Source organism: Sceloporus occidentalis, unplaced genomic scaffold (assembly GCF_023333645.1).
Source record: "Sceloporus occidentalis isolate IW3139 unplaced genomic scaffold, rSceOcc1.0.p SCAF_162, whole genome shotgun sequence".
NCBI classification, from domain to species: domain Eukaryota; kingdom Metazoa; phylum Chordata; class Lepidosauria; order Squamata; family Phrynosomatidae; genus Sceloporus; species Sceloporus occidentalis.
In genome coordinates this window covers 1,169,833-1,314,011 of record NW_028317142.1, presented here as the reverse complement: position 1 = coordinate 1,314,011, position 144,179 = coordinate 1,169,833, and the positions used below count along the sequence as shown (strand labels likewise).

Sequence of the window (144,179 nt, the reverse complement as noted above, 5' to 3'; positions counted from 1 at the left end):
GGTTGGTTAAAAGAGAGAGAGTTGCGGAGTGTGGCAAAGATGTCCTCCTATAACAAATCACGTTCGGTATGCCTCATTTTATTGCCAATTCTTGTCCATGGAGAATAAAAAAAAAAAAAAAAAAAAAAAAAGAGAATCAAAATTATAATAGATTTGTTATTAAAAAAAGTCCAAAAATCTATAGCCCAGACATTAGAAATACACTAAAATCGGAGATTCTTAACTATATTTGCATTTCTCTCTTGCTAAGGCACTTGTAGATGCTTCACCTTTTGATTGAATTTGCAAACAGTCATTAAGAAAGCTATAGGTTGCCAATGTGGGAATCACAGTGGCCTCCTTGTCCTTTCTAGGGTGCTTGACACTATATGACACTATATTTCAACCTTCTCAAGTCTCCCCTCTTGTCTTCTTATTAAGAGTTCCTGGCTTCACGCCAAACAATCGCTCTCCTTTTATTCCCAAACACAGAGTTTTTGTTCCTCTGTGTGAGTTGCTATATAAATCCACAGCCGCAGATCTAGTCAGTAATTCAGGTACGTCTACATCTCACATTCTACAATTCAGTTACACTATGTTCATTTTATTCCTTTCCTGTTTCTGTCATCTTCATTTAATCAGTTGATTAATTTGGTATGTAGCATGATTGCCAATTTCACTACAAATCTGTATATGTTTCTCAAGATTTGTCTTCAAAGCCAAGCTAAATCTTAATGTAAACCAGCAGATATTGCACAACTATTCTATATCAAAAATAACTGCAAATGTGTCCATTTCATAATTCAAGAGGAGTGTAAGTATTACAAACCGCAGTTATAGTAGGTGCTTAGAACTTCACGCCAACATGTAGGTATTGGAACAGAAAGGAATAACAGATAACAACATTTTAGAAGTGCCTTTCTAAATGTTCCAAATGTTGAAGCAGTCTCTTTTCCTCCCCATAACAGTTTATTTAACAAGGAATATAACATATAGTTTACTGTCTCTGCTGGAAAGTAGTAGTAGTAGTTCAGAACCTTTTTTTACAACAGATTTCTCAGGAAGGTCCTTAAAGACATGGTTGGATGAGTTTGGTGTGGAAGAACTTGATTGGCCAGCACCGAGCCTTGACCTCAACTCCATCAAACACCTTTGGTATGAACTGGAATGGAGATTGCGAGCCAGGCCTTCTCGTCCAACCAACATCAGTGCGTGACCTCACAAATGCTCTAGTAGATGAATGGGCAAAAATTCCAGCAGAAACGCTAGAAAATATTGTGGAAAGTCTTCCCAGAAGAGTGGAAGCTGTCATAGTTAGAATGCTAGAATTGTATGAAGTCATACAAGTCCCTGTTGGTATAATGGTCAGGTTTCCCAATACTTGAATCCACAGTAAGCCTCAGGTAAATGGGTCATTGGAGTAATTGGAGAGCAGGGAGAGCCAATGCTCCACACCCCCTCCAGTGGCAAATCCATGCTGGCTTTTACAAGAGAATAGAGGTCTACAGGATCCAGTCCATGACTCATGTGGGGCCTGTATCAGGTACAAGTGATGGTCATTAAAACCCCTGGAGCCTGACGATCAGGGAGACTGTTGAGGGGAGAGGAAGTTCTAGTAAGAGGGTGTTTAGGCTGGTCAGTCTGGGGCAGCAAAGTATAACTAGAGAGGGCTCCAATTGGGAGCTAGTTTTTTCTTTTATGATTTTGTTTTGGGTATTTCATTTTTGCACTGGAAAATAAATCAGTCAGTTAGCTGTAAGTCGGTGTTTTTGAGCTTTATTACCCTAGAGGACTATGCTTAAGATTCCTAAACATGACATTTATGGCTCTCCGGCTTTGTTCTAATATATATACAATTTCCAATAAAAAGGCTCATTATAGTAAAGTACATAAAGATATGGAACACACATAAATCTACTGTATACTGAATTAATTATATGATATATGAACACTAAGCACAAAATCTGTTTTTATTTTTTTTCATGAAGAAAGGAAAATCAACATTAAATAATACTAGATATTTTATTTGCTTTGTTTCTTAATAAACAATGAGCTAATTCAATTCTAGTGTACTTTGCAGGAAAAATATGTGCTTTAAACAATTGTTTATTTTTTTAAATTATGTTGTGCAGCGTAATATATGCTTTGCAGCATAACATCAGTACAGCTAATTATGAGCCATTAAATTAATATATTCATGTCATTGACTCCAACTAAACCAATTATTCTTTGTATATAAAGTAAAATGATAGCATGTACTACAGTATAATCATTAAAATGCAACCAAATCATGTAAGAAATGTGACTTTTCACTATAACTTTATAATATTTTTTTATGATCTCAGTACATCATTAAACATTTTTGTTGTGTTTTTCTTCTATTTTTGACCAGAGGGGCAATAGTCAGCTGTGCTTGGATATCCTTCTAATAATGAAATGGGCTTCTCAGTGGGCTTTGGAACACAATACAGCTTAATAAACAGAACTGAAAAACTGGACACGCCAGTATCGTCTGTTCAAAGGGACAGCCCAGGAGTCCATAAAAAACAGTTTGAAGTCAGATCAAATAAATAAAGAACATTTCATATCACCCCAATGTATCATGCTATCAGTAACTACTACATACTGGCTTATATGTCTTTTGTACTTACTTTGTTTCAATACTGAATGTCATGAAATAAAACTGTGATGGAAATATATCACGAAAAATAGACTTTTATTTTTTTTTAAATACCGTAAATTAATCTATAACCCAAAACGTATTAAACATCTGTATTTTGGTAATAGTTGGTATTACCAAAATAATTAAAGGAGAACTCAAATTGCATTCAAATAATTTTAGATCCTATACATTTTCAGCTTAATAAAATTATAATACTGCTATTAATACTCAGAACTAGTACTTAAGCGATAAATATTTTATCAGGGAACAACAGTAGCATTATCATGATAAGTTTGGTGTGCTGGCATTAAGGAATAGTCAAAAGCATTTTTCCATGAAAAGATTTAAGGTATAATATTTATTGCTTCGCTATCCCGAGAATCCACTTAAGTACTTATTAGATCCAAGGAAAAATACAAAAGAACATTGGAGTGCACTGATTGTCACAGGAAATACTGATTACAGCTAATTGGGATGAGAAACTTTTCCATATCCACAACTTTTCCCGGTAACTCATATACATTCTTGCGTTACTACATTTTTCTTTTGCTTATTGCACATTTTAAACCATTACTTGAACAGAGTTTAGAAAGAAGATGCTCTGAAATGCACGGGCAAAAATATACCCATTTACGTTGCCTAGACGAACTGCCCACCTCATTACATTGCTTTGAATTCCAATGTGGTATTCTGTGCGTTCGTATGTATGTATGTATGTATGTATGTATGTATGTATGTATCAAATGTATGATTGTCCTATGAACTTTAACCAGGCTATTGAATTTCTTACTGTGTTTTTATTAACACAATTGAGGTTAATTAAGGCTAAGTAAGCTCATTGAATGAGCTAGGCTACTTCTTGGGCTGGTAACAGCCATATTTTGTATGAAGAAGGTGAGCAGGGGGTAGGTCCCATTTGTTGGGCATGTTTGGGGTCATGCAGACCTTCAAGGATACATGCTATAAAGTCAAAGTTATTCTAAACTAAATTAAACAGAAATGAGCAAGATACATCCACGTGGGATAAAAGGACTGCAGAGTACAGAACATGGCAAACAGTGAGTGCCAGAATTTTACAACATGTATATGTCTCAGCTTTCAAACAATTAGCACTGTTTACGGGATAATCCACACATAATCTTCATGAAACTACTTTTGGCATGGCACTTTGGAGAGAAGCTTTAGCAATAGTGAGTACAGATAGAACACAAGACAGGAGGAATCAGAGCACCAAACACACTCAGCAATCACACTCCTATCATGCCAAGTCAGCCAGTACATGCTGGTACAGGGTGGCTGTAAGTGATGTGCAGACCCCATACTGCTGGCAGCATCAATATACAAGGGGGGCAGCTAACTAGGTTTCAGCATGTACTGGCTGACTTGGCATGATAGGAGTGTGATTGCTAACAGCAATCACAGTCACCATCATGCTTACGTTTCAGCACTTACACATCCATGCTATCACACACACAGTCATTAATTCATATACTCATTCATTCACAGATTCATTCCCTCAATCACGCATACTGATTCAAACAGCCACCCCACCCCCTTACCTGCACTGCAGCTCCTCGATGCCGCTCACAGACTTCAGCAGGGGGCGCGGCCTCCCTCTGCGTTCTCTGGTACTGCACAAAGGAAGCAGGATGTGATGTCACGTGAACTCTGCTGGGTTCCGCTTCCTCTGTGCAGTACAGAAGACCCTCCCACAGGTAAGTAGCGGGGGGGGATTCCTACGGCCCTGGGGGGGATTTCTTAATTATCGGTCCCCCCCGCATGAGTTACTGGGGGGGATCTGTCCCCCCCGTCCCCCCCGGTTCCTACGCCCATGTCCCAGACTGACTTAGCATCATTGCAGATGCTGCCTGGTGGAGCTAATGAAACCAGTGGCGGAACTACCGGGGTCGCAGGGGCCGCCCGAAATCTTTTTTCCGTTTTTGGGGGGGTTTTTTTAAATAAGGCAGGGGCGTCCAACATGCGGACCTCGAGGTGCGGCCCGCGTAAGATCGGCAGCCAGGGCAACCGATCTTACGCGAGCCACACCTCAAGCCCTGCTACTTACTTGTGGGAGGGTCTTCTGGACTGCACAGAGGAAGCGGAGTTCACAACACATCCTACTTCCTCTGTGCTTTAGCAGAGAAGGCAGAGGGAGGCCGCACCCCCTGCTGAAGTCTGTGAGCGGCATCGAGGAGCTGCAGTGCAGGTAAGGGGGTGGGGAGGGTGTTTGTGATTGAGGGAATGAATCTGTGAATGAATGATTATATGAATAAATGAGTGTGTGTGTGATAGCATGGATGTGTAAGTGCTGGAACCTAGGAATGATGGGACTGTGATTGCTGTTAGCAATCACACTCCTGTCATGCCAAGTCAGCCAGTACATGCTGAAACCTGGCCAGCTGCCCCCCTTGTGTAGTGATGCTGCCAGCAGTATGGGGTCTGCACTTACAGCCACCCTGTACCAGCATGTACTGGCTGACTTGGCATGATAGGAGTGTGATTGCTAACAGCAATCACAGTCCCATAATGCCTAGGTTCCAGCATTTACTGGATGGATGTGTAAGTGCTGGAACCTAGGCATGATGGGACTGTGACTACTGTTAGCAATCACACTCCTATCATGCCAAGTCAGCCAGTACATGCTGAAACCTAGCTAGCTGCCCCCCTTGTGTAGTGATGCTGCCAGCAGTATGGGGTCTGCACATCACTTACAGCCACCCTGTACCAGCATGTACCGGCTGACTTGGCATGATAGGAGTGTGATTGCTAACAGCAATCACAGCGAGCACAGTCCCATCATGCCTAGGTACCAGCATTTACTGGTTGCCTGGGTATGATAGGAGTGTGATTGCTGTTAGCAATCACACTCCTATCATGCCAAGTCATATTGCTAATTTTGTCCAATTGTGTGTTACCTACTTTTATTAAACATGTGAGTTTTTATTATTATTTTTAAAGGTGGGGGTCATTTTCGGTTTTGGCTAAGTGAACCCTGAATGTTTTGGTCCAGAATTTTCATTTTAGTTCATCCCTAGAATAAATCTAGGGAATCCTGAATTTGTAGTCACAAAACTTTCAAGGCCCAGAAATCAGTGAGAGGAAGAGTAAAGGTTTTGTGTCATTTTACTTTATTTTAATCTGCATATTTTATTAAAGGCCATATTTTTTGTCACAGTGAAAAATGAGTGCGGCCCGCGCACGTATACAATTCTGATGAAGTGGCCCACTGCAGAAAAAACTTGGACACCCCTGGATTATGCCCTTTGTACATGCGCCCCTTTTTCTTTGATTTTTTTACAGATACGATTCAATATGTAAATTGAATTTGTTGAATTAGTTGAAAAAAAATTGTTGGGTAAAAATCATGGTTTTTTGGGGGGGGTGAGGGGGTGGGGGGGTGAGGGGGTGGGGGGGCCCTTAACAGATTCTCGCACCCAGGCCCTGAGGCGTCTAGTTACGCCCCTGAATGAAACGGCTATTGTGGTGATGTTAATCAAATAGTCTCTGGTACTCGCTTGCAGGCTACGTCTACATCAGTCATAAGGAACATTATACATAAAGACATGTTACCTGTAAAGCGAGGGGTTGTCCAAAAGCAGCTAATATGATAGCTAATTACCTGTAGGATAATTGTTCTCTAGACAGAAGTGATGAGAGACCTCTTACCTCAACCTGAGTTGGCTGGTTTGCCCAGCAGTAGTGCTTACCATGAAAATCCTGCCGACCAGTGAGCTTCCTTTTTCACTATAATTTTATAAATCAGAGTGAGAAAAATACGTTTTGTGCAGTTTTCTTTAAAAATTTCAGAAATATTGCAGGCCTAGGATGGAGATGTATAATGAGAGGCTTAACCTGGTTTAGGCCAACTAGGTCTACAGCGAAAGGTTGAGGGAGCACCAGCATCATTATCACTATAGATAATGAAAATATGAGCATTTTGTCTCACTAACTCTGACAGGGAGAAAATGTACATAACACTACCAATAAAGTCTCCCCACCATTATCATATTTTGTGCGACCAATGGCGCAACAAGAAAACTACCAACCATTACAAAATTAAGAAGTGTTTCCAAAATTTGTTTTATGTTTCTCATTGTTTATCATGTATGAAGAAACCTACTATAGGTGTATTTAACATTGACAAAACTGATGTTGTGAGAAAGAACCAAAGTACAGTTGAAAGTAACATTTAGCTTGTGGCCAGGCTGATTTTTGATCCCTACTTCATTATGATGTTAGCTGCCACTACTCCCTGTTGTAATTGAACCATGTTTATACATCAACTTCTCCACTACTTAGATTCATTAACTTGCAAGAGCCACACTAGACATACCAATTAACCATCATAAAGCCACTGATATAATTGATTACCTTTGTCCTTTAAATTTTGTTTTTTTACCTTCCTCTGGATTAGTAGGTTAGCTTGGTATGCAAACTAAGTAATTCATTACTTTTTATTATGGACAAGGAATGATTGTTTTTCTTCTAGCGCTGTATATTTGCACTAAAACACGTTTTTGTTAATTCCCTTTTAATGATGTACTTAATTTTCTCTTGGAGGACTTTATTGTGGTACGTAATTGAACTCAGTCTTTTCCTAGTTACTAAAACTCTTAGGAGTGGGGGGGGGGACAAATACCTTTGAGTAGCAAAAGTTTTGAGAATGTCCAAATTGCCATTTACAAATGTGGCCTTAAATATCTCATATTGAGATGGCAAAATATTAAACCTGTACCTAACACTGGCGAAATCACATTCACTAAAACATTTGCTCTGTGAGACTAAAAACATAAGGTAGAAAACAGTTGTGAGTTTGTATAGCCAAGTGAAATGATTTATGACATGTACAGCAATTGCCATTTATTGCTTCGAGCCTTTTTTATTATAATTTCTCTACTACTAAAAATGAATCACAAGAAAACAAGTCATTTTTAAAATAAAACAAACATAAAAGGTTATTCTTTGCTTGCATATTATATACACCACACTTAGGACGTGTCTGGAATGTGGCAACTTGGCTCAGAATGTAAAAGTTAAACTCAAACGCAAACTGAACATAGAGTCAACTAAACTAATCCAAGGACATCAATGAAAACTATATAAGGTGTTACATACTGACTTTTGTAATGTAAGCTGTCATTAAAGGGGAATACAGTGCTTTATACATGTTGGTTAGCATTGGCAAAAATTCATTTTGCTCCAATAAACTTCTTGCGTGACTTTCCTGCTCCAACATGACAAGTAGCTGATTCTTTATGGCAATGCTAATGAATTTCTGTTTGTACAATAATATCCTTTCTTCCATAGACAGTGAGAGTCAGTTTGGGTGATTAATACTGAGGCAGTCTGATAATGAGTCAGTGAGTTTGTCTAGTAGATTGGGCCAAGAAAGCACAGCTAGAACACTGATCAGCCATAACAGTATGACCATTGACAGGTGAAGTGAATAATACCGATAATCCTGTTATCATGGTCCCTGACCAGTGGGTGGGATATATTAGACAATTGGAAAAATGGGCAAATTGGAAAAAGGAACTGAGCCACTTCGTCAAGGGACAAATTGTAATGGCTAGACGGCTGGGTCAGAGCATCTCCAAAACTGCAGCTCTCGTAGGGTGTTCCCAGTCTGCAGTCATCAGTACCTATCAAAACTATCAAAAGTTTTCCAAGAAAAGAAAAGCAGTGAACTGGCAACAGGGTCAAGGGTGACCAAGGCTCGTTGATGCACGTGGGGGGTGAGGGCTGGCCCATGTGGTCAAATCCAGCAGACGAGCTACTGTATCTCAAGTTGCTGTAAAAGTTAATACTGGTTCTAATAGAAAGGTGTCAGAACACACAGTGCTTTGAAGTTTGTTGTGTATGGGACAGCGTAGCCGCAGACCAGTCAGGGTGCTTATGCTGACCCCTGTCCACTGCCGAAAGCTCCTACAATGGGCACGTGAGCATAAGAACTGGACCATGGAGAAATGGAAAAAGGTGACCTGGTCTGATGAATCACATTTTCTTTTACATCACATGGATGGCTGAGTGCGTCGCTTATCTGGAGTACACATGGCACCAGGATGCATCCATAGAGGCCCCACCTTGCAACTTATATATTTTAAAGGATCTGCTGCTAACGCCTTTGTGCCAGATACCATAGCAGACCTTCAGAGGTTTAGTAGAGTCCAATCCTTCCACGGGTCAGGGCTGTTTTGGCAGCGAAAGGGTGACCTACACAATATTAGGCAGGCGGTCATAATGTTATTGCTGATCGGTGTATACCAATGGCTGATATGTAGTTATCTGAAAACATTATGCAAAAAATTAAAACAGAAAGGAGCACACATTTTTCAAAATGACTTTTAATCTAATACTAGTAAAAGAATGGTGAGAGTTTCCCTTAAAGATATTTAATGTAAATAATATTTCAAGAAGCTTTCTATGGGAGTGAAGTTATTTCTAAGGATGGGCATCTGAATGGTGGTTTTTGTGTGCTAATGTTATCCTGCTTCACCTCAAAACAATGACCCGACAGTGAGAGAACTAAATAGAAGAATTATTACTATAGTTTGCTGTTATTTACAAATGAATGTATCCACATATACCGTATTTCACATCATTTTAATATACAGTACATTCAACCAGGATTATAAACAGATAAAGCACTTGGTCCTCCATAAGTAAATCTTTATGGGTCAGAGCCAAGAACATTAGCAAAAATAGTCATGGGGACCTTAATGCTTTATATCTTGAAAGATATTCTTGTCTGGTATAGAAGAATATCAACCACTTTCTGCCTCTGGTATTAGAGAGTACTGAACTTTTTATTCTAGAACAGTAACAAAACTACAGTTTTAGCCTGTGATGAGTACTATGTATTAGAGGACTGCATTGGGAGGCAGGTCCCACGGGACCCCCAAAAAAATTTGCGGGCGGGCTTGCTGGGGTTGCGGGTCCCGGTAATCCCTCAAGTCCTGCAAGGCTGCCTTCTCGCTGCTCCCTTACAGTGTCTCCTGTCTTGCTCCACCCAGGAACAAAACGGAGTCACGTGATGTGACGTCACTTCCCGTGACGCCGCCTTATTCCTGGGCGGAGCAAGAGAAGAGACGCTGTGAGGGAGCAACTCGAGGGCAGCCTTGCGAGACTGTGCGGGAAATCTGCAGTTCAGGTAAGGAGGTGGGCTTGATTGGCCACAAATGTGGCGGAAGTGGGTGGGAGTGGAACACCCACATTCCGGGAGCGGGAGGGATTAGGCAAAAAATCAGCAGAAGCGGGATTGAAAAAGCAGTCCCGCGCAGGGCTCTACTATGTAGTATTCAATTTTTTACCCTATTTTAGGGTAATTGGGAGTTACATAATATAAGCAGGAACAGAATTACTCAAGATTCCAAGTAAAGGTTTCTTGCAAGTTTAGTTCTGTGGGTATAGTTTCTTGATAGGCATTATGGAATGTTTAGGTATATCATCTTGTTACACTTGAATCATTGTATCTTATTTTTTTAATATGTTGTGTATATGAAAAATATATTCCGTCTAAAAGTTAAATTGCCTGGGGGCGAGTATTATGTGCTCAGTTTCATATTTGGCTTTAGTTATCTCTCCATAGCATCCTTGGGTCACGTGATGGGCGTTACTGACTGGAAGCAGAATGAAACCACTTTTGAGTTGTTATAAAGTTTGCATGTAGCAAAAAGATCTGATGAATATTTACTTTGCTGCAGATTTATTGAAAATAAAGATAATACAAGGAATAGAACAATATAATTAGTGTTCTTTAAAAAGGCCCCAGAACAAAGAGCCTTGCTTTTTTTGCTTTTACTCCAAAAGAGGTAAACATGCTGACATATCTTAAGTAAGCTTATATTTTCTTTTTCAAACTTTTCTCAGTTCTCACATATGTAATCAGTTAAACAAAAGCATATTGGCTGAACAATCTATAGGGAGGTTTTGTTTTTCTTTGATCTAAATTCATAAACAATGCCTAACATATGTTTCCTTTAAAAAAAGGATGAGGGAAAGAAAAAAGAAATACATGAGGAACAAAAGGAACACTTTTTTTGCTTAAAGTAGCCCTGCCACCCAGAAAATATTTCCCCTTTCACTCTAATGCTATAATGTTAACTTATTAAGTAAAACCAATAAATATATCAAAAGTGTCCAATAGTGTTACTGTCTGTCACTTTTAAATCCAATGTAATAGAAACAATGAATCTAAGGCTGGACCTAGCCATTAACTTTTATTTAAGTGCAACAGCACATAAAATATGAGAGCATTATATATATATATATATATATATATATATATATATATACTGTATATATGTCATTATAGCATAAAACACAAAAACTAAACAAGTTTGCAGGTGTCAATCTAGAACTGGCCTTTAAAACAATGCTGTTCTGATTTTTGTTTTGGAAAGCACATAGATGAGCAGAAAGCCTTTAATGATGAATGATGAAAAGTGCAGTTCCATATTAATTAGGTCTATAGTATGTTAAGCAAACAAACCATAGCAGATCTATCATATTTTTCCTTTTAATCTGTAGGCTTTAACTTAAAATAACACGGAAACATTCATTAAAAGCCTTTTTGGTTTCTTTAGCAACAGCCTATCAGTGAGACAAAACGTTACATGATTTAAGATTTATTTCTGGGAACTATTTGGGCATTCCATAGTACTAGGATTGATGTGTCGAACGCTGCATTTACCGCACTTACAAAAGTGTCAAATTCAGAAGAGGAAGTGGAACAACAAGCAGAACGTATTATGTGTTGGGTGGGAGTGAAGCTATGGCAGGGTACTATCTATCAGTGTTATGATATATGCATGGCAGGATTACATTTGCTAAAAATTGTACATTATGCATCTAAAAGCCTTGCTCACCCATCTGAAAGTCAAAGAGAAAAAAAATGTAGTAACTAGAATATGTATTTTTTTTACTTATTTTAATCCCATGGTATTCAAAGCCCCTGAACTAATTAATTTTAGGGTTTACGTATCAATATCCTGTCCTTTATTATACAACATGAGCTATATGTTTATTCCTGTCTTTATTTTAGGTTTGTTAAAAAAACCTTTTTTGGTTCTCTCGGTATTACAGGAAGCAGCAGTGTGACAATAAAGAGTCATTCTTCACCTTTCATAGAGCTCTGCAACTCGATCTACCCAGCAGGAAGTCTACTGAATATCATCACAGAGGACAATGTCAATCAATGGCGGTCTTAGCACAACACGAATCCTCTTTATTTACCCCACACTGTGCTTGAAAGAAGATATTGTAAAGCAAGACCCTTTGTATAATATACATTTAATTTATATTTTAGAAAGAACGATATTAAAGATTGAAGAGCTATCAGCATCAGCTATATGTAGATAACAAGTGTAAAAAGAAATATTTCATGAGAATTCTTGTTGAACATGAATACCATTCTTTTTGTACATGGTCAAGAATAAAAACCAGCAAGTTCTCGGTTTTACAGGGGTTTGTAACACAGGGATCAGAGACTATTCAATCCTAAATCTAATCTTGGGGAAGCACATTTGCATGAATAGGTCACCCATTGCCTGCTAATCCTGTGTCACACAGACTCATTGTCAGACTTACACTCACTTCAAATGAAGAATAAATCTTCTCTCAGGAACAACTAAGATTGCCCAAAGTCTGAATGAAATGCCATGGCAACTTCAGAGCGGCTTTTCAATTCCGTGGAAGGATTTGCCATGTGCATGACCCACAAAGGGCATCCTTCTTTTATTTTATACGAGGATTACTTCCACGGCAAAGAAAAGAGCAGCTCAAATATGCAATGGAGATTTGTTGTTGAATATATTACTGATTTCCTTACACAGACCATAATCAATTTGGTGTTTTTCAATCTTTAAAAAAAAAAAGGTGTTCGGAGACCAAATTCAATTTGTGAGCCCCCTTCAAAGGGTTGGATTGTAATTAATAAGTTATAATGGCTTTTGAATTGCAGTCAACACAACCCATGGGGGATATTGCGTTAAAGGTGTTGGTGTATTATGGGAAGTTGGGAAAGAATGTAGTCCTGGCACTCTACTGAGTACCGCAAAGCTTGCCCGGTGCTGGCACATTACTAATTCGCAGGTGTACAGGGTGTCCAGGATACTGGGTAATAAATACATGGGGTCACATTTGAGAAAGCTAAAGCTAAATTAAAAAATGTGTTCACCATCCCAGCTCTGATTCTTAGCTTTATTTAAATCATCCTAAAATGTAAAATTAACAGCTCCATCTAGAATATTAACTGAGAAAATATATTTATGCAGACTGTGACGGAAGCCTCCATCACTGGGGCCACTGGAGAAGCCTGACTGCCAGCCTCCTCCCTATTGACTATGGGCCCTGGGTTTGTAGAGACTTCTGTGGCTACCCCCAGCAGTATCATCTCATCACTGGCTGAGGGGATTATCTCCGGCAGACAGCCAGGATCTGCACCAGGGAGTGACCACCATTCTTTGATGTTTAATGTTGTATAAATCAGTCTTCGTTTGGTTTTACCCTACACTGAGTCTCGGCTAGTGACTGGGGAACCGGGGAAAGTGTGTTGTCCCAGGCTAAGGGAGCACAAGACAGCGGAGGTAGTCGGTCGGACTAGCCAGCTCCGTGACATTGGTGGCAGCGGTGGGATTGCTTCTTAGTCCGAGGGACACTTACTTTCTACCGGGATTAACCGACAGGACGGCAGACTTCGGTCGCCTTGACAAGGACATGGATGTGGTATCAGAATTCCAGGGGCTGCTGCGGGTCATCCTCTCCTGCTACACCACTGCTTTGCCTACAGAACAATACCAGAACCTGAGGCAAGTGGTTCGACGGTCAGTATGGCAGAGGGCTGTTATACGCCGGGGTCGGTGTCTTCCAAGCTCCGAACAAAAGATTAGAGACCAGCGGGAACTACGGATGTCTTTCCTGGGACAGCAACCCCAGGAGCAATGGGTATCCGAATTGGACAAGCTGGTCCAACAGGAGGTAGAGCTGGAAGATCACTATAGGGCTCTGCAGTGGTATACAGAGCAAGCATATTGGGGAACCGGGGAAAGTGTGTTGTCCCAGGCTAAGGGAGCACAAGACAGCGGAGGTAGTCGGTCGGACTAGCCAGCTCCGTGACACAGACAAATACATTTTATTGAAGATTCAATTTATTAAATGAATCTGTGTAAAAAACTAGAAATAATATACATTGTAGGTGTTACAATTTTATTGTTGTATTAATTCATTCAAAAGGCCACTGTTATACATTTTATCGACTATTTAATAGTAGCAGTCTGCTGAGATAGTTTTCCCAAATCCTTTTAAGCTAACTGGAAGTCAAACTTCATCGACAGATAAAATGAATGATACAATCTGTGTGTGTGACGGCGGGATGATTGAATATATCAGATATTCCTTTGCACCTGATATCTCTTGGAGCAGACTGGAATTTAGTAGCATCTGATGATATATGTTCATACAGTGCAATAAGTTAGAAGGACAGATAGGTCTTTGTCTGAGTTTTTTTTATATCTTATTAAAGTTACATTTTCATGGTTCACCAAAATAAATAGGGTCTGTTTGCTGCTGCTTCTGTTGACCCGTTTCCTTCTAATATAGATAACATAAATTGCAGAACAATCAGGGAATTGTAGGTTAGGGCAAGTTCAAAGCATATATCGGTGTCACCGAGGAAAAAAAATTTCTTCTTTGAAGGGGGAAATTATTGGAGCTGTTTCTAAGGTTTTCTTCCATTTCTCTTCCATTTCAACAAGATGTACTTAGTTTAAATGGTCTGATAATAAAAGTCTAGAAATCTATGCAAAAGGACAGAAAAATCTATGCAAGAGTCTTGCTTCAAATGTCAATTTCGAGGAGAGATTTCTTGGCGTGGCTTTTGATAATCATACCAACAGCAGGGAAGGTATAGGTCTAGAGGCTTTATTTTTACAAATCTACTGTAAAATATGCACACTCCCGGAATATAGATTATTTCCCCACTCCCCTACATGCTGGAGGCTGGATAACATTAAGGGGCTTGAGTTTTTGACTTCCAGGGTGTGTTGGTGTTGTTACCCTCAGGGCTGCATTACAACATAAACTAACAACACACACCAAATAACAATAACATTGTTGGAAGGGAAAAATGGCTCCAATGAACCTAAAAATGGTTTCTTTATATTATCAAAAGAGTGGCTTAAACAAGTGTATTATTTAGACATGTACAAATGGTCCAAAAATTATTTGGATTACCCTTTCGTCTTGTTTTTGGCCCATTCGTTTAGGGGCAAACAATTACTTTCCCTGCCCATTTGTTATGGACAAAAACTGGGGGGCATTTTTAATTCGGGAATGAAATTCATTGCCCGGTGCCCACACTCACTCTCTCATTCTCGTTGGATGATCGAGGAAGAGGACATTACCCGGAAGCGCATGTTTTAGAAGAAAGAAGATAGATAAGTCTAGTATTATTCACTTTCATTGGATTTCACGGTCCATACCACATACAGTGTTCAAATGTATAATGTCATATTTTTGTTTGAACATGTAACCTTACAGAACCGTGGGGGTTCTTGTAGGCCATGTCGCTTAGGTCAACTCTAGAAGTCCATGTGAAATCTTTGATGTAGTGATAAATAGGCTGTGTGTTATCTCTTGGTATTCACCCAAATGCAAAACTCTGAAGCAACAGATGATCTTTGTAACACAAAGACCTAAAGGCATAGTGATTATGGAATTCTTTTCATTTGGGATGGAAATATAAAACGTAGTATTTGGGAAAAGTGGCAGATCGGTTTTAACTAACCTCTCTTCCACTGCGTGAGAAGGCTAATAAACAGCATTTCACAAATTTGTGTTTATTTTGTATGTTTGGATAATTCTATGAAATCTATATGCTCTTTTGGTTTGGTTATCAGTTTCCTTTCATGTGTTACAGCGAACATGTGTCCTAAGGGAACATGTGTTACATGTGTCCTAAGGGAACGTTCATTCAAATTAACCGCGCTCAGTTTTATTGATGCACTGATAAAAACTAGTATACTAAGGCCGGAGAGCAAAGGCTGGTGTGCCTCTCCCTATTTTTGGGACCGTCTTATTTTGACAGAATATCACGGAAAAATGGATGAAGTGCTGAATGTTAAAATGCCCAGTGACGTATCCTAGCCTAGGGCGATGATCATGCCCCCTTCTGTCAGATCAATGAGCCATCAATCTCCCCAACAGGCCCACTTACACTATCAAAGCTGTGCCAACTCAACATAACCTCCACAGGCCACATTAGAAACCTTTAAAACGCAGAGCACCGGGTATAAAGTCATATATTGGTTCTCCGTGTCTTTAAGCCACATTGTGCCTTTTAATGTGGTTCAGATGCTGACTGACGAGGAGGGCAGCTAGATGGAGCCTAGGGCAGCGAATGGTAAATACGTTGCTGAAAATACCCTCTTGTCACGGGGTCAGGTAGCTGGGGAGGATCCAACTATGCAGATATATGGACGTAGCGTAGTCCAGTCAAAAGAGCAACGGCAAACAGCGAGGTCAAAACGTATCCGAGGTCGAGGCAGGCAGATAAGAGGCAAAACGGTATAACAGGTCCGAGGTCGAGGCAGGCAGATCAGAATCGTAGTCAAAAGAGCAGGCAAGGATCGGTACACAAGGCAAGATTATGTCACAAGGAACAGCACACCCCAAAAAGCAATATACTTTGAACGGGTACAGAAGATAAAACAAATGGTCTTTAAATAGGGAAATGCCTACTCACAATGAGGCCGCGGCGTGCCGTGCGCGGCGTGCGCCGCGTGACGTCATCGCGGCAGTCATCCGATCCGCGATCCCGGTGGAGGGAGGTGGTGATGCGCCTGCACGTCCCTGGTGAGCAGGCGCAAGCCCGAGTGACGACGTGGAGGCAGGACCTCCCTGCCGGCGTCCGGTTGCGGCGGTGAAGCCGCGACCTCGCCGCGACCGTACGGCGTCGGCGGCATCGACGGGCGCGCCGCCAGGATCCCCTGGCGTGCGCGCCGCGGCGGCGCGCGTGACGCCCAGCCGACATCGGGTCGCGGCGGGGGTGAAGCCGCGACCCCGACGTGCCCGTGGAAAAACACATGTATTTGGTGAATCAAAATCTTTCCAAATATAATAATATTTGGTCTTTGTGGTTTAAATATAATACGGATACGCACTCAAACAATTTTGACTCCACTCCTTAGATAACTATTCGCTGGTATTATTCTTTATTTTTTTGAGTCTTCTTATACCATCCTGTATTTGTTATCCATCCAATGCAGTTTAACTACTTAGCTAAATATCTTTGACTCCATCATTTAGATATCCTTTCATTCTGATATAAATTTAACTTCCTTGAGCTTTTTTATACTAAGCTGTACCTCTTACCCACGTAATGTAAGACCCCAATGGGCATAGTGTTTTTGGATTATATCTTAGTCATAGGTAATTAACTTCTTATTCCTACCTTCAGCCGTCACCTTTGAATGTATGCGTCCTGTATGAATGTAGTATTTAAGGAAATTAGTCTGCATCCATTTGAAAGTGGGCCTGCTTATTAAATTTAAGGTTTAATTATTTGCTTATTCCATAAGTAGGTATTGTAATTTTTGATATATGATACTGAAGTTATAAGCATAAAACTGATCTTTGGATTCATAATGGACCAGAATGTTGGATATGTTTTTTCTACTTTGTATGTTATTGGTATGTGTTTTATATATTTAAAAACTTAATAAATTATTCTAAGAAGAAAAAAATATCTTCTATTAATTAATTGCATAGTTATCTGAAGATGACAGCTAATATATATATATTAGAGATGAACAAGGTCTCATTCTATGCTGTCCTCAAAACAGTGGTCGTTTGTGACGAGGATGGCAGAGAACATCCTCTGATCTTACCCTCTGTCAGCTGGAACCAGCATCACCATCATTAAGCTGACAGAGACGTAGCGGTGGTGTTCGATGTGAGTGCTGTTACACTGACAATATCTATTTGCTAATTGTCCCAACAGACGTTTGGACATTTGTTTGCTGCAGTGTCGTGGCCAACACCATGGGAATCATTAGACATATTAAAAGAGACACCACAGGGTCTAGGCAAGTCATCTCTGATGACCTCCCCCTGCTGCTAATTGGCCTAGTACAGCTCTGTACTAGGCCAGTTAGGCAGATGCCTACATTATTCCGCTCCTCTATATTGACACCGCCATGTTTTCCCTATCCATTTGCATATCAGGGCTGAAGACGTGGTTCATCTAAGGAGCTGACCTTATGGAGCATGCAACATTTAAAAAACAAAAAGGCTATAATACGGTAATACCATACCCATTAAACATTCTGAACTCCTAGATCTGGGGAGAAAGAAGGAAATTATCCATTTGAGTCCCAAAAAGTAAGAAGGACATATTCTACTCATAAATCTTATGTGAGCATAGTCTAACAACAAAAGTATAGATATAATGAAAGAATAGTCACTTTTTCCTTTCTGCGTTTCTCATCATATATAAAGAAGACATTAGTGTTTGTAGCGAAAGATTTCAAAGTAATACAAAAAATGTTCTTATTATAAAAAACATACTTTGCTTCTATATACAAACACTCATATTTGGCCAACTACATTAAACAAATCTTTGACTGGTAGCTATAAATCATAATGTTTTACAGCAAATCTTGGCAATGTAAGCATTATCTCATTACATAATACTTAAGAGCAGATTTCACTTCTGTTTGAAGTCTCTACATTTCTGCAAGAAAAACACAACAGGAGGAGTAAATGTATCGTGGTGTATATATATATATATGTATATTTATTTATTTACATGTATATATATATATATATATTTATATATATATATATATGTATTTTTGTATAATGCAGCACACTTATCATTATCTCTTATAGTAAGTATGTGCTTTTTTCTATAAAGTGTCATAATTTGGGAGTAATGGATATCCAACAAGGAACTTTTTAGCTGTTAAATCCCATTATCCTTAGGCAGCCTACGTAAAGTCCAGTGGTGAGCACAGTTCATTTGAGTTGTCGTTAATTACTTTGCATGTACACTTCTTCGAGAATCAGTCCACAATCTGTGAACAGCTGCTAGTCATGTATTATCTTAATTCATAAAAATGCAGCGGAGTATAGGATAATCCACGGCATCATGTACTTTCAGATTGGATTTTCAGGATTTGGTTATCGGTTTCCTTTCATGGGTTACAGATTAGTGTCATATTCACTCATTGGAGAGATGTCCTAAGGGAATGTTGATTCAAATTAACTGCACACTGATAAAAACTAGTATACTAGGGTGCGAGAGTAAAGGCTGGTGTGCCTCTCACCATTTTTGGGACCGTCTTAGCTGTGTGTTTAGATACTAGTGATTAGAATATGTTTTAACTGGACAACTGAAACGGACGCATAATCCACGTTAAACTATGTACAGCAACGGGGCATTTAAGGAGGGGGAATAACAGATTCCAGAAGTACAGGCTCTGTGGGTGGCTTATTATATAAGTCCTTTTGCCTCTAAGGGAATATATATCACACTTAATTCATTAGAAAAATGCATGAAATGATGCCTACATCTGTTTTACCTAACTCTATAAATAGCAAGCACATCTGTGCAGCAAAGACATATTAAACGTATGATTAAAAAAATGTTTAAACAAAAAAGTTTTAGAGGAATACTTGTCCTTTGTGGATACACAGTCAGATAATTCGCAAGGCAACCAGGGCTCCTGTCTACGGTCTGGGATGCTCATAGGTATATAGTGACCTGACCACCCTCTCTTCATCTGAGGGTCACTAAAGTCACTAACTATGTCTTAAAACATGGTCAGCTTGGGTAGTAAGGCTCAAGAACAGTGATTAGTGTTTATAAGTGAAGGAGACAAATACCCCAAAAACAAACAAATAAGTCCTAGATCCGCACAGGGCCTATCTTTGCACTGAGAGTACAGGGGAACTTCCTCTCACCTTATCTGTCTCCTTGGCTTCAGGTATTCTAAATGTCCATATATATATATATATATATATATATATATATATATATATATATGTATACAGTGGCAAAAAAGTAAATGAACCCTTTGGAATTACCTGGTTTTCTGAATAAAATGTGAATCTGATCTACATCTAACTTACAGGTATATATTATCACAATGTGGTTAAGATAATAACACATAATCAATGATACTCTTTCATGTCTTTATAAACACACAATTAAACATTCAGTGCTGGTGGCAAAAGTAAGTGAATCCTTGGATTTCATAACTGGTCAAACCTATATTGAAAGCAATAACCTCAAACAAGTGCTACGGGTAGCTGCAGGTCAAACCTATACAATATTCATGAGGAATTTTAGCCCATTCTTCCTTATAGAACTTCTTAAACCAAGCCATATTCCTAGGATGTCTGGTGTGAACGGCTCTCTTGTGGTCATTCTACAGCATCTCTAATGAGTTATGTTCTGGGCTCTGACTGGGCCCCTCCAAAAGGCCCAGATTTTCTTTTTCTTAACCATTCTGTATTAGATTTACTGTATCACCTAACTTCTACTGAGCTTCAGCTGGTAGGCAGCCATCCTGACATTATCCTCTATGATACCTTTATAAACTTGGGAATTCATTGTCTCCTTAACAATGACAAATTGTCCAGGCATCGGGGCAGCAAAGCAGCCAAATCATGTTGCTCCTTCCTTCACACTTTACAGTTGGGATGATGTTTTCATGTTGGTACGCAGTGCTATTTCTACACCATATGTAGTGCTGCATGTTCTTCCCAAACAATTCAACCTTAGTTTCATCAGTCCACCCTTTTGACTTTTACTTTGACTTTGTAACCCTTTCATAACTCCACACTGTGAATGTTTGAATGATGTATTCAATCTGGATAAGAACACAATAATTTGTGTGTTATTTGTTAAAAAAAAAGATTATGTTTGTTCATTATTGTAAATTAGATTGTAACTTATTAGTTAAGACAGCTGTATACCTAAATGCTGGTAATTTTAAGGGTTCACTTACTTTTGCTTGTCATGCAGTATATATAGTTGTTTGGAAGTCTGCACGGCTATTGTATATGAAAGGGAATTGATCATGTAGGTGCTGTGTGTGAGTGAGTGATCCACCATCAGTGCAGGATCTTTACAATACCTGCCAAAGACTCTAGCCCAGCTTTAGAGCAGAAGTTCAAAGGCATGGGTCTTGTGCAGCAGGGCTAAATTGCACCATAGGGTCCCAAATCGGTACTTTGCCTAGGGTACCATGGAGTGTTAATCCAGCTCTGCAAGGTACAGAAGTTGTTCTGTACTTCTCTTTCTCCGTGAATCCATCTGCATTATTTTGGCCTCCTCAAGTATTTCTGCAACAGGGAAGAACCCACCTTGGGAACAACCTCTCCTCCATTCCTCTAATCGGGGGAGCCCCTGTTGTGGAACTACTTCAAAAATGCCAGGTTAATGCAGTGGAGAGCTGGGAGAAGAGCAAGAAGCAAAGAAGACGAAGAAACTGAAAAATTGTCTGAATCGTTTTTGGTCCATGTGTTTTGATACTTAGATGGTATATATAAGGTAATCCACAACAACAATCTAATAAAAACTAATATTTGTGTTTAACGTCAACATGGAATAACACAATCTATGATCACTTTGGCCAAAACATAGCTCACAAAATTTAGAAGCAGATGTACTAGTTTAATTCCAACTCACTGTTTAACAGGTTAGCTCACTCCAACCACAACTATTATTTGACATTTTGGAAGGAAGCACAATTTTGTACAGTTTATAATCTGCAGAGGCAACTGTGGCTAACACAAGCATATCAGCTTACAAAATGAAAAAATAGTAGTTTTAACCAATTTATTGCTCCATTGGTTTTTTTAGACCATTTAAATTAAAGATTTCCCCAGTGTTAGCAACAATAGCCCTTTGTTTCATACAACTCAGGCAACTGCTAAAGAAAACATCTTTGGTAGATGACACAGTCACTGTGTTTAATGTAAACTTGCTATAGTGTAACATTTGTTAGAGTGCTTTAAATTGCTTAACTGTTAAAACTAACTCTGCCAAATAAACTATGCAAGCCGGCATGTCCAGTATCGAATGTCTTCTTTAATAAGCATAATAGTTTCCTGTAGTTTTTCACTACTTAAAAAATGTTTTCTTGAAACATCAAAGAAACTCATAAAACACTGTCAAGTTCTTCCAAGCTCTCACAGAGAGCTAAGCATTTTCTTTGCAAGTTATTTACTATGGTTAATATCTTTATTTATATAGTTGAAAATGTGCTGAGTAAAGGCACAAGTGCATAGAACATTCATGCATCTCTGGGAAACCTTGAGTTTTCACTCAGAGTCTCCAGGTATATTGTTGCTTCCCTGAGTCTCCGGGTCACTCTGCTCTTTCTTCAGGCTGCAGGAGCTGTGTTTAAACATGCCCACTCCACACCCTATCCTCTTTACACTCCCATACAATTCTGAGCTACTTTGGACTAGTCCCACCATTATCAGCAGCTAATCCCACCCATGTGCATGGCTAGCCCTGCCCCCTTACCAAGCCACTCCCCCAAGGAGGAAGGGCTCTGGGTAGTCTGACCTGTGAAGTTACCAGGTATGTGAATAGGTGGTACAACAATTAAACCTCTCCCTTAATGGCTAATCAGGTTAGGCACATGTCTGATCTGCCTTGTTTGCAGTCTATTTCTATTAGGTGAGTCCTGAAGAGTATCTGTGCTGCTCTGGGTCAGGCCTAGGGTGGCCTGAAGCCTAAATACACCACTGAATGTGATACAGTTCTAGTCGTGGAGATCATTGTGGCAGTTTTTCATATTCCTTGACTGTTTTATTACCCCTTTGCATTTTGCAAACACTCTCTCTTAGGCTATTCTTCTGTTTCCTTTGGTTTACATTTCCTTTTGCCCTGTACCCAAAAAGCGAAACTAAGCACTGAAGAAAAAACTTTGCTAATTCTTTCTTCATTTATTTCTCCCCTGACCAAAAGTATAATTATATAGTGTCTATATATATATATATATATATATATATATATATATATATATGTTAAGATGTCTTGTGGCAGTTTTGTGCATAATAGATTTAATAGCATTTTTATGTGTCAGCTAATAGAACTTGTGAGAAGACTCCAGATGTGGTAAGTAGGGGAAACAGTATGATACAGTATCTACTATGTCTACAGGAAGGCCCCCTTCCAATGCGAAGAATGTGTTCAGCAGGATGCATCCTAAATTCAACTGAGGCCGGAAAACCCGTTTAAAATTGGGCTACAAAGTTATCTCTTATGTGAACATAAAACCTCTTTCACATAATTTTAAAAAACAACTGCTTTTTGTTTAAAAATGGATTTGAAAATGAAAAATAATTAAGCATGAAGGTTAAATACATATTCTTGCAAACCAGACCTGTCACCCCAGACCTTTTCATGTCTACAGTTCTATACACCAAGTGACTACATAGTGTTGATGTGTGTGATACTGTGTAGTGTGCATGTGCTAGTGTGTGGTGTTAGTGTGTATGAGCACATAGTGTTAGCATGCGTGTCAGAAATATCTTCAAAAACTGTGCCTACTGCAACAGTGCTAGCATTAAAATGTGATCACACCAAGTGAAATCTGTTTAAAATATAGAAAAACACACAGCTTCACTGTGTGAAATTATTTTACTGAGTTTCCATTAAATAAAAATGTGGATAATAATCTTAACACACCACTTACACACCCCTGCCCCCTTTCCCACAGCTCCACTTCTTCTCTTGCCTCTTCTTGTTCGTCTGTCTTCTTTCTTCTGTCTTGTCCACTTCTCCACGTGTCTTCTTTCTTCGTCCACTTCTCTGTGCACCAGGCATCCCGGAGCACTTCTGCAAATGGGTGAATATTCAGAGCACACCCTTTCTCCCAATTAGGGGAACGGAGAAGAGGCTCTCCCCGTGGCTCTGCCTTTTGTGTAAGTACTCAGAGAGGCCAGAATAATGAAACAAGATTCACAGATAAAGAGAAGCATTTCTGCACCTTTTTTTCCTCCACGAATATCTGCGTATTTACACTAAATGTTATATATTACTATAGTCTAGTGTTTCTCGATCTGTGATAATCATTGAGGGTATCAGGCCCTCTCTACCTAATATATCAGTTTGTCTTAGTCTCTCAATTCTAATTCTGTCCCTTGTATTCTTGTTCAATAGGCCTTTTATTGTAAGAAGTGCTGCGTAAATGACTGGCACTGTATAAAGAAACGATAATAAGAAAGTGTGATAATAATAATTTGAAAAAAAATCTACATTTTTGGAAATTTGATGGAAAAATCAGGTGTCCTGTAGGAAAATGCTAATCACTCCTATACCCAACCTTTATCTGTGCAAAATATATCCAACCCCCCACAACGAAAAATAATCAGTCCGTAAGAAAAGAACATATTCATTTGATTCCTTTGTATTTGATAAGCGCTCTCTATGTAGTGTAGTTAGAATCATTACTCAGACCCCTAACTAAATATAATTGCAAAGGAAATATAACCTCACCAGTTGGCTTAAGTGGAACCTGGGCTTTCAACAGGGTTATTTCAATGCAAATATATTTACATACTGATATTTTGGGAAATTCTTCATGTTTTCCAGGTAAAAGAAAACACAGAAATTTCTGCAAGAGAACCATAGTGTTAGTTCATATAATATGTTGTAACACACTTGGTTTTCTGAAATGTCTGGAAACACAGCATTTGAAGCCCAAAGAAATGGGTTAAATAAATTTGCACAGTGGATCTCATTTCCATTGATATACTATATACCAGTCTCTTTTTAAACATAAGAGGAAGATTAATAGCCCAGATGGTATGCAATGTTTGCCCTTAACTAATAATGTGCAATGGAGTGCCTGCTACTTAAACTGCTAATCAGTTTAGACAAAAGCACTTGCAGCGTATAAATAACCATAAAGAACTTTCTATACATAAAAAGACAATGATTGATTTTCACAGAAAAAAGCTCTACAGCCCGAACCAAACCAGCCTGCTATGAGAGGAATGTGAATTCCTTAAAAAGTGAACGTCTCTTTGTAACAGAACCCAAATGCGAAATGACAGGTCAAATAAAATCATCCAGCATGTTCAACATATCCAGTGATATCATAATCGGCATGCATGTAACATTCTTTAGAAATCAAGTCTTTTAATTAGTGGCAAAAGGTTAACATGGAAAATACAGAATACATTTAGTTCATGTAAACAGATTGGAAATCAGAGAAGAGATTGAAATCGGGCAGATTTAAATTTTAAAACATTCATTGAATAATACCGTATTTGCAAATGCTCTGAAAAATACCCATCGTCGTATATTCAAGGTCGTCTTATAATCCGAACTCTAATAGAGGTCTGACCATAAGACTTAGATCCAGATCCCTGCATCCTCCTCTGTGGCAGCCAGTGATATGACCTTCCGGTGCTCCATCATAGAAGCCCCAGCGGAAGTGCCGGGCAGCGGCAGAGGTTGTCTATGCACATCGCTCAGACGTCCACTGGCTTCCCCCACAATAATATTAGAGTGCTAGTTTAGAGGGAGACAAAGTGCTTACTACAAATCCTCAAAACGCTCATGTACAGTTTTTTAGATACAGATAGGCTAATTATAGGGACAGGTGGAAAGTAAGGAATATTCCTTGTGTTCTCAGGGCAAACAGAGACCCTGAAAAAGTCACTGAGAAAAACAAGATATAGAAACGTAGAATCTGACATCAAATAAGCCACCTAGTCTGATTTTAAACCTTAGTCAGTCCTTGGGCTTGTATAAATCCCCTCACTGGAGTAGCCTCTACCATATCTGTTAGAAGGTTTTTCGGCTTATCTACCGACCTCTCAGTAAAGTGTAATGTTCTTACATTCCATCTAAGCCTCTGAACCTCCAGTTTTAGATGATGACCTGTTGTTCTAACATTTCTTCTCTGAAATAAACTTTGCTCCTGTAGTCTGTTAGATCCCTTTATGTGTTTTCATTTTTGTATGAAAACGTATTTATCTCCTCCTTCCACCTATATATATATTTAGATAATTTAGCTGTTATTCTTTATCCTGCAAACAATTCACCATATTAGCTACCCTCATCAGAACTCTCTCCAGAATGTCAATATCCTTCTGGAGATGGGGTCTCCAGAACTCTACACAATATTGTAGGTGAGGTCTAGCCAGAGATCTGTGTAAAGTGGCAGAACTTTCTGCCACTAATACCTCTAGCTTCTTCCAGCACTTTATTGCATTGCCTGCTTCCTTGGATTTTCTAGATCTCGGCTTGATAGGGTATGGTTAGCAGGCTGATGTTCGAACTGCGTTGAGACTGCTCAGCAAGGACCACCAAACTAAGTATGAGGTGACTTCAGTGGGGTCTAGGGTTGTGTGTTTATGATTTAGCTTTGGAGTTTTCTTGCCTTGTCAATAATCACATGGTTTCACTAATCACTAAGAGGGTTAAGGGGGTTTGACTAATACATTGCAGAACAATTCAAACACCTTTAGACAATGAATAGTTACGTATTCCTCTGAGCCAAGAAAATAATTTAATTTGGAGGCTTCAGTGAGTATGACAGAGATGAAACAATTTGGTGATGATGTCAAAATGTGCTGGAGGGCTTTCCGATAAAATGTGAGCTCAAGACAGAAAAAGCTAAATAAAAATGTATATAGTGCAAAAAACTTTGTTGAAGTTTACTACGGAGCTTTTGCATTTAAAAAGATTTGTCAAGGATTTTCTTCAAAGTTGTTTTGGCCTGGTTCATATGATTTTAGGACTGATGATTTGTACTTTCTGTGGTCCAGATGTTTGCTGAATTAAAATCAGAAGAAAAACACTAAGAACAACGTAGGATTCGTGATGGACTTCTTTTGTTGCTGTATCAAAACTAACTGGATAGTTTACCACCATGTGTTTACCCTAATAAGATGTAGTCCATTAGGTTTTTAGTTTATACTAAATTATGTACACATATTCTGCATAAAAGGGCATGTTTCGTTTAAATTTAAAGATAGAAAAATAACTTCAGTAGGGATATTACAAGAATAATATGTGAATTTTGAATAATAAGCACGGAAGTAACGGGAAGCTTTTTAAATCTATCCGAATTATTTATTACCTGTCTACATGTTTAATGTCTAATGGGGTCATATGCAGATGTGTAATATTGGATACTGTTACAAAGTATACAGTGATGTGGAACTTACTTATTACATGCATCACCTAGTTTCTCTGATGCATATAACCCCATGCTCACTATTGGCTGTAGGGCTCTTCCCATTCATTGACTGTCACCGTTTAATTTTTGATTTATTGATCTACACACTGTATATTCTCACTCAACAACTCCACCATATGGATTTGATGAATACAGTTGTTAATCATTTTTACAAAGCAAGATGTTTCTTTAAGATGTAATTTTGCTTATGAGCATGACTGAAAGCATTTTTGTCATTGGTGGATCCCAAGGGGGCAATAGGGCAACCCCCCCCCCCGCGATAGACGGAGGCATGCGCCAGTAGAATAGATGTAGAGGTAAGTCCCTACGCCTGGAGTAAGCAGGGTTGAGCGGGGTCATGTAAGGTCACAGGAGTTTCTGGCTTCTCGCCAGGAAAGCTGCATCAAAGACAGTCTGTGACTTCACACGGCAAGTGCGTTGCTTGTGTGTGTGTGTGTGTGTGTGTGTCTGTTTTTTTATAGAAAACAAGGACATTTCTGGCTGTTACATAATTGCAAGTTTTGTAATGATCAATAAGCCTTTTCAACTTAACAATGGGCGGTCCTTAAACCCATTGAAAACAATGCATTTTGAGCCCGTACATGTACGGGGTTTGTCATTAAGGGGTTAAACTTGGATTACCGAACAAAAGTGACCTGGAACACAGGGGTGATGGTTGCTGGTAAAGGGCTTCTGTACCCTATGAAGATATTTGATTAAAAAACAGCCGTTTACTGTTACAATAGTCATTTACAGCATTAACAAAGTCTACACTGTATATCTGATCACTTGTGACATATCCCTATAAAATCTTAGGCCTCACTTGGCAACAAACTTGATTGGAAATGTGCGTGGCCTCACCCCAAGTGGACTCTTTATAAGTGGACAGATAAGAGTTACATTGGAGTTAAACTGGAGGAAAACTGCAGGGAGTGCAAAACCATCTCCCCATGCAATCAGCAGCCATCATCCTAATCGAGCCGTCTGAATGACCAACAACCTCCACAGATCATCTGGACCCTATCAACCCATCCTAGCAGTCCTCTGCTTCTGTTTCACTTCGCCCTCAACCACCGACTAGATTGTAAGCTTGCAAGAGCAGGGCCCTTTTTTCCTTTTGTACCATGTGTTAAAACTATTGTCAGTTGTGTACATTGCCACTTTAACATTATTGTTAATTTTCACAGTCTCTTTATTGTACTAGTGCGACTAAATTTGGTGAAGCTCTATAAAAAAATGTAAATATAAAGCAATGTGGTCTAACTATCTAAGGTGGTGGTAGGTGGAGAAAGGTATGAGGATGGTAAGAGTCAAGGATTGGAGGCAATCTTGAAAGGAAGCAAAATCATAAAGAAAACGTATTTCATCTAATGTTCCTAAACCCCAGATTTGTTAGTTCTTCATCTGCTAACTCTACAGAAACTCACTGTAGCATTCACGGGAGATGATGTTCTTTCTATGTTGGTTGGGATCTCATAGAGTTATAACATTTTAAGGGGTCGCTGCTACTTGATATAGTTATGCTATTCGCTAAGTGACTTTCCCCCACACCTGACCTTATAAATGACATTGCCTTACAATTGCATTAAAGTAATGATATTCCTCTATGGGATCGTATATCTGTTTACTATTAGAGACCAGCATCGGTTTCTCTTTGTAAATGATTGTCTCATTCAAATCTTATTTTCCTTTCTAAATCCATAAAGCAAAAGTTGTGGTTTCTTTTTTGTCAATTCAAATCCCAGCAGCCTTTTTAGTCTGCAAGGAAAGCCAGACCACTTCAATGGGTAGTTAGAAATGTCTAACTTAATTCTTAGTGCCAGCAAAGCATGTACAAAGCATTAAGTATCAGTTTTGCGGTATTCAGTGTGGTAATGCCATGTGCTGAGTTATTCATTATACACTCCGGTAACGTGATAGTGTCTGTAGCAAATTTGTTTAATGTACCGACATGTTTGATGTATCCAATGTCAGTGTTTCTTGTAGTTTAAAGAATGTACAAAATTGAAGAAGATTGGAACAAAGGAAGCAAATATTACCTGTGACTGTCATGTGTTTTCTCTCAATGCAACCTCTTCCGCATGTTTAAGAAAGCTTCTACAAATGTTCACAAAAGCATTACCGTCCATACAAGCCTGACCAATCTAAAGGAGAACAGTCTAAATGGCAAATTAACATAACGTAGGTCTGTGGACCCCTAAGGTGTAGTTAGCTTTAGTCCAGCTTTAAGCTGACTTTTGTCCAAGGGATCACTGGGATGCTGGTTTTGGCAGTAATACTTTATAATATCTGTTATTATTTGCTATGAGGACATACAAGGTCCTAGTGGCAGACACTCCTAATGATAGATACATAGTCTTTACACAAGTGTTCGTCAGTTTTGTTTCTCCGCCTGGCATTATGCATAAATATCTTGAGTAACTCATACTTGGCATTAAGCTGAGTAGGTTGGCACTGAATGTACACATTCTGTAATTTCTTATATAAATAGTTGTGATTGCATTTTTTTCCTTCTGATGAAGCCAGAGAGTGGCAAAACACGTTGAGGACTATAAAGGACTTTGATTCTGCAATTTGCACCTTTTTATTTGTATTTATTGGTTTAGTTATTTATTTGTATATTTATTCATTTACTGAAATACTATGTGCAATTTATCCTGTAAGTGTTCTGGGTTTTTTTTATGTCATTGCTGCAAAGATTGTTGTACCTCTGCTTGTTTTTCGATATCGTGGAAGTAAGGTCTTGTTTATCCAAGTTTGTTTGTGAGTGCATGTACTATAATTCATATAAATAATATGAAATATGACCGTCTGTACTATTATTGGTATTCTCTCTTTTTTCTCTTATGTATGAGCTCCCCATCATGTATATTTCATATCTCATAGAAAACATGTGCTAAATAACATTACCCCCTTTGATGGTATCAAACTCCTAGCCACTTCAGCCTCATGAATGCTGATGGGTTCACGGTGCTCAGACATGCAGCGTCACAACGGACAGTTTAAAGACACTGAACCTGCCTTTTGCCCAATCAATGAGGATACAGAATGACAGCACAACACACAGCAATTTGATCAAGCAAAACTTTAATATACTACAGCAGATAGAAAATAGTTAGGTGTGTAAACTTATATGCAGGGCCGGCCGAAGACTTAACGCCGCCTGGGGCGAAATTTAAAATGCCGCCCCCCGCCGACGCCGGGGGGGGGGGGGGCGGCATTATCTACCCCCCCCACCGGTACTTACCCTTAAACAGTCCTGCGGCGAGTCTCCCTGTGCTGCCACGGTGCCGGCTTGTAATGCTGAGCGCCGGAAATTCACGTCACTTCCAGCGCTCTGCATTACAAGCCGGCACCGAGACCGAACAGGGAAACTCGCCGCAGAGGAGAGAGAGAGGGGCGCCGAGCGGGTAAGCGAAAACCACTCGATGCCCCTCTCTCTCTCCTCCGCTTCAAAAAAAACAAAAAAAAACCGCTTGTCGGCTCCATTGTAGGGCCGGCCCTGCTTATATGGATGTACAATATGTGTGTGTGTAAAACGAGTTAAGCAATCAATCGATGTCACAGCCAGTGGCGGAACTACCGGGGTCGCAGGGGTCGCGACTGCGACCGGGCCCCGGAGTTCCGCCAGTCAGGGAGGGCCCAAGCCAGGGGCCGCCCAAGATCTTTTTTCCGTTTTTTTTTTTAATAAGGCAAGCCGGGCCACGGAGCTGGCGATGGCTGCCTAGTGATTAGAGCAGCGTGAGGGGTGAAAGCTCCGCCCCCTCACGCTCAGACTGCAGGAGCACCGTATCGTGTAATGAGAGCAGCATGAGGGGTGAAAGCTCCGCCCCCTCACGCTCAGACTGCAGGAGCACCGTATCGTGTAATGAGAGCAGCATGAGGGGTGAAAGCTCCGCCCCCTCACACAGACTGCTGGAGCTGGAGCACCAGATGTTGTCACTCACTGACATCCTGTTTAAAAATAATACAGCAGTCTGCATCTATCAGGGCCCCAAAGTGGAAGAAGTAGGTAGGTCAGTAAAATAATGTATTTAAAAAAAAAATTTAATTTGTATGTGTGTATATGTCATTAAATTATTACTATGCTATGCTTCCATACATTATTTATGTATTCAAAAAAAAAGAGGCGCATGTACAAAAGGGGCCCTATGTACATAAGCCCCTTTTTCTTTGATTACACCCTATGTACATGCAACCCTTTTTCTTTGATTACGCCCTATGTACATGCGCCCCTTTTTCTTTGATTACGTCTGGTCTTGAACATCCTGAGGAGTGTTTTGTCAGGTTGCTGCAGTGTATTGCTAGGGGAGTCTTGTTTATTATTATTTTTACTTGTAATTTTCACTTTTTAATTTCAACACATATCACGTGATAGGGTGATCTATATTTGTTTTTAAGCCTTATTTATGTATACCTGTAAATACAGGGTTTTTATGTCTTATTCAGTTGATCTATACATGAATGTACTGTTTACATGTGTTGTTTATTTGATCTATACATGAACTACAGGGAGTAAGTAAGAGAGGTATGGTTTAGTGAATGAGGGACAAGGGGACTCTGGGGATGATTACGGGGGAGAGTACCATGGTCAGGGTCAGAAAGAGGGAAGACTGCACCCTAATGTTAGGCAATTTTTTTTTACTTTCTGTGGGAATAAATAGAACTGTGTAATTTTTATTTATCCAGAGATAAAACGCCATTTCTGAATTTGTAGTCACTTCAGTGGACAAAATATTCTAGGCCCTGAAATCAGTGAAAAGAAAGGTAAAGGTTTTATGTTATTTACTCTATTTCAATCTGCATATTTTTATTAAAAATGATTAGTGGCACTAAATTGTGGCTTCAGATGTAACATGACTTTTTTAGTGTATCGATGTACTCCCAATCCCATCACAAAAGATTCTATCTCATACATCTGCCGAGTTAATATTCTGTCCATTCCCTGCTACTTATTTTGGCCTTTTAACACTTTTGGTTCCTGGGATTGTAATGTGGTATTCTGTTATTGTAAAAAGTTGAAAAATTTGACAAATATGATTCAATATGTAATTTGTTGGAAAAAAATTGTTGTGTAAAAATCATGTTTTTCGGGGGGTGGGGGGGGGGGCCATAACAGATTCTCGCACCCGGGCCCTGAGGCTTCTAGTTACGCCCCTGGTAACAGCAACCAATGCTATAGTGTCAAATGTCAATACAGTAATTCATCGCCAAGCCAAGAAGTTATCACTCCTCTAGCTGATTAACTCACAACTCAGCAGGGACTGGGAAACCCCTCAGAACAGTCTTTTCGGAGAGCCACTTGCCTCGTACATGAGGATCTCAGGATCTCGCAAACACCGCAGGTGAGGCTTCAAAGTTTTTATAGCCGTTGTGAGGACTTTCCAGAATCTTCCACTGGCGAGTGTCTTTACGTTGTGGTGTTATCTCTAGGTGGCTTCTGTTCTGTGACGCAAGCTGGCCCTCTATCCTATGATATCCTATGAGGCACCCTAAACAGAGGTCCTTCGCCATGTTGTTCTTATGTGCTTGGGCATTTCCTTATATAATTGGCACAGTGGTCTTCACATGTTGACGCCTGCTGCCTAAGTTACAAGTTATATGCCGGGCCCAGGAGTCATATAATTAAAATGCATTACACACTGTGGTGGCCAAGCTATGCGAGGATACAATGAAGAAAGCATTTTTGTCTGTGGGAAAGAAATAAAACAAATAAATGACTGGTCATCTATGTTCATCTGTTGTACAAATGTTTTATCGAACAGCCAAGCAAACATCTACATTTTTCGTCACGGTGACATCATACTCTGAGTGTCCTACTGTAGGAATGAGCGCAAAGTCATCACAAACATTTCCAAAACCAGAAATATAAGTTTTGCTTCATTAACCACAATGGGGATGTTTCCTTTCTCATCGCATTAAGAACAACAAATCTTGAATTTTGATGTGACAACCATGTTTGAAGTTCCAGATTCATGATAAATAAACATCCACAGAAGTTATTAATCAGAAAAACATTATTTCACTATTTATTTATGAAACAGAGATATGGAGACACAGATCAAAAATAATTACTTTAACACATAAAAATGAATTCTTATTACTAAACCTTTTGCAGTTTGGTGGAGTTTAAAGAGGAAATATTTACATATGATTACTCTTTAAGTGCCATTTGGTACAATTATGAATTGTGATCTGTCTGTCTATCTAGTTTTCCGCTGACATGTATGTGCGTCAAAGGCACATGGGTGTTGCCTTTTTTTGGGAATAGGAGCAAAATAATTTCCTATTTTTTGTCTACTGCCCAATGTTAGTGATTTATAAGAGATGAATGAATCCTAGCCCCCAGATCCACATATTCTCTATTTAAGAAGGTGGAATACCTAAAGGTTAGGAAGTCTTTAATATGAGTTATTAGATGAGTTTCACCAGGTTTTAAATGTATTTCCAATAAAAGTTAATTGTCTATCTATCGGAATGATGGCTCAGAACCAATCACTTGATCTGATTCACCATAGAGGAATTGTTTAGGCGCGCAAGTCTGCAGATGGCACATTATAGCTCCAATCCAGATATTGGCTACATGGAACCGTAGTATATTGCTTAAATGACAGGAGAACTTGAGCTAACTACTTCAAAGCAGTGGAACTATTGCAATCAGGAGACACAGGTTAGTAAACACTAAGATTCTGGCCTTCCAGTCCAACTTTTTCTACCATTTCCTACCTTTTATAGGACCTTACCTGGCCCATGACTTGTCCTTGTGTTCATCATAGACCTATGCCTATCCGATGCTTAAACTAACTCACTGCTAAGAGTAATTTCCAGTTGACCTGCCACTCAAAAAGTATTCATGGAGTGCATAGTCCAGTGATTTTTCTCCTGGTAGATCTTACTAAAAGTCCAGGTTCCCCCATTCAGTGGTCCCTGTGTATGATTTCCATGTATGTCAAGGGGAAGCCATATAAATTTAAAGGGACCACTCAGCTGTCATTAAAGTGCATATGATGGTTGGAATGCCCCTTTAATGGTCATTCTCCATTTAATGAAGATGCACAGTACACTGGAGTAAAGGGGGTTAATACTTTCTGTAGAACGCGTTCAAACAATGAACGACGCTGGTGGTATGACTCATTTGTTGAGATTATGCTAATAAATATTTCCTTGGGCTCTTTATGCATGCGAGTGGGAGAATGATGAAGGACAGAGGTTAATATTCCTTTGAGGGTCTGTGTAATACACATCCTTGATCTTTTTTAATTTCCACAATGAAGTCTGCCATAACCATTTACATTTGCAGGCAATACAGCTACAGTGATGATGGATCACTTGTGCGCAGCTGCTTTTCTAATTCTTACGCTATTTTTCCAATCACTTTTTTGTCTTCCTGGTTCCTGGTAAATTGTACACAACACAGACACTCATTATAAAAAAAAAAAAAACTATTTCCATGCCATAAAGGAAATATTTATATACACAGCACAGTACTTTTATATATACAAAATGTTGTAATTCTCATCGCAATACCATTGTTGTTTATATGTTTGTGCAAACTGAGATAGAAATGTGATTTAACTAAGGATACGGTGAAACCGGCTGTGCAACAGAAATTTGACAAACTGCCCAAAATATGCATCAATGACTTATTCAACCTTTATCATAAACACCCGTGCCGTCATACAGTTATATTACATACTCATAGCTTTAAACTAGTCAACACTACTGAATTCTCCTGACTTAAAGGAACAGTGTAAAGCGGTTTGGCTGCACCCCTTTTTAGGGTGCAAGCTAGGGTGCCATTTTGCCAGATGGGAACCAGCAGGGGTTTATTCCTTCACCTGCTGCCATGGAAGAAAGCAGTAGGAGAATGCCAGTCTCTCAGTGGTGCTGTCTACCAGTAGATGGATACCTACCACCAGTAGAGTTAACAAGCTAGCTTTGTATCTAGACAAGGGCATCAGCGATACAACCTCTGACTGTCTCGCTAATTACTGGAAAAGCATGGGCAATGCAGACCTTTTAAACTTCAGTTTCCATGTTACTCTGAAATCCGACACCATATCAGTTGCCTACTTCTTTTTTAGAATTTTCTCATGAAAAAATATTTCTTTGGTTTGGACCTCAATTGCATTTCTGTTTTAATGATACCTAGACCTGCATCTTTCCACCTGGCCTTTTACCTTAAACTGCTGTTGCTATCTCAGATCTTCTGTGCAACTAAACTACTACTGTCCTTCATCTCACCTGCTTGTCAAGATGGTCAGTCAAAGCCAATATCACCCCTCCAGCTTAAAGATCACATTTGACCTCTCCCTGTCCATTATTACTTACATACAATAGAAGACAAATAAGACCAGGTCTACCCCATAACATAATGATTTGCTTACAGTCAGTTTGATATTATTCTCTAATGAAAAATCACCAGTCTACTGGCATTTCATATTAAGAACCATAAGGACGCATTATAGTTCCAGGAATAAATTGTACACCATTTTCTGACAGTCACAGGATTAACCATGGAACAATCCTCTTATCAGACTACAGAAAAGGAAAGCTAATTTTGCATGCATTTTTGTAGAATCCAGTTACAGAAGAAATTGATTACCATTTATTGTGAAGTAGCATTGAGCTCGGAACAGTTAGCAAGGAACATGTGGGATAAAATACAAGGGTGGTCCTGAAGGTCACTGGGTAGGCTTAATGCTGAACAGATTGTATTACTGGCGAACCACCCATAGCAACCACATAAGGTCTACACATGGAACATTGTTGGAGACACAAATATACATACAACTGATGTAAAAGTAGTATTTTATTGAATAAGAAATATTTCAGAATTGGTTGAATATATTTGAATATTTTTTTTTCTAGTTTTGGAGTTCTAGTTCATACTGAGTAAATAGGACCATGATATTTACAGCCAGCCAGGCTACAACACAATTTATAATACATAATACAAGGGATTAAGATGAAATCATAAGTCACAGCAAATGAAAATGCAAGAATGTTATTTAAAATATACTAAAAACAGGTGGAATTAGCGGTTTCTTAGTGGGGAAAGGCTTTTGCCAGGTTCTTAATTGCCATTGTCCCCTTAGCATAGCTCCCTGTACTTCAATGCAGTGCCTGTCACCAAAAGCTTGGCAATGAAAACAATTCAGTGGATCAATTCCGCATTCATATAATTTTATTTGCCCTTCTGCGGCACTGTGGAGGCACAATACATTTGATTCTTACACACTAGATCACCTGGCCTCAAAACCTGTGATAGAGTGATATGCAAAGGTGAAGGCAATTTATGATCACAGAGCAAGAGTCCCTGGATCTATAACAGAACTGTACCTATCACTGCACTATTACTGCATGGTCAGTGTACTTAAGTGCATATTTGTAGTCTTTGGAATACTCAACAGCCTATTTTCATAATGGCTACCTATTTCTGAATACCTTGTCTTACAAAATGTCAGGAATAAACAAATTGAAGTGATGTAGCCTATGGTTAGTGGTACCTGGGTGCAATATTTCTCACTATAAAACCATATACTAAAACATGCACTGTAATACCATACACCTAAGCATCCATACACACACATTATCTCTCTGCCATTACCCACTAACCCACTAACACCATGCACCTACACATCAGACACACACACTAATGCACTTATTCTCACTTTTTCCTCCCCTTCCTCTTCCTGTCCTCATCTTTCACCTCTCCTCTTTTTTGGCAGGGCTTCACTTAAGACGGTCATGCAGTGCCACTGCTTACTGTTGTCCCCTGGGTATAACTGAACCTCTGCAGAGACCACAGCCATTAATGGGACAAGAGGGGCTGCCACCCTATTTGCTACAAAGGGGGGGGGGGCATTCCTGAACAATGCCCCTGGGTATCTTTCTGCTTATAGAAGCAGATGTGACATCAGTGTGGGGTAGGACATCTAAGCCTGCCCCATGTACCAAGAGCCTTAATTAGGGCTTTGAGGGCACCTTGGCCATTTGAGGAAACTTTGATAACTCTAAGTGACAACTTGTGTATGTCACAAGTCATTGCACTAAAGCACAGCTTAGCTTTGACGAAACATCTAGAGTCGGGAGCAGAAGAAGGTCAATTGTGATGAGTAGGTGAGTTCATGAGAGGTTAGTGCAGCATCTACAGTCACAGGTCCATCTGTATGGACTCACTACATAAACATGTAATGTTCTAATCTCAACACTAAGAATCTTAACGCTAAATAAATGTTCCATCAACCAGCGACCACTGCATTAATCCACCGCGCCTCACTTGGCTGCAGCTGCTATTCTTCACCATGCAAAATAGTATGTTAAACTTGATCCGAGCCAAAGGGCTGCGAAGCAAAGTAAAGGAGCATTAACCCAGCTCAACACGGAAGTTAGGAGTTAAAACTGAGCCGATCGCCTTGCTGAGGATGAGCTGCTATTTGGGCTGAGACATCATCCCCTCCCCTTGCACGCCCCCTGTGCCTAGAACACAGAGGGGTAGGAAAGGGGCTCACTCTCTGCCAGAGGAACAGAAGACAAGGACGGTGTGTGGAGATACAATGTTACAAAGATCATTCACGATCGCACTTCTCTGGTGAGGCGTAGTGGATCTCCTCAGGGCAATTGAGTGGCACAGAAGTGGGGGAACAAGTCCCACCTGCGTTATGTGGCACACAACGTTTCGGCCACTGATTTAACCGCTTGCTACTTTTTATCGGCTCCACGTTTCCGCGCACTGCAAGGACAGAGACGAGGATCGGTTGGATTAATACTGAAATACGACTGATCGGGAGTGGATCGTTACATTTCAAAGGAGATCTCTAAGAAGTAGGAGGATGGAGACCCATTCATACATAAGGCTCTTTCTCACCTGCTTCTTCTCCGCGGTTTTCGTTCTGGGTAAGCGTCCCTATCCGAGCAAGCTGGAAGTGTCTGTGTATTTTTGACGAGTAAACATGTCCCCATGTGTAGTGATGGGAGCAATCTACATTGCACCTTTTACATAGACCGATAATGCTCTGCAGTTACTGTGGACTACAACTCCCATCACTTGTTGATGTCACAGCCGTGGAGGTTCATTTCGCAAAACTTAATGCTGCTCAGATCATTTCTAGTGACAGGGATACTATGGTTTTCATAAGGGGTGTAATACACAAACCCTAAAATACTAGATGCAACTTAAAAAACTTTTCTAGGAACTGTCCTTGTTCTAGATATCCCTCTTTAATCCAGCATTGGATTGTCATTCAAACATACAGTTAACATACACAGTTACCAGAGTAATCGCATGTAACATGTTTAGGATTATTTTGTAAGTTTGTATCCTTTTTTTGTTTCTAAGTAACTGAAATCCTTTAATAACTTTAGTCTTAACCTAAAAATAAGATCTGAATATCAAAAGTATCTCAGTATGCATTTTTTGCCTTAAAATAAGGCATCATTCCCTCAGTGGAACAGTGAAAAGTGGTTTATGAGTGTTTTTTTCTATTTTACACAAAAATCTACTTTTTAAGTAATATTAAAAAGGAACAGCTTGAACACATCCTGCACCAATCTGCTTTGTTAGGATAATACCACCCTATATGAAAGTTTGGATATTTGTTATTTTATAATGCTCTCCATAATTTATTTCTAGAATATTAAAAAGGGAGCTCTGACAATCACATAATTTTCAAGATGGACTAGAAGCAAATATCTCACCAATTTAATTTATAGATTTAGCAGAAATCCATTAGGTCAACATAGAAAATGTTCCCAAATATATTAATAGCTAATTTCAACAAATGTAAATAACCTTGATCGGTTGTCATTTGGTGGTCTGTTGTTTGTGGCTTCAAAGATCATGTGTTTGGGGGGGGGGGGCATTTTGTATTCAGTGATAATTGTAAGTTCTTAGTGGTCAGTGTTTTTCGTTAGGACTAAAGATCAGACACTACTTTGGTAATAAATAATAATAATAATAACAACAATAATAATAATAATAATACTATGGGGTACAGGGATTGCACATAGAGCCATGACATTCCTTTTTACTGGATTTATATTATGTTATAGTACATCTTGGAAAGCTTATGAAGTTTATTTTTTAAGTGTGTTTACAATAGGCCATCATGATCAAACACTTCCAAGACCTAGGGTCAGATGTATGACAGCACTTACAATAATAGTTTCCATGTGCATCATTAGTGGTGTGAGGCTCTCCTTAAAATGCTCTGTAAATCTGCTCCTTCAAGAAAATGCCATAAACCCTTTACAGTGAAAACTAACACACTATGGATATTGTTCTTTCAAGGCCCTATGAATTATACACATCTATGTACACATGTTTTAAACATGAAATGTCTCCAGTCCACTGGTGTTCCTGTATAGTGGCTCCTACTTTGCCACACTGAGAATTTACAGATCCAATACAAGGTGAAACGTAGAAACATTTCATTTGGCTGCAGATAACAATAATTGGGCCCATCCAGTGTGCCCATTTTTTTCTGAAGCAGAGATCTTAATCAGTCCTTGGTCTTCTCTTAGATTCAGGATAGCTTTATGCTCATCCCATACATGTTTAAATTCCTACACCTTAGCAGCCTCTGCCACCTCTGATGGGAGGCTGTTCCACTTATCTATCACTCATTCAGCAGTTTGGGACACAAGGTGTTAAAAGCCGTCCTCTTTGTATAGGGGGGATTTAGCCTCATTGAGGTGTTTCAGTCATTTTGGCTTCCACTAGTACTTAGTTGAAAGAAATATTGCTTCAAAAATGTACAAAACAAGTCAGGCATTTATCACCTTATTCTAAGTTAAAAGTCTCCCTGTCATTATGTTTGCAACCTCAGTTTTGTACACATTCGGTTCAGTCAACATGTCTTTCATGGTGTTTAATAGCAGAATAGGAATTAATTGTGAGCCATGAGAATGGTTTGTTGCCAGAAGCACGGTGTTTGACTTCACTTGTGTATTAATCCCTGCTGTTTATTCTCTTCTTTGTGATGTCCAATCAATCTTGAGTTGCTGGAGCCTGTTTGCCAGAGAACTGTTCCAAATCTCTTACAGAACTTTCTGAAGTCTTTTGCTGATCATTTTCCTCATTCTGTTCCCACATGCAGTTTTTTTGTTTTCAGTTTTTTTTTCTTTAAGAAACTTTCCAGAAAGTTGGCAGAAACAAATTCAGATATATATTTCTGCAATTTGTCAATGTATTTATTGTACAAACATGCAATCATGTTGGCCTTTTGTATACGATGTTGAAAAGAATTAGCTTAATGTTAGTAGTCAAATGGTTAAGCTGTCATTTTTAGAAATAACTAATGGGGAAAAAATACCATATGTGGGCAAGATGTAGAATATTATATTTTTTTTTATATTAGTACTGTTACTCAAGACTGATGCACTTTAATTTTAGACATTATCTGGCCCATAAAATAATTGTCTATAATAATTTGAACCATGAATTTTATTTACAAAACAATACATCTTAAAGAAAAAAAATCCTATTGAAAGTACTTTGATCCCCTATAGAGCAATTCTAATCAAAAACCCTTTATTACAACAGGAACCCTTTCCCCAACTTTCTGGCATGTATCATGTTTTCCCTATGTTCCTAGGCACTACATATATTGCTAATGGCCACTAATGCTTCTGTGGTACTATTTTGAGAAGCAGCAGATCATTCTCTTATAGCCTATAGGTCATAACCAGGTCATTTGGTTGTTCCGGTTAAACTATAACAAACTGAGAAAGGTATAAGCAACTGGAAAAAGTTCCCTGTGGTTTCAAAGTCCTTTCCAGGAATATCTGCAGCTCAGAGTCTGAGGCAGGCGTGGGTATGGTTACTGCAGAACATTGCAGGAATTACCAGTGTATTTGAAAGTTTACATAGACCTCTAGATTGTAAACTTGTGAGCAGAGCCCTCTTTACTTGGTTTGTTGGTTTGTCTTAGACTGTCAAGTCTAATTTTGTCATACTCTTTGAATATATGTATTGTATGAAGCACTGAGTAAGCTGTTTGTGCTATATAAATAAATAAATATAAATAAAAGATGAATGAGAAGAAGGGAGAAGAAAAAGAAGAAGATGAAGAAGAATGAGAAGGAGAAGGAGAAAGAAGAAGAACCAATGGAATTGAAGTTCCTAAAGCAGCTCCACACGCTTTACTGGCCAAGTGAACAATGAGTCTCTATGTCTCTATATAAACAAACATTAGCATTCTAGGACATAAACTTGCACTTAAACAAGTAAGCCTTAGCCCTATCTATATTAATATAATTGACTATTGACTGTTTAAGGGAAATAAAGGAGATGCACCTTGTACCAGAATTTACTCCTGTCATCATACAGCTTGGGCTTCCCAGCATATAGTTAACCTCTAGTCATGTCACAACTAGGGACAAATCTCCTTGTCATTAAAAACTGTATTAAAAACCATGATGAAGAAAGCCCATTCCTATCCAGCAGTATATGCAATTGAATTAGTTAATTAGTTGAATTAGTTATAATGTACTGCTTGCTGTACTCATCAAACTGTTTATAGTATATAGTGGATTTTGTACAGAGAACAATTCAGGTGGTAAAGGTAGAAGAATCACCATAACTGCTCATTGGTCTTGGTTTCCCACTTTGCTGGGGTTGGGGTGATGAATTATTCTTTATGTGTAGCCCCTATTAACTTCATAGCTGACCAGCTTTAAGTGCCTTATCTAATACACTATACATACAATGTCATCTAAGGGACCACTAAGCCATTATTTTACATACAGTCCAATATTATTATTGTTTTATATAGCACCATCATATTCCATAGCTCTGCACAATGGGTAAACAGGTAAGGAGGGCCCTGTTTAAATGAGCTTACCATCTAGAAAAATGACTTTTGGAAATAAGAATAACAGAGTCCTCAATTTCATATTGTTAAATCTTTTGAAAATACTTTGGACTGTGGTGGTGGTAGAAGTGGGATGGGGTGGAGTGGGGTCACGTTTTGAGCTGTAAGCCATCTCTCTTAAAAGTGCCCTATTGTAATGGCTTATCAATGCATTTTTTCACATTGTCCACCAGCGGACTAGACTTATGGCTTCTCACATTGCCTCAGATTCAAGATGTAAGAAATTTCAGCCTTGACGGGTTTTTTCTAATGACCCTGGAAAATATTTTGGAGTTGGAAGCCTGTCTGACATTGCAATCAGAAGCCCCAACAAGAAGGCATGACAACTCCTATCTGCAACAAGGCTATCACGTCTCACAGGATGGGCAGAGCAAGGATAACTTTCCTGACAGACAGGAAGGAGTTTTCTTTTTGAGGTTTGTTTCTTCTCACACTTCCACGTCTGTCGCCGTGCTGTGTTTTTGAACATTCAACAATTTGCCGTCAGCCTTGATCCACTATCATGAAACAAATGATGCTGCCATCCTAGACATATAATTCACGACGGACAATCACTTTCAGAGGGTGCGTCATTAATCATTCAAAAAGAATTAAAGTAACATTCTCTTTAGACCAAAAATAAAAGTGTTTGGGTTAAAAGTCTTACACATCAAAGCCTATGTTCTCAGGTGTAAATGCCTGTGAATTATTTTAAACTTATGTTACATGAAGGATGCCTTATGGTTACATTTAGAAATGTAGATTATAGATTTAAGTTACTATTAGATTTCCTGAAATGTTATTGTCTATGAGCTTGTCCCATTATTACTGTCATTGGTGTCTGTGTAGCGTATGTAATAGTTAATAAAATACATTGTACATCGCTACGGAATATGATGGCGCTATATAAAAACAATCAATTATATGAAATGTTATTCCAAGTATAAATGTTTTTATGTTTATTATATTTATACTACAGCAAGGATTCCTAATGTATTATTCTGCTAGGGGATCCTCATGGAGGGTCTACCATATGCAACTATTTCTCAACACCATGTTTCTCTTTAAAATGAGTAATGTTATCATTTTCTTATTAGTAATAATGCGTGCAAATAAGACCCACCAACAGTATGCCATGCTTCGGTGGGAAGGAAAGATGGAGGAAAGCTGCAGAAACCACAATTCCCCCTCTTTCTCATTCCGGCAGGCGTTCGGTTTATGCATCTGATGCTGGGATGCTCAAGAGTTGTGAAGGTTTAATCTAAGCAGAATTACAAAAAAGAATATACAGTTATATTTGAACTATGAGAAATTTTGGTTAATCCCCCCCCGATTTCTCCATCGTGCAAGTTTTAACTGCGATTGACAGAATTTTAATGGGTTGTGTTTACATTTACATTTCATTTATTTATATAGCGCCAGCAGATTCCGTAGCGCTGTTACAATCAGTGGAATCATTTAAAATCACATACAATAATAAATAAGGAGAAGAGGGCTTGTGGTTAAACATAAGTGAAAACTGTACGTTTACCACTCAAATAGAAGCATTTAACTAAGGAAAAAGAATTGCTTTTTTTTGCAATGTCAGTAATACAGTGAGTGTATGTTTAATATAATACATAGCACAGGGAAAACAACCACAAATGCAAGCTTAAAGACGATACGGTTTCATATCTATGTAACTAAATCAAATCCCTTTTCTTAATCTGTCATATACCTCATTCAAATGAAATCTGCAACAAGCATCATTGGGTTTTGTTGAACTAAGACCTGATGGAATGCCGAGGTGCTTTTATTGTTTTATGATCCACAGGCCTAAAAGCTAAAAAACGAAGAGCCTGTGGTTAGAGGGTATACATAGTAATTACAGGGTTGCTCTCTTAGACCCATCTGCTTAGAATTACAGAGTACGTTTAATCCTCGGCATAACCTTGAGACAATTTGGAGCCAATAGAGAGATCAAAACAACAGCTGCCAAAAGATGAAGTGGAGAAACAATTGAGTGCTGGGTTAAAATACGTGATAGGCAGGGTTCCATTTATCAAAGGCCAGGCCTAGCTTGTTGGCATTTTCTTACACGTCGGAATAAGCAGACAAGAATGACAGAATGAAATACTTGCAGGTCTTACTTTCTATTCCATGTAACATCTGGATCATTATTGCTTCCAGTGAGGTTCAGTGATATTTTCATCGGTGGTGCTACCCTGAGCCTGAGACCAAGGGCAGCACCACGTTCTCATACAAATAGGACCAGAAGATAGCGTGAGGGGGGCCGTAATGTGAACGTTCTTGGGTAATAAACCTGGTATTATTCACTCTGACCCAGCTTACCGTGTAATAAGCCTAGCTGTACCAATAATATTTAGTCTGACCCAACTCAGGTGAACTTAGAACCCCTGTTCTGCCCACGTTCATGATTAACAACTCAGAAAGGGTAGTTAAGCAACGCTTTCTCTTAATGTGTGTTTAACCCCAACCCTAACTTCTAATAGCTGAACTGCAGCCTGGCCAAAAGGTTACACGAGACTCTAGCTTTTCATAAATATATTAACGTAATTTGCATTTGCAAGCTCAAAATTTGCATTGAGTTTCTTTTCTACATTAATGCTAACTGATGCGCAATTAAAACCTACTGAAAAGAAGTCTATAAAACAAACAAAATGATTTAGATGAGGTTGAGTAAGACACATGTTTCTAAGTGCACTGTCTGTCAAATCTGGCATTGAAGGGTTAACCATCCTGTTTTTATGGGTCTGCATTGCTGTTCACCTAAATCTTCGAACTCTCCACAAAAATAGTGTTTACACGAGATTGAAATCTTTTTTAGTAGCTACAGCTGTTTAGTATAAGATGGGTAAGTCTCAGCACCAACGGGGAATAACTGAACATGATTCTATTACAACGTGGAGGTACGTTGTGTTTGGAATCGGTAGCGGGTTATTTAGATAATAATTACAATACAATTTCAATTTAACCTCTGCGCTAATGATCTGAAAAGTCATGCTACTCCAAGACCTGCAAGATTCAGAGGGCATGGGTAGCAGGGGATTATGCTGTGAGTGGCTGCCACCACCTGTGGTATACAGCCTTATTAAGGGAGATATTTAATAGAGGAGATTATCTGTTGGTATTTTGTTTATAATTACATTATAACAGTACATACCTAAGCAAAACTCCTGAAAATCAAGTTGACTTTTGGGTTCAGGGGACAGTTCAGGGGGAAATAAAATCCTCAATCCAGAGATTGTCTCATTAAATCAAGGACTTCTGGTCTCCTCTGTATACAGGTTTCCCAGACTTATTTAAGGAAACAGGGTTGTCCTACTGAGCATTCCAGCATCATCCAGGGGGCTTTATGCACAGCAGCAGAACATAAGTGTCCTTCTATACCCTGCTTTGTATCCACCATTACATTTTTAATATCATTTAATGCTTTTGACTCAGGAACTACAGGAAGATGCAGAAGGACAATTAGTTGGCATGTTTTGGTGGTTTGAACCTACTCTTTGTAGAACTTTTCTTTAAATGGCATTTGTTTGGTAGTTCATTGCAAGAAAGGTGGTGCTAATAGCTACAGAACCAACCGGTCAAGAATATTTTGGAGTCTTTAGCACAAACAAAACAGCTAAATGTATTACAAGCAGGACTTCCATTCTTGTCAGCACAGGAAGATCAATTAACCCTTTAAGGACAATGGGCGGTCCCTAAACCCATTGAAAACAATGCATTTTGAGCCCGTACATGTACGGGCTTTGTCATTAAGGGGTTAATTACCAGAGGCCTGATCATTTATGGGCTGAGATCCACTAACTAGGATCTGACTAAGCAGCCCTGCCATTTTAAGGCCAGTGGGCAACAAATGATGCATATCTTCACCAGTGAATACACGCAGCCACAATACCTTTTTACATCCATGCAGTGTGCAGCTGCACAGATCCAGCTCGGGTAGTACCAGATCTGCTGCTGAAGCCGAATTATCAGTATGTGGGAGTATCAGTGCCAGATGGTCAGTCTGGGCCTAAACGCAACACTCTATAACCTAAAAGATACAAAATATAATGTCGAGAAGGTTCAAGAACTGACACCCCTGGGCACTTGCTCAGGGTCAGTAAATAGAAAGACAATAAATTAAGTACTGCAACATTGTCCTACATTGCTGGGGCGGGGGGGGGGGGCAGAATGAGTCATAGAGTCATAGAGTCAATGAGTCATTGTGGTGATCTGGTTATGTTAGGGAGTTTTTTAATACCTACATATTGGCTTATTGGGAAAGGGAAAAAAATGCCTCACATGGGTACAAAACTGCCTGGCCGAGCTCAGGGAGCTCTTACTGATGAAAGGAATGAAATATTGCATATTAAGCTACAATAAGTTACAATAGGGGACAGCGAAAATAATTAAGGAAGACAATTAAAAAATTGACAGTAAACAACACACGTTAAAATACAGATTAGTACAGAATGAGAAGAGGGCCCTGCTCTTCAGAGTTTACAATCTCAGAATACAGGTTTTACGAATCATTTATAATGTTATCCAGTAGGATGATTTTTATGCTCCTTTACTTTGGTATCTAAGCATGTTTGCAGAACAAAGCCTTATCTGCCTATCACAGGTAGCATCTCTATCAACCCCCATGAGTCAGTGGCTTTGTGGTAGAAATTGCAGGTGTCTGGGAACAGACCCTCATACCAAATACTAAATTACAAGTGGTTTCTGCTTGAAAGCATTTTTGCTTGACAGATGCCCTTGAAGTTTTTCGTTTTGTCACATGTGGGTCATTGAAAGACAAAACAATGATAAAGCTCACCCTTGAATATATCTATAGAATCTGGAAATATGTCATGAAAATGTTGCACTTTTTAACCCTAGACTACTAACACCCAACATACCGTATATTTCTACAAAATGTTAATGCCAGTATTTTCCTAATTCATCATAAAATCTCCTAATAGTGTCACATTTTATCAGTCTTTAGGCAAGGTAAGAATTGTCTAGGATTATTTTTAAATGTAATTAATGAAATACATTAGTGAAAGATTTGGCTAGATTAATTTATCGTATTTATTTTTTATTTGCAATTTTTTGTACCGGAAAAAATTAATACATTTAAAAAAATTGCCTTGCAGCACACAGTTAAGACTAACTAATTGGTAAGAATGGGTTAATTTCAGTAGTGACGTGTACCTTGATAGAAATTCAAGTAGCCAAACTAATAAAATCTACTTTCTAGATCATTAGACAAATAAGCTGAGTTAGTAAAAAAAAACAAAACATAGAAATGTAGTTTTGTACATTTAAAATTTTATGATTTAAGTAGATATTTGTATAGAAATGTATTTGATGTTTCACAACTTTCACAAATACATGAGTTACCAAATAGGTACCAAACGTACTTTCGTACATAGCAAAGGTACTTAAGAAACAAAATTAAAAGAAGTAAATATGCCACTAAAAATGAAAATTTGTAAGCTATGTCTTACAAAATTAATAAGGTATTGATATTTATTTAATATATGATATTTTCAGAGTTCAACTTTATAACAACATGTATTATTTAAAAACTGCTCAAAAAACAGTTGTAAATCTGTAGGAAAATGTGATCGTTAATCAGTCTCTATTTAAAGGCTTTATAGACACACAAATATTATTTTATCCAATATTTCTTTTCACCAGTAATGGAACTGCAATAGTTATTAAAGAAAAAAAGACCTTTTTATTCCTCATGTATGCTTTGAAGGGACTGATGACCTGACCTTACTGAAAAGTGCCTATTGACCATGGGCATTCTTTTGCCAGAGGCCTCCGGGTGGAACTCTCATGAACAAACAGAGTATGCTCCTATGTAGGTTCTTTGTTAGAAATTGCCAAACACATACCAATTAGCGCATAAAAGCTTTGAATGAGATTGCTTCTTCATCAGAAGTGCTGAACGGCACGTCTGCCGTTTCCAGACAAAATATTGCTTTGTACTCAGTATCAGTGGAGATCTACTTTGGAGAGAACTTCAGATGGAGTTGTGGATATGCCTTTCATCTTTCACCTCTTGTGATCTTCAAGTAGAGCAAGTTTTTTAATAAACAAGTGAGCAGCTTTATGGCTGGAAACAGTCCACTTTTTATGTACCCATGTAAAGCAGGTGTTCTAGAATTACCAGGCCCTTACTAATGAGTGGACCTGGGCCCCGCGTGAACCAGAATAGAATCCCGGCATAATACCATAGATCCTACTTTATTATTTCACCAATGTACTTGCATACTCTAGCTACAGATTCTGAGCCCCTGATGGTACAGTGAGCAATCAAGGAATCTAAGTCTATTAGGTGCTGAGTCGGTGCCAAAAATGTGTGACCTGGTCTGTTTTATTTGAGAAAGTCAGCCCTTTTTGTATGAGTCTAAATTGAGTAACAAGCTCTTTTTCACATTGTAACCACTGTTTAGGTGACAAAGACCCTTTAAAGCCATCTTTTGAAATGTGCTTTGAAATTGAGATTGAAATATCACATCTCCCTTTATAATGAAATGTATCCGATTTCACATTTTTCTTGTAAGGACAGTATTGAAACAATTTAGCGAAAACTATCAGTATACCTTTACCCAGTGGTAAGCAACTTATGCTATGTATGCAATTTCACTAATTAATCCCCTTTGGTCCTGAAGAGACACATCCATTAATACTTACTATATACCAGTATCCACTGTCTGATTTATTTTTTTTATTTATTTGTCTGATTTATGCTAATCTATCTATAAATATATATATATAATTAGGGGGAGTATTTGGGTACAACAAAGAATATGAAAAAAAAAACTAATATTGTGAGATCAGCGATCTGTTTTAACCTGTATTGTAGGTAAATAGTTGGAATAATATACCACCAAGTAAACATATTGTCTATTACAGACGCCTTCCAGTGCCTTGGAACAACATTAGAAATGCGTTGGGTCACAATGACCCAATAAAATTGCAGCTACAAAATCTTTTTTTCTCTAATTTCCATCCTGTGCACAGTACAAATTTATTTTCCATTGCCAATTCAACAGAGAGCAGAGAAATGGATCAGAGCGCAGTGGTTTGTGGCTTTCTGGCAGGGTGAAAAAAAGATTACATGATTTAATATTTGTTTTATGTAAAAATGCATTACTCTAGATATATGCAATAAATATTTGTAAAAGTTACAACTGTTTTTTGTCATTTCATCAAAGTTTCATTTAATGTGTAAATTGCAAGTACCATAAAATATAATATTCAGACAAGTTACAAAAAAACATAGCACAGTGAGAATACCCAGGGTCCTGTTTATTTATTATAATGGTAATTTTTTCCAATTATAATTTATTTATTCCAGTTTATTATAGTCCCCAGTGCTGCAGACACGGCTAGGGAAATTACAGAATGACATGTCTGTATGTGTGCTTATCTATCTATATTATATAGTATATATATATATATATATATATATATATATATATATATATATAGATATATAGATATATAGATATATAGATATATATAGATATATATAGATATAGATATATACCGTATATATTATGTAGAGCCAGCATCAGCCCTAAATCAACAGAGGATATGTTCATGTTGCTTTATTTTCTGAAAGAATTCCGGAAAGAATTATTTATTATAAATCCATGTACTGAGTCCCATGATGCCAATTTCCTCGCTGTAACTTTTATGTTTGTTATTTTTGTGACGATTCTCAACAATGAGCTCTTTCATAATGCTTTCTTCAGATTGCTGCATATGTACACAAACAGGGATGATGGGACATCAAAGTCTGATGGGAGAAAATCTCATCGAACCCCAGCTATGTTGGCCAAAACTCTGAGACAATTTTCAAAAGAATAGAACAATTTGGCTATCTAGGCCAGTGCTGTCTATGGGTTTAAACAAAAAACAAAAGTTGGGTTGAATATCATTTGAAGTTTCAGACTGGGGCTATAAAACCAAACGAGCCTGAAATATCATACAAAAGGGCTTATTGATCATTTTGACAAGGACAGGATCTTTTATTAAAAGCAAATGCTGACCCATATGCAAGTCTGTAATTGTATTTTTGTTTATTTACATTCAACTGTAGCAGAATGTTTCCTAAAAAAAACTTATTTTTTTTAGCAGAGCCTGTGTTTCCGGTTTGACATGTTCTCTCCATACACATATTTAGGTGGTCACGTCTGATTTGAACCAACATGTAGTACATCATCACATATCAATAAGAAGTTACAGAAACAAATGTTGAGGAGGGTCCAGGTCAATCTAGATGCAATATAAATGTATATAGAATGTGTAAAAACAGAATGTGAGGTTTAATTCAAGAGCACTAGTTGATGAGTTCAGCATTTCAACTGACTGACTTGCCAACCCTAGTAAACGTCTCCTACATGGAGGGCCGAGTTGGCCCTACAAAAGGTATCTTTAAATCAGCAAGGTTTCTTGGTCTCACTCATCTAAAATTATTCATTTTGCAGAGTCAGCTTAGCCCTTTGGGGCCCATTGGAGTCAGACCTTCATATTGAAGTTGGTAGGCTGAAATTCGAGTGTACATATCTATGTGCTGAGATTTGAAATCCATTTCAAGTTTCACATGTTAAAAATGAATCATATTTAATCAGATAATGTGGTGCCATTGCTATATTGCAGGGGTGTCCGACCTTCGGTCCTCCAGCTGCTGCAGGACTACATCTCCCATAATGCTCTTTCAGTTAAGGGGCTGGCAGAGGAGTATGGGATATGTAGTCTTGCAGCAGCTGGAGGGCCGCAGGTTGGACATCCCTGCTAGACTGGCACAGGGGCATTGGTGTCTCCCCATAATACATTGTATCTCTACCCAAAATAATTTAGGTGGATCAAAATAAATTTTACTTTTCTACTAATGCAAATCAACAAGACAGAACAAACAAATTTGCTCATTAAACATGTAGGGTGAGCTGGTCTGAGTTTAAGCCCAAAGCCTAGCTAGGCCAATCTCGTTGGCAGTAGCCAAACTGACTACAACGACCCTTTTCAATGAGGACCATCCATGTATTGCAGGCAAGTCAGATTGCATTTCTGCTTGCAGAAAGAGAAAGCCCCTAAGAACAAGATGCTTTTCTTAACTCATGACCCTTGACATATTGTCTGACCAAGTTTAAAAGATTAGAATTTATGCTTAGCCCTAACTTGAAAGGGGAGAATTTACTGATTTTTCTTTTGTTTCAATAGGCTTTGGAGAAGGCTCCACTCTTACTTTAGCAGACACAAGGACACACCAGAGATCTCTGGAGAAGAATGCACTGAGAGCCTATAAAGAGTCCCAGTGTCACCACATGCTCAAACATCTTCACAACGGAGCTCGAGTCACTGTGCAGATGCCTCCAAATATTGAGGGTCATTGGATCTCTACAGGGTAAAAAGGCTTTTCATTATCTAATAACACTTGAGGTCCTAGCAAGCTTCAACAGAACTAATGGTTCTTTATTACACTAGATCACACAAATACTAATACTCAACATGTAGTATTACTGTTATGCAAACTATAAGCACACATTGCAAGCCGGTGCGGGCCATCAACTAATGATGTATCAGATTATCTCTATCACGTGAATTGATATAAAAATCCCTGTAGAAATTATTGTCTCCTCGCATTATACAGGGCAGTTATTTATATTAGCAGTAAAAATGTCTGCATACATATGCATAATTTCACTTTGTCACACTGATAATTGCGTTATTATATCAGGAAATCATATTGAATAGAACACCTATAGTGATGTACACCCTGACCATCACAGGATAGGTAGGGTGGAAGCAAAGATTATAAATGTTTATTTAAAAAATAATCCTCGCAATACTGACAAAGTAAAAAAAGTGTTAAAAAAATTAGCAAATTAATAAAATAGTAGTTTAGTCATTACCCTACTAATGCTGGTATCTATTTTCCTCTTAACAGTGTGTTAAATGAGTTATGTGTGTTATACAAATTTCTAGATTTGGTTTTTGGTTGTATGAGTACCAGATTAACATGCGCTGTTTGGACTGTGTGCACTCCATGGAAATGCTTCACTTCAGATTTTTCCATTACTTTTGATTGCAGCATTTTTTAGTGGTCACTGTCCACTTTTGAGCGAAATACCGGTACCTCCAAGGTATTTAAACTAATAGACAAAAAGCACAAGCTATAGGTAGTTTTAATTATAAATTTAGTGATGCTAAATGCTGGGCTGCAGTGGCTCCTCTTTAAAGGAGTATTTGAGATGCCCATATCTGCATTGATTTATAAGTATCGTATCATTAATTCTATTGATCGTTTCTCTTTACACACAGCATTGGTTTGACATGGACAAAGCATGTTTTGTCTCCTCTCTGAAGCCATGCATTAAGATTGTTGCATGATAAATTCCCTGTAAGCCTAGTAATGTGACACCCAAAGTAAAACATTTCTCATGTTTATACTTTGTTATAAAAAGTGTGAGCTTTTTAGATGATGCACCAAGCTCACCACCGCTGTCAGAATATTAACCCAAAACGTCTGCAGCCTGACCACCAAGCAAACACGACACGAGCTCAACTATTGCTCTGGTTTGAAGATCAGGATCCACTCCTGAGTTGGTGGGGCTCCCCAACCACAACAAGCTGTCTCCTGTTTTCCTTGTGGTCTGGCCTGAGACTCGATAGGGAAACCAGTCTACGGAGAGTTTCCTAGCTGTCTGGATTTCAAAGTACTTGGCAAGCCTTTTTTTCTGTTCATTTTGCTTTTAAATTTAGACTCCAGCACATTCATTCCTATGAGGCTATAATTCACATATTTTAATTTTGTTGTCAGAGTTAGCTCTATTAATATTTGGAAATGTAGAAGCCACCTTATTATGCTTTGTGGTCATTAATGTATCTGAGCTTTCATTAAAAACCACACTGCCCACAAGTGCCATACCACTTGCTGACTATGTAAACACAGGGAAGCATTTAGGAGTGAGCAGCGTGTTTGAGAAAACCACTGAGGGGGGTCGGCATATCAAGTCAGAAAATTGAGAAATGACGGATATTCGTCTAAGAAAAATGTGATGTATTCCACTTCTGTGTACGGCGATATCCGTGATGCTTAGGCCACACATCTTCTAGTGCATTCCCTGGTTGGTTTTGATAAAACAGCACAAGTCCAAAGTCTGCGAAATTTGTGTGAATCACCGCTTAAATGGTAAACGCAACCTTGGAATATCCATTTTATATAAGCGTTAACAGATAAAGGGGACAGCAAATCACTACATTAAGTATGGGTATTCTAAGCCACTAAGGGGTCCACTGCACATACTGTATTATATCATATCAATTCAATAAATATCGTATATGATTGTGTTATGTGTTTATTATATGGTTATATCTATTGGAGTGGAAAGTACAGTTTTCTATAGAATATTATTGATTGATTAACTGGGATCCTGATGTTAATTTGCACATTTTCTTTACAGTTCCAAAGATATTGCAAAGGGGTGCTCTGTTTTCAGCACCTTATATAGTGCCTGGTTTTATAAAATATTTGCTGTCAGAAAGGGATGCAAGCAACCAAGCTTTTTCTTTTTCATCACAAAGAATCAAAATATGTCTTAGTTGGTGAGAGACAAGTGGAAAGAAGGAAAATACATCAATACAAAAATATAATTAATTTAAGTCATTTACTATAAAAATGTAAAAGTATTTACTGTTGTTAAAGTATTTTTTACTGGAATAACCACAGTAATGTAACATACAGGGATCTCGGAGGGTGTATAGTGGTTTAATTCTTAAGTATTTATTTAGGCATTAAGATTTAATCCCTTAAACCTTTAGGCTTATTTTCTTCTGCTTGTTATTATAGATGTGAGGTGCGATCTGGGCCAGAATTCATCACAAGATCCTACAAGTTCTACAATAACAATACGTTCAAAGCCTACCAGTTCTATTATGGAAGTAACCACTGTACCAACCCAACTTACACACTGGTTATCCGTGGCAAAATTCGCCTTCGCCAGGCATCATGGATTGTAAGAGGTGGTACAGAGGCTGATTACCAACTCCACAACGTGCAGATTATACCTCATACTGAAAGTGTGGCAGAAAGACTCACTTTGCTAGTAAACCAGTCCTGTCCTGGTTTTGTTCCGGCTGATAGACCCTGGGATGTGAATGTTGGTTATGATCTGTGGAGGGAAGAGACTGGCTTTAGGTGTTTGAAAGCACTCAACTTTGCAATGCATGAACTGCAGTTAATTCGTGTGGAGAAACAATACATGCATCACAACCTGGACCACCTAGTAGAGGAACTATTTCTCGGGGATATTCACACAGATGTCTCCCAGAGGATGTATTATCGACCATCCAGTTACCAGCCTCCGTTGCAGAATGCCAAGGTAAGGATGGTGACATATTTGCTTATTATATATTTTATTTTTATTATTTTTTTTTAAAAAAGAGATCTAACAGATTTTTACACCCTATGTGTTAAACCACAAATATCAATTTATTATTTTTATGGAAACATCCAGTATAAGCATTTACCAAGATTCTAAAAAACCTTTATTAAGCAGCAGAGGTCAAAATTCATGCATGAATGCGTTCTACTATCTGTGATAGTGGAACAATATTCGTAGAGTAAGTCTTAGGGTCACATAAGCTTTCACGGCCTCAGAGGTCCATGTTTCAGATGGGGAAGGGACTTCTGAGGTCTAGTGTCCACATACTTTTGGCCATATAGCGTATGTCCTCAGTCTCTCTAAGCACAGTGTTTTCTGCTCTGCGTCAAGCTGCTTGGCTCGACCTCTTTCAGCCTTAAAGCATGTTTGTCAATATACCATGCTTCCATATCAGCGATATAGTCTTCACGGTTGGAGCGTTTGCATTGGAAGTGTTTAGGTTTACTTCACTTACACCAAGCAAAAAAGTGTCATGAATGCCCTTTTTTACTGTATTGGGGAGAAAGAATTATGATGCAAACTATGTCAAGCTTAATTTAACTTTGTGTTCTCAGTATTTCCTCCACAAAAAGAGGTCAAGATAATAAGAGTACATTTTTGCAGAGGCTGCCTTGGAGATCAGGCTGTCTAGAGACAGCTTAGACCAGGGGTAGGCAACCTCCAGATGTTGTGAATTACATTTCCCATGATGCTTTGCCAGCAGTATGACTATAAGAGTATTATGGGAGATGTAGTCCACAACATCAAGAGAGCCGAAGGTTGTCTACCCCTGGCCTAGACTATCCTATGTCAGCAGGAGTCAACATCACTGGCAATGCCGGCGTAACAGGTTATCCGGTATCCACTTCTGATCACTTAATCAGGGGATGTTTTTGAACTTAAATTGGGTTATTATCAGGGCCGGCCCTACAATGGAGCCGACTGGGGCAATTGCCCCAGGCGGCACTTCAGAAGGGGCGGCACTTTGCCGCCCCAAGCGGGTTTTTTTTGGTTTTTTTGAAGCGGAGGAGAGAGAGAGGGGCACCGAGTAGTTTTCGCTTACCCGCTCGGCGCCCCTCTCTCTCTCCTCTGCGGCGAGTTTCCCTGTTCGGTCTCGGTGCCGGCTTGTAATGCAGAGCGCCGGAAGTGACGTGAATTTCCGGCGCTCAGCATTACAAGCCGGCACCGTGGCAGCACAGGGAGACTCGCCGCAGGACTGTTTAAGGGTAAGTACCGGTGGGGGGGGTAGATAATGCCGCCCCCCCCCGGCGTCGGCGGGGGGCGGCATTTTAAACTTCGCCCCAGGCGGCGTTAAGTCTTCGGCCGGCCCTGGTTATTATTCAGCAGTGACACATACTCTATACGCTATAAAGAAATAGCAAAAAAGTTTATTTTCTACTTTGGGATAGTTTTTTTTTATACATATGAACACTAATACTGTAATATGTTATATATATTTATGTATTTATGTGGTTTTAAAAGAAGGCCTTACATCAATGTGTGATCAGTGTGAGTAGACCAAACAACAAAAATGGAAATCATGGTTAAAAGAGGGGATTAAGGAACCATTAACAGTTTTATAACTTTTTGCAATATCAACTTTCCTAAGACCATATAGTCTCTCACTATGACCATACCAAACAAAACAAAAGGCACTAGGTGGGGGCAGTTCTAATCAATGAATTTAGTTTTCCTGAAAGATCTGAAGTTGACAGTTCTCCTTTTAACATTTTCACAGAAACAGCTAGGAAAAATTGGGCCCATCTGGTCTGCCTGTTTCTCATCTTTCTGCATCATTGTATGTTTTGTGTTTTTGTGTTTTCTTCACATCTGTTCACGAGATATTGTGAAAGTGAATACTTACTAGTATTAAGTTATTATAACCCAATATGTTTGAATGTAGTTTGGAAATCTCTATTGAAAACTATTGTGGCTGGTCCACCCAGGACCCCTTGGTGGACAATTTAATGATGTTCTAGGGACCTTCACAAACCTTGTCACGGACACCTTGCCTATGCCTGGGCCCTCCTCAACCGTTTGGTCTTTCACCTCTTGTGTAATAAAGAAGTATGTGCAGTAAGATGACTGCTGAAGCCTATAATTCAGCACTTGTTTGTGGCTTCACCTGTAGCTACAAAAAAGTGATAATGAAAGGTCTGCTCTTATGTGCCCAAATAATGGCACATTGCCGTAACCACAAAATCAGCCTCAGAGCTAGCTGGCTTTATTCCAAATTCCTGCTGAGATCTGGCTTCAAGGTGGTAAATCAAACATCCATACCTTACTAAAAAGAAGGGCAGCTTTCAGCCAGGACCTAAGACTACATGCCTTTATAGATTACCGTACTAGAGAGGAAAAAAAAGACATACTTTGGTCGGTTTTTCTGTCCATATCTCCATGTGTCTACGAAAAGATAAACTAGAACATGAAAGGAATCTTAGAACACCAACAGAAAACATCAGAAACCTTTTGAAACATCCCCAAAGCAGGGAAGGTGTTATGCCAGGTGATCTGCCAGAAATCCATGTGTAAACCAGATGGAGGTAGATCATTTGCTGTGATGATTCAAGAGGAAACAAACATGGTGTTTATTGATGATAGATATAGATAGATATTTAGATAGATAGATAGATAGATAGATAGATATGTGTGTGTGTGTGTGTATATTTTCATTAGTTAAAGAAGGTCTGTTTATCACTCTTTATCACTCTTTAGAACTTTAGCCTTATTCCATTTAGATAAGCTTTATGTTTTCCATATGTCTTTTTATCTTTGTATATAATTATTTGTATACACACAACTATTTCAGACATGTTCAAAAAATAAATCATATTCTGTCTTTAAAAATGGAACAATTTGGAGCCGTTACCCAAGCTGCTTGCTACAAAGGATGAAAATAATTCAATATAAGATAAATGGGTGGATTGATATTTGCCTTCTTGTAATCATGCGGGAGACTTTCTGAGGACAGATAATCTTTTCATATCTGTTTATAATATAATTTTCACATAGCTATATATATATCTATGCTAGGAACTGCTTGCTGTATAAAATGGGTTTCCAGTAATAATGAAAGCTTCCTTTCAGATGTTAGACATACGTTATTGCGTTTGATCTCTGTGCTAATTCTTTGCAGTTCTGGCTTATAGATCTGCTTTAAAAAATGTTCAGCTGGAACAAAACACAAGCCCTTTAGTATACAGTATGTGCCATCAAAAGCTTTAGTTGTCATGAACTTTACTTATTTTAGCCAAAATAAATAGTTCCACAGAATGAGAAGGAAATGTCACTAGTAATGTGTCAATTACATAGAGTTTAACAGCAAATAAGAATCATTCGCCCATCTAGTCTGCCCATTTGTCCTGTTGCAAACACTCAGCCCTTAATGAGTCCTTGGTCTTGTCTTAGATGCAATATATCCACATGCCTACCCCATGCATGTTTAAATCCCGTTACTGTATACATCTCTACCACTTCTGTTGGGACGCTGTTCCACTTATTTACCACCCTCTCAATAAAACTTCCATACATTAAGTAATTTATAAGGTGGGGCAAAAAGTCATGCAGTGATGTAAATTAATGCATTCAATGTTTTGTTCGTTTAGTTTTTATAGAAAAATATTAAAAATAGAAGGGCAAATGCAATTGCTTTGTACCAGCCAATGTAATGCTACAATTACAAAATGATATTAGTTATGATTCCATAGAAAAGCCACTTATAGAGTAAGAGGTCATAGAGATGATCAAACATCTCAAGAGGTCCCTTAATGTCTATAAAAATTGTCAACAGAAGCAATGGTCATTGAATAAGACTCGTGTCAAAAACTTTGTAAAGTCCAAGTAAGTCCAAATATTGTAACGGTTGGGGAAACCGTATAATATAGTTTTAGGTTTGACTACAAAGCAATGTTGACGGTTTCCCTAACAAACGGTCTTTGATTGTTCAAGCAGAACCTTCAAAAAAAAACCCTCATTCTTTCTAAACTCATTTTTCTGTATTCCCTTCAATTAAAATCAGACCAACATATAAACTGTTTTGGGCTCCTAGATCACTTCATTCTGGGACCCGTGGCTAACATGCATAAACATTCCATGTAAAAAGCACCGTGCTGCTTTGATATATATCCTAATGTTCCCGCATAACAGCCTTTTCCCTTATTTGAGGTTTATTATTAAAAAAGATTAATAAAAGGATTAAACAGGATTTCGGCACTTCTTTATTAACAATGTATACACCGACTATAATAGCCTAAGGGGTTTAATCACCAATTTAGCTCCTACATTTTGAATGGCTGCAATAAAGCACTTATTTAATTAATCCAAGGAATTCAGAAGTGGCCTGTTGAGCTGGTTTAGCATGCTCCAAAGAGATCACATGGCACGCAGACTAAGTATATCGATAGAAATAACCGCCTCAGGGAGTACCATACATTCTGTATGATGGGATGCAATAATAGATATCAAACATAAAAGCTATCACTTTTTGTAAGTGTTTTGTATTAGGGTCATTTCTACTTTAAAAGGAGAGAGTAAATGTTGATGTAGGATGCGGACCACCGTTCAAAAGTTTAGGGTCACTTAGAAATTCCCTTGTAGTATTTTATTTTATTTTTAAAGAAAAGATAATTTTGCTTAGATTTTATAATTTATTATAATGCATTAGCTAAAGTTTAAAGTTTACTTTTAAAGGCTAATTGATCATTAGAAATCCCTTTTGCAATTATGTTACACAGCAAATGTCCTTGTTTTCCTTGAAAACAGCTAAGTGACCCCAAACTTTTGAACGGAAGTCTGTGTGTATGTGTGTATGTATGTATATATAAGCATAGATAACCATGTAATGATACGATGTATGGAAAGATATTTTCTCTTATTTTGTCAGTTGGTCATGTATCACTTTTACAAGCATGTATCTGTCTGAGAATTCCTTGTCTTCATTTATAATAAGTGTTTTTATGAATGCACATGTGCGTTTCCACAATCTACCGTAAGGAATTGACACTTCATGTATTTTAACCTTGTAACAACAAAAAGCACTGTGCAGACACTTCCTCTATGGGAAGGCAGTGCATTGCTCTGATCAAGATCAAAGACTTCTTTGATTTAACATCAAACGCACTTGGTCCCTTAATCTTAACCCCTCTATTACCAGAATGGCCTGTGAAGAGCACAGCCAAAAATGACTTGGTGATTGCTGCCTGGAAAAACTTCAGTTGCCTTAGATGAAAACAGGCATATAAAAATCTACTTGACTGATGTATTTTTTAATAGCCTGTGTTTAGGATTTATCTGTTTTGGAATGAGGAATACATGAATGAATGTATGAATAAATGAATGATCCATTTGGAAAAATATATATCATTTGATCTTCCATTTAATGTAAAACCCGATTTTTGTATTTATGTTTCAGAATCACGATCAATCATGCATTAACTGCAGAATCATCATTCACTCGGATGAGCACCACCCTCCGATATTACCTCCTAAAGCTGACCTGACTATTGGGTTGAATGGAGAATGGGTCAGCCAGAGGTGTGAAGTTCGCCCAGAAGTCCTGTTTCTAACCAGGCACTTTATCTTCCATGATAACAATCATACCTGGGAAGGATATTATTATCACTACTCAGACCCCATCTGCAAACACCCTACATTTACCATCTATGCCAAAGGCCGTTACAGTCGTGGCATGCACTCCTCTAAAGTCATGGGCGGGACAGAGTTTGTGTTTAAAGGTAAATTGGCCACGTTTACAGCAGATATTTACACAAGTCAAATTTGCATACTTGTGAAATGATCAGGACATTGTGAATTTTGCACTTGATGTGTATAGCCTATCATTCTAATTATGTATATGATGAAGTTGGCATTCCAATGACCCATTGCTATTGGCATCAACAAAAGAAAAAATGTGATTTATGACCCTAAAGTCATAAATTCTCTTCACCAGCACATCATATCATATATGATATTGCTGTTAACATAGGTTGACAGCTGTATCCTGTTCTCTTAAGACATATTTATTGACATTTTACACCTACCAAGCAGTCCCTAATGTTAAGTTTTTTGCTTTCTGGGGGGAAAAAATTCACTGAAACTGGCTTTTTCTTTTTTTCTTTCAATTGTGAATTTGGGGGACATTGAAGCTTTACATTGAAGTGCCAAAATTGAGTTGCCTAAAATTATTAACAGAGTTCCTACCTCAATCAAAGCTCTCATTAACATTGTTTTGTTTGTTACAGTGAATCATATGAAGGTGACGCCTATGGACTTCGCCACAGCGTCATTACTAAATGTCTTCAATGGAGACGAATGTGGGGCAGAAGGTTCTTGGAAAGTTGGCATTGAGCAAGATGTCACACACACCAACGGTTGTGTGGCTTTGGGGATAAGATTGCCTCACACAGAATACGAGCTCTTCAGGATGGAGCAAGATGCCCGAGGGAGGTACCTGCTCTTTAATGGCCAAAGACCAAGTGATGGATCTAGTCCAGATAGACCTGAGAGGAGAGCAACATCTTACCAAGTGCCTCTTTTCCAATGTTCATCCTCCTCTCTAAGGCTTGATGGGGCATTGGAAGTACAGCAGAAAGCTCAGGGCAGGAATTCCGCATCTGCCAGCACTCACCTTTTCTGGTTTTCCAACATTTTACTTGTGTTTATTTGTACTGTTCTACATTTAGACCTCGTTGACTAGAAATAGGAAGAAACATCCTTTAACAACTATTACATTTGGATACAATGGGACCAAGGATTTCTGCGTGTTGGAAGAAATGACATTTATTTACTTGATGCACTTGGCTGTTACCCTTATTTTCATTCCATTGCCTTACTTCTCCTTCCTCCTCTTCCTCTGATAGCCTTTCAAACTGTCGGACAAATTTTGTTTGAAGTTTGGTCTTTGAACTTCACCAGCTGGACCTAGCCTTATGTGACTGCATAACAGTAATTGCACTTTAGGTCAGCAGGCAACTTTCTATTAATATATTACTGGAGCTAACGTACTTTACAGATAATTAAAGCGGTGTTTTGTCTGTGCCATATTCCTGTTGTGACTAAAATGGCCATGTCTAAAAAGTGTTGGGCAAAAAAAAAAATCAGGATTTATTTTGACCGTATTGTGACACATCCTAAAAGTTGTCTCTCTATAGCTGAACTCTTCTGAGGGACTACATTTCTACCCTTTGTATGGCAAACAAGTTTAAATATTTGCTGTAAATAGCTGTGTAATTTGTGTGTATATATGTAAATGAAAGATGCATTGATTTATATTAACATATGACCCCTTTTACACCAAAGAATAAAGATGTGACCAGTTTTCAATGCTTTACAGAGAATATAGTGAGAATTTTACATATTTGAAAAAAACTTTATTACTTTTTTTACTGTCTTCATGAAGAATGCAGAGGTCTGTTTGTAAATGCAAATGCAACTATTTAACCTACAGAGTCGCACATAAATGATCAATTTTATAGTAATACAGTGCCGTTTCTTTTTGTAATTGTGATTTTTTTTTTTAAAAATGGGTCACCTCGATTATTAGACATTATGTTCTCTTCAACTGGTGCCATGATAGAGAAAATATAATCATGCAACTATCTAAAAACACTTAAGCATTCGTTCAAATTCGGTTTGAGATTATACATAAAATGATGACTCTAATTGTCATCTGCATGTATTCTCTAAAAATGGTAATAAACATATAAAAATCCAACTGTTAGGAGGTCTGGTCACGTGTTCTCTAGGAGTTATCCATGGCAATCCAGGACTCACATTAGTTTGATTCATTGGTCAAGTCCTAATTGAAGTTCAACTCATCTACACAAAATGCAACACAGCTTCCAGATATATAGACATCTATGGACATCAAGATTGGAGTCTACAGAAGCTGGATTAACAACCTTTTTATGTTATACTATTAGCATTACTATAATTTATCATAGGAAAAACCACCATATACATGGTTGACCCAATGACTCTTTTGTTAAATTGATTCTATCAGTTTACAATATGGCGCACCTAGAATATAGGACCCAAGGGAGATGCTTAAATTGGCATAATGGATAGTACAGAACTCATAAATTGGCATCCGCCAGATCTTGGAAAGATGAATACTTAAATAGCTTCTTCTTGGCCAAGGAGTAAGGGAATCATGACCCAGTGGCGGGATTTGTGTAATAAATGTGTTGTTCAAGTCCACATATAACACTTAAATGTCCAGGGTTCTTTACACTATAGGACCAGAGCAATTTTGTGCTATTTTTTTCAACTGTAATTTCACAGCTTCTCTTTTAGCGTACACCATACAAATTATAGAATTTTTTTTAAAAAAATGGGATAAGTGGGGGTTTATAGCAAAAAATTAAATGTATTTTTTCTAAAAAAATAATAATAATAATTTAGTCACAGGTATATAAATTATCCACAGCTAGCATGAATGTGAAAATATGAATATATTCATTAACGTGCCCTGATTTAGAAACCACCATGTATTCCTATATGATTTTAATTAAGGCTTTGTATTTTTTTTATTGTTGTTTTTTTTACATTTATTTATAGCCTCTACCTAACCCACAACATACTAAATACCCAATATACATTACAAAAATTGCATATAAAATATTAACCCCTTCAAGGGGCATCAGAAAAAAAAATTACCTGGATCCTGGGACACGGAAATCACTATTCTAGATGACGTGCCAGGTATGTCATGGTCCTCTAGGAACATCTTTTCATAACGTACCTGGTACGTCATTGGCTATGAAGGGGTTAAATAATGCCAAAGCAGAGCCACGAATATTTTCAATTAAAATGATCTGGCCTTATGTAGCTTGGTCGTTTGTATAATGCCTCTAATATAATCTCATGCCTCGGGGTTTATCGCATTCCACTGGAAGAAACACTCAACTCTACACCTGCACTGTAATTCATAAGTAAGACAGGATGGAAGCCAGAGCATGACACAACCTGGAACAAATGGTAGAGCAGGCTGTCATTAATAAGGATGGGAGCGATGTCCTGTAAACAGGAAATTCAGAAGAAGGGAAAACTATATTAATAGCTTCAATAGGTATATAGATCATCCGAGGAACACCGTTCAACAGCGTTCTTCAGGTTTTGGCTAAAAATGCCAAAAGTCTAAATGAAGGTCACAGGGCAGTAAAAAGAAAAATGTTAGTATGAATATTTATGAAAAATATATAACTAAACAGTTTCATTTATTAAGACGATCTTAATAAACTGGAAAATAGTATGAAATACATAGTTTACAGAAATAATTTAAAATACATTTTATATTCTGAAGAGCATCATATGGAAATGTTCCATGGATAGCTTACTTGTTCTTTTTTACCTTTAAATCACAGTTATGTGAAAGAATATGTACAATGAAATAAAAAATAAAAAAGGCTAATACAAGTAAGCCAACATCTAACAAACAGCTTAAAACATCCCGTTAAAGAAAAGGGGAGAGTCATCTAGAAACGTGAAAGCCTACACGCCCAAAGGAAAGTCCCTTTTCAAAGGTTTATATCTGTGTGTATTAGAGACGCATTACGGCATTCCAATAATTGATGTAAGAGTTTGTAACAGTGGCACGGCACAAAACGCTGGGGCCTCCCTGCATAGCAACCTCCTTCCCACGTGGATATCCTCTTTTTGATCTATATGGTTCTGTCTCGGAACTTGTTATTGAGCATGTGAAAGTAGTGCTGACTTGCGTTCACTAATTGAGCAAATGTAAACAATTCTGCTCAGAATATAAGCTGGTGGTTACATACATCGGTAACATACATTATTAACAGCTGATAAGGCCATTAGGGGCCTTCTTTCACCTCAAAACGCACGTGTACCTCAAGGACCTGTATTACCACTATACACAATCCATAGTGAGCAGTCAGTTGTATACTGAACTAAATTAAGTATTGTAACATGTAAAAGGAACCCCTTTTTAAAATAAGTATGATTTTGACTTCCAGGTAGGTGTTTTCAAGCTATTCCTCTAGTACACTTCTGGAGTTTGAATAGACTGATGCCCGGCACACCTAGGAACTCTTTGGGTTTGCCTCCGGTCTCCGAGTCGCTCTCCTCGTTCCCCAGGGTAGGGGAGCAGATTTAGCCGTGCCCACTCCCAACCCATTTAACGGTATCTGGAACTAGCCCTGACATTGCTCACAGCTATGGCTAACCACACCGATCAAGGGGCTAGGCCTGCCCTAATGCATGGCTAGCCCCACTCCTTCAAACCGCCACTCCGTTAAAAGAGGGAGAGTGCCCAGTAGCCTACCCTCTGAGGTTTCCCGCTATGGTGCCCAGCAGAGGAAGATAATTTCTTCCAATGTATTCTGTTAAGCAGCTTTATAGCTATTAAACATCAATCGAGCAGGGGAAAAATATGATACAGTTGCTTTGCTAGTACAGCTAATGCTCAGGCAACAGAGAATATAGTTCTAACTTATGGAAGACCATGTGAATAATTGCATACATTATGGTGGAAAACACACAGATATGAAATGATGGTTTACCACAATAAAACACCTTTCCACAGCATTTTTCTCTTAAATACTTTTTTTTTTACAGCGATTCTTCATTAGATAAAACGCTGGAGGGGAACCGCATTGTTCAAGAGATATGATTAGTCACTCAGCATGAGAGTTCTCAAATTGCCGACACGTCTGCCTTTCAAGGTCAATGGCATTCTCACCGAGGGATGACGTGATGAGGAGAGTATTGGCCTCGGGGTCCATCGCATTCCATTGAAAGGAACACTTAACTCTGCACCTGCACTGTAATTCTAGAGTAAGACAGGTGCTAGACGCATAAACATGTCTGACTATCTTTCTAAACTGAAATAAGGGAAGTGGGTTCAAACAAACAAATACAAGTTGTCATTTTACATTTTTTAGTGTTGATTCTATAAAGCACTGTGTAAATGTAATTTATTCGAAGAACATATTACTTACAACACTGGGGCATGAATGCATTGGAACACTATATATAACAAGGGCAGTTGAAGCTAAAAGGGCCCCAGGGCACCTCGATAACATTTTTTAGTAAAAATAATAAAACTGCAAACTTTTTAGAATAGATGCTGAGAAGTATAAAAGTATTTTCTTTAGCTCACTCTAGAAAGCCCAGAGTAGTGATGTAGTAGTGCACGGCCCTTCAGGTCTTAAGCTCTAAAGGATACAAACATAAATATATTGCAGTTGGGGGTGCATCAAATATAGGGATTAAGTTAAACAATAACAAAACTATCACATACACAGTCAATTGGAACAAAAAGTACATTTTTGGTCAAAAAGTTTGGAGCGGTTATTCATACTTCTTTTCAGATAATCCCTTCTTGTATTGTCAATGCTGACTCTGCCAGAAATATTGGTCCCCACAATAGAGACACTGAGTCTCTGATGACCCCCTGCCGTATGAGCACAAATACTTTAATGATGAATGTTTCCTGGTCATTGTGTAATAAGGTAGATTGAGAGCCTTCAAAAAAAAAAAAAAAAGTAAATGAAAAATAATTATGCGGTCACCTTGACATCATCACCCGTATCATCTGTTTAACAGAGATATAACGGAGGTCTAAAAGACCGACAGCAGTGTAAAAAAGTAGAAGTCAAAATAAAAACGGGAAAAAAATAAAAACTTCCTCGACCTAGAAAGAATCTAAAACAATAATAAAAAAAATCCCCAAATTCAAGGTTTGTTTTTTTTTAAAGATAAAGTTACAAAAAGCTGTAGTGTGTCTAGTGTGCAAAATTCCTTTGGTCATAAAGAGGACTTTACAATTCAGAAATGTAAATTTAACTTTCACAAATGCAAAAAGGGTAAGAGTTAATCAGACTTTGGTTAAGGGTTGACTTTAAGTGTCATATTGCCACAAACAATTAGATCCATTATCACATGAAATTGCAGCAGAAGAGAATAAACTAGTTTTTAACATACATTCAATGTTTTAACCTCTTAAATGCTAAAGTGAAGCAAATGCATTGCTTGTTTTCCTAGGCCTCAGTTAAAAGTTAAAAATAGGCTATGCACCTGGAATAAAAAGGTGCTCACCTCTAAAATGATATATATCCACCCAAACAATACAATAACAGCAAGACTATGACATCAAGCTTTAGCGATAAGGTAACCTTACCTTAGAATGTCCTACCCCCGTTTCTCAGACCGCCGTCAAACAAGCTGCGCCACTTCCTCCCCCATCTACTTTTTATACTTAACAGAAGGTTCTTTAAAATACGGATTACCTGGTGAAATTATGCTCTTTAAAAACACATATACACCACCCCAAATATTATGATGTTATGCCATATACATCAATAAAATACTAGTAAAGCTACAATTAAAGCCAATACTTTGTAGTAAAACCAATATCCCCCCCCCCCCAGTGACATTACATTTACAAAGACGGTGACCATTGATATTTGTTGTTATGGAAAACTTTACCTTTTATATTAATTAATAGCCTCTAGTCAAGTTTAGGTAGTATGAACCTACTTATGGCAATTAAAATCAGCACTTTGCTACGATTGATGTAGATGATTGTAAACAAGAGCTTACAGTCCAAACCTTTTGAGAGTCCAGGGTTTACTTTGTAGTTAAAATATTTATCTCTCTCTCTCATATATATATATATATATACCGTATTTGCTCGATTATAAGACGACCCCCCAAATCTGAATATTAATTTAGGAAAAAAAGAAAAAGCCTTAATATAAGACGACCCTATAGGAAAAAAGTTTTACCAGTAAATGTTAATTCATGTAAATCATTTTTTTTAATAAAAGCTATGATTGAGAAAAATAGTTTGGTTTTATTTCCTTCTATTTTCCAACCTGCCCCCCCCCAGTTATGCACATCTGCCCCAGAAATGCCTTTTAACCACTGTGCCCCATGATATGCCTTTTAACCCTCTATATGCCACTGTGCCCCATGATATGCCTTTTGACTCCCTATGTGCCACTCTGCCTCCAGAAATGCCTTATACCCCTATATGCCACTCTGGCATTAAGAGGGTTAAAAGGCATATTATGGGGCAGAGTGGCATATAGGGAGGTTTAAGGCATTCAGGAGGCAGAGTGGCGTAGACAGCGTTAAAAAGGCATTTCTGGAGGCAGAGTGGCATTAAGGGGGTTAAAAGGCATTTCATAGAACACTCTGCCTCCAGAAATGCCTTATGTCCCCCACTTAACACTAACCCGCCCCCCCCCAACTTACCGGTGCTTCTGACTCCCCTGTCATGCAGCCGGGGCAGCGCAGCGTGTAGATGTCTACGTGATTCGCCAGAAGGAGGTGTGGCTAGCAGCGCGGGTTGTCTGCGTCCATCGCGCAGACCTTCCCCGACTGTCAGAGGGAATTCCCCGCACCGGTGCGGGGAACTCTGATCTCTGACAGCCGGGGAAGGTCTGCGCGATGGATGCAGACAACCCCCGCTGCTAGCCACACCTCCTTCCGGCTGCAGCGTAAGTTGTCTACTCGAATCGCGTAGACATCTACACTGCCCCGGCCGGGGACTCAGATGTACCGGTAAGTGGGGGGGGGGAGACAGGAGGATCCAGGTCCCCTGCAGCTGCGGGGGATCTGGATCTTAGTCGTCTCATAGTCAGACCTATTTGAGGTCTGATTATAAGACGACCCCGATTATAAGACGAGGGGTATTTTTCAGAGCATTTGCTCTGAAAAAAACCTTGTCTTATAATCGAGCAAATACGGTATATATATATATATATATATATATATATATATATATATATAACCAGCTTAACTAAGCATTATAGCTTTGTGTAGATATATCATGTTTCAATAGCATAACAAAAAAAAGTTAGTCCCTGAATCATGTCTAGTTAAACCATTGCATTATTCTCACAATAGCTGCCCATTGTAGAGGTCCAATTTCACGCTACATAATGTTCAGTTTAGACATGAAAGTTCAAATGCTAAACTCACCTGCGAACACCATTTTTTTTGGTTTTACTGAAATAAAATAGATTTTACTTATTTTCTGTATGAAGCCTGGACCAGTTTTATAAACTCCATCAAAATAAGCAAACACTGCCATCTACTGCACAAGCCAGTCAATTTAGCTACTTGAAGACAATCATTGATGGGGGGGCGTACATAGAAATGTCTAAAAGCCTAAGGCTTGAGAAAGACCTGTGTGTTGAAACGTTGCCTGCGTGAAATAAACTCACCTTATCATTTGAGTGCTGAGCCTCTGCTTCTTTATTTTGGATTTACATAGAAATGTATGGTGACATCATGTAAAGTATTTGTAGTTATGGGCAATAGCAATGATGGGATGACTTATACAAGAAGCAGCATCACAGATACTTGAATCTGTTTTAGGCTTTGCTTCCTTTTTTGAATATTTGGAAGTTTTAGGGTTAATTAATGGTGTGCAGAGAGGGCTTTAAATTGCAAGATGGTCATAGTGGTTTTAAAGGCAGAGCAATCCCAGTGATTCAGCTAAAAAAAAAAAAAAAGCTGGTTGGTGAAAAAAACATGGCTGGTAAAAAAAAAAAATACAGCTATGTTAGGATTAGCTAGGGCTCGCCAACATCGGGGTACATCAGCCAAACCCAAAAGGGCACTAGATGAAATTTGGTGTCCAAAAACAAATGGACCAAAATCATTTTTGGTTCATGTACAAAACAGCAATGTGAGGGGTCCTAGTGGGATTCCCCTGACAGCTGTCACAGGAACCCCTCCGGGGAATCCTCTGCTGTACAGGGGAACCCCCTCATTGCTAGGACCCTAACAAGTAACGTTCCGTATTTGCTTGATTATAAGATGTGGGGTTTTTTACCCCTCGTCTTATATTCGAGATCGTCTTATAATCAGGCCTTAAATAGAGGTCTGACTACAAGACTAAAATTCAGATCCCTGCAGCGCAAGTACCGGCAACAGCAGAGGTTGTCTGCGTGCATTGCGCAGATGTCCACCGGCTGCCCCCACTTGACACCAGGGAGTCTGGAGCATGGGGGACAAGACTAGGGATAAATCGGTAAGTTGGGGGGGCATATAGGGGAGTTTAACGCATATCGGGGGGCAGAGTGGAAAATAGGGAGGAATAAGGCATATTAGGGGACAGAGTGGCATATATGTGGGTATAAGGCATTTCAGTGGGCAGAGTGGCAAGCTGTGGGGGCAACTGTGCATAACTGGGGGGCAGGTTGGCAAATAAAAGTGAAAATAAAAAATGCATTATTCTTAATATTAGTTTTTATTAAATATGAAAAAAAGTTTACATGTGAATTAATATTTACTAGTAAAACTTTTTTCCTATAGGATAGGCTTATATTCAGGCTCTTTTTTCTAACTTAATATTCAAGTTTTGGGGGGGTCTTATAACCGAGCAAATACAATAATTGGGGTGCAATTAACTAACTTCGGGGATAATTCTCAAGATTAAACAGGGTTTCCCACTTTCTGGGTAAGAAATGAAAAGAATTACAGAGAGAGAGTGAAAACGTAAAAAAAGTTACAGCCAACTTTGCCCAGGGTGTCTTCTTTTCATTAACATGTCTCATGTTTTAGAGTGCTAGTTTTGGTATCCGTAACCATTATTGAATTTAGAGTCTCACCTTGCTAAATTTGGGAAAAAAGTGATGCACACCTTGTAATATTTGACCTAAAACATATGAAAATCCTAAACAAATAGGATGTTTTTCAAATTAGGGCAAGTTAATAAATACAAATTTGGGGTATTTTTCCCAATTGGCTCTAGCTGTGCATACTTGCCCTTCTTAAATTATGTAAAATAATATATCTTACTTTTCTGAATATGATTTTAAAAGAAAATTAAAAAATGTCCTTAAGGAGTGAAATCAAATTAATTCTAGCTAAAACTTTCATCCCAAGTCAAAGATGTATATTTTAAAGAAAAAGCTGAAAATCCCCTTTCTTTTGTATCCAGTTAGTGTAGATAAATAAATACCATATTTTTTCCTGTTGGTGGGTTGTCTAATTTATTAAGCTTCCACACTTCCACACAAAATATTAAGAATCGGGCTCCAGATACAGCTCCAGATACAGCGCTGGGCACTTGAAGAACAAAGTTGAGCAGCATTCAAGTGGAATTCCTTATTCCAAAATCAGAAGCACTGTGTCACAATGAAAATACATTTCAAGGCACATACTTTAAGATGTTTGCAGTAAAAGAATATGTTGGACAACAATTAACTTAATTTTTTCTTTGAGACTTTTAAAGGGTATTGCAGCTTGTTACATTTTTTCAGCCGACAAATTCCAACTTAATATATTACATTTATTTCATCTATTTGTTTTTGGTTAGGGAGAAGATATTGGTCAGGAACCTGGGCGGAAAAGAGTTTCCTAACAAAGTGCGGTAAGCTGCGGGTGCGCATAAGGCAGCCGTCAGGCCACACAGACATCTGCTCGGCCTCCCCCGGACCCCCGGACCAATGAATTCCGCAAGAGAGGTAAGGGAGTGCGGGAGAGTTAATGGATTAAATAATTAGTTTTTAGGGGCACAGGAAGTCTATTAAGGGACAGGGGTGGCACAAGCGGGCTGCTTCAGGAGCAGCGGTGACACATGTAGGCTCTTTTAGGGGCAGAGGCCTACCACATCAATGTCTGGCTCCATGTAGTGATCAGTTAGACTATATCACAATCAATGTCTGGCTCAGTGATAAGAGTTATGCTGTACCATATAGGTTCAGCAAATGTTTTTTATTTAATCTTATTTATGTTAATTTTGTTTAGATTTCTAGTTTTTTCCAGTTTACAAATTTGTGAAATAAATATTCTTGTGTGTGGGGGTGCCAAATACTGTAGGTACGTCCCTGTTGTAATTCACAGCATAATTGTCACAGCTTCGCGGTGGAACAATGTTTATACGCACCAAACTATTATAAAATAGGAGAATTCTTGATCTACTTTTGACAATAGAGCCCTATCTCAGGTGTGTGCTGCAAGTACCATGGCAACAATTCTCTTTTTTCTTTGGTGTTATTACTGTCCATATTGTTTAGCTTTTCAAGCGCAATGCTACACGTGATTTAATATGCCAGATGTGTACTCTTACAGTGCCAGTTACTTCACCCTTCAGTCATTTCAGACACTGTATCAAATTCTTCACACTTTCTACGTCAGTAAACGATTCACACGCAGATTCTTTAACCAGTTTCTAGATTGAACCAAGCTCCCAGTTAAACTGCACTGTTGGAATGTAGTTTGGACAAAAGGTATGTAAAATTCCTCCAACCAAAATTTTTTGTTTTGTTTTGGTGATTACAACTTGCAGAAGAAGGCATCTTTCCTCCTTTTCACCATACATACAACATATTCGAAGGTGTTTCAGTGGTGCATATACATGTAAGCACATGCACAACTAGATGTGAGGTGTAACAGGGAGACTTCAAGTTCAGGACAAAAGGAGCAGCTGCCTACGCCCCTCACACAACTTAACCCCCCCGGGTTTAAAAGCAGTCAGTTTTGTGCTTAACCTTGAACTCACCTGTCAACTTTGTTAGGATGCTCATCCACTCATGCTAGTGAAGGCTAACCTTTAGCCACTTAAGCAACCAGGGTACCCATTATACAGAAGTTACACCCAACCCTCGGCATGCTGGCTGTTACAGCACAAAGACCATAACGTGAACCCCGCAGGCCACATCAGCTGAAGAGCTAAACGCTGAGCCATCGCTATTTGCCAGGGTTTTTATACTGCTTTCCAGTTTCCTCAACATTGTAATATTTTAACAAGCTACAAGTATTTCTGTGAAGCATGCGCAATGTCAAAAGAAGCCCTTACTTCTTAACACTGCAGAAAGTCTCTTAGGAACAAACCACTTTGTGTAAGGGGGGGTGGAGTCATGTGGAATGAAACACTCATTTCTTAAAGAGGCAGCTGTGTATCAGCCCTGAGGATATTTGGAACCAGGGCAGAACACCCCTACGGCCCTTGCACTTTGGTAAAGCCTGCCCTAACTGTGATGTCAAATACTGCTGTGACATCACAATGCTGTGATGTTCTTTAGAAGCACATCCAGAGACTGGTTGTTTCAGATTATGAACAGTAGCAGTACTGAGCATAGTATTTACCTGTCCACTACAGGGAGTGAAATTGCGCTTTCAATTGAATTTGAAAAGACAAAATCGGCAGAGATTAAAAGGCTTTCATTTGTGTGCACGCTATACCCTGCACATAGCTGCGAATCTCTGCACCTGACCATCTTTGAGTGACACCTGAAAGGTACACATTTCAGCCATCATGGAGCGCACTTGCTTCGGCACTCCTAGCCCTCGCACAAGCAGCAAAATAACATTCGCGCTGTTTGTATTTGGCTGGGTGCTCTTATGCGGCGGATCTGTACTTTCTATCTATGGGTTCGCGTCATGCCAGTCCGACAGCTGTAAGACCTACAAGGTGATGGGCCCAGTACTTGCTGGGATAGGGCTGGCATGTTCAGTGATGGCAGAGCTTACGGCCATACGAGAGAGGAGAGGGAGGGAATTAGAAGGAGACCCGTCGGATCCAGATAGACGTTTCCTCTGCGGGAAAAGCCGGCGGTTTGCGCAGTTCCTAATAGTTGGGATCCTGTTATTGGCTTGCGGGGTACTACTTAGTATCCCAGGACTTGTGCTACCAGACTGCACACCAGCATCCATCACAGAAAAAACCGCTAAAGTCTGTGTAGCTCGCATGCTGGAGATAGCCATATTCGCAATATTCGGCTTGTGTTCCTGCATTGCTGCCTGCGTGAGCGCAAACCATGCGGAGGACCCAGAAGCCGCCAGAAATCAGCCACCCCCACCTCCATGCTTTGCAGGACAGGATAGGCCAACGAGCGAGGGCTCTTCTTCCTCCCACAGCGGCCTTTTTCAAAGGGGTGACCATGAATCCAGCGGACGCGATGGGGAAAGCGAACGCAACGTTCCACGGCTGTGCTGGCCGACCGTACAATACATCGACGAGCGTCTCCCTTTGGAGCCACCTCCAAGAAACGAGGACATATTTCCTATTCCGCCGGATCCAGAAGAGAGTTCATCACCGTATTACTCCGTTTCAGAATCATCGGAGTCGAGTGACTATGAGCTCGCACCAGAACCTTGAACGTGGAAAGTCTGAACTATCGGGGAGGTTTTTTTTTCCCTAACATTTCAACTCAGTACAGTTTGAGCTGGAAGCATCAGCCAAAATATCACATCTGACAATATCCAGGTCTGCAGATAATGGACTGAAATCAGACCGGGTTTTTTGTCAGTGCCAGCAGCGTACCTAACGCCTGTTGAAATGTTTTTTTCCTCCCCATGAGACTTCCCCTTTAAATAACATAAATAAAATGACATCTTTTCATGGTTGCCTCTCAAACAGTATCTGTGCGTGTTTGTCTGTGTGTGTGTTGGATATACTGCGTGTACGAGGTCACATTATCGTATGGAATCTATAACATAAATCCCTTACATGTGAAATCAATGTGTTGTCTATGGCTTAGAACCCCCTCCAAGATACGAGATATATCCTACCCAGCCTGATCATCTTCATATTACTCACACGACTATGAGCTCGCACCAGGACCATAAATGTGGAAAGTCAGTGGTTTTAAGTAGGTTTGTAGTAGGATAGTTGAGCCATATCCGGACTTGGTTTTTTTCCTTCTCAAAAATAGTTTTAGTTTTTTCCGTCAAGACACGTGACTGTATTACTTACAGGGTGTTGGAGGGGGCAGATAGTCTGTCGATATACCTGTATGGATAAGGCAGCCGCCATGTTTACAGGAGACATTTATCGGTAGCTGTTATGGCTACAATCCCCTACAATGCTGAAGATCGCTATTGGCCAGGGTTTTTATACTGCTTTCCAGTTTGATGCTACAGTAGCAGAATACTTAATTTTTAAGCAAGTTAGGTCTTCTAAGCAGTTTAGCCCATTTATCTGGCTCAGTCCCACCTAGTATCACATACCTGTATACATGATGCACTCTAATTAGCAATTAGAAAACCTATCAATATTGTATACCATATAAACATCTAAAAGAAAAAAATTACACAGAAAAAAAACCTTCATTCAGCCACTTTGTACGGTTTGCTTTCTCACAAATCTGTGATGTGGGACATGGTCATGATCTGCCTATGGCACCTTTGGAACGGCTTACACCACACTATGAAAAAACATTCAAATTATTCTACGTAAAGGCTAGTGAGCATTTGTTATGCTATATTTCTGCTGCCCAAAAAGAGCAAGCACAAAAAAAGCGCTTCGGCGATCAGCATGGGTATTCCTTACTATTACTTTAATCTACCTAGAGAACAGAAGACTATATATGACAATAAAGATAACAGAAGGGGTGACGGTAAGACAGCTATGGGAAAACAAAAAGTTGTAAGTCATTTTTTTTTCTGACCCTTTTTCACTGGGACAATGTGTTTTGGGGAATGTTTGTTAATGAACTTTTATGGTAGGCATAAGTATAGAAAAGTACACAGAAAAAGAAAAAGATCTAGCCATTGAAGGAACAAAGACAGTTTAATCCATATTTCATAATTTAGTACCGTTGATTCTCTTTCAAGGACACTGCTGATAGCAAAATAGTTTGAGCATTACATTTTATATACAACATTAAAGAGGATCACTAGGAATCAAGGGACAGTTCAAATATTACAGCACCTCATGAAAGACACTGGTTTATGATACCTGCCACATTTTAGCACTAAGCTTCAGCAAAGGCCCCTCCAGGGATCTCGGGGTTTAAATACAGATAAGCTTTCCTATGTACCATCGTGTGGAAGATTTTCCTTCTAAAAGTCACTAAAACAAATAATGAGAAGTGAGCAGGAAGCAGCAGAAATCAGGTATAAAGGTCTCCTTATTTGCTAGAATGAAATTACCATGTAGAGCAGACGCCACAAAGAAAAAAACACTCAAGTGTGTCTATTACATGGAAATTGAACACCCAAGTACATACTTCATTGAAATTACCCATTTAAGAATACATGTATGTACATAAACATTACACAATTTCCATCCGGCAGCTGCTTATCCACCCGGAGTTAAAAATAAGTTCTTTCAAACGCAAAAGTTTCCCTTCATTCAGTTAGTCAAGGCATTTGATTACGTCATGTTTATTTCAGTTTGTAGATCATACTTGTGTATTTACTAATCCAGCACTGATTGGGTTACAAGTCAGAAACACAAATTATTCCCCAAAAAGAGTTTACACAATTTGATTTATGTTGGTACCAGATTGTTGCCTCCAATGTGTTCAGAAACTGTTCTGCATGAATTACCGATAGAAGTTACCTTGAATCTCTTGCAAACAAGGCAGCTTGAGTATCCTAACACCAAGTCTTGGCTCTGACCTTCTTACCGATGCGCAAAACTGACACGGCTCTATATTTTAAGCAAACGACAAGACATACACTTTGCTTTAACGTGAACGCCTATGGTGCTGGCCAAAAACTTGTATTCCAAGTGAGGGTTTATTCACCAATACCTGTGGGTTAAGGGAGTTTCATCTGACTGCATTTAAAAACTCATAATAAATAGCATACTGGCTCATACAGCACCTGTTCTTAGTGAATAAACCCTTGGAACACTAAAGAGGCTTGCAGCAAAAAAAAAAAAAAAAAAAAAAAAAAGACCTATAATTCAGGTGCTTAAAACAAATAGATAAAATTGCTTAGAGCAAATGTTAAGCCAAAATACTTACCAAAAAAAAAAAAAAAAAAAGTATAATTGTGCTAATGGGAGAACGCGGGACCTCCCGTAGGTCAAAGTTTGACAACAGAATTAACATTTACATCCGACAAGTTGTCAGGCAAGACTGAACTATAACATGTGGCAGCCGGTATTATAGCATACTGTGAAGACGTATGTCTAGAACAGGAGCGGCCAACCTGCGGCCCTCCAGCTGCTGCAGGACTACATCTCCCATACTCCTCAGCCAGCTCCTTAGCTGAAAGAGCATTGTGGGAATTGTAGTCCTGCAGCAGCTGGAGGGCCACAGGTTGGACGGCCCTGGTCTAGAATAAGGTTGCCAACATACAGTTTTCAGAGTTAAATTACAAACTAGGAGAAGGTGCAATGTAACAGTTCCCCAGAAACCCCACCATTACAAAAAAAATGATTTGTTGCTCCCTGGAAGACCACCATGACCATGCTAGCCAACAGAAAAGGCTTTCAAGTCTAGAAAACCCCAACTATGTGAAAAACATATTTATAAGATGATAATCAAGTGTTTGCATCCAAAATAATTTCAGTCAAGAAATGCCCAGCAAAAATAGTTCAACACGGAATGGAAATTAATTCTCTAAAGACAGACATGACTGACCTGTTACGACATGCAAGCCCCCTTATTGCATTCTATTTACTTACGTTCACCAAATTGTATCATAATCTGGGCCCTTACACAATTTTGCTTGCCGCTGTAGACACGCATCTTCCAAAAGGTATAAATATTTAAATTATTTTCCTATCAAACTCAACATCTTTGGAAAGCCAGCTGTATTACGCGACATGTTCACATATCAAAGACCGCTAGCAAAGCAAATTTTAACACATGAACCGACGGCAGTCGAGGTGGACACCGACTTCAGAGCTTTCACGTTACATATATTTAGTGTGTGTGCGCGCACGCATGCATGTTATGTATGTATGTATGCACCTACGCAGATTAAGACATATCAGCACGTATTTTTTTTTTCTTATTCATGAAATTAAACACGTGGTATATTTAAGATTTTATAATTCTATATAATGCTACCCCTTTTTCGAAGCGCAAACAGGTCCAAATGAGACATCGTACAACTTGATGCTTGGCCAGCAAGAGGTTGTCAATATATCAAACTTAAAAAAAAAAAAAAAAAAAAAAAAAAAAAGGATGGGCGCATGGCGTGTGAACATTTGTAACTGCAAACTAATACTATAAAAGTTTTTCAGACAGACCAAGATCACTTCAATTTTTGATTAACTTGGCATGACATACAGCTATAAGTTTTTAGAGCTATTTCCACCAAACACTGCCCTAGACGAAGACCCACTAATGTGTGTATATATATATATATATATATATATATATATATATATATATATATATATATATATATATATATATATATATATATATATATATATATATATATATATGGTCCTTTGGTGTAATAATTTTCAATAAAAAAAAAAAGTGAAACTGCTTTGGAACACATGTATCCAACTGAGAAATCAGAGACTTGTTTAACAATATTCACATTTACATACCAGTAAAAACCAATATCTGCACTAGTATAGCTTAATTAGCTTAATTACACGTTTAAACTTCAATAGCCGGATGAAATTGGCAGATCGACGAGTGTATCTTCTGTAAAAGTAACCCCTTGCAGCCCATGTCTCTATTCTACAGAACACACATTTGATTCAAAGATCTATATAATTTGTCAATAAGATACCGAGGTGCAAATTAATACCATGCAGATAATGTGCAGGAAACATGGAGTCAGAAGAAGGCACAACAGATTGCAAAGGAGAGCAAAGTATACTAGTTAGATGCTACCAACCACTGGCTATATGCAGCACATGAGAACAAACATACTAGACATCTGTTTAGAGATTTGTAGTGTGTTGGATTACGAAGCACAGATTCTTCAGACCCAGCAAGACTTACTTGCTCCGGAAATACATTGCTCCATGGATCGCCTTTCATTAAAACTGAAAGAGCAAACTTGGCAAACCTGCTTTCAAAAATAAAGTTCTGCTTGCGTTTGGTGGTTCAACTGGTTACTTTAATTTCAGCAATGTACTAAAACGCCAATCAGATTCATTTCGAAAGAAGCCACGGGACCATGACGATGGGAAAGAGGGCTAAGTAGGGGGAACCACTTGTCTCCACAAGTCATTAGTTATGGGTCAAAACAAAAACTATTTCGAGAAGTGGGTAAGGAAGAATGGGTCTGAAATACAGAAAGGATATTCACAAGGCTCCACTGTATGCACCGAATGGCGGAAAAAAAAAAATAGATTAGGCCTCGCAGGGAGAATCTAAACAGCCGTTACGGATATGCTGCAAATGGGACAGAATTTACAGTGGAGAGACAATCCCAAGATACCAGTTTCATACCTGAATGAGATCAGCAATCTAATAAATCATATTGCAATAAAGGTAACAGCAGCAGACAATTTAAAAGGATTAAAACATTTACAAAACATTTTTCAACTTATTAAAACCACAGAAATGATTACGTTTTCTCCCACAAAGGACCGGATGTGTGACAGACATATCTGTTGTGGATGCATTATACAATTTCGTCCCATGGCCAAAGAGTTTTTCTTTATTCTGCTTTCCTAATAGTGAGATTGTTAACGGCACAGTGCCCATACAATGCCGTACACAACATGGCCCCAGTGAGCCGCTGCTACCAATGATATGGTAGGTAAACAACTTTCTGGTCAGAAGAAAAAAAAAAAAAAGTGAGAGCACTTCATGCCTTAATTTACAAGATGAACTTCCCTAAAAAGAAACCGATGAAGATTGCAGCAATGACAACAACAAGTGATGGGATAGGGTTGCCTTGATCTCTCAGCATTGCTTTAGACGACTTCTCTGTAACGACCTTCCTTATCTTAATGCTTTCATCCTACAAAACAAGAGACTCCTATGAAATCGGCAGCAGATTACGTATACGACAATCAATAAGCACAACAGTGTTTCAGAGACGGGGGAGGGAGGTATGTTCTTAATATTTTACTTTCTAATCTATATTTATATAATCACATCACAAAATTGTACCAAAAGCTACATTTGCAGGAGCTTAAGCAACTTTATCACCATCACGGCTCTGCAGATGACAAACTTACAACATACTTTTTAGTACAGAATGACCATTACCATCAGCACTTGGCCCAGTCTTTTAATTGAATCGAGTACTGGGATCTCTATTAAATGAACTGTGTCCCTTATTACCTTTATTTAGTACGATTCTTGGATATGTATAGTAAGGAGACTGCGCATGCGCATCTAGCACTTGGGATTGCGAAAACAAATGCTTTTCCAGAGGAACCAATAGGAAACAGATCTTACAGCAAAAAACGAAGACTTACTTTCAGGACTTGATTTTCATCTGACAGCTTTATTATTTCCGACTGAAGTCTCTTACATTCCTCCACCAGCTTCCGTGTTTCGGTATCATCCATGGAAGCACTGCCTTTTGATCCAGGCAGACAGGTAAAGAGTTTAGTAGATTCATGTGTCTGGACACACAACAAATAGGATAGATAAAAAAATGTGCATAAAGCCAAACACATATATATATATATATATATATATATATATATACACACACAACGTGGCTAAACCAAGAAACTGAAGAAGGGGCATGGTTCTAAAATCACATGCAAGTTACAGCACAGCCCACTGTAAGTATGTCTACGGTGTGCCAGTAGGGTGGACACAGGCAAGAACCGCTGTAGGAAAACATAGGAGAAGTGGGTAAACCTGCTATACTGATCAACTTGGCATTGATGTTTCTCCATAGTGAGCAGTCAAAACTACTGGATCGGTGAGACCGCAAGAGGTGAATACCCCAAGCGGGACTCTCTGACTGCAGTATACGGCACTCTACAGACGCATTCAGTCAAACTGTATTCAACAAATGTCTGAGCGTATCCCAGAAAATAGCGAAAGTCAAGTCAGTGCTCACTTATGTTCCAGGGATTTTATCTACAAACAGGTCCTAGACAGTAACTGTAAAATAACCAAATGTTAATTACAAGGGGCGGTAATACTGCCTTTAAACCATATACACACAGGACAGTAAAATACCGGTGAACATCTGCACAATGCACGTTGTCAAACCTGACTGAGCACCATGTGACGCCGGTGCTCCATTATAATAGCTCCAGTGGACTACACTACGGGACAAAGCAAGCGTACTCGCACAGAGGAAGGGAAGCGAAGCATAGCTTGGGCATTTGGTGTATGCACGTTAAACAAATGGTCTTATTTTGACTTTTTATTTTTTTTTTAAGAAAATATTTGACATTGATAGTCTTTAACCCAAAAAAACAGTCAAACAATAAAGGTCAAGGCAAACTGAATTTTGTTTTTATTTTTCACAATCAATGATCACCTCTTAAGCTTAAAGGGTGTCGCTGAAATGCCTGGATAGCGAACACACGAAAAATTACTACCACAAACTGACAAATGCTAGTGGTCGAATTAGCACATGTAAAGAGTTAAAATACCACCATTTGAAATACCTTGGAGTGTCTAGTTTTCAATAATATATGATTTGATGGGGTAAATTGATCTGACTGGCTTCAAAGATGTCTCAAATGGGACATGGGGGCAGAAGGACCAGATGCCAAATTTCCAAGTTAAAAAAATAATTGCTATTCCCAAATGGTCTTTTACCTCCAAAAAAACTGTATAACTGTACAGTTGTTGAAGGTGTTGCTGAACACATAATGGGTTGTTGTTTGACAGTGAAGTATACCAGGAGCTGTACTGCTGTGACATCACAAGGTTTTTTTTCTAACATTTCAACTCAGTACAGTTTGAGCTGGAAGCGTCAGCCAAAATATCACATCTGACAATATCCAGGTCTGCAGATAATGGACTGAAATTTGACCGGGTTTTTTGTCAGTGCCAGCAGCGTACCTAACGCCTGTTGAAATGTTTTTTTCCTCCCCATGAGACTTTCCCTTTAAATAACGGATAAATAAAATGACATCTTTTCATGGTTGCCTCTCAAACAGTATCTGTGCGTTTGTCTGTGTGTGTTGGATATACTGCGTGTACGAGGTCACATTATCATATGGAATCTATAACATAAATCTCTTACATGTGAAATCAATGTGTTGTCTATGGCTTAGAACCCCCTCCAAGATACGAGATATATCCTACCCAGCCTGATCATCTTCATATTACTCACACGACTATGAGCTCGCACCAGGACCATAAATGTGGAAAGTCAGTGGTTTTAAGTAGGTTTTAGGGCTGCAACTAACAATTATTTACATAATCGATTAGTTGGCCGATTTTTTTTTCTATTAATCGGATAAAAAAAATGTAAATTTTTCATTTAAAATCATTTAACAAATGATGTTAAATACAAACTGCAGAATAAAAAACTTTGATAAAATGCATTTCTTGTCTATTTCCCAACCAGCCCCCCCAATTTATGCACATTTGAGCCCAGACATGCCACGCTGCCTCCCCCATATGCCACTCCACGCTGCCTCCCCCATATGCCCCTGTGCCTGATACGCCTTATATCCCGATACACCACTCCATCATCCCCAGACATGCCACGCTTCCCTCCCCACATATGCCACTCCACTCTACCCCCAGATATGCCTTATACACCCTGATACACCACTCCGTCCTCCCCAGAACTTGCCACACTGCCCTCCCCACATATGCCTTATACACCCTGTATGCCTTATACCCCCAGATATATCTCTCCGTCCTCCCCAGATATGCCTTATACCCCCCCAGATATCTCATAGTACCCTCAGAGTCACAGACCCGTTCACAGCACAATACTTTTATAAATAAGTACTGGGTTAATCTTCACTGCCCCCCCGGATTTAGATTCCCCTTAGTTTGCCCCCCTTTATCTCTAACCACACCTTAAGTTAACTTTATTAAATTAACCCTCAGTCCTCAGCATTAAATTAACCCTAAACACCTCATTAACCATAACTACCCCTAAATTAACCCTAAATACCCCATCAACCACAACTACCCTAAATTAACCCTAAACACCCCATTAACCACAGCATCCCCTAAATTAACCCTAAAGACCCCATCAACCACAGCAGCCCCTAAATTAACCCTAAACACAACATTAACCACAACTGCCTCAAATTAACCCCAAACACCCCATTAGCCATAGCTGCCCCTAAATTAACCCTAAACAACCCATTAACCATAACTGCCCTTAAATTAACCCTAAACACCCCATTAACCATAACTGCCCCTAAATTAACCCTAAACACCCTATTAACAATAACTTCCCCTAAATTAACCCCCACCTCGTCTAACTTTCAGCGGCCCAAATATTAATTTTATACAGTTAGATGCGTGTCGCAGCCATGTGGTTCTGGAAGAAGGGGCGGGGCCAGTTGTCACAGTGATTACAGGGAGGGGCTGGTAAGTAGGAGCTGCTGCTGTGAGTCAGACTAAACGGATTATATAATGAGGAATATTTTTCAGAGCGTTTGCTCGGAAAAAACCCTCATTTTATAATCGATAAAAATCGATTCAACTAATCAATGAAATTCGTTGGCAACGATTTTCATTATCGATTTTATCGATTAGTTGTTGCAGGATAGGTGAGCCATTTCTGACTGGGTTTTTTCCGTTCTCAAAAATAGTTTTTGTTCTTTCCGTCAAAAGACACGTGACTGTATTACTTACAGGGTGTTGGAGGGGGCAGATAGCCTGTCGATATACCTGTATGGATAAGACAGCCGCCATGTTTACAGGATACACATTTATCTGTGCTGGTTAGGGACATGTGAAAGTGCTGCATGTTGTGTGCATGACAGTCATTTAGTGGATACAGCCCGCATACTCCAAGGCACAGTCTGTAACATACGAGATTCATGTGTTAACATAGCTGTCACTCTAGTAGGGCTGCAACTATTAGTTTCATAATCGACTCGTTGGCGGATTATTTTTTCGATTCATCACTGGATGTTAAAAACAAGCAGCAGAATAATAAAAAAAAAACTAAGAAAAATGCATTTCTTGCTTTATTTCCCAACCTGTCCCTCCAGTTATGCCCAGGCTTGCCACATTGCCTCCCAGATATGCCTTATACCCTCTGTATGCCACTGTGCCCTCTGATATGGCATATACCCCAGATGCCATTCTGCCCCCCCAGAGTTGTCCTATACCCCCAGATATGCCATAGTGCCCTCTTCTATGCCTTTTACACCAGATATGCCTCTATGCCCCCAATATGCCTTATAACTCAGACATGACTTATAACCCCCAAATATGCCACTATGCCTCCCCAAATGCCTTTTAACCCCCTATATGCCACTGTGCGGCCCCCAAATATGCCACTGTGCCCCACGATATGCCTTATACCCGTTATATGCCACTGTGCCCCCTATATGCCTTATACCCCCAGATATGCCACTCCCCTCCAAAAAAAAACCTCATGTTATGTTCGATAAAATCGATTCAACTAATCGATAATGAAATTGGCTACAATTTTCATTATCAAATATCGATTTTATTGTTTAGTTGTTGCAGCCCTAGTATTTTTATCATATATTACTTCAGAGGTTTAAAGGAAATATGCCATGATGAGTTATCTGTTCACATCAGTGCCTGAAATTCACTATACTCAGAGGCGAGAATTCATCCCTTGGGATGACACAAACAAGTGTAATTTAAAGACGATAAAATCTAAGCATACTGATCTGGTCCTGTAGTGTGTTGAAGGGGTTAATCGTAGAGACCGTTTAAAGGCACACCCAAGTTGACTCAAACATGGCACTCTCAGCCAACACATGCATGCTCCCTATGATCACGTTACTCAGTGGGCACTCCAACTCATATGTGGGACAGGCCGTTATGCTAGCAGCGTGCTGATCACACAACACCACACGACCGACAGAGCACCCGAGATATTCATGGGAGCGAGATCCGTGACCATACAGGCGTGAAGAGCGACCTTCTCAATAACCATGGTAAAAAAAAACAAAAAAAACACTGTATGTCCCAGCATCTCTCTTCCCTGGCCCTGTGACCTGCATACTTAAAAGTCTTCAAAAATCACAATTCAACTTACCGGCTTCTCATGTTCGTGTGGCATGTCAAACACGCATCTTAATTTTGAATCCATGAGATCATCAGGCTTTGCGTCTTTCCACTGCAGTAGGAAAATTTTAATGTTATACAAAAGTAATTCACATACAAAGGGCCCGGGAATTAGGTAACCAAACAAAAAAAAAAAAAAAAGAAAAAGATAAAATCACGTATACTGCAGGGAGGGCGGTCAGAGAGAAGAGGGGGAGACCAAGTTTGTCCTCTCTTTGCTAGAACTTCACTACATTTTAAACACATGTAACGTATGAAGTCTGATCGCCAAAAGTATTTTAATTTTTTGTTTTAATTATTAAACACTAAAGAAAAGCAAAAATTAAGCTGACCAGGAAAAACAACTCCGTCCAAAAGAAAGAAAAAATATTTAGGCTATCTGTCCGTTTCTTCACTTACCACGGCTTCCATATCTGATGTATTTGACGGTGCAAATATTGTCTGTACCATGAACTTATGTTTACTCTTTTCATTTGGGTCATAGTCGAAGGGCTGTAGCATTACTGCAAGACACAAAAAGAAACACCCTCAAAAAAAATAAAAATAAAAATGAAGGTGTAGAACATGTAATTTGGCATTCACATGATATTGCTTTAAGTATGAGTATTTTCCTTACGTGAAAAACCTGTGTATATTACAATGGACGTATAAGTTTTAGCAATGCACATTTTATGTACTGTGGCATACCTTCTGCATTAAGGGGAGATAACAGGCCAAGTATGGATATTATGATGAGCGATGAGGTAACTGAACTCTTTTCAGAAGCCAAATCACAAACAAGGCACACGTCTATTTGTTTTTTATTACTAGGTTTAACATAAAAGTTCAGAACAGAGGACAGTGTACGCAACAAATTGCTTATTGCGTGAGGGTTCCGCAGAATCTCCCCATATGCGTTTGCCCATAAAGCACCTGAGGTGCGAAACATGTCAAGAGGTCCCTTTTTCCTGCGGCCGGCAGGATATTCATTGTACTCGTCTTTAATTTGTTCATTTCTTTTTTGTATATGTATTTTTTTCAGGATCATGTTTTTACATATACTGGATCAAGCATCCGAATAAAATATATTTTTATATTATACGTTTATTTGATTACTTCTGTCTTCACGGCGTGCCGGTGTTCCTTTTTCTGCGTTTGCCAATACCGAGCTATTTTTCACACAGGAGATGTGTTCAGCTGAGATGTACTTACTGCCAGCCGGCCTTGATTCTAGCTCTGGGAAAGCCGCGGCAGGGATCTGCTTCAATGGAAGCACTTTCCTGCTTCTGACTGGCTTCATCAAATGGCAAAAACTGTCAGACCTCAGGTGAGTGCTTTTTTGTTGGTTGCATATGAAACGGAAGAGCAGGGCAGCGAGTGCTGAAGCGAGTAGCACATAAAAAGCACCTGTCCTCATAACAGAGCTCCAAACTGCCTCTGGAAGAAACATCAGCACAAAGTGTACCGGACACTTCATAAAATGGCTTTCCATGGCCAAGCCGAAGGTCACCATGTGCAATGCCAAGTGTCGGGAAATGCCAGGAGAACGCCATCAACCAGAATGCATAGTGCCTACCGTAATGTTTGGTGGAGGAGGGATAATGGTCTGGGGATGTTTTTTAGGGGTTGGGCCACGCCCCTTTAGTTTCAGTAAAGGCTCATGTTAATGCTACAGCATACAAAGACATTATGCTTCCAACTTTGTGGCATTGGTTTGGGGAAGGTCCTTTTCATGCTGCAGCATTACGGTGCCCCTGTGCACAAAGCAAAGTCCATGAAGGCAGTTTTAAGCGCTTAGTGTGGAGGAACTCATAGCCTGTACAGACCTTAACCCAACTAAACTGGAAGGGTTAACTGAAAAATCTGATAAATTACGCCAATGCAGAATGTTGGGCTGGGCAAATCCTAGGAAGCAGGTAAGCAACGCTCCTGGCATTTCATTGCTGGTTTAATCTGAGTGACCTCCAATACTCACCAAGTGAACTCCTGGCTCCTAAGTACCATACACATTGATCCAATCCTGAATTTGCACTTTAGTGTTATCATCCATAGCATTGCAATACAGAGTTAATGCGCAAATACATCATATATATGATATTTTATCATTTGGTTCTTGTTTTGTCTGTTTTAGCATGTTAAGAATTTCTCAGCAGCATACTGTTACATCTTCACTACCCTTCAGAAGTTCAGGGGTCACTTATAAATGTCCTTGTATTTGAAAGAAAGCAAATTTTGTCTATTATAACATCAAATAGATCAGAAATACAGTGTAGTTTATGTTGTAAATGACTATGGTAGCAAGTTAATCTGGAATAGCATCATATGCGTACAGAAGCTCCGATGGCACGTTGTGTTCGACAATCCAAGTTTAAGTTTAATATGCCAATTCAAAGAAAACAATTTTGCAATTATGTTACAGCGAGAAATATCCTTGGTTTCCATGAAGCGTGACCCCAAACTTTTGAACCGTAGTGTAAATAACTGAAACGTAAAACAAACAGAAGCTTTAAACATGCATTAAACATTTCCAAAGGGATATTAATCATGAGGTTGCATGTTTGTTCAAGGAAAGTGATGCTAGGTGCAGCAAAATATACAGAGAATCGTTTGCATACCAATCACAACAGATATTGATCAGTGATAAGAGCAGGACGCCTTATAACACTATTTACACAGCAGCGTAATGTACAAAGAGGTGAGGTGGTACTTGTGTTTATGGAATCCAACTATAGTCCCAGTCATAGCATACAAAGCATGTGAATGTAAATGTGGTGAGGAAGAAAAAAATCAATTACCAGAGACTGTTACTGTAGCCCCAGGGTCTATTGTACCGCTGTTTGGTCGCACACAGTAACGTCGGGGGGCTGTAGTTTTCACCTTGAAACACACTTTTCTTTCTGATGGATTTCGAAGCTTGAGATTTGTGGTGACAACATCCGTAAACGGACCTATAAAAAAAATATATTTAAAAAAAATCGCTCATCATAGTAATATTTAACAATTTGCCATCTAATTCATATGGAACACGTTACGAACGCAAGCTTCCGACAATATATATATATTAAATATATACACTGAATACATAATAACGCTCTCAAATGCAGATCTCCCTGGTCTACATGCTCTGCGTTAGGGCATGAGGTCTATCAACTGTAACTCTTCGCAAATGGATTTGCCACCAATGTACTTTTGGACACATAATCCAAAACTAATTGCTTGTTAGATCCTGCAATCCCCCAAACAGATTCTAATCCAAAACTTATTTAAAACTTGTGCTTTTTGGTTAACTGGTATATTACGTACTGAATTTATCACTTCAGAAGAGCCAAGGGGGGTTAGGGCTTGGAGGGTGTAAAAGCCATCATAAATTAAATCACTTCCATTCACTAGTGACCTAGTTTCTGTTATCTGCAGTCCTCCTAAAGCAGTCAGAGCCAGTTTCACAAAAGATAAATTATGCGCTAAAGATGCTAACATGACAGCTCTCAGTCCTCACTAATGGGAGGATAAGGTTAATTTCTGGGGTGGGGGGGTAGGATAGGTCTGTAGAAACCACAAGTATATTATACTATTAAATCCTGCAAGTTTCCATGCTAGTAATCTCACATTCCACAACATTTTTTGCCTATATCAAAAGGAACACGTTTTTTAAAACGGCATAAATCAGACACTACTAACTAAAGTAAATTATTAAATAGATCCCGAGTACACTCTGATTGGCTACATCACATGGACACTCATATATTCCAGGGGTGTCCAACCTGCGGCACTCCAGCTGTTGCAGGACTACATCTCCCATAATGCTCTTTAAGCTAAGGGGCAGGCTGAGGAGTATGGGATATGTAGTCCCGCAGCAGCTGGACACCCCTAATATATTATATAGGAGGAACATACTTCATTAGCATTGTCAAAGAATCAGCTCGCTGAGATGTTTAACCCCTTCGTGACAAAGGCTGATTTTATTTTTTTGTACCCTTCGTGACAATGGGCGTTTTAACATTTCTGCGCTGCTCGTGTTTAGCTGTAATTTTCTTCTTTCCCGTTTACTGAACACAAGTCACATGTTTTTTTCAGGACAAGAAGGGCTTTCTTTAGATGACATTGTTTTGATTGTATCATATTATTTACTATTAAAAAAAGTATAAAATATGATGAAACATTTAGAAAAAGAGAAATTTTTCTAACTTTTAGTTGAAAAATCTTTTACTCATCTATAAAAGGTAATGAAAAAACCTGCTAAATAGATTCTACTATTTGTCCTGAGTTTAGAAATACCCAATGTTTTTTTGCTTTTTTCTACACATTATGGGGCAATAAGTACAGGTAGCGTTTTGCTATTTCAAAGCCATTTTTTTCCCAAATCTGGTAATTCTTCCCCCATGTGCCATTTCGGGTATCTTTGAAGCCGGCCAATGCAATTTACCCCATCAAATCATATTTTTGAAAACTAGACACCCCAGGGTATTTCAAATGCTAGTATTTTAACTCTTTCCATGCACCATATCTACCCACCAGTCTTTGTCAAACTTTTGCATCTTTTTTTCCCACACACATTTTACTTCAGGTATGAATTAAAAGGTTCTGGTATATGTCACTATCACAAAACACCCCAATATGTGTTTAGCAACATCTCCTGAGTACAGTGATACCTCACATGAATGATTTTGCCTGGCTGTTTGGGGGCAAAAGGGCCACATTTGGGGCATGCGCATTTTCAATGTTGAACTTGGGCGTTTGGTGATCCATTGCCCATGCCCTATTTGGTACATCTTTGAGCCGGGCCATTTCAGTGAGCCCAATAAAGCCATATATTTTCAAACACTAGGCATCCCAGGGTATTTTAACTCTTTGCATGCACACATTTTACCACCAGCATTTTTTTCAAAGTTTGCAGTAATATTTTTTGTGCATATTTTTCCCCCACACCTATTTTATGCATGGGTTTGTCATTTCTGGGGGAACTGAAAGGCTACATTTGCATGGGCATTTAATATGCCAGTATTTTAACTCTTTCCAAGCGAGAATTGTTTTAAGCTAATGTGCTAATTTTAGGACTTGCTCACAAATATTTTTTTTGCCTTTTTTTTTTTTGTTTTACATTTTTTGGAACTTGAAGGTACCCCTGTATTATTTTTTACATTTTACTGGTTTTTTTTTACTATTTTTTTCTAATTATTATTATTTTATTTATTTTTACTAATCACACTGATTAGAAAGCTGGGCTCCATTGACTTGCATGGTTGAATGCAGTACCTGTATTCAACCTGCAAGTGGAGCCAGAGTTCTCGACTCGCAGTGGCGGTCACACCCCGTCCTGGGGTAAGTGTTTGGTGTCGCTGAATGCCTCCTGTGAGGCATTTCAGCAACACCATTGAAGTTTAGGAGTCCTAAACACTTTTAAAAACGGGCGTCTGCCGCCATACAATGTATGACAGACGTTGACACCCCGGGGAGGGGCCAGACACGGCCCCTAGTGCCGACCGCTGTTGCTGAATGTCTCGAGGTCGAGGCATTACCGCAACACCGTTTGGGTGCAGAAAGCGAACGTAGATCGCTTTCTGCACCTGTTTAAAGTCATGACGGTCCTGGCACATTAATTGACGTTAACCCTTTCTTTTTGGGTGACGTGCCCGGGCCCTCAATTGTCATTAAGGGGTTAAACAGAGAAGGTAACAAAACAAAACAAAACAAAAAAAACACTTGACTGATAACGCGAGACTCCAGTTTGGCAGGGAAATAAAGTTTATTGGAGAAAATGAGAAAACCAGGTTTTGGTCAACACTAACTTACGTTAACATCAGGGGAGGGCTGGAAGCTTCTGGCCTAGGTGGCAGTTCCATCAACAGCCTTACTTTTACCATGGGGTCACATGACCCCTTTGAGTTTCTACCCTGGGCCAGTCCAAAGTTGGTCAAAGAGTCGGACCCCGCCCGACTGCCCATTCTTACCACATTCAACACCATATTTTACGATCAAGGAGAATCTTAGTTTACCGGAATTTACGTTGCTGAATATGTGTGTGACATTACATGAGAGCAGTCCCTTAACTATGTACAGGATTACATGATTTTAAAAGAATTACATTTATCCTCAAGCCTGGACATGTGTCAATAAATGGCTGTTTATTTCAAGCTGCCCCAAACTCTGACACAACTTCACAAGAGATTATGAAAATCTATTCCACACGGATATATTCAAATTTTAGTGTTGTGCTTGATCTTAAATCTTTGCACAACAAAACTGGCATTATAGAGCAGAATAAAAACCAATACAAAAATAAGTGGAATGGGGTTCATTTAGAGAAAATAACTTATTTGAATCACATCTCAAGGATAAGCTGTGAATCACATGGTTTTAGAATCAAAGCCGTAGCATCTGACTTCAATTGCACAATGAGGCTTAGACTATATGAAAACTTGGGGGGGAGCGGGGTACTTTTGTGGTTTCTGTAAAGTGAAGTCTCAGCCAATGAAAAATGCAATAAATAGCAGAAAAACGGTACAATAATGTGCAAAGGTGTCAGGGAGGTGTGAAACAATGCTTTAAAGTAGGAATGCTTTTTAAAATACATGTTAATAGTTTATTTTTATCATTTAACAAAATGCTGAGTGTGTGAACAGAATAATTCAAATCTATATTTCATGTGACCTTCCTTAGCCTTCAAAACAGAATCAATTCTTCTAGGTACACACACACACACACACACACACACACACACACACAGTTTAAGAAACTCAGCAGATAGGTTGTCTCAAACATCTTGTAGAACACTACAGCTTTGTAGTTGCCTCTCTCTCTTCAGCCTTCTGATGTTGAGATCAGGGCGCTGATCACTTCCAAGACTCTGTGTGGTTCTTTACACTGAAGATAGTTCTTAATTACTTTGGCTGTAAGTTTGAGGTCATTGTCATGCTACAGAATACATTTGGGCCAACCAGAAGCCTCCCTGATGGTTCTGCATGGTGGATAAGTATCTGCCTGTATTTCTCAGCATTGAGACCATTAATTCTGACTCCATTTGCAGAAATGCAGCCCCAAACTTCTACCATGTTTGTACCATTCTTGTACCGCTCTACAGCCCTTCAGCAAACTACCTTCTGCTACAGTCAAATATTTTACATTTTGACATTTTTCTGCACCCCAGTCCCTGTGTCTTCATGAATAGTTGAGTTGCTTGGCCTTGCTTTCACATCGGAGGTATGGCTTTTTTGTCGCAAGTCTTCCACAAAGTCTACTTCTGACCAGACTTCTGCGGACAGTAGACAGGTGTACCAGGGTCCCATTGTTTTACCTCTAATCCTACTGCCCCCATGTCCTAACGGGGCCACCTTTGAAGCCGGCTAACTTAATTTACCCCATCAAACCATATATTTTTGAAAACTAGACACTCCAAGGTATTTCAAATGCTAGTATTTTAACCCTTTCCATGCACGAGATTCTACAACCAGCCTTTGCCAAAGTTTGTGGTAGTTTTTTTTTTATTTTTTTCACACAAATTGTACTTCAGGTATAAATTTATAGCTCCAGGTATACATCACTATGAAACAACACCCCAATGTGTGTTCAGCAACATCTCCCGAGTACAGTGATACCACCCATGCATGGGTTTGTCTGGTGTTTGGGAAGTGTGACCCCCCCCCCCCCATTTTGGTCAGTCTGTGCCTATGCCTTATCTTTGAACCCCAAACAAACCATTCGTTTTATTTTAAAGTAACACCCCTTGGGTATTTGAAATGCTTTTATTTAGACTCTTTCGATGTCAGGATTTTTGGAAAGATACAGCATTAATTTTAGCTCTTGCTCATAATAAACTTTATTTTATTTAGGGAATTTTTTTTTCACTGCATTATTATTTTTAAATATGTTACATTTTTATATATATATTTTACTAATCACATTAGGGACTGGAGATGCCCTCTTGCAAACTTTGGCAACTTGGTTATGTTTTATTATTATTTTTTTTGAAGGACGCCCCGCCATCTTACAGTGTATGGCACTGATCTCTCAGTTGCTGAATGCCTCGACATCAAGACATTACAGCAACACCGTTGCCAGGCACGTCATTGGTCGTTAAGTGGTTAAAAAGTTTTTTGTTTTGTTTTTTTAAACCCAAGTTGCAATTTTTTTTTCAGTTTTCATCATATGAACATAAAATGGCAACATGAGGCATGCACCAGCATAGGGATCACGAAGGCCCACATACAGCGGGTTGCTACTGGAATAAAGGCCAAGATGTATATATATATGTGTATTTATAATGTAGTGCGGTTTCTTGGAAGCAAACCATCACTAGGGCTGGGCCTTCATAATGTATAGTATAGTCCATCTGCAAAATCCTGGTTTCATGAATATACTTTGAAGAACAACCACATGCAACTAAATTGCTGCAGATCTTTTTAAAGAATTAGACATGACCCACATAAAGGGTTCATTTATAAACAAGTAGAATAAAACCTATACTTGTTTTCTTAAATCACAATAAAACACATGGACAACTGGCAGCAGGTATAGCAAGTAAGACGTAGTGTTTTGTAAGTTTAAAGCAATCCTGACCACTTGCTAAGAGTGCAATCCCACACACAGAGGGGGGACCGTCCCTGCCAATTTGGCAACAACTAAGATAGCGCACTGTAAGTGCTTCCCTGCTATTTTTAATCATAGAGTAATCTTCTCAACTCGCACTAACACGTCTACAAAAACAGACGTACTGTTGCCATTTAAGCTTTTCAATCAAAATGCTTGAATGGCAACATGTGTGTGGGATCGCACTCAACTGGGTTAAAATGGGATTGCTAACACCAGACTTTTGATGCTTCCAACACATTTTTAACCAAATCTTTTTGCAAAAACCAACACGACAACATTAATTGAAGGTACAGGTTTAGTGGAGATGGATGAACTAGTGCTTGACGGAAAATATAATGGTCCAAGATTAGTAAACAAACACAGTAGTACTTGAAAAGTTAAGTTATGGGTATGTGCATTATACATAGCTGAAAAATATCAATAGATCGGGGGGGGGGGGGGAGAAAACTGAAAAAATGTAAGATTACACTCTAAGATATTGTTGATTGGATATAAGCGCCTATTCACCAATACCTGCAATTAAGCCCAGATAGGTGTTATAAACCCAAATTAAGTAATAAACACAATAGCATTTCACACACTGACAAACTAACTGTACGAGAAACGGATATCTATGTTACAGAGGGTCTTGCTCATAAAATGTTGTTATTTGCCAAGTCTTCTGCCATTTTACGGAGTAAAGTGTTACCGGTAAGGTCAGCCTTGTCAACATAATAGGCTGTAAGGCTAGGTTTCCACTTGGTTGTTTTTTTTTGCTAAAAACGCCCATAAAAACGCCAATAGCGCCACCTGGCTTTTTTTTTTGTAAAAAAACACAGCAGCCAGATGTTAGCTGTTCTTCAATAGGAAATCGCACAATGCCATATCCACTTGGCGTTTTTCTGTTTGGCGTTTTTTCAGTCCTCTTTGGCGTTTTTCTGCTTTTTTGGGCTCTGTGGCAGTTTTTCAAAATCGCAGCATGTTGACACTGGCGTTTTTTGCAAGGAAATCTTGGCGTTTTTCTCCAATAGAAGTCTATGGGAGAGAAAAAACGCCATGAAAAAGCCATGTGGGTTTATTGCCTTGGCGTTTTTTATGGCGTTTTTTCCACAGTTACAATGCAGAGGATGGACCCAGTATCTGTGTGAACTACGAGAAATAGGCTGGAAACAAACAGTTTCACACAAAACAAAGTTCATATTGAATTCTACACCATTTGGAACAAACAAACCGACTGGACCCTGCGTGCCAAAAGCAACAGCAAACAATTTGCACCATCATTTGGGGCCAATCTTCCTAGAGGAGCAGACATTCGGAATAAAGCACGCCTTACAAACCACAGAAAAGAGACAAAAGGGTCCGCCGGGGCGTTTAAGTAGAACTCTACCAAGTAAATTACATCAGGGGGCAGATACTTGCCATTTATCCGAATCCCTTTTTTAGCTGGGTGAAACTTCTAACTTGTAAAGGCTGGAAAAACTGCCTAAGGTCAAAAAAAGCAATTTCCACAGAAAGGCTAAAACGCCAGAAAAAACTCCAGGAAAAAACGCCAAAACGCAGGAAAATGCAGTGGCAGTTTTCATCAAGAAAAAAAACGCAGGACAAAAACCCAAGTGGAAACCTAGCCTAAATCAACTAAACCTTGTGCTGGCAAGCGAGAGCAAACAGTCCAAGTGACCACATTACTAAGCATTCTCTCAAGAAGTTTGCCAAGGTACAGTGCATAGTTAACAGAGATTTTCACTTATTCATTATCATTGGGTCATACTGGTCTCAAACCAACTCTTGCTGGTGCCGACACCTACACAAGAACAGTTTATTAAAAACAGCAATCTATATGAACGTATAGCACTGGGGAAGGTCTTCCAGCATGATGAGGAAGATATAAGTAGTTGTACTCTATTTTCTTAGCTGTTTATGCACAAAACAAACCTATTTCCTGGTGTGGAAGGGGCAGTGCTTCAGACACCGAGTAATCCTGTTCAAACACCAGTCACTTTAATCGGCAACTCTGGAATCCAGTCAGACAGCTGACGGGTGGCCGGCAGTACCAAGCGTCACAGTATTTTGATCTTTGGAACTAGGCGAGTGAACATGCACCTTACAAGCACAGTTACATATTAAAAAGCTATAATCATTAGCTGTTCAAGAGTTTGGGGTCGCTTAGCCGTTTTCAAGGAAATTTCTAGCTGTAACAATTGCCAAATTAATTTCTAAATGATGAGTTAGCCTTTTAAAGTTTATTATTATTTATTAAATAATTAAATAATGTATTAAAGTGGATTAATGAACACAGCGTGCCGTTGGAACACAGGAGTGATGGAAGTGATAACGGACCTCTGTACACCTACGAAGATATTCCATTAAAAAAAATCAGCCGTTTCCAGTTGCAATAGTCATTTACAACGCCTGCACTGTATTTCTCATCCTTTTCATGTTATTGTTCAAGAACAAGGACATTTCAAAGTGACCCCAAACTTTTGAACGTGTGTGTGTGTGTAGTATATATTACAAAGCTAAGCCATTCATAGGTGCCTAGCTAAGAGTAAACCATGCATCCTATAATATACAAATACAATACAACAACAAAAAATGCAATATCGCCATAATAACCTCAAATTCCAAATAGTAAAAGTAATGCAAACTGAATCATTTTCTTAAAAGTGCTATTTTCATTCCACTGCAGTGTACAGATTGTTGGAGATAGTTGTGAGCTGCGCCTAAAATGACCCTTGAATTGAGGGCATGTTTCCAGCTCTGTAGTTAATATCAAAGTATTGGCATGATGCAAGTGTGAAATGCTGGGGGGGGGGGGGTTCCCCTTTTTTCAGCTGCGTAAACATTCAGGCCTTGATTGAAGCAGTCTTGAATTACGGTATATACGGTTGGCTAATGTAATCCAGATCAGACCTAGAAAGGTTGCATGGATATGATTGATGCCAGCATGAAGCATACCTGAAAAAGTACGGGCCAGTAAGTAGAGTATCGTATCTTAAGTAGTCTCACATAAGTTGAAACCATTGTGCGAAACTCGTATAGTGTAAATTGTTGGTGCAATATAAATAATAATAATAATAATAATAATAATAATGACAGGCACCCAAAGTATGTAACTTTTTCACACAGCAAAGAAATGCACAAACCTGGGCATTGATTTGTGTTATTAAAAATCAGTGGCATTTTAGGAAAACAGTATTCATATGTCCCTTTGCCCATCTGATTTGTCTACTGGCGACGTTCACCACGACAACCCTCAGGGGCCAATAAGTTTTAGGCTCACCAAATATTGTGCAGGAAACCAACGTTATCAGTTACATATAAACAATGATTTGGAAAAGACTACCCAATGAAATGGTCCAGTTAACAGGAAGAACCTATTGTTACCGCAATTAGAGCACTTTTTAAAATGTATTTCAAAATCGCATTTTAGACATTAGAAAAAAAAATGAACATCGCCCGTCGGCACTCTGCATATTGTAACACATTATCCTGCAAACCTTTTGTGTTTGCAGGCTTTAAGGAATGCAGCTGGACTGCCATGTCCTACAAGTAACATGAAACTGCCAACAAACACACGTTTGACAGAGTTGCAACCAAGCCAATTCAAATATACCGTATTTGATCGATTATAAGACTTCTTCCAGAGCAAATGCTCTGAAAAATAACAATCGTCTTATATTCAAGGTTGTCTTCTAATCAAATAGAGGTCTGACTACAAGACTAAGATCCAGATCCCCCGCAGCGCTGCAGAGGACCTCCGCTGCTGCCAGCACTTCCTCTGGGGCTTCTATGACGGAGCGCCGGCATTATATGACCTTCTGGTGCTCATTCATAGAAGCCCCGGCGGAAGTGCCGGCAACAGCAGCGGAGGTTGTCTGCACATGTCGCACAGACCGTCACTGGTTAAAAGGAATATCAGGGAGGCGGAGTGGCATATCGGTGGTTAAGAGGAACATCAGGGAGGCAGGTTGGCAAATAAAAGGAAAAAAAACAAAAAATGCATTTTTCTCAACCAGTTTTTATTAAATATGAAAAAATTGTTTACATGTGAATATTTACTAGTAAAACGTTTTTCTTACAGGGTAGTCTTAAATTTAGGCTCTTTTTTCGAGCAAATACGAGTATATATCTATATAGGATGGATGTATTTATAGTGGGGTCGATCACCGGCAAAGTTGTTTCCATCTCCTTTACTTGGTTATAGTAATGAAGAACCCTAGTGAACTTCTGCTGCAGGAACAGCTTGGCTGGTCCCATATATGGTTAAATTAGTTAAATTTCTCCAAGACTCCTTGCCCATTAAATTATGCATTATACAGGACCAGCTCAAGTCTTCCTGCTAGAGGAACCAGTCACTGTTGGTCCTTCATAATCGATAGTGAAGAATTGAAATCCCACCTCATAACATTTGGTGAAATCAAGGAGCTTAAACACAACTCTTCCGTTGACTATCCTTTTGGTGAATTGACCTAAACGAGTCTCCTAAAGACGTCTTATTGTATAAGCCCGGAGCAGATGGCTAGTTTACTGGGGACCAAATAAAACTGTACCCTGCAGGCCAATAATGTTTTAAACAAGCTTCCCAGTGTTAATTCACAATAACTGTATATAGAAAAAGAAAATCTAGTAGACAAACTTAGTAGAAATATTAGAACAACATGCAGGCATTCCACTGCTTGCAACTCTCTTTAAACTTATTCAAGGCATTGACATATCCATAGGAGTAACTATCAGAAAATGACTGTGGGTTATATAGAGCAATGCAAGCTAAAGGGTTTGCAAGGCTTTGACAAAGTAAAAATGACTTCAGACTGGATATTTTACCATTATGAACACAAAGGTTGGGCCACCTTCTGGCTTCCAGGAACTAGGCTTCAATCACCAAACACTTGGATTGGTTGTGCAAATACACATGAGCTACAGCGGAAGAACGTCATCGCACAAGATTAAAACATATGTAAGATTAAAAGAAATGTAAACTGAACACTCCTTCAAAAGGCATGGAGACAAGCAAGCACACAATGCAAAAGAATGGCAGCAGCTTAGGCTTTCACCAGTAACTGTTACTGCTGTCCATAATAGCACAACAGACGACCATTAGGCAGTTATGGAAATAGCAACAGAATTCACAGAAACCTAAAATGGTCATTTAAAGCACAAACCCACACTCAGGGGGCTTAAATATGCATGGGACGGGCACTAGGCAAAACCAAGGAACGAATAAAGATACAGTGTGTGTAGGCAGAAGAAAGGGGTTCTTATCAGTCAACGTCTAGGTTTCTCACACCCATTCATTCATTCATTCTTGCCCTTTAATGTGCTGATCCATCAAATGGTCCAACATTCCAGAAACCCTGAACATCAAATGGAACATTCCATTTATTTCATATTAATATTATTAAGCACGTGCAACTTGATTATAACTTTCTAGATATACCCACAATATCAAGTGATAGCAACTAATCACATATGACCCAAAAATTGATAAGTAAAACAATTCGTCATTATATATATATATATATATATATATATATATATATATATATATACACATACACACATACACTACAGTGTGACACCTGTAACCACAACTAGGGCATACAAATGACCCATTTTGACTTGATTTGTACACATTTTAGGGCACACAGTGTCTGCGGATTCATAGAAATGTTACTAATACGTTACATGATTTTAATACAGAAATCAGCCACAGCTGCAATCTTCTTTCTATTGATCTCTTGCATGCCTGTAAAAGTTACCTGCAGAAGCAGATCCAGCCCCTGATGGATGGGGTGCATTACAGCCCAACACGGGTGCATCCTGGAGACATGGAAGGATCAGTAAGCCCCCCTTCGCCTGCCAAACAAGGGCTCCTTATGCATTACACAGCAGCACTGACAGCTAGGAGGCTGCCTGTCATCATGCGAAGCACACGCACGGCGCAATCTCTGCAATCCCCTCACCCTTCACTACTGCCCCTTCCTCACAATAACAGACACCCCTCGTAAAACCTCCCCACTCCGTTACCTCTGAATTTGAGCTCGTTGGGCGGGTCAAGGATGAGGACCTGTTCGTGCTTGGGCATTATGGCCCCGCCGGCTGCAGCCATGCACCTCACAACTGCCAGACGATTCTCGAGGAGAAAAAAAAAAAAGAGCTGGGAAAGGTGAAGGCCTTCGGTGTGGAGCGGTGCACAGGGCCCGCGGAGACGGAACAGCAGGGCCGGCTTGGTGCTAAACGAGGCCGCGCTATGGTGGTCGGCTTGGGCGGTGGTAGAATGCGCGCTCTATCGGGTTACTCTCTGCCTCCCCCAGCGCCCTGTCACCGCTGACTCAACACAGCACAGTTGCGGCAACCGCGCAATGCCCCGAGCACGTCAGGAACGGGAGGGACAACGACGATGACGTCACTACGCAAGCTCATCGCTACCCGCCCACCTGTAGCCACGCCCGCTCCACTTTTTTCCTGTTCATATGAGCTTTGCTACGGACGTGGAAGTGCTAGTGTTGACTGGTGGCTACTGGAGAGTGCTGGTCACAAGCTACTCGCCTTTATCCTCTATTTGTAACATGGAAGCCTGGTGGAGCCCCAGTGGTGTTTTCATTTTAACGGAGCCCCAGTACCAGACACCCCAGTTTGAAACTCACCACCTGGCAGTCTTCACAACAATCCTATGGGAAGATATGCGTTCCCAAGTGGAGACAGTCCCTCGGTGTTTTTCCTCCCCTAATGTCCCTCTTTTCTATTATCTCAGAGTATAAGCACTGTTCCATAGCACTGAAGCATACGATAATGTGCAAAGAAACAGCAGTAATGTGTTAATTCAACTGTAAATAAAATACTTTATTCTTAGTACCTCAAAAACAGTTTCCATCAAAAAGAACGCTATTCCAAAATGTTTTTTTTTTACTTTTCCCTATTTTGTCAATGCCTTGTTTACATACAATTTCTGTTTATTTTTGCGATTTCGGGGAATATGTTGTATGGAGTAAATAACGAGTGTTGGAATTGCATTGTATCCTCAATTTATCATAGAAACCGGGGCCTTGCCAAACGAATGTCATTTATCGCAAAGATATCCCTTTTTTAAGCGCAATTCCACAGGTTTCTTAGTTATGCATAAAGTTGGTGTTTTTTTAAGATGGTAATTCATTAGTGTCACAATGTTTTTTTATTGTTTTATATAGTGCCATCATATTCCATAGCGCTGTACAATGGGTTGACAGGACATAACAAGTAGTACATAATAATTTGACTTACAGAAATAACCGGTGAGGAGGGCCCTGCTTAAACCAGCCTATGTTTGTTGGTTATCTCCGTTATGGCCCGTTGGGTCATGTCCTTAAACAGTAATTTCATGACAAATTTACCTTTGGTGCTGCCCTAGGGCTGACCCAGGGAAGCCCTGCCAGCCACACCTTCCACAACCGCCATCCGTGATGCAGTGCGCCAGGATGTGATGTCATATCCTATCATGGGTGTCTAAAAGTCAAGCAGCACCTGGTGGATCATATGGAGGCTGTGCCAGAGATTTTATGGCTACTGGCCAACCGGTAAACATTGAATATTTTTATTGGACAGCTATTTACTGGGAATGATTTTTGTCACGCATCAGCGCGTACATTGTAACTGCCATTATTCTGAACTGGCGGCTGAAATTTCTAACGATAAGGTGAACTCATAGAAATAACGGGTGGATATATTCGAGGTACTTTGAGGTTGACATTGCCAGTGCCAGCAACTCATTTTTTTAAATGGATATTAAAATCGTGCTGTGCAGCGTATCCAGGTTTTGTTTGTATTGTTGCAGCATTTGACTGACTGCCATTAATACTGCATGAGAGTAAGCGATACTAATGTAATGAGAGACCATTCAATTGTAACGTATACCCACCACATACAAACACTAAAGACTTTGTACAAATCCCCAAGTGCCAGTGGGCAGTGTCATTATCAGCTATGTCTTTTAACCATTTAGATACCAGGCCACCAATTTATTTCTCTTTAGTTATGCCGATTTAGGCAGCATCCATGAAATTGTATATCAGGCTCAGTGGTTCTCACATTGCTAAATACTTAGTGGAACTCAGGGCTGCACTGGCAGTTAGGGGGCCATGGCACTTTAACACTATATCCGGCCAACGTCTGGACATTCTAGATTTTTATGTTAACATATGGCATGGCCGCACGTTGCAGCATTCAATGTGCTGCTCCAGCGGCGGATAGGGTGAGTGTGCGTCGCTGTAGGCTAGTGGGCCACCAGGCATTTGCCCTGTGTGTCAGATCGTCAGGCCCGGCCTGATGCTACTGCATGTCGAAGAAAAAATAAATAATAATCTTTTCATCCAAAAGTAGAAAATCTGCAATCCTGTTTTAAAGCTTTGACTTGCAAGTCTTAACAATCAAACTAACCTACAATCTCTTTGAAAATCACAATATAGCTTTTTGTTTTGACATTTGAAATTAATTCTTCTACAAAATATATCTTCCCAAATTGATCAAATCTGACTTGTCTCAATACTTTAAAAACATTCATAAGTAAGCTTCGGAATGCCTTATAGGGTCTATAATTTTCAGGAGCATTGCGTTCTATGTTAATTTCTGTTTTTATATTGATGAAATCTAGGATGGTTGATACATACAGTATTTGCTTTGCAGCCCTCAGGGTAAAAATTGTGTAACATATGAGTTACACTACAGCTGTCCTAAAATCGTTTTATCAATACTCTGGAAACAAGTATTCTTTCACTGGATCTAGCCTAACCTTGAGTGAAATTACATTCAGTGGGACTCCTTATTGTGATACTGGTATTTTTCTTATCTTAGGTATTCAGAGATATTGCCCATAACCCAACATCATACAGGCTTTGAGAAGGATACATAGAACATGTTAAATCTTTTATACATGCAGTGGTATGAAAGTTAGAAGGTGAAGGGAACCATGGAAAATCCAAAATCTATACAGAAGGTATAGAAGCTTTATTATAATGACCACAGGTTTTTGGTTCCTCTTGCAGAGGAGAGTGCCAGAAATTCTGCATAATATTTTCATAGGCCAGTGTAGCTTAAAACAAAATAAGTCCAGTCTCATTTTCCAAAAATAGTCTTTTATTTTTGAGAAGGAGGTGGGAAAATTCTTGTCTGCTCACGTGGTTTCTAAATATTCTTTAGGTGTCCACATGTCATTGTGCTTAAATTGATTCACCAAAACACTGAACACACACACGAGTAAACATAGTAAGGAAATACATACACTATTTAAACTAACTAGAAACCGTCTACAAAGCCCTAAATAGATGGTCCCTTGAATGGTTTCATCTGGAATGTTTCCTCAAGCATCCTCAACTTGTTATAGATGTGAGTAATACACTGGAGATTATATGCCTACATTGGTGGAATTTAACAACATTCAACCACTATGGTCCATGATACCAAACAAAATCCAAATTATTTCAGGAATAGAGTTAAAACCTGCCCCTAAAACTATAAATTGGCCAAAAATTTAATCAGAACAGACACTTAGAGTGATACATTTACTAATATCAATTGAATACCACTTATCTTGAGAAATAGTAAAAACACGGTTAGTCTCTCAACTAAAGATGGAATTAAAACCAGAATATTGCAAATAAATCTGAGTGTCCAAGACATTTATAGGAAATGGATCATACAATATCATCTAATTGAAATCCTGTAAACCATAGAATATAAAGCAATTGCTTAACTACGTGCCAAATCTGAATGGATAAAATGGAAAATCCTTGAACTCCCCTCTCTTTCTTTTTCTCTTCTTTCTCTTTTATCCAATGACTGCCATTCAAATTCATGAAATAAGAATATACCGTTTGAGAGGAGATATGAATGTAAATGTATTTTGTATTGTTTCAATTAAAAAAAAATTGAACACATTTCCATATAAAAAAAAACTTTATTGGTGAATGATATAGTTGAATAAACTTATAAGGTAAAAGAAAGAGTAGAACAATGACTAATTAGCATAAGTTCATGGTAATATATATATATTAAAGTAACAACTTGGGACCAGCCCAATCACATATTTACAGAAAACATAATGAATAATGTTCCCACACACTGGGAATCCATGAATGATATAGATTTAAATAAATGAGGTTAAAATACTGAATTATATCGATATGCTTACAATTGGAATGCTAAAAAAAGGAGCATGCTAATTTTGTACCTACAACACGATAAGCCTTAATAAATTGGAGAACAGATGATAGTGATTAGAACTGTATTGCTATCGAACCCTCATTTAACCCATTCATAGGGCTATCAAGGTGCGTCATGGAGCTGTGATAAAAACTACCACTGTCATAATGGCTGGTGAATGGAATACATATTTTGTTTTTGTAACTAGCTACAAAGTGAGAGTAAGGGGGGGATCAGTAATCTTTTGCCTTTTACAGAATCTGGGGTAGGCGTAAAGCTTTCATGAATTTAAGACAAGATAAAGGACTCATTAAGACCTGAGTGTTACAGTAGGAAAAATGGACAGACAAAATGGGCTAAGTGTACTCTAAATGCTTTAGTGTTAAGAAGATTGACTAGCTTTAGGAACTCACCAGGTAACAGTTTGGTGACTATTCACTACCGACCAAACCAATGACATAAAGAATAGTGCGTCTTTGCTGCACATCAACAGATTCACAGTGAACTTTGAAGGGAAAGTTCACAGAGATGTAGAACCTGACAGCAGAGCCAACTGGCCATCTAGTCTGTTTATTTGTTTATGCCTGCAGTATTACTTCAAACCTTTCTTGATCCTTGTCTACTTTTCTGGATAGACTTATTCCTACCCTATGAGTGTTTAGAACTACCTGCTTAAAAGATATACCATATCTATCAAAGTAAACATCTGACAAAAGTAACATTGTACCTGCCACAATTTTCAGCAGATGTGAACCACAGTTAAAATACTTGAGATTCCAGTTAGTGAACCAGCCAGCTAAATACCTATTGAGTTCAAACTTTGAGCCTCTCCTTGTCTCCTAGAGGTCACAAAGGGCTGTGCTGAAGGCCCAGATCAAATATTTGAGTCTCATGGAAAAATCGGGTCAATTGTCAGATGGGACAGTAGTAGCTGCCCTTTAACCATTGCTATTACACTGCACAGAACCTATAGAACTTCAACTATGAATATGAAGAGACGTAAATGCCACAGATTTAGTGTATAGACAAAGTGGAATGAACCGACCACTATGCACATAAACATGTATTCAAATGATTACATTGGCAGCTTGGTAAGTAGTTCTATTTGTTCCTTCTTGTTCCAAGAAGTGAACAGAAACAATTCTAACAACTGGGACATACTGTTTCTGACCTTATAATTGTATAATCTAATTTGAAATTTCCTTCATGACCATCAATGCTTTTCTTGTAACAAATGGAAATCGGGCCAGCCATGTGCTTTTGGTCTATTTTTTGTTAAGGAAGTAAGCCAGTTACACTAAAAATAATTCTATTTCCAAGGCAGATTACAGTGTTCTCCAAATCTGTACAATGTGCACCAGATTTTCTCCCATGTAAATGGCCTCCTGGCCATCCGATGCATTATTTGCATTTCTTTATGTGGCACCTGCCACTTAAACCAACATGCAAAACAATGTTACACAAAAATGTCATAGTTTTCATTTAGCATGTGTCATTGAATGCATTAGGTAGTATTTTTTTTTTTTAGCACTGACACCAAAAGTTGCTGTTATAGTAACATGTTAGTATCATGTTGTCTATTATGGCAGATCAAGTAATCTAGGGTTCCAACTACATTAGAGCGGATTTTGGCATACCAGTACAAAAAACTGGTCTTTCAGGTGAGAATAAACAATTGTGATATTACTTGTCCAAATAATTCTCCAATAATTGAAATTGTAAAATGCTTTTCAAGAATGACATTACATTGACACATAGATAGTCAATTCATTTCTAGTATTGTTTCCATGTATATGTTTATCTACATCTTATTTAAATTAGTATTCGATGTTTGTATTTGCTTTATGGATGTTTTCTCACTTATAAGTTAAAAAGTTAGTATTCTTGACCTGCAGTTACAGGCTTGGCGAAAGCTGGGATAATTACATAATGAATGCAATCATCTTTCAGTAGGAAACAGGTTTAATCACTTCCTCTTTTAGTGAAATGCTTTGCTACAGTTATACCGCAAAGCGTTATCTTATAGGATTTACAAATAAACTCCATGTACAGCCATGATGTGTGCAACTGAATACAACTGAATACATGAAACACCTATGATATGTTAATAGCAATTCATTAAGAACCAACATGGAAGCTGATAGCAGACAGCAAGCACATATGCCTACAGTATGATGATTCACGAAGAATGGGTTATTTATTGGTAAAATATAGAATATGTGAACACTACAGACCAACTATACAATGCTAGGTCAAACCTCATCAGGGTAACAACGTAGGGTCTTTTTGTTCATGTTTAGCACTACGCACCAGAATTTCTCCATCATCACTCTATGCAACTATGGAGCCCTGCCTGATTTAAAAAAAGTTAAAAACTCACATGTTACATGACATAAATATCATGCTACTTTATTTTAAAAGTATGGAAATATTTAGGGGTTAATAATTGTTCTTTTACTAACTATAACATATGTTGCTATGAGCAGTTAGGGTTATGAGGTTTGAAGTTGTGAAATATTGTGTAGTAGTGTAACAAATAGCAAACAAGCTGAGGTCCCAGTGCATGAAAAGCTTTGAGAACCCTAGTCATGTTTGTTTGCTCATACCCTCATTTTCATCTACCGGGAAGCCCAAATATCGTCTAGGAGTGACGAGCATGGAGGAAATGCAGAAAGATGGCTGTTCTCTATACTGTGCAATATCTGCAAATTATTAGTGGCTTTCTCTAAACAAAAATGTCTTAATAGTGCAGTTCCCAACATTTGTGCTTTTCTTGGTACTGAATTTGCATTTGAGGTTGAAATTACATAATTTTCCCACATTGAACCTTCATATCTTCTCACGGGAGCCCTATCTTCTTTCAAGCGATTATGGTCACTGGGTCAGATCAGATCAGCAGCATCGGTTTGGTGACTGTGAAGCTGGCCTTCCGAGTTTCATTGCACCGTTGGCCCCATTCTCATGAGGATCAAGGGGAGGGATTCTTCGACCTAAAATAGATACATACATATTGAACCATTTTCTTTTGTGAATCAATGAAAACTAGGCTCTAATTCTTAGCTTGTACAATATCTTCTCTGTTTTTGATGTTGCGTGTAAGATGTTAGTAGCCTCAAAGTCTTGATTAGGGTATTGACTTATGTTTCAGTGTCACAGTATGCAGAACATACATTTGTGGTGAAAAATGTTAACATATGATGTTCCCTTGGAAATGAAGGTCATTATTTCAGGTCTCAGAATGATAGTTTGAAAGATGGTAGAAGATTTATACACAGATACCCTAAACATTTTCTCAAGCTTCTACAAAAGAAGAACATCAGGGGAGGGAAGAGGGACAGAGGAATTTGGGCCCAGAGTTGCTATTAAACAGGTCCTACAAATCTAATTTAATATTATGGAAAATAACATTTTTTGTAAATCATTTTAAATTTTGTATTTTCTTTTAGACATTTATAAGTAAACCGCACATTGATTATCATATTGGAGCATCCCACTTTTCTCTCAGTATATTAAATGCATATGACAACTCAAAATTATATTAATATATCATATTATTATTGGAACCATTTGGTTGCCAGAAATGGGTTGTCACTGCAATAGAATCTTTGTAATTGACTATAAAGACTTTTTGTAACACTCAATGTCAGTTCATTCATAACACCCCTAGCACGGTAAATATACATACATAGTATGGAATATAAACATATTTACTTATGCCTTGAAAGAGTTCCTCAACATTAATGGCATTCTTTGCACTGGTCTCAACAACAATCGCCCCAATGGACTCTGCATATTCCCTGGCATCTTTCATTGTCACTTCCCTAGAAAATGAAGGAAAAATGTTAGAACTATAACATTAGTAATAATACAACTGTAAGTTACAATGTCCTCCTATCAAAATACATAGTACGACATCAGTGTACTGTATTATGTTCTGCTCCGACCAGAAGTCTACCAGGAACATCAGGTCTTTTCCTGATAATAATCTAGTTATTATTATTATTTACTGTTTTATACAGCGGCATCACATTCCGCAGAGGGCACAGCAGGTTATCAGGAGGCACATAAGCCATTGCTCATCAATGCATATGTCAAATGGTATTCTGGTTTTCATGGGATGGTCACAATTTTTAGGCACTGTCCACTCTAGATGCCTTAGTATCCCACTTTTGCAGGCAGCGAGGATCATGGGCCAGTTGAGAAAGATCCTCTGATCTCCCTTGACCGGCCCAGGGAGCTGTATAATCAATGGAAACTGAAGCTCCCACGTGGCCACCTTACAACGCTCTGCAACAGAGCATCACAAGGTGGCTTTTTGGGTAAGGTGTGCAACTTAAGCCAAGCCCTTCCTGCCTGCCTCTAGCACAGGTGCTTGAGACAAATAAAAAACGAATACATTAGTGTTTAACCCCTTAATGACAATTGCCAGTTCTGGCACGACACGGAAAAACAAGTCGTTTACGACAAATGACGTGCCAGAACCGGCACGTCTTTAAACGGGTGCAGAAAGCGATCTACGTTCGCTTTCTGCACCCAAACGGCGTTGCTGTAATGACTCGACCTCAAAGCATTCAGCTCCCCGGGGCGTCAACAACCGCCATACATTGTATGGCGGCGGACGCCCGTTTTAAAAGCTTTTAGGAGGCGATCAACGATCACCTCCTAAACTTAAATGGTGTCGCTGGAATGCCTCGATCAGGAGGCATCCAGCGACACCAAACACTTACCTCTAGATGGGCTGTGACCGCTCCGGAGAGCGGTCACAGCCGCTGGTGATCTTCGCCATCAGCAAGATGGCGCCGGCCCGGGAAAAAAAATTATAAAGATGAAAAAGTTCGCTAGACGGTCTCCAGACCCTGCAGGTACTGCATTCAACCATGCAAGTCAATGGAGCCCAGCTTTCTAATCACAGTGTGATTAGTAAAAATAAATAAAAAGATAAAATAAAATTAATAATAATTAGAAAAAAATAGTAAAAAAAAAACAGTAAAATGTAAAAATAATTTCCCACTGATGTCACTATCAGGGGAACCTTCAAGTTGAAAAAAATGTTTTTAATTTTTTTAAAAAAAAGGCAAAAAAAAATAAAATATATATATAAAAAATATATTTTTGTGAGCAAGTCCTAAAATTAGCACATTAGCTTAAAACAATTCTTGCATGGAAAGAGTTAAAATATTGGCATATTAAATGCCCATGGGGTGTCTACTTTAAAAAAATGTATGATTTGATGGGGTAAATTGAATTGGCCGGGTTCAACAATGTCCCAATTAACACGGGGGGAAGGATGGCCACACATCTAATTTCCAATTAGAAAAAATGCACATGTACCAAATGTGGCTTTTTAGTTCCCCCCAAAAATGACTATATCACTGTACTCGGGAGATGTTGCTGAACACATATTGGGGTGTCGTGTGATAGCGGCATATACCAGGAGCTGTAAATTCATACATTACATAGGTGTGTGGGGGGAAAAATACACACAAAAGAATACTACTGCAAACTTTGAAAAAATTCTGGTGGTAAAATGTGTGCATGCAAAGAGTTAAAATACCAGCATTTAAAATACCCTGGGGTGTCTAGTTTTCAAAAATATATGGTTTTGTTGGGCATACTGAAATGGCCCGGTTCAAAGATGTACCAAATAGGGCATGGGCAGTGGATCCCCACATGCCAAAGTTCAACATTGAAAAATGCGCATGTCCCAAATGTGGCCCTTTTGCCCCCAAACAGCCAGGCAAAATCATTCATGTGAGGTATCGCTGTACTCAGGAGATGTTGCCGAACACATATTGGGGTGTATTGTGATAGTGACATATACGAGAACCTTTTAATTCATACCTGAAGTAAAATGTGTGTGACAAAACAAATGCAAAAAAATGACTACCACAAAGTTTGACAAAGACTGGTGGTAGATATGGTGCATGGAAAGAGTTAAAATACTAGCATTTGAAATACCCTGGGGTGTCTAGTTTTCAAAAATATATGGCTTTATTGGGCACACTGAAATGGCCCGGCTCAAAGATGTACCAAATAGGGCATGGGCAGTGGATCCCCATATGCCAAAGTTCAACATTGAAAAATGCGCATGTCCCAAATGTGGCCCTTTTGCCCCCAAACAGCCAGGCAAAATCATTCATGTGAGGTATCGCTGTACTCAGGAGATGTTGCTAAACACATATTGGGGTGTTATGATAGTGACATATACCAGAACCTGTTTATTCATACCTGAAGTAAAATGTGTGTAAAAAAACAAATGCAAAAAAAATTACTACCATAAAGTTTGACAAAGGCTGATGGTAGAATTAGTGCTTGGAAAGGGTTAAAATACTAGCATTTGGAATACCCTGGGCTGTCTAGTTTTCAAAAATATATGACTTGATGGGGTAAATTGCATTGGCCGGCTTCAAATATACCCGAAATGGCACATGGGGGGAAGAATTACCAGATTTGGAAAAAATGGCTTTGAAATAGTAAGACGCTACCTGTACTTATTGCCCCATAATGTGTAGAAAAAAGCAAAAAAACATAAAAACATTGGGTATTTCTAAACTCAGGACAAATAGTAGAATCTATTTAGCAGGTTTTTTCATTACCTTTTATAGATGAGTAAAAGATTTTTCAACTAAAAGTTAGAAACAGTCATTTTTTTCTAAATTTTTCACCATATTTTATACTTTTTTTAATAGTAAATAATATGATACAATCAAAACAATGTCATCTAAAGGAAGCCCTTCTTGTCCTGAAAAAAACAATATATAATGTGTGTGGGTTCAGTAAACGGGAAAGAAGAAAATTACAGCTAAACACGAGCAAATGTTAAAACGGCCATTGTCACGAAGGGTACAAAAAGTAAAATCAGCCTTTGTCACGAAGGGGTTAAACATATTAAATTTCACAAGTACCGTGAAGACATTTTTCTGTATGGCAAACACATTGCTAATATACTTCCCAGTGTTATCTGTATTATATCTATAATGTAATGTATAATATGTGTAATTTATTTACTCCATCCCATTTCTATTTGATGCAGGTTCTTTTACTCTGTTTTTGTTTATGAAGGGTCATTTGCTTTGTAATGTCACACGTGGTAGAAACATCATGGAATGTCTTTTCGGTAAAATTCTTTTAGGTGTATTGTTATACAAAGTATTTCACTACATAACATGTTAGAGCAGTAAAACATGTGAAACCTGCATCTCTTCCAGCCACTCTCTATTCTCAAAGTAAATTTACCCAGAAATCTAAGTCTGGACAGTTGTATGTATCACAGACTGCCTCTTTTACACATATTTATATGGTCTTTAGTTACCAAAACAAAATATTAGCATATTTTGGATTAAATAAATGGATTCCATTCATTACATTAATTCATATGCATTTATTATATTTAAGTGCACTATAATAATTACCGTAATTCTCAAATTTGATAATACTTGGTGGATTAAGTTCAACCCATTTTATTGTGCTATTTATGTATTTATTGGCTTCTTTCAAAGATGACACACAATATACCCAGCAGAGGGCAGCAATATTCAGCAACCAAGTGCGAATAACAGGTGCTGGGCTACCCAATCTATTTGACCTTCACTAGCGCCCCATTGACAACCCCCGGGTCTTACGATAACTTACAACTTTAAAGTATTTTATTTCAGGAAAGGGAAATGTATGTGCCGATGGACCTATTAAAGAGACATGGTCCTGGGACTAAATCAGGCTCCATTTTAATCTGGCCCTAGTTGCATGCAGACCTAGACACACACATGATTAGGCAATTTCTGTGAAAAATATAAAAATACATAAAAATTTATTTTCAACACCAAAACTAATAAAGTTACCCGAGAGTAAAAAGTCTTAAGTAACTACTGATAATATCTTAAAAAATTGATTTTGCTGGTAGAATCATGTGATACTAACACGAGTGATGTGTAGAGGAACCGTGACTGGAACCATGTCACTGCTAGCACCCACTCTACATGATGTGAAGGAAATTCCCAGGACAACTTTAATTAAGCTCACTGAAGTAAAGTCATGCCATCCATCAGAGGCCCCATATTGTTAATTGCACTATATGCATTTGTATTTTGAAATATTTAGGGAACCAGCTGCAATAATTAACAGTTGGTATTGCAAACCACACACTCCCAGCCTTTTGGCTTCATTTGAGTGTGATGGAGGTCAGACTAGGTGCAGATCTATAGAAATTGGAAAATAACCTTATATCAGAGAGGTCACATTTGTTTCCAGCAATAGCCATCACAATGTTCTCAGGTCCATGTTCTTTTAATTCTTTCACCCATTTCTTCAGTGTATGGAATGAGTCCTGTGTTCCAAAAGAAAATAAGTGCGAAACCTATACAATACTACATGCTAATTAAATCCATATATTTACACATAGAAATCCTAAAAGCACATTTTTTCCAGATTACACACCACCAGATACAAAATGCAATTGGACACACCCAAATCTGTGCTTATATTGAACTCCTAGACAATATGGACCTTGTGAAACGTGAGTCCTATTTAGGGTCATCTTTAAATACAAAGGGGTTTGGGGTAACTCCTTCCATGGGCTTCTTCCCAAGTCTCTGTGCTGCTGGCTGATGAGTATCATATCCTGACTCTGTTTTTTGTTTTTTTATCGCTACACCTAATTCGCTACTTAACACTGTAAAAGACACTAAAAGACACTGCTCTTATATACAGTAAATTGCATTAGTAACATTGCATTAAATGTCTGTTGCATTTTAACTTTCCATTAAATACTCCTTCCACTTGTATGCAGTGTGCAAGTAACGTAATGTGTTTTTTATTCTTAAAACATTAATAATATATAGAAAGTTGCTTATATAGTCTCATCATGTATTACAATTTCCAGTAATGTATGACAGCATATTGGAAAACATCCATCTGCATGATCTCAAAGCCATATCTGGTTGTGCTAAATCCATTGTGGGAAACAGAGGTATTGAAAGGAGTACCTGTTTCGTGATGTCATATACAATAACTGCAGCAGCCGATCCTCTATAATACATAGGTGCCAGTGAGTGGAACTGTCAAAAAAGAAAGACATAAATACTATGTTTTTTCTGTAAAATTATGAACAAAAATAGGTAATCTGCATTTAAATTCACAATCCATTTTCTTGTTTCTCTAGCCATAGGACCATCTACATATGGCAGCTGTATAGTGAGTCCAAACTAAATTCAGCTGTATAATAGACCCCCATTACAAATACTGACTATACTGATCATCAGGGACAGCTAATAAGAGTGGATCTCAAATACAAGGAATGCAAAAGGATAATTAATCTGAAGAACACAATATTTATGGTCACAAGTTTAAAAAAGACATTATTATAGTTATTTGTTATAGACATTTAAGATGATTTAGTGTTGGTCCCTGCTGAACACCACACTAACTTGATTCTTTATGGTAATGCTAATAAAGTCCTTCTGAGACTTTCATTAGCCGGCATGACCAGTTGGATGGTTAAGACTGAGCCATTGTATTGTTTACAGGGAAAAGAAAAAATGTGGGTGCGCTAAGCTAGTCTCAGGCTCAAATAATACAAATGTATAATACGAGGCCTACCAAACAGTGTGAGCATGCTGCAAATACAGTGTGTTGGCTGTACAATGTATACCAAAAAAAAAAAAAAATTGCACCTCCCCCAACACATTAATAAGGTTTTGGTAGCAGTATAAACTGCTGTGTGTGCCCACTATGTAGGAGGTGAGAGTAGGATCTCACCCTACTGAGAGTGTGCCTTGATGTGGCGGGTGAGCTTAATTATGCTTTGGCCAATTCATATAACCAAAACCTCTCATTTATATTATGTTTATATAATTGTTGCCAGCTTTATTAGGGTGAGAAGCGCAGACAGTATTTTGTTTTTTGTATACATTGTATTGTTTACCACAAAGCAGTATGATAAAAAGGTTGCATAGCGTTCTGAAATGCAGATTTGTGAACTTTGTGCACAAGAAAAGTGTGATTTAAGTTAAAAATCCAAGGTGGTGTGCTTTAGCCATGTCAGTGAAGATGGTGAGAGATGCCTGTGCCATTGTAAGGCCACAAAGGAACACCTTTTTCTTCTTTTGGGGCCGCACTCCGTGAAGTAGCCCTTATCTCCCTCTCTGGTAAGACCATGGATGGATATTCTTGGTCTTCCTTTAAAAAGGGGAACCTCTAAAGTCTTCAAAGGGATATGGGAGCCAAAAAGTCAACCCACATTGCCCTGCCAAAAAGTTGAGTCTTCAGGGACCCGGTTCTACTGTGGTATTTCCACTCCATGCAGTTCAGTGTAAAAAAAACTCCATCAAGCAGAAAGGGATGCCAGAGTTGCACAAAAACAATTTGTGAACAAAAAAGTGCCATCATGTCACCTGTCTATAACTAGTATAATAAATGCGTAACAATCATGATCAGCCATGGAGCAGGTCAGTGTTTAAAATCAAAAAACCTTGCAAAGGAAGGGTTCTCACGGTTAAGGTATGCCTACTGGCCTAATCGACCTGTGAGTACCAGGGGGTACCTTACACAAAATACCACTGGTGATGAGCACCTCAGGCTTCCTTGGATCCTCAGCCTTAAGGGGAGATAATCAAGTTTTCCTCTTCTCACAGATACTCACCTGAAACTTTGTACACAAGGAAAGTGCCAATAGTTATTTTGGCATTCATTAATATTATTGCTGATATTTTTGTACCATACATTAAGCTGTACACTCACAACACATTCAGAATAAATATATATAAAATATAAAAATAAATATATGAATACAAATTGTTTAAAATTGTAATAATTATTTGTTATTGCTTACTAAAAACCTAATACTGGAATGTAAAGTCAAGGTGGTGCTTATTTAAAAATATTGGCATTTCTGATGACAAAATTCTACATTTTCCTGATACACAGGGAAATTATCCCATGAAATCTATAGTTTTCATCAGTTTGTCATCAGCCTTCATGCTTTTATGATACGTTTAGTCTCAATTGGAATAAATATGGCCCTTCTTTTTGGACATCCCCTATCCTGCCTGAAAAGGTCATATGTCATGTTATATTACCTTGATTATTTAACAGGGTCTAATGCATACCAAGGAACCCACTAAGCTCCATCAGGAGTCCCCAGGTGAAGAACTGCTTCATTGGGGCTCCTCTTAAATCTAGGGGTTGAGGAGCAGCGTTTGATCACATCCGTTACCAGCCAATGTTCTGCCCACTGTGGTTAGCCTTACACCCTGGTCTCCACAAGTACGGGAGATGGGAAGCTATGGGCAGCCAACTCTGGGAAGTTCCCAGGTATGGTCTTATGCTTAAAACATTTATATGTGTAGGCTGTGTGAGATTGTTATACATGTTCATATGCCCACGTAAATAGTAGTTACAACGATACTAGAATCACTGGGGTAAGCAGACCTTGTGCGTCAACACCCATTTGTACCAATTGTAACTCCCATGGAGGACCTATACAATCTCCATTCATTATGACTGCGTTACTAAAAAAAAGTATTTTATGCTGTATATACTAGTTTTATACATTTTTGTATGATTGCAAATTGATGTACCACATCACTACTGTTATCATCATTATATATTGTTTTGCTTGAATTTCTACAGTTCTTTTCTGTTCCATCTTTTTATAAACAGCTATACAAATGGGCTGACTAATTGAACTCTTCGCTAATTGTTACTTTTTGTTAATGTTGATTTCATACTGCGGGTTACAAATGTAATAGAATGTTAGGAACTGGGATACAGCAAAGGGGAATATTTTATTAAGCAAAATGTGCAGCCTTGGGCATTACTTGCCATTTAATCTTAATCAGAACCTATAATCAAAGATTCTTTAAATGTACATAAAAAAAAATTAAAATGGGGCTATTTATAACCCAAAAGAGGTAGTTGATAAGGCAGTTTAGAAATTAATGGCCGCAAGCATTGTTTTAATGGCAAAATAGCACAGTAATTTGTTTCGATCCTGACAGTCATATGAAACATTTTATCTAGTTATGCCGGGATCAAATTACTAAAAGCCCCTTTGAAACACCACGGTCCATCTGATTTTCTTTAAACAGACAAATTTTAATCCGGTAATGGATAGTCTTTTGCTAATACTATAATGTAAAGCAACAGTGGTGCATATAGTAAAGAACATTGATATTTCAGATGGGAAAATGCTTGATTACACACAGAAGTATTGGCCAAAAATAATTAACCAGGATAAAATGTTTCACTGGTTTTATCTCCTGCATTGAATCCAGCCAATGTTGTTTTGATGCACTGGTGGTGGATTAGAAGACAACTCCAAGGATAGCAAGGTTCACAAGATCATATATGTCATATGGCGCCATATACCACCCAGAATAGTTACTTTTCTAATATGCATATGAACATAACTATGTTTTTGAGTAGCCATTTGGCTTTAATCATAGGGTAAAAACTTCTATCCTACTGATGTAGCCAACAATTGCCTTTTTGTCTTTTCCTTTCCTATGTTTATTTTTTCTTGTAGAAAACAATGTAGATATTTACTCTAGTGCTTTTAACACTTTTATTATTGTTATACACTGAAAATAAATAATTACGATCCTGTATAATAAAAGGGGCCTGGCTTGATTGCTGCATAGATCTGACATGATGTCATCCCAAGTTAGAGCATCAGGCAATTGTCACCTTAAGTATGTCACTTAATTTTACAGAGTTTCTGCCAGAAAAGTCAATTGCTAAGCTCTTTTTTGGCAATAACTTATTCTGAATGATGTTTTCCATCTGTTCACGTGGTAATGTCTTCATGAATAACTGATTATGTTATGATTACGTTATGTAAGAAGTGACAAATGGAATTATTTCCAAGTCAAGAAGGAGGAAGAACAGGGATTTTAGTCCCCCTGGCAAAGGGCAGGGCAAGGTACACCTCGGAGCAACTTGGCCTGGGGAGACCGATGGACCGATGTCAGGAGTTAAAAGGTCTGTAAGAGCTACTCTATTGGTCGCTGGCACAGGCCTCCTCCTCTGACCAATAGAGTTGCTCATACAGACCTTCAACTCCTGGAGCCTCCCAAGGAGTTAAAGGTCAGTATGGGTGACTCTACTGGTCACCGGCAGGGAGTTCTTTTGGCATTAACCAATAAAGTGAGCCCCCTGATGACGACCAATAGAGACACTCTTATGGACCTTTAAAATCATTGCACCAAAGCTGAAGGCACAGGAAGCCCCACAGGGACAGCCTCTCCCAATATTCTTCCAATCAGAGGAAAGGGTGTGCACTGAGGCTCCACCCTTTTGCAAAAAACGCTCTGGATAACGCAGCAGATATTGGGGAAAATCGGACCAAGAAAGAAGAAAAAAAAGAGGTAAAGAACAGAAGAGGCAAGTTGGCGGAGAAGGTTGGTAGACATTCACAGAAAGTGTGAAAAAGAGTGAAGGAGTGTGAGAGAGTGAATAAGGGTGAGTGACAACTAATTTATTTTCCAAAGTGTAAAAGCACTCCAAATTTCATCTGAAACTAAAAGAGCAGGAAATTCCTTGTTTGAAAACAAATAGACCATTTGCACCAATCTGGTAATTAACAATGAGACATTGTATTGTTTACCACAGGCAGTATGATAAGACGTTGGGGTGTTTGTCTAGTAGATCTGGATTAGATAACAGAGCTAGAACACATACAAAAGGCTAATATGCAGCTGTATATGCAAGTATGCAAAAACCATTACTATTTAAAAAAATAGCACAATATTTTTGTAAACATATTGTTATCTCTATTAGCATACCTGGGAACTCTTCGGGTTTGATCCTGAGATCTCTGGGTGAAGCACCGCTTCACCGGGTCGCGGGAGCTGGGTCTTGACACGCCTCGCTCCCCGCCCTTTTCCCTTTAAATGGGGGTGTTTCCTGCTGATATCAGTGAGAACACCGTCAGACCAACGTCAGCGGGACCGCCCACCGACGTCAGCGGGACCACCCAGTGACATCACAGGACCGCCCAGTGACATCACAGGACCACCCACTGACGTCACAGGACCGCCCACTGACGTTACAGGACCGTGTCCCGCAAGGGAAGCCGGAGTGAAGAAGTTCCCAGGTATGTCTATTAGTAGTAATAAGCACAAAATGTTGAGAGTTCCCCTTTATGTAGGGTTCCTATGGAAGCTTTTCTGTTTTTCTTGCTTTTCTATAGCAAGTCTACATGTAGCCTCAGGATGTCTAGACGAAGAAGGACTTTTGGTGGCATTTCCATGATGACTGCATTCTTTTTGTTTATGAACATTTAATAGATTATCCGTACATTCTTGTTCTGAAGATGTTTTTGACAGGACTAGATGGAGGATGTTGCCTGCAAGATGTGATTTTTTTTTTTGCCATATTGCAACCCAGGGATCATTAAAATATCAATCACATCCATATACGGTATTGTCAATCTGTATAAAATATACAGGTTTCCTCCTCATTCAACAGATGGCATATGAGCCAAAACTCAACTCTCTGAACTCAAGGTCCAGATCCGGCAGAATCCATTGCAAACATGGTAGTAATTTTAGGCACCTTTTAATACAAATGAATGATCATAAGACTTAATCTGCTATATCTTTGTATTTTATATTCAACAATAATAATATTTTACCTCTCCACTTTTTTGTTTGTGTCAGCAGGATATATTTGGGGCCAAAACTATAGATTTTAATCACAGGTAAATCCATATGTAGCTCTATGTTTATAGCATGCCACACCTGTGTCCAGCCACCAGGTGGCACACCGCTAATATGACAGAATATCACCATAAAAATACAGATTTTCAGATTTCATTTTTTGTTTTATACTTATATAAAGTGAAATCATCAACCACAATTTAATATGCCGCCTAAAAAAGAAACCTTAATTACTGAACAATGGGTTAAACACTATACCAACTACAGATTTAGAATCATACTTTGTGACTAATTTGACAGTTGAGGTTGCCATGCAAACTTAAAAGGATATGGGTGCAAATATTTCTAGGGACAGGGTTCTTCCTTATCTTCTTTAACTTATCAACAAATTATATAGGCTTATATTTGATATACTGTACAAAAATCACTGAAAAGTGTGTAGACTGATTTTGGAGTTCACTAAATTGGTGGACGTATTTCTTTTCGCCATTTATTGTAGGTAAAAGATTCTACACAAGTTTCTAAAACCACAGAAAACATAATAGCGAGACAAGGCATGCACTAACCATCTGTTTATAATTCACAAGCTGGTCCACAAACTCTTTGCGTGCCAGAGGAATGAACAAAATGTTGTTTTGCAATGGCTTTACACATAATGGTATGCAGACACGTCCTTATGAGCTTAGGATGCTGCTACACGAAGAGAACCTGGTGAAGTACAAAAGAAGTTTTAGGGCAACATGACCTCTTCAAGGCACAAGAAAGAGTGTTTGGTTCACAGCTGCTCACAACATGGCTCTCACCCATTTCTTCAGTTTAGGGTCACCATATCATCGTTTGTACATCTATAGTGCTATTCTGCAGTATGTGGAATATACACTCACCGGCCAGTTTATCGGGTACACCTTGCTAGTACCGGTTGGACCCACTTTTGCCTTCAGAACTGGCTTCATTCTTCGTAGCATACTTTCTACAAGGTGCTAGAAACATTCCTCAGAGATTTTGGTCCATATGGACATGATGGCATCACACAGTTGCTGCAGATATTTCGGCTGCTCATGCGAATCTCCCGTTCCACCACATCTCAAAGGTGCTCTATTGGATTGAGATCTGGTGGCTGTGGAGGCCATTGGAGTTCAGTGAACTCATTGTCATGTTCAAGAAACCAGTTTGAGATGATGTGAGCTTTGTGGCATGGTGCATTATCCTGCTAGTTATAAAGAGATGGACATGGTCAGCAAAAATACTCAGGTAGGCTGTCACTTTTAAACGATGCTCAATTGGTACTAAGGGGCTCAAAGTGTGCCAAGAAAATGTCCCCCACACCATTACACCACCAGCCTGAACCATTGATAGAAGGCAGGATGGATCCATGCTTTCATGTTGTTTATGCCAAAGTATGACCCTACCATCAGAATGTCGCAGCTGGAATCGAGACTCATCAGACCATGCAACGTTACTCCAGTCTTCCATTGTCCTATTTTGATGAGCCTGTGCGAATTGTAGCCTCAGTTTCCTGTTCTTAGCTGACAGGAGTGGCACCCGGTGTGGTTTTCTGCTGCTGTAGCCCATCTGCATCAAGGTTCAACGTGTTCTATGTTCATAGATGGTATTCCGCATACCTTGGTTGTAATGAGTGGTTATTTGAGTTACTGTTGCCTTTCTGTCATCTCGAACCAGTCTGCCCATTGTCTTCTGACCTCTGAGATCAACATGGCATTTTCGTCCACACAACTGCCGCTCACTGGGTATTTTCTCTTTTTCGGAGAATTCTATGTAAACCTGTCACGACCCAGGTAAGCAGGTCGGGTAGGAGCCCAGTAGCAGGGGATACAAAGGGTTCCGTTTGTACCCCACGATGCATGACGGTAAGTGGGGTGGTACGGACAGGCGCAATAAAACACAGTACAAACAGAATACGTGGAAAGGTACTGTATTGATATAGGTGATATGACCAGCAAGTAAAGGCAGAAAGTCTCTAGGCAGGATGCCCACTGGCAGGGCTGACGGATACGGAGGCCCACTGGATGGGCTGATGGCAGGAGGCCCACTGGCAGGGCTGGTGGCAGGAAGCCCACTGGCAGGGCTGACGGCAGGTACAGGCAGGTAGCTCAGGTACAGGCAGGTAGCTCAGGTACAGGCAGGTAGCTCAGGTACAGGCAGGTAGCTCAGGTACAGGGCCAAAGCAGAGTGGTCATAACACTACAATGCAAAGGCCCTGACTGCAGGGCTAGGCAGGCTTATAAAGGCCACGTAATTAGGTAGCAAGGAGCACCTGGACATGATAATCAGCCAGAGTGGTCCTGAGTGGCAAGGGCGGCCACTAGTGGTTGAAAACGGGAATGAGCCACACAAAGTATGAACAAGTCCAGCCAGCGAAGGGTGAAAACGTGACAAAACCCTAGAGATGGTTGTGCGTGAAAATCCCAGTAGATTAGCAGTTTCCAAAATACTCAGACCAGCCCGTCTGGCACCAACAACCATGCCACGTTCAAAGTCACTTAAATCCCCTTTCTTTACGATTCTGATGCTCGGTTTGAACTTCAGCAAGTTGTCTTGACCACGTCTACATGCCTAAATGCATTGAGTTGCTGCCATGTGATTGGCTGATTAGCTATTTGTGTTTACAAGCAATTCAACAGGTGTACCTAATAAAGTGGCCAGTGTGCATATGTGGAACTCAAATATGAAAATCAATTACCTAATAAAATATATACCTTCCCCATAATTCAACTAAGCACTTTATTGGTGGTGATGAGCAATGTAAAAGGTTATATGTGTCGTGGAAAAAAGGCCGATCTGGTGACCAAACACCCAGGGCCGGATTGGCATACCGGGCCCGCAGATTACCTCTGTGTCACTCGCACACTGCGCAAGGAAACTCTCTTTTCTCGCTCAGGTTCCTGCTTTTCCTGGGTGGAAAAATAGAGTTTCTTTGCATAGGAAGAAGTGTTGAAGACTGTTCAGGAGCAAAGGTGGAACAGGCAGGCTACTTAACGGGCAGGTATGGGCAGGCTGTTGGGGCAAAGATGGCATAGACAAGCTGCTTGAGGCAAAAGTGGCACTGTGGGATCATGTTGCTTGTGAAGTTTGGGTGCCCCAGGGCAGCTTTTGCACCAGGGTCCTGTGGTTTCTGGTCACACCACTGGTAAGGCATGTGGGCACATGAGCTCAAGTACGCAATAAAATACATGGGGCTGGTGTCCAAATATTTTCATTCCCAATCTGGCCCTGCATATGCCTATTTCTGCTACCTTGCAGATGGAGAACAGAAAACGGACCCAGCCAGGCAACAGCCACTAGAATACATGACCAGGCTCTTTTATGTGAAACACTGCTGGCCACATTCTTCTAGGAATATGCCACTTTACAGATCTCTGGTCAAACTTCAGCCAGAGTATTGTGTACCGTTTTGGAGGCCCCATCTACAAAAGCATAACAATCTGGAGAGGATTCAGATGAGGGCTGCTAAAATGGTGAATGTTTTGCAAGATTATAATTATAGGAAAAACCATGGGCTCTCAATTTTGGAAGAGAGAAGAAAAAGAGGAGACTGGGAAAAACACTTAAACACATAAGGCATTTACCAAACTACAAGAGTGAAGTTTATTTTAATGGGGGCACAAAGTGTTGGAGCAAGAGGTCATAATTTTAAACTGGAGGGTCAGAGGCTGATATAATTTAAGGAACGTTTACTTTACTGGCCTTACACTGACCCTCCATTATATTCAGCCTCTGTCACTACATCCAATTTAATTCTAACTTGCCTTGCAATAATGGCCCACACGGAAACAGCTCCACTCAATATTATCTGATTTAACATCAATTTTATATTATATAACACATATTTTTGTTTATTTCATTCTCTCTTCCTTGGATTCATTGACTTTGAATTTTTAGACCTATAGTTTACACTACTGAATGCGACAAATGCATAAATACATATAACTTGACATGTTAATTTACATACATACTGTATAGTGTATGCATTTTTGTTATGTGCAGATTGAGAGAATTGTATAGTGTCTGCTTTATATAAAGCATGATACATGATATTCACTGAATATTCTTTCATACTTATATGAAAAAAAATACTATTCAAACACAAAATCTTTATTAAACACAGAAAAGTTATATATTCATTAACTGATGGCTAAACTAAATTGGCAATCAATGTTTATAGTAGCTTATATACTTACGCGTTCCTGACCAGCAGTATCCCAGATGAGAAATTTATGTAGTTCACTACCGCAAGGCACTGTTTTTGTCATAAATGATGCTCTGTAAACATGGAAAATACAATAATATATCAAGTGGATGCATTGTATGCCCAAACAGACACCAAGAATTAATAATATCCAATGACAAGTTGAGTATATAATTGGTATAGCTGACACCATTTGGCCTCCATGGACAGCCAAGCAAGTCCCAGAGAAGTAGCATTTTTACTTCTCAATTCTGGAACATAAAAGAACCATCGATGGTAGCTCCCTTTAACACTGCCAGTAGGAACAAGAGCAAGCCAGACTGCTTAGAATGCCAATATAAACAATATTTGTAGAGTCCATGTCAAATAGTCTACATAACAGTTAGCTGTGGTTATGCAACCTAGTGTTGTGCTAGTTAAGCTGCACCTTACCCCATAAAAATACTACTGGAAAATAATGAACCCATATCCAGGGCTGCTCCAGTCCTTGAGGGCCAAAAACAGGTCAGGAATTCTATGTATTCTTGTCAAACTACAAATATAAATAAATGTTTTATCAAGATGCTCCTTCCGTGTCTCTTTTCTTTAATGTTCCTAATGAGATGGGCTTAAAGGAGCAGTAATTCCAGCTTTTTTATTTCCATGGATCACTGCAAACACAGTTTGCATTGTTAATCCCAAATAAAATGAAACAAGCAATGTTTCACTTAGAAAGAACTCTCGCTTACAACAGCCAAGAACCTGGGGTTGTAAGTTAAGCAAAAGAACAGTTATTTATGTTTAAAAGAAATTACATGACTGGTCCTGCTATTACATATTTCAATTCATCAGATTCATCCCAAATGTGTTCAGTGGGGTTAAGGTCAGGGCTGTGTGCAGGCCGCCGGAGTTCCTCCACAGCAAACTTATCAAACTATGTCTTTATGGACTTTGCTTGGTGCACAGGGGCACAGTCATGCTGTCATGCCCCAGGGAGTACCCCCCCACACACACACCACACTTTAAAACAGCATAACTGCTATCATTATATATTGAGGTACTCTACTGCCTTCTCCAAACTGTTCCCACAAAGTTAGAAGCAATCAATTATCTTAAATGTCTTTGTATGCTGTAGCCTTAACATTAACCTTCACTGGAACTGAGAGGCCCAGCCCAACCCCTGAAAAACAGACCCAGACAAATACCCCTCCTCCATCTGCCAAACCCAGATTCGGACATAAGAATTGAGAAGCATGATTCATCATTACAAACAACACGTGGAAGTCCAGTGGTGGTGTGCTTTACACCACTCTGGCTTCTATGCAGCTGCTCAGCCATGGAAGCCAATTTCATGAAGTTCTGATGCACAGAGCTTGTGCTAAAGTTGCTTCCAGAGGCAGTTTGGGACTCTGTAGTGAGTGATTCTACAGGGAACAAGCATTCAGCAGCCCCACTCTGTGAGTAGTTCGTGGCTGAGCTATTATACGTTTCCACTTCACACAAATTATCACTGAGCTCTTCAGTATGACGCATCGTACTGCCATTTTTTTTTCTATGGAAGTTGCATGCCCCTGTGTGGATAAAGCACCTAATCTCAATTTTAGGAGGGGTGTCCAAATACTTTTGGTCATAAAGTGTATATACCACAATTTTACATATTGTTTATATTGTTAGAGGAAACATGTTACAATTCCTACTGGCATTATATTGGGATTCCAAAATACCACAATAAAACCATAATAACAAGAGTAATAGATTTTCCATGGTTTTGTCTCAGATACAACAGCTCCTTATTCAAATCTAAAGAAAAGGTACCTTTCACTGATATATTTACCACATGGGTAAACCTTACATTAAGATGCTTCCGGTGTTATATAAGTTAGTGGCTTAGTGGAGAAATGTACAGTTTTAAATACAGTTGAAACACATGTCTTGCCAAATATTTTGCAATTTTAAAATTGTGAGGTAGTGTCTAGGTTAGGAAAAGTAATTAATAAGAAGACCACTCTGGTGTATTTTGGGATACAGTTATAACTAGAATTTAGAATGGTTCTTGTGGAAACTGTGCTAGGCAAAAATGGATAATACATTTTGAAAATATTTGTCCATTTCATGTTTCTTACATTCATAAATCTAGATGTGATAAAAAATTGTGTAAACCTATTTGTACAAAGAGGTATATTTACGCAGTTGGGAACGGACAATGTCTTAGTAGCCTGCATTACGGTGCATCCCTGCTTAGAAGAGTCTCAAATTGTATGCGTAACATATACAGTAGCTCTGATGCCATTTGATTCATAATATTACAAAATAAACTAATGACGCCGAGCAGTAGTGAGTAATTAAAGTAGGAATTAACATATAATACTAAAAAGTAATAAAATAATAAAATAATACTAAATAGTTCCTCTGGGTCACATACTAACATACCCAAGCACACATAACATACCTAGACTCCCTTACCCTTGTGAAGCCTCAGTCTGTCCTTAAAGCAGCTTTCACACAATGTGTGCTGCTGCGCTACTACTGTGAAGTCATGCAACAATATGTGACCCCGCTGAAGCCTGCCTCCTCCTTGAAATTAGAGGCATAAAGATGTAAGTCCAGACTTACTCGGGACCTCTTTATACTTACGACCAGTGGGGGGCAATTGTGTATTGTTATGCTACTGTACTTCCTTCCACCTAAGCCAACAGAGGTAGAGGTGTGTGTGTGTTAATATTTTATACCTTGCTGACCTGATCTGTGTACTATACCTGGCTATCCTGATTACCTGCTCTTTGTACCAGCCTTAGCTTAGTCTGACTACCTGTTTGGTGTACCGACCTGGCACTGGCTAACTGTTCTGTGCTCTCCCCACCTGACCTGGAATCTTGTGGCACCTGTCTTGGCATTTACCTGCAGCATTACCTATACAGGTATCTAGCAATTCCTGTAATGCTTTGTTACTCACACTCAGAGACTATTCACTGTATATCTGTGTATACCTGAGCTTCCTCAATGTTGGGATCATCAAAGTCCCTGTCTGCCTAACTTGGGGCTCAACCCCTGCTAGGTGAACTACTGCAGTGAGTGCTCCTGGGTCACGGCAGTGGTGACAAACACCATATGCCGACAGATACATTCATGCTAACAACATACACTAACACTTGCAAACATGCGAACATCAGACACTAACATACACACACTCTAACACCATGCAGTAACCCAAGTACAAACATGCTGACACCATATACTCACACACACCAGCTGCCACCTGACTGCTTTTACTTCACTCTCTCTTTACCCTTTGCCCACCTTGTTAATTGTAAGTGTAATCTTAACTTTACAGGGAGTACAAATTTTAAAGCTCTTCTTCTTTCAATTCTCCTTGAAATATTTGTCTTCCTCTACAGGAACCCTGGGTCTGAATGGCTGAACTGCAAACCAGCAGAGCTAACATGGTGAGCAGAACTAGGTGTTGGGTTCAAGCCGACATCAGATCACCCAGCCCAAGCAAGCTCCTGACATTCATTCGGGAACAGAAACTTTTGTAAATGTGTAAACTGCTGTCAAAGTTCACATTTTAAATTCTTCACCAGAAGCTGAAGATATTTTAAGGTTTAGCGTCATTTTACAGAGCATGCCATGTTCTGCACATGTATTATGGATACACTATCAATGGGTAATTTAATGAAACAACTCTGTAATTCACAGTAAGAAGAATTGAAGATACAGTTTGTAGTTCACTTACCCAATCGTAGGACTGATATTGTGATCAAAATGATCTTGGACAAATCGGCAAACTATACTTGATTTCCCAACCCCTGTGTCCTGTAAAACATAGTAGTTTAGGTGGTTTAACTAGAAAACCAAAAATCACATGAAAAAAAATCAAAGCCAACAATGTTTAAATTATTGAAAGCATAATACATAATACTGCAATCTGACATATAGAAAAATAACCAACAATCGTATTCATCAGTCCCAGGAAATATGACAAATATTATTACTGTGTGTTATTACATGAAATTTATGGATAGGTAAAATGTTTTCTTTCGTATATCATACAATTTGACTTTTCAAGGCATGCATATAATTTGACTTAACTTTGCCTTGACACAAAAGCCAACAATAACTTTGAAATACCCACTATTCTGAATAAAACCAAGTTTATGTTTACTCATTTATTCAGATTGGAAGGAAGATGTACATATTGCTTTGCATTATGACATTATTTTTACAAATTAACTATTTAAAAAAAAAATAGGATGCATTATTCTATTGTTATGCTAATATTTAACTTGGGTCTCTGACACAGAAATAATTACCTGTAGCTGGGCTGTTATGAGATTAATTTTTGAAGGCAGAACTGTAAGGCCCAAAAAATTGAGTGACCCTGTTTCCAGAGCTCATATATCACTGAATTCATAACAGATGATCATAGAAGTTACGGTATGTGTTCTTTAATCAGCAGAAGGTTGTGGAGCAATTAGGGTCATCCCAGCACAAAAAAAATATGAAAGTCCTTAAATGTGCCTTAATAGTTGTAATATGACTGCAATACATGTCCTGATACAGACATTTATAGGGTGATTTAGAAACAGGTAGGTTTTATTAAAGGTGTTGTTCCACTTAGGGGAAAAAAAATTGAGCTTGTACAACCAAGCCGGGCGAGTTTTGTTGGCTTGGAACTCCACAAAGCCAATTGGTCTAAACAGATGATGTCTCCAATGACACCAACTATTAACGAGTGAGGACTACATTTATTTCTATATCAATATGAGTTATATGGATTTCATTTCCACCATTTGTTCCCCCTCGGCACAATAGGAACGGGGAAGGTGATCTTTGTATATTGGTTCAGACTGTGTAAACCACATAGAAACATATGTTAGTCTATGTAGTTGGTATTGTAAAAGTACTGAAGTAGGGATCATCCTTGTTTCAGAGTGCTTTGCTGATTCTCTCTGTGCACTTGTACATTTAATAACTCACTCAACACAAAAACTCATGGTCTCTCCTTTGCTGTGTGTCAGGAGGAGGCTCCAACACATACAACACTATGTGGGAGCGTCTCTCCTTCCTGCACACAACACTATCCAGTAGGCCTCTCAACTGCACAAACACAACACTAACCACAAGACCTTTTTAGCCTAATTCTTTGTGGAGGGACATACAACAATGGTCCTCTCATAATGCACTTTGCTTTAAGTCTTGACCAGTGTGACTGACAATTCCCAGAATGACAAGGCCTTCATATGTAGGCAGGTTATTGTTTTACAACAAAACAGGGTTATGTATAATAATGACATATTTAAACAAAGGATGATAGTTGTGTTCACCGGAGCTTACAATTAAAAATGTATTTAAGGTAGGCAAACAGGCTGAGTAATATCTTTGCAGTCAAGGATTTGTAATGACTTTTATTTATTAAGTCATTTTATTTATAGTCTTATGAAAATGGTATTCATCATATACACTTCTCCAAAAGGAAAGATACAATTATCTGCAAAAAGCTGAAGAGGCATTCATTCTAGACCTTCCAAGGATGTGTACTGTATACTTACATATTTCCTATTTGTACACACAATAGAAACAGCTAAGGGCTTCCTAAAATATACACACACACAGGAAATTCTTGTTCCTCTTCTTACACATTATTCCGTAGTTTATGAAAGTTTTTAAAAGTAGTCATTCAAATCCAAAGCCGTCAAACATCCTTAACCACTATAAGGTGAGCATTAGGGTCAAAGGGTCATTAGGGTCATAGGGACAAAGACAACTACATACAGGATGGTGAGTTAGGTAAGTGGGGTTTATTCACTAAAGCATGAGATCTCCACCTTCAGTGGATCTCCTCTCGGCTTCTGTCTGGGTGAGAAGGAAAGGGCTGCATATCCCTTTAGGGTGTGCAGCCCCAGAAGACAAAGATTGGGGACTTGGCTCCACTTTGGCTTTCTTCATGAAGGATCAATACACAACAGTAGACGACCGAAGAGCACTACCTCGGGCTCTAACAAAAAATAAATAAATAAAAGAGATGCAAGTGAATTGGGGCAAAGAAATCTTAATCTTCACTATGTCTTATGAATGTCCAGCCGTGACAAGTTCCTCATGCAAGAAAGACTGAGGTGGCATTTCATTACACAGACAGAATATGACAACATGGAAAAATCCATTCGGTCCATCTGTTCTTCCTATTTGTACTGTGAATTTTTTTTGTTAGTGCTAGCTCTTGACTTATATAGATATTGATATAGAAAGAAAATATGAGATGTGAATAAGGATATTCAAATTAACAGCAAGCAATAAAGGAAACGGGGAAAGTTTATGAGAACAAAAGGAAGACCTTAGCTATGTTCACACCATAGGATGATTGCCAGACCAACAAAACAAAGACTCTGTTTAATCTGTTTTTCTTTTATAAGTAAAAATGCAGGGAAATAAACCTCCAGGCAGTGAATATTGTATGGCTATCAGTAATAGATTGTTATTATTTATGCAAAAAGTATGTATCCTAAGGGGAATCAATCATATGCTGTAGATTTTTATGTCATCAAACATATTCCTTGTACACAACTAGCGTGTGTTGTTATCTATATCATTGCCATTTTTTTAACTTCAAGATTTTGGCATCATACAGTATATTTCATAATAATACCAATGATATCCAGTGAAATCAAGTTAAAAAATAAAGGCATCATTTTAGTAGAAAGGAAAAGAGAGAACGTTGCACAAAGGAATATTTTTAATTCTTAAGATTTAACATTAAATATATTAACATTAAATATAATGAAAACCGGTATATTCCTAGTATTGTTTAGATCATATACAGAAGGCACAACATATTTTTATCCTTATGTTAGTGCCACCTCCCAGATGGAAAAAGTTATCAGAAAGAATTTCCAGGAAACACATCATTTGTGTTTCTCCTCTTTCACTGAAACAAGGACAGAGGTTAAAAGCCAGAGGGGGAGGGCAGAACAGACAAAAAGCATGCCTGACATTATAATTCTTCTTCACTGACTGCACTAAATTCTTGTTTGGCTACACTAGAATATCAGGAATAATTATTCACATGTGATATTGCAAAATCTCCTCCTCCCTTGTTTTCCCAATGAACGTTGTATGAAAATAAGCGGACTTCAATTCATCTTATGGGATGTTTGTGTCCCATAAAATAAATAGCTCCAGCTATAGAACATAAACAAAAGTTTTAGGATTTCCTAATTTTCTGTGAGCAAGTTGTTTATGTATTGTAAAGTGATCAGTCTAGAACTGGGGTAGTGAATGTGTAGCTGTCCAGCTGTTGCTGAACGAAAGGTCTCAGGGTCCTGAACCAGCCCTACACTCAGAGCTGATGACCTTCTGTGTTTTACCTGGAGATTCTCCTTTTTGCTTTTAGAGGAAACAGAATTAAACTCTATTAAATATATTGTTGCTTGTGAGGTTCAGGCTACTATGCAAATGTAATGGCACAGACTCTGTACCACAGTGTGCTTGGAAACCAGATGTAAACACCCAGATGAGCCAGAGTGACCAGTTACCAGCTTTTTATAATGGTTATGGGCTGCCTGGGTTTTATGGTACTTCAACAACAGCTGGAGAACCACTCATTGGCAACCAAAGACTGGTTGTATGGCATATAATCATGTCTTAAACGTTCTATGTGTGCATTTGTTTTGGCCATTTCTTGACTCATTTTTAGACATTACAATTTGGGCCAGTTTTGTAACATTTAAATAAGTGATATTGCAATTAATCGACATTCCATGTACGTTGGATTGCGAAAGCTTCAAACACTACCTTTGGATATCTGGTGGCAAAAGTTGGAATGTATGGCTCACTATAACATACCACTCAACATTTCAAATGACAAAAGAGCGTCCAATTAGGCTTTAGATGAAGAATGTGACGGAACCCTCCATCACTGGGGCCACTGGAGAGGCCCGAGAGCCAGCCTCCTCCCTATTGACTATGGGCCCTGGCTTTGTAAAGATTTATGTGTCTACCCCCAGAATTATATCACCCCATCACTTGCTGAGGGGATTATATCTGGTAGACAGCCAGGATCTGCAACCAGGGTGTGACCGCCATTGTTTTAGTTTAATGTCAGTCCCCCCCCATCCCATGGTGCACTACTATGTTGTATAAATCAGTCCGTCCCCCCCAATGGTGTACTATATGTTGTATAAGTCAGTCCCCACCCCAGTTCCTCCACTACAGACATTTACACCGGCCAAGCCATCCCTGGAACTTATTATAGTGGAGGTTGGTCCCAGGCTAAGGGAGCACAAATCAGCAGAGGTAGTCGGTCAGACTATCTAGCTACGTAACAAAGAATACTCATTTTATATACACTATGTAATATATGAACACATTTTCTGCTAAATTACATACTGTAGGAGGATGGACTCTTGGGATGATGACATGATTTCACACTGCCAGTAGAAAGAGGTTTAATGTTAAGTACTGCTCTGATAATGCACTATGTATGTTTTGGAACCAATATCTATTTTGTAAACATTTTATGTCTAATCTCTATTCTATAAGTAGGAATAGTGATATAAAGAGCACTAATGCAATGGAGGTACTATCATGTAAGCAGGTTATCCAACAGCTTATGGTCCCCATTGGCCTTTGTCCCCTGACAGGATGTGGTAGGTGACTTCTCATAGTAAAATTATAATAATTGCAAAATATGTATATGATCTCAAACCTATGATATATATCATTGCATTTGTTAGTCTATGTATACTTATTCATTTCATTACTTATGTTAGTTATCTGGTTCTCTCCAAAATATATTTGCCTTGGGCATCTGAAAACTTACAGCCTCTACTCTTACATAGATGTTTGGCAAAGGAGTCTGGCACTCTCTTATAGCAATCTTTGGTGAAGCTGCGTAAATTGTTGGCGCTATATAAATAAAAGATAATAATAATAATAATAATAATAATCAGGTAGGGATCTGAGGGCAATGCTTTTCAGGAGTCCAGCTATTAGTATATCTCAGTGCTATCATCATACTGGGACCTTCCCGGTACAGGCTACCCAGGGCTTGACCCAGAGTCAAACCTGGAAAGTTCCCGGGTATGGTTATCACATAAAAAAAAAGTATTTAGCCCAAAAAGGGTAAAGAAAATCATGCTGATCCACAATTTAAGTAACTTTTAACCTAGAATCTCTATGGGGGCAGGGATCGCATTTCCTAATGTATGCATTCCTGTTGTACCTGGATCATAATGTCTGTATGACTAGTCTGCCTCTTATATGACTCCACTAATAGTGCCTTCCCTTTTGCGATACTGTAAACTGTAAAGAATTATGTGCATCTGTTAGAGCTATATAAATAAAATATAGTACAAATACATAAATACATACTTAATGCATTCTAGCTTTCCATTGTGTTAGCTTTGTTATTAACTACAAATAGTTAAAATCATAAATATTTTCCCTTTAAGGTATCCTTTTAAACAGCTCTTTCTCAATATCCTTCTTTATATTATTGAGCATTTCACATGGCATTCTGGGATTTGTAGTCCTGCTTTGTGTCTCACAAAACGCAGAAGAATGTAGGAAACAAAAAGGAAAATAGAAACAAAAACTTGTTCACCGGAAATTGGTGGAAATTTGGAAGAATAATGTGATGAATTTTCTATTCCCAATCTCCTGGTACAGTCTCTTTATGATATTAGCATCCTTCCTCATGCAGACCTTAAAAAAAAAGAGCACAGAAAGCACTTACCCCAAGAAGGCAAACTTTCAGCTCACGAATAGCCATCCTTTAAAAGCAGTTTTGTTTCTCACAACACATCATCAACAGACAAGGGCTTCACACAGATCTCCCCCAGCTCTGCTTCAGTACGCTCTTGTGGATTGCATGCAAATAATATCCTGACTTAACAAAAAAAGGGGAAAAATAGGGGGGAGAGAGAGAGAGAGGAGGTTTTAATTCCTCCAAAACAAACGGAAACCAGTCTGGGCTATTTATGGGCAGCCTATCACATGGCGTGCACACAGCTACTCATTTGCTGGTTTCGTAATCCTTCAAAAATGCGGCATATTGCACAGAAAAAGCTTTAGTTTTTGCAAAGGGGTTGGAGGAGCGCGTATTGATATTTAACAAAGAAGCAGTAATAAATGCAACTTTTTTCCCAAAATTTTTTCTAAGCGAATTGTACAAAAGAAATGTAATGCAAAACTCCTTTTTTATATAAAGGTGGAATTTTTGGAATCGCTTTTTTTTATTATTACTATTATTATTATCTTTTATTTATATAGCGCCAACAGTTTACGCAGCGCTTAATACAATACATAAATTCAAGGGATAACACAAGACAAGAATTGACAGACTAAGACAAACTGATACATTCGGTGGAGAGGGCCCTGCTCGCAAGTTTATTTTAATCCCTTAAATCCCCATAAATGCAATATTTTGATATGACGGGGGCTTATTTGTAATGGGAAGTGGATAAGTAAAGTAGCCTTCCTGGGTCACATTGAAGCATGCATCAAATAAGCACAACCTGTACATACGATAAGGACAAGGACCAAGTAAGGTTTTAGGCTTTACAAAGAGTAGGGGGAAATGGGCAGACTAAATGAGACGAAAGGTTGTTCTACTTATATCCATTGTACAGCGCAATGGAATGATTGCGCTATTTAAAACAATAAATTGTTATTGTCTTCATTTTTTGTTATGCCATCATTGGCTCCTAAATTCCACCTTCATTGTTACGTTACCCACAGACACAAATGTGGTTCTGGCATTACCCCACACTATCCAGCCACAATAATTCCGTTTTATTCAGGGTAGGTGTTACAACATGCGCGTGAGAATAGTTGTGGAAACTACAGTGGCTTCTAGCAACCTAAGCTGCCCGGAAGATCGATTGAGTTTGAGCTTGGGTGCAGACAATGCCTTTGATCAAGCGCCCTGGCCAAATTTTGCTACCATGAAGCCTCTTTTGTCTAGTTAACCGCAATCTGTATACTTCCACAAACCACATTAACCACAAATGTTCAAAGGGGTGAGGCAGGGATATCTGCAGTCTCTGATACTTATTAACATTGAATTGATTACCTGGGTACCCAAATCCCCAAACCCAATTATATTCACTTATTATCTCATCTACCATAACTTCTGTGCCAGCTGAAATAAAGCCTTGGGTATCGATGTCACTTACCTTCTCAGGAAGAGTTCTACAGCTACGCCTAGGTCTGCATTGACAATAATCGTCTTTTCAGTCTTTTCTTAAGAATCATGCTTTCCAGTTGGCTTCAATCATAGGGCCTATGTCACTCCACACATATTGTACTTGATGGGCATGTGCCAGACTTTTCTCATGGTATGGCGATACTTGAAACGGGCACCCACTAAGAAATGTGCCAAAACATATTCAAACAGTATTAATAGCTGCACAGAAGATGATCAATGGAACCATTCTGAACCTACAATTGGGCCGTTACATAGTAAACTCTTCTTTGTGTTCCAAATGGCTTGGCTAGATGCTAGCTTACGGAAAGAGACCCCTACAGGCTCCTTTTAAAACTCTGGTAACCATTTATTAAGCTTCAACCTAGAACCATTAAACAAGGCTTATAATCAATGTTTCAACACACCATCTGGTATTGTACCAGAGTCATTGTAGGAGAGAATCACATGATGGCACCCATCAGCTTGGTGCTCTAGGCAGACTCCTTGTTTGCCTATAAGGTAGAACTGGCCTTGAAATAGACTCCCATTTCTTCCTATTTCCTCCAATAAGGACATTTTTATTAAAGGTTTTGTGTAATGATAAATACACCCAAAAAGTTTTGGTACAGTCGCCATATTTAAAGTGTCATTGTGGTTTTCCCTTTTACTTTTGTTTCTCCTTGTCTTTCCTTCACACATGCATATGATGTTATGATATGCCACTAGGCCCAGACACATTGCCTTAGAAACTATGACGATATATCATGTTAAAAGTTAAACAATAACAACCAACTATGGCAAAGGTGAGTGAAGAAAGAATGTACTACATTTGTGCTCGTGCTCCAGAATATGAAGAATACTTTCTTCTGTGTAAGACTTTAAGGCTGTTTTAAAAAAACATATGCATTTGTAATGGGTTATGATGTGTAGCGACTATGAAGAAAGTATAGTCCATTTGGAGAAAGGAAGTCAAGGAAAAACAGGATGTCCCCACAGCAGGTTTCCATACCCTACCCTTCTCATCTAACTAAAGAAAATAAACTGAAGTTGTCAACTGTGATTCATCTTTCCTTGTATGAGAGAAATTAAATTTTTTTATCTTATGGCTTTCTTTTGGAATATATCACCAAGAAACAAGAAATGTAATATGAATGTGATTAAATGATCATCCCATGCCCCATCATATAATTATACATATACTGTAAACAAACATGTTTAGATTATAATATATTCAAGATGGCATGGAATGGTCTTTTTTCTAATCATGCTTTTCTTTCTCTGAATGAGTTGTATACTTTATTTATTTGATGTTTTGTTATTTTTTTATTATTAAAGGGTATTAGAGTGCTAATGATTCAAGGCAAAGAGAAAAATGTATATATATATATATATATATATATCTTCATATTCTACTTCATATTGTTAGGTTGGGTTACTGCCCAATATGTGAGGACACAATGTGTCCACTCAGATACAATGCCCATTAAAAAGATGCACTGCATCTCTACGGATGCCATATTCCACAGCGAGACCCATACCTAGATGCAATACATCTATCTGGTCAACGTGTAACAGGACGCAGATGCCTACAGGTGATGTCCCCAGAAGCATAATTATTAAGAGATAGAACTCAAACGTCACTATAAAAACTGCTACTTACAATAAGCCATGTTTAGTTGTTCTTCCTAGTCATCTCCTTGGATTGTCTCCTTGTGTTAATTCATGTTAATTCATATTTTCTTCTGTCCTATAACTTGTTTAGAATAATTTAACTGTACAGAAGTATCTTAGGTTTCAAGTGTACAAAATCACATTTTGTAGATTTTAATGGGTAGATTCAGAGATCTTAAACATGTATTGATTTTTTTTTCAGAGGTCCTCCTTATGATGAATTCAGTCATGACCACAAACATCTGTCTGGCCTGGGTCTGTTTATTTGTTCCACAATCCAAAACTACGATATTTCCATGGTATTGCAAAACACTAGATCTCGTTACTATTTTTGTATAGTCAAGGGACATTTAAATGTGTTTTTAGACCCTTTCAATTCATACTGTAAGCCATATTTTAACAAAGGTAATGATTAGACAACCCAGTATTTGAGGAGCTAAATAAGGATTTCTGTGTATTGCCACATCTGAGAAGACATGGGTTAGTTTAGGATTTTACAAATATTTCATAGAACACAACAGTATTTCATATATTTAGATAGTTTCAAGTAAGACACTGTGCACAGTTAAGCATGAGCATTTAGCTATATGTCCTCTGTCTGTTTTAAATGAGCTTTAAATTTGGTTCCCCTACCCATACTTCTTCTATACTCATTTAATCTGTTTTAATCTATTAATCTATTCTCATGTAATCTGCTGTGGCATCACGTGTGTGGCATGTATAAATGCAAATCACTAGCCCTTGAAAGAGTTGGGAAAAGTTATAAGGCTCTAAAAAGCATAACAACTCAGCGTAGAATTTAACTAGTTTTTGAAAGGACTGCTAAGAATGTTTTGTGTGTATGATTGTGCAGTATGTTTGTGTAAAATGATAGAGAGCTCAATTACTGTTTTCTAAGTGGAACGGCACCTTTAATAGTACATGAATAGTAAAAAAAAATTGGCTTAAACAGTACATTTTTTTCTCGTTTATACATCATGCGCCCTCTGGAGGCCTTACCTTGGCATGGCAGCTTTATCCAGAGCCGCCATCCTTATGTTAAAGCAGGGCACCTTCAACACGAGGTTCTGGGTGCAATCACCAGCACATACCGGTACTAGTATTACCAATACTAACTGTACTTTAGTAGATATAGTTGGTAGTAGTATTGCTGGTTAAGAAAAGCTTGTTGCAGAAGTGTAGCGGAAGTGCCTGCATATGCTGTAAACCACCTATAATACATTTCCCCCTTTTTTATAAAACCTGGTTGCAGGTGCCTTAAGATTTTTGTTTCTGATGCTAAAACAACAACAGGTGCCTATTATTGGGTACTCACTGGCCACAGTGCAACAAAAAATAGGAGCAGCCCGTAAGCTTTCAAAAGAGTAGAGCAATTCCATAATTTACAGGGAGGTGATGTTGTTTAGGAGTGATTGATTCTAGATTTGGATAAACCTTCGTATTGAGAACACGGCAATGGAGACTATACTGAGAATTGTCATATTTATGTTATTTTAATCACTTCATGTCTCTATGGACGTACAGGTATGTCCACAAAAAAGGTGGCAAGATGCCCCTTAAGACATACTTATACGTCCTGCCTTTTGGCATTAGATGTCCCTGTCATCTGCACAGGAGATCAGGCCGTCTATTCACAACCAGGACGGCCTGGTCCGGCCACCTGTCCGGATGTAACGGCACCGGTGGTGGTACACCAGTGTACACCAGTAGAATAGGAACACTGGATTCAATGCTGACACCCACTGGAGGAGATAAGAGACCCTGCTGGGATGTCCGATCACACACATTCAATCTGTAACGCAAGGCTCTGGAGCCATGCTTGCAGATTATAGTTAAGATCAGGATCATGGGCGTAGGAATCCCTAAAAATCTGGGGGGGATAGCATTTTTACTGGTAGGGTATACCTGACCATTTCACCAACAGGGACTTTTATGACATTGCATCATAAATACATAGACATTAATATGTAGTTGGTCCCCCTTTGCAGCTATAACGGCTTCCACTCTTCTGGGAACGATTTCCACAAGATTTTGGAGAGTTTCTGTGGGGAATTTTTGCAACCATGCCTTTATGGACCTTGTTTTGTACACTGGGGCACAGTCATGATGCAATAGAAAAGGACCGTCCCCAAAACTGTTCCCACAAAGTTAGAAGCATAGTGTTGTCCAAAATGTCTTGGTATATCACCTTCAGCTCATAAAACGTTCTACTAGATGAATGGAAGAAAATTCCCACAGAAACAGAAAAATCTTACAACCACAGATGGACCGCACTGGACACGGCCACAGAGACTACTATGATGTATTGAAGGAACCATCTAAGACTCCTAACACGTCATGCACACAGGAACATATCCACACACTTAAACACTTGAATAACATACATACACATGCACACACTAACAAACACACACACACACAATAATACACCCCAAAACAATCCCACCCTAATATACCTAGACACATGCCCACTATAACACACCTGGAAACATACCAACATACCCATAAAAACAGATGTGCACAATAACATACCCACAAACATAGGCTATCACACCCAGACACGCATTCAAACACATCCTTCACTTACTCTGCCTACCCCTAGATTTAACACGTGGCGCTTTGTATTTGTGATGCCCTAGACCAAGTAGCACCCCGCAATATTCTCGTGTCCAAATGCTACATACAGTGACACACTCATTTTAACCAGAAATAGGCCTGGATTTAACCCTAGGTGCCCCTGAGTTAAACATGTGTTACAGGGAATCATTCTCTTTAAGTACGACATGCCTGCTCATACACACACATATGCACTGCTCTTACGCATGCCTGCCCACAAAAACACATATATACGCTGCAATTGCCTGCACATACACACTTGTCAGTACTCACACATATGCACTACCCTTATACACGCCTGCCCAAACATACGTAAACTGCTCACACACACATGCCTCCCCATAAATATACACTGCCCTTGCACATACTTACACAGACGTATACACTATAAGACAAATACACTCCTTATATACACACATATACACTGCCCATACAGACGTACACATATACACTGCCCATACATACATATGCACATACACGCACATATACACACCTGCCCTATACACACACATATATGCCTGCCCAAGTGCCCATACACATTCATAAACATTGCCCATATACATGCCTCACCATTTGTATATGCACACACACATATCTACCATCAGACCCCCCCTTCGTTTTGCACATCAGACCCCCCCTCGTTTTGCACATCAGACCCCCCTCGTTTTGCACATCAGGCTCCCCCCTCATTTTGCACATCAGGCTCCCCCCTCGTTTTGCACATCAGACCCCCCCTCATTTTGCACATCAGACCCCCCCTCATTTTGCACATCAGACCCCCCTCATTTTGCACATCAGACCCCCCCTCGTTTTGCACATCAGACCCCCCCCTTCGTTTAAAATTCGCCCCAGGCGGCGTTTTGCCTGGGGCCGGCCCTGATTACAACTACAAGATTGTTTTTTTTTCCCCCTTCTCTCCTATATTTTGCACCTCTCCGTTTTTGACTCTGAACGTCTCATAGTAACAGAATACAGGGGCACATAAGTGTATAAAGATAATATATAATAATATAATATATAATCAGAGTACCGAAGAAGCCCCTTATCCTATACTTGAATAAAGCACAAAAGAAGAGTTGAGAGGAGACATTTTGTTTCGGCTCCTTGACTTCATTATACATTACGAAGATCCATCCCCAGTGATCTCCTGCTGCAGGAAGAGCTTGGCCAGCCCTGTCTAATGTATAGTTAAATCAGTGCGATTTCCCCAGTCTCCTCACTCATCATGCATGGTGTCTTCATAAAAGGATAGTGAAGGTAAAACCACAACGCTCCCGCAGACGCTCCATTTAGTGAATAGCAGCATCATTTTAGAGATACTTTGATAATGGGGCAGATTTATAAAAATAAAAGAGTTTTAAGTAGTGGCGTCGCTACAGGGGGGTAAGGGGGGGCAATTGCCCCCCCTAGGTTATTCCTTGCCCCCCCGCCGAATTTGTAACCACCCAGGACAGTCCCAGTCAGGTGCTAACGACGGCACCTTGCCGTCAGTAGCACTACCTTACCTTGATGGAGGTCTGTGGAACTACACCACCTACCCCGGTGATCTGCCCCTCAAACTTAAGGGCATCACCGGGGCCACCCGATCCGCCCGGTGCCGTCTCGCGCAATGACGCGATGACGTCACCGCGCAACTTTATTAACAACTGACAATTGTCAGTTAAAGAGGTATGGGGGCATGCTGCTTAGATGCCTGTATCTCAGGCATCTAAGCAGCTACATACCGCCAACATATACCGTTGGAAAGGTAATCGTATATAGATTGTAAAAAAAAGAATAACAAATATTAAGTTAAAAAAAAAATGTAAAAAAAATGGATTTGGGGGTCTCTAAAGGCAGATAAAAAAAGATCAAAATTGCCTAGAGACCCCCAAATTAAATTATTTAAATATAAAGTAGTTTAACTTTAAAAAAAAAAAGTTTAAGTATTCTAGCTAAATGATCACTGTGGTAGCCAATGTTACCACAGTGATCATATAGCTATAAAAAGTTACATTCCCTTTTTAAAAATGGCCGATACTAATTTTAAATCCTATTAAATTTAGCCAACGGTAGAGGGAGGCAATTTTTGAAATCCTGATGTATGGCAAATATTATTAAAATCAGCCATTTAGCCCGTGCGGTACGTGAGTAACCATCTCATCCCTGGAGCGCCTTGCATTTTTACTGCAAAACTTATTTTTGCTGTAAAAGTGATTTTTTTTTCTCCCTTTACCATCATTTCTTTGGGATTGTAACGGGAAAGAATGGTGTGTGCTTCTGCGAGTGAATGGAGATATGAAAGGCGTGTGAATGGTCAGTAATTAGGGTTGAAGCCTTGACGTGGCATTACTGCTCACGTAGGAAGTTAAATTATGGCACAAAAAGTACACATTTGCAAAAACGACATCCCTTGGCGCATCAAATGAGGGGCTGCATGTGTTTCTAGTACAAACCTGGAGTGCGCAAGACACAAATGAACATGTCGTTATGGTTAGAAAAAACATTTTCTACCCAAAGCGACATATTCCATCATTATTTGTGCACTCAACTTTTGTCCTAGAAATACGTGTAACCCCTCATTTGAAGCTCCAAGGGGTGTAGTTTCTTAAAATGGATGAATTGCCTGAATGAGGGAGAACATGAGTTAATATGTGGATGAATTGTCTGAATGAGGGAGAGCATGAGTTAATATGTGGATGATTTGTCTAAATGAGGGAGAGCATGAGTTAATATGTGGATAAATTGTCTGAATGAGGGAGAGCATGAGTTAATATGTGGATGAGTTGTCTGAATGAGGGAGAGCATGAGTTAATATGTGGATGAGTTGTCTGAATGAGGGAGAGCATGAGTTAATGTGTTTGTGTGTATCATAGATGTATAATTGTGGAAGGGCAAAGATGGCACTAGCAGGATGTTTGAGCCTTGCGGACCAAGATGGCACAGGCAGGGTGTATATGGGACAAAGATCGCAAATCTTATGTGTGTTATCTGGGTGCTGACCAGGTTCTATGTGGGCCACGTGGTTGGGGTGTGCAACCTGTGATCTATCCCTGTAATTTAGGGGTTTTAAATATACCTTTAATGCTGTGTTTTTATGTGAATTCCAATTGATCTGTACCTGCAAAGCTTGGTTTGTGTGTTCTTCTGTAGATCCATATCTGCTATGCTATGTTTCCATACATTATTTATGTATACCTGCAAATACAGGGTTTGTATGTCTTGTTCAGTTGATTAATACCTGCAATGCTGTTTCCATGTATTGATTTGATCTATACCTGCAATGCTACATTTCATATATTATTATTGTATACCTGCAAATACAGGATATATATGTCGGATTCAGTTTATTTGATATATACCTTCAGTGCTGAGATCACAAGTGAATTTCAATTGATCTATACATGCAAAGCTGGGTTTGTGTGTTAATGTGTTGATCTATACCTGATATCGGCAGCAGGGTCTAATATTTATATATATATCGGCAGCAGGGACTAATATTAATATATATATTGGCAACTGGGGCTAATATTAATATATATGGGCAGCAGGGGCTAATATATATCAGCAGCAGGATCTAATATTAGGCCCTGAAATAATTTAGTGCAAAAGTTAAGGTATTGTGTTGTTTAAAGGATTTCAAGGATTAGTCTTACTAAATTGTGGCTTCAGGCTTCCCATGTTGAATGTACAAGTATTGTATTGGCCAATAACAAAAGTATCATTCCATAGCACATTACTTTTGGCAATATATATATATATATATATATATATATATATATATATATATATATGTGTGTTTTTTCAGTGGTATGATTTAATGGTGGACATTATTAATGCCCCCCCCCAGTTTGACTGTGGTATCTTGTGTACCCCCCCTATATATTGTTTCTAGAGTCGCCACTGGATACTGTATGTATATAGATGTGTATATATACATATACACATCTATATAGATATATATATATTGTAGGGGACAGCTCACGCATGGGGCGGCAATGACAGTTTCACACAGGTTTCCAACGTAAATGCGTGTTTATTTAGATGTTGTAATCACAGAGCACCTTGTAAACAAAACAAACTATAAGCCTGTCCGGCTCTAACTAAACAGCAGGATACCTCTCTAGCAGCCTAAGGTCTGACGCAAAGCAAAGTAACCAGTTTTGTATGGTGTAAAGCTTCATACCTGGTGGGCTGCAGCGCTGGCTGTAGCTGCTCCTTCATTCAGTGTCTCCCTCCCTCTGAAAACCTAACAGCCCTTTCTTTTAAGGCCTCCTCCCCAGTAACGAGCTTAGGAAGCCTCACCTGAGAGCACCTGGGTTTGCTACCAGGCCTGGCTGAGGTAACCAGGTGAGACATATATCCCATCAACCACTCTCCCATACACTTTACCACATATCCCCCCCGTCGACTCCAGACCAGAGGTCCGGACAGCGTCAGCAACCATACAGTACACCCTGGACAACGCATCCGCATTCCCATGTAACTTCCCCGGTCTATGCTCCACTGTAAATCTAAAATTTTGCAAGGAGAGAAACCATCTGGTCACTCTTGCATTCCTCTCCTTATTCTGTTTCATCCATGCCAGAGGAGCATGGTCAGTCACCAACACGAATTCCCTGCCCAGGAGATAATATCTCAGGGACTCCAACGCCCACTTGATGGCGAGACACTCCCTTTCCACTATGGCATAATTTTCCTCGGCTGGGGTCAGTTTCCTACTCAAGTACAGCACTGGGTGTTCTTCCCCATTAACCACTTGTGACAAAACTGCCCCCAAACCTCTAGCAGATGCGTCCGTCTGAACCAGAAATGGTTTCCTAAAATCAGGGGAAACGAGCACTGGCTGGTCACACAGGGCAGACTTCAGACACTGAAAAGCCCTTTCTGCCTCGGGGTTCCACTTTACCATCACTGACTTACCACCCTTTGTTAAGTCTGTCAATGGTGTGGCCATGGAGGCAAAATTGGGCACGAACCGACGGTAGTACCCGGTTATGCCAAGGAAAGCCCTCACTTGTTTCTTTGTTACTGGCCTAGGCCAGTTCTGTATCGCCTCAATCTTATTGATCTGGGGTTTAACCAGCCCCCTACCAATGATATAACCCAGGTATCTTGCTTCCTCCAGACCCACTGCACATTTTTCAGGGTTTATGGTTAGGCCTGCATTACTAATGGAGTCTAACACGCCCTGTACCTTCCCGAGGTGACTTTTCCAGTCAGACGAAAAAATTACCACATCGTCCAGGTAAGCAGCGGCATAATCACGATGTGGTCTCAAAATCAGATCCATCAGCCTCTGAAAGGTAGCAGGGGCCCCATGTAACCCAAATGGCATCACAACATACTGGAACAGGCCCTCTGGAGTGGAAAAGGCAGTCTTCTCTTTAGCCTCCTCAGTTAACGGTATCTGCCAATAGCCCTTTGTAAGGTCAAGTGTTGTAATGTACCTTGCCTTCCCAAGCCTCTCAACCAGTTCATCCACTCGGGGCATGGGGTATGCATCAAACTTTGAGACCTCATTTAATCTCCTGAAGTCATTACAGAACCTCCACGTCCCGTTGGGCTTTGGGATTAGCACTATGGGGCTTGACCATTCACTAGTAGATTCCTCAATAACACCTAATTCACGCATGCGCCTGACCTCCGTGGATACCGCCTCTCTACGGGCTTCTGGTATCCTGTATGGCTTCAGGTTCACTTTACTGTGAGGCTCAGTTTTGATATGGTGTTTTATGAGGTGGGTACGGCCAGGTTGGTCCGAAAACATGCGTCTGTTTTCCTGCAGGAACTCCCTCACCTCCTGCTTCTGGGGCACTGACAGTGCCTCTCCTATTGTTACTGGGGGAACTGGTTGCCCCACTTCTTTGACCCCTGCCTGGGTCGCCCCCAAAGACTCCCGCTCTTTCCACGGCTTGATCAGGTTTACGTGGTAAACCTGGAAGGGTTTTCTCCTGCCCGGTTGATGGACCTTGTAGTTCACCTCACTCATCTTCTCTACAACCTCATAGGGACCCTGCCACTTGGCTAAAAACTTACTTTCGACGGTGGGCACTAAAACCAGGACCCTGTCCCCCGGATTAAAGGCCCTCAACCTGGCAGATCTGTTATAAATTCTGCTCTGGGCCTCCTGCGCTCTTTGCATATGCGTTTTAACTATAGGCATCACCGTCGCTATTCGCTCCTGCATCTGAGCCACATGTTCAATAACACTCTTATATGGGGTGGCCTCGGTCTCCCAAATTTCTTTGGCAATATCTAACAAACCCCGTGGATGTCGGCCATAGACTAACTCAAAGGGGGAAAACCCTGTAGACGCTTGGGGCACCTCCCGGATAGAGAACATGAGGTAGGGTAATAGACAGTCCCAATCCCGACCATCCCTTTCTACCACCTTTTTTAGCATATGCTTTAGGGTTTTGTTAAACCTCTCCACTAACCCGTCTGTTTGAGGGTGGTACACTGAGGTACGGAGGTGAGTGATTTTAAACAACTTACACAGGTCTTTCATGACCCGTGACATAAAGGGCGTACCCTGGTCAGTAAGAATTTCTTTAGGGATCCCCGTGCGAGAGAACATGTAAAACAACTCCCTAGCAATATTTTTGGAGGCCATGTTTCTTAAGGGTACCGCCTCTGGGTACCGGGTAGCATAATCCAAGACAACCAATATGTATTGGTGTCCCCTAGCTGATTTGACAATGGGCCCTACCAAATCCATGGCAACTCTCTCAAATGGTACTTCAATGATGGGAAGTGGCACCAAGGGGCTACGGAAGTGTGGTGTTGGGGCACTCTTCTGGCATGTGGGGCATGACTCACAATACCTTTTTACTTCTTCATATACCCCAGGCCAATAAAACCTTTGGAGGACCCTCTCTTGTGTTTTATTAGTCCCCAAGTGCCCCCCAAACACATGGTTATGGGCTATGTCCAGCACCAGGTGTCGGTATGGTTTTGGCACCAGAAGCTGTTCCACAATTTCCTTGTTAACTTTGGTGATCCGGTACACTAGATCCCCATTCATGGCAAGATGCGGAAATTTCTGGTCAGCTTCGGGTTCCTGTGGTACCCCATTTACTACCGTGACATTTGCCCGTGCAGTTCCCAGAGTGGGGTCTCTCACTTGCTCGGTCCCGAAGTTACCCCGAGACATTTCTAAATCTAAGACCTGTTGGCCGGGTAGGGAAGTTTCTTCTTCTTCCTCCCCAGCTAACACCTGCAAGGGGAAAGAATCTTCACTATACATTTCAGA

General features: G+C 39.1%; 3 protein-coding genes across 3 annotated transcripts; 1 reads left to right on the top strand and 2 right to left on the bottom strand.

Moving 5' to 3' along the window:
* Positions 1–51,025: 51,025 nt before the first annotated feature.
* On the top strand, positions 51,026–60,818 carry LOC149279554 (protein APCDD1). The gene is made up of 4 exons (XM_089501058.1): positions 51,026–51,105; positions 53,551–54,082; positions 59,535–59,856; positions 60,364–60,818. Exons 1-4 carry the CDS (start codon positions 51,026–51,028, stop codon positions 60,816–60,818), a joined length of 1,389 nt encoding a protein of 462 aa, XP_089357184.1.
* Positions 60,819–78,574: 17,756 nt separating this feature from the next.
* LOC149279553 (vesicle-associated membrane protein-associated protein A-like) lies at positions 78,575–98,572 on the bottom strand. Its single transcript, XM_089501043.1, has 6 exons — positions 98,491–98,572; positions 86,694–86,846; positions 84,319–84,422; positions 83,891–83,971; positions 79,182–79,331; positions 78,575–78,718 (listed from the first exon to the last, which is right to left on the bottom strand). The coding sequence occupies exons 1-6, from the start codon at positions 98,570–98,572 to the stop codon at positions 78,575–78,577; spliced, it is 714 nt and encodes a 237-aa protein (XP_089357169.1).
* Positions 98,573–105,528: 6,956 nt separating this feature from the next.
* On the bottom strand, positions 105,529–131,242 carry LOC149279552 (ras-related protein Rab-31-like). Its single transcript, XM_089501042.1, has 7 exons — positions 131,207–131,242; positions 125,210–125,289; positions 121,490–121,571; positions 111,618–111,689; positions 110,853–110,959; positions 106,348–106,457; positions 105,529–105,626 (listed from the first exon to the last, which is right to left on the bottom strand). Exons 1-7 carry the CDS (start codon positions 131,240–131,242, stop codon positions 105,529–105,531), a joined length of 585 nt encoding a protein of 194 aa, XP_089357168.1.
* Positions 131,243–144,179: the final 12,937 nt, after the last annotated feature.

Excerpts from the sequence above, each read along its gene's own strand:
- LOC149279554 (XM_089501058.1), top strand. The coding sequence starts at position 51,026 with ATGCTCAAACATCTTCACAACGGAGCTCGAGTCACTGTGCAGATGCCT. Across the intron at positions 51,106-53,550 it reads GGTCATTGGATCTCTACAGG|ATGTGAGGTGCGATCTGGGC; the intron begins GTAAAAAGGCTT and ends TTGTTATTATAG. Across the intron at positions 59,857-60,363 it reads GACAGAGTTTGTGTTTAAAG|TGAATCATATGAAGGTGACG; the intron begins GTAAATTGGCCA and ends TGTTTGTTACAG.
- LOC149279553 (XM_089501043.1), bottom strand. The coding sequence starts at position 98,572 with ATGGCTGCAGCCGGCGGGGCCATAATGCCCAAGCACGAACAGGTCCTC. Across the intron at positions 86,847-98,490 it reads CAACGAGCTCAAATTCAGAG|GTCCGTTTACGGATGTTGTC; the intron begins GTAACGGAGTGG and ends TTTTTTTTATAG. Across the intron at positions 83,972-84,318 it reads CATCAGATATGGAAGCCGTG|TGGAAAGACGCAAAGCCTGA; the intron begins GTAAGTGAAGAA and ends TTCCTACTGCAG.
- LOC149279552 (XM_089501042.1), bottom strand. The coding sequence starts at position 131,242 with ATGGCTATTCGTGAGCTGAAAGTTTGCCTTCTTGGG. Across the intron at positions 125,290-131,206 it reads TGAAAGTTTGCCTTCTTGGG|GACACAGGGGTTGGGAAATC; the intron begins GTAAGTGCTTTC and ends TATGTTTTACAG. Across the intron at positions 110,960-111,617 it reads TATATGACATCACGAAACAG|GACTCATTCCATACACTGAA; the intron begins GTACTCCTTTCA and ends TTTGGAACACAG.